Source organism: Astatotilapia calliptera, chromosome 4 (genome assembly GCF_964374335.1).
Source record: "Astatotilapia calliptera chromosome 4, fAstCal68.1, whole genome shotgun sequence".
In the NCBI taxonomy this organism is placed as follows: domain Eukaryota; kingdom Metazoa; phylum Chordata; class Actinopteri; order Cichliformes; family Cichlidae; genus Astatotilapia; species Astatotilapia calliptera.
In genome coordinates, this window is record NC_137425.1 from 31,777,871 (window position 1) to 31,885,947 (window position 108,077).

Sequence of the window (108,077 nt, forward strand, 5' to 3'; positions counted from 1 at the left end):
CTCCAGCAGAACCAGGCTCAGGGAGGGGCGGCCATCTGCTGCGACCGGTTGGGGTGAGAGAAGGAAAACAGGATAAAGACATGCTGTGGAAGAGAGACAGAGGTTAATAACAGATATGATTCAATGCAGAGAGGTCTGTTAACACATAGTGAGTGAGAAAGGTGACTGGAAAGGAAAAACTCAATGCATCATGGGAATCACCCGGCAGCCTACGTCTATTGCAGCATAACTAAGGGAGGATCCAGGGTCACCTGGTCCAGCCCTAACTATATGCTTTAGCAAAAAGGAAAGTTTGAAGCCTAATCTTGAAAGTAGAGATAGTGTCTGTCTCCTGAATCCAAACTGGAAGCTGGTTCCACAGAAGAGGGGCCTGAAAACTGAAGGCTCTGCCTCCCATTCTACTTTTAAATACTCTAGGAACAACAAGTAGGCCTGCAGAGCGAGAGCGAAGTGCTCTAATAGGGTGATATGGTACTACAAGGTCATCAAGATAAGATGGGGCCTGTAGATTGTATTGTCATTTTAATTAAAAATAATAATTGCAACAATAAAAGAAACATTGAAGGTTAGGTTAATTGAACAATCTAAATTGCCCATAGGTGTGAATGCGGGAGTGAATGTGAGTGCGACTGGTTGTCTGTCTCTGTGTGTTGGCCCTGCGACAGACTGGCGACCTGTCCAGGGAGTACCCGCCCTATGACAGCTGGGATAGGCTTCAGCGCCCCCCGCGACCCTGAAAAGGATAAGCGGAAGCGAATGGATGGATGGATAATTGCAACAATAAAAGAAACAATACTGTCCCTGATGTCCAAGCTTAGTTGAATAAACATTGGGTGCCTTGAGGGTTAAAGGAACTTTAACCATTTTTCAATGGCCAAACCACCCATCTGATCTTAACATAATAAAGCAAGCGTTTCAGTTATGAATTTAAAAAAAAACTTAACTCAGGAAGCATCACACACAAGCAGCTACTCATGGTGGAGAAAACAGCATCTGGTAATGTCCATGTTTTCTAGACTAGACATCATTTTGGACTTCAGTTAAGTTCTATTTTATTTCTATTTTATTTATGTATATCACCATTTGTGTAATCACAGTGGTTGTTCTTTAATAACAATAAGTACTCTGTTGGGATAATATGGTACTATAAAGTCACATTTCACAGAGCGAGAAAATATAAGTTAAAGTGTGACACTCTGTGATGGAGAAAGATGTAAGAAGAAAAGGAGAAGCCAATGAGAGATTATTTTCAAAGGTAAATACTGCTCATCAATGGACATAATACTCATAATATCCCCAAAAGTTATTTGTTTCTGGATTATGATTTTATGAAGTGTCTGAAAAACAAATTTGAAGTAACATAATTAAGTGTTAATTACAGGTTGCATGAAAACTGGGGAGTTTAGTATGCTTACAGGCTGAAGAGGTATAGTGGCTAAGTTTACAGTAATGCACAGCAATGCTGAACTGATGGACAGTAGGCTCTTGTGTTCATGGTCAGTGTGAAGTTACAAGTGTGGAGACATCAAATTCAATTCAAAGGGCTGATGCTCTTAATGTTCAGTCAACCAAATTAGCTATAAGCTTGATGGCGTCTAGGACTTGGAACTCGGTCGTGTAGTTTGTGAAAAATCTGCTTATATTTTGTTGAATTCTGTTAACTAAATCCAGAAAGATCATTAAATCTTAGAGAAGCACAGGTCAGAGTCAGGTAGTGGTCAAGTGACCACAGACATTGGGTTTAAAAGGGAGATGAATCACCTGTTCTGCGCTCAAACATTGGTTCCTTCATGTCAGGAGCACCAAAACCTTTGCTTCCGTCAGCCACCGCTCGCCTCAGGTGCCATGAGTGTTTTACTCATTCAGCTTTGTTCATTCTTGCATCCTGGTTCACAGAGGTGGGACCAAGTCATTGTTTTGCAAGTCTCAAGTAAGTCTCAAGTCTTTATCCTCAAGTCTCAAGTCAAGTCTCAAGTAATGTCAGGCAAGTCAGAGTCGAGTCTCAAGTCACTGGTGTAAAAGTCCGAGTCAAGTCACAAGTCTGAAATTTTGAATTTCAAGTCCTTTCGAGTCTTTAAAAAAAAAAACGAAAAAATAATGTTGCAGTTATGCTAAATGTAAATATTAGACCATGTAATTTTTAAATCTGTGTTTTTCTCAACACATGACAAAATAGTGAACTTAGAAAATATACACAAATTGTGAAATTGCACCTCTTTAGAATGCAGCTCAATTAAACCTAGCTCCAAGAATAATTTTCACCGACAGTTCTGAGATAAGCTGCATGTTATTCTTGGATGCGGTTGTAGGACCGGCTTTAAAATCGCATGACAAAAATATCATATACATTAAAAAAACTGCATCACCAACGTAGCCTGGACAACATTTGCTAGTTAGATGAAGTCAGCTATCTCATCGTAGCATATTTATATGCATATTTATAATCATACGGTTCTTGGAGTGAGTGCATACACTCATGAAGTTTAGTAACTTCCGGTCACTGCAACAAGCCCAGGTACAGTTTACCGACGGATGGGTGCAGGACCTTGAAATGCACCATGTAGAAAGTAAAGACCATCGTACGTATCATAAGTTTACCAGTCTCACAAATTGTCGTCATAAATACACATTCCTTAACCGTTTATTAATATAACCTTTGAGCTCAACGGTAATTAATTAGTAGTGGAAATAATTTCTGGTACGCGTTACAGAAATGTAGCAGTGACAACAATATTGTATGTTGTAATCGTACTGGGCAATTAGTGATACAAAACAACTGTTTTATCCTGTGAATAAAAGTATATGTTTTTGTCAATGTACCATAATAACAGAAGCGAAACACAATATTGTGTCAGGACAATTCACTATTTATGCACAATAAATAAAGGAGCATAGCGCGACAATTTCTGTTCAGCGCCAGACTTGCTTGTAACCTATATCACCAATTATGTTATGAAAATGACGTATTAACTACAACAGCAGACTGACCTTCGTGTAAATGCTTGGAGCAGACTAACCTGTGAGCTGGAGTGTTCTAGGACGTTATATTTGATCTTTGAATGGCTGCAATCCAGGCCATCCGTCGCCTCTTTGTTACTTCGGAAACATGGCTCGAACAATTTCTCTTCAACGACGTAATCCGATAACAACCGATCTCTTTACCCGTCGGCTTCCCGTGGCTGTCATGCGACCGGCTATTGCAGTTAATAATACAACAGCTTCTTGACATTTTTGTGTTTCTTTTTATCGCTGTGTGACTGATTTCAATTGAAAGCCTGCGTGCGCTAGTACCTCTTGCCATGAGTTCCCAGAATCCTTTGCGGTTCTACCCCTGAATGACGTCACATTTTCAATCTCTATATAATATGCATGTTAAATTTTATATTTGGGGTGAAATATCAAGTATTTTCAAGTAAACCGGTTCAAGTCCAATTCAAGTCCCAGGTCATTGGTGTAAAAGTCCAAGTCAAGTCACAAGTCTTAGAACATTTTTTCAAGTCAAGTCTAAAGTCATAAAATTAATGACTCGAGTCTGACTCGAGTCCAAGTCATGTGACTCGAGTGCACACCTCTGCTGGTTCAGCCTGTGGACCAGTCGTAACACCGGTTGCGAAGCCGCGGTCAGCGCACCAGGTGTTACTAAAGTAAGTATGTGCCTCTTCCAACCCATCACTAGCCTTTGCCGCATTTTGGTCTAGCCAGCACGCTACATGGGCACGTCGATTTATTAAGAATAATCAGTGTGTGTTTCCCTGATCGTGGCAGTCAGCTGATCAAAACTTGCTTACAAATTAAAATCTAACTCTCACAATAGAAATTATTATGTGACTTATTTCTAATTGTCAGGGGGCGACCGTAGCTCTGGGGGTTGGGAAGCGTATCTGTAACCGGAAGGTCGCCGGTTCGATCCCCGGGCTCTCTGTCCTGGTCGTTGTGTCCTTGGGCAAGACACTTTACCCTACCGCCTACTGGTGTTGGCCAGAAGGGCCGATGGCGCGATACGGCAGCCTCGCTTCTGTCAGTCTGCCCCAGGGCAGCTGTGGCTACAACTGTAGCTGCCTCCACCAGTGTGTGAATGCGAGAGTGAATGAATAGTGGCATTGTAAAGTGCTTTGGGTGCCTTGAAAAGCGCTATATAAATCCAATCCATTAATTGATTCTTTTCTCCATGCTGTACTACTACTGCTGATCTTAGTGTTCTGCCACCATTACTCTGGGTAATAATTAAATAGATGTGTTCATGAGGTCATACATATAAATGTATTCATGCAGTTACACAGGCAAAAAGTCTCTAGTAATGCAAATTATTACTTTTTTTTAGAGAGTAAAAGCTTATGTTTAGGTTAGCGTAAGGGTCTCCACTAACCTAAACCTCAATTTATAGGCAATAAGGGACCTACAAGTTAATAAAAGAATCCAAGTTAAAATGAGTTAAAGTTCAACATTATTTGTGTGAAAGTTAATGAACTGTTAAAGTCAAATTTACGTAAAAAAGTGGGTGGGGAAATGCCACTAACAAAACCAGCCGATCAAGCCGTTGTTTTGAACTTCTAGAAGTTCTCTGCAAGATCTTCACACCGGAGAACATGGACACTACAAAGGAAGGTAAGCCAAAAACTTTATGATCTGATGTGTGAACATGAACATTGGTGTTTGTCTGTGTAGATTCTCTGTCATCCAGATCATGGTAGTCTAAAGAGCTTGGAAAGAAGGTGACTGGAGTTTCTTTAAGATGTTTCACCTAACGCAGCGGTCCCCAACCTTTTTTGCGCCACGGACCGGTTTATGCCCGACAATATTTTCATGGACCAGCCTTTAAGGTGTCGCGGATAAAAACAACTAAATAAAACTAGTACCGGTACCGAAAAAAGAAAATTTATTCATAACACATGTGAAAAGACCCAAGAAAACAGAGTAAACGATAAAAACGATAACAAAATAACACTGAAAACCAATAAAAACCCTGAAAACTATACATTTCACACCTGAGCCTCAACTCTCGCGGCCCGGTACCAAACGACTCACGGACCGGCACCGGTCCGAGGCCCGGGGGTTGGGGACCGCTGACCTAAAGGTAGGAAAGGAGGTCGGAGAACAGAAAATACTGTCATCCATTATGTATGTAGCAGGTTAAGATAGTAAGATGGCGCTGGAGTGACGTCAGCCTTTCCAAGTAACTCTGCAACACCGTACTTGTTTCTTAACTTTTAACTGTTTTAGACTAGTCTTTCAAACTTTTTTTTTTTTTTTACCTTCCTTTAGTCACTTTACTTTCTACCTCTTAGATATACAGTAGTATGGATAACGCACTTTTTAAAACTTCTGGAACCAGCTCCTTCATCTACTCAAGAGCGGAGCTGCTGGCACTTAACACAAAGTAGTTCGATTCGTGAACGAATCGTTCAATACTCGAGAATCACTTTACTGACTTGTGAATCATGATTCACAAGCCCAACTGACTCACTGATTCATCCCTGTTGCTGTTAGCAAACTAATTCCATTAGTAGAAATATATCTAGCTTGTAATTAAAATTGTGGGGGGGGGAAACAACAGCCAGTTTCTTAACAAAAGCATTTCTGCTCTGAACTGGAAGAAAAAACCCTGAGTAGAAGCTCACATCAAGAAAATAGCTCCTCGGTTCACAGTAGCATCACTCTGCTAACATGCTAACAGCACATTTGAGCTACTCACCCCCTCCCTTCCTGTGCTGAATCGTAAGCGTAAGCGAATCACTGGCTGTATCCCAATTCAGGGTCTGCAGCCTTAAAGTACGCATTTCAAGGCCGATTACGTCACAGCGGCGCGCCGAAGGCTGTCCCAATTCAAAGGCTGCTCGAAATGCGGCCCTGAAATGTGTCCTTCATTTCCCTGAATTTTAAGGCTGTGGCAGTGTAGACTTCGTGGCCCAACATATCCCAGAATGCATAGCGCGGCGGTGGGTGTGGATAATTCTGCCGAAAAAAAACGGCGGACGAGGGGCGACCGAAGAGTAACTTAGTAAACTAAGTGCTGAATATTATGTCACTTATTTATGTGCAAATGTTTAATACACATTAAAACATTACTGTTGGCCACATGTCGGCAAAGTTATGTGACATTAGTTACGTTTGTACTAGCTTGGTTTTAAAGCCTTTACTTTAAAATATACGCCGTTCAATAGCTGAGCTTAATCCTACAGAGAATGATCAAAGCTCATGTAGAAAGAAACAAACAAATGAACAAAAGATTTTCTCCTTCATTTATGTTAAACAAAGCTGTATGACACGTTTCCAGCTGTTAGTATCATGGTTGCTAGGCAACCTGGGCAGCGCAACGGAGGCTAGACCATCCCATTTCACAAGCCTCGCACTTCCGGCCTTAGCGGTCTTTAAGTACGCGGCCCTTGAGGATCGTTGAGGCTGCGTACTTTAAGGCTGCAGACCCTGAATTGGGATACAGCCACTCACTCACTCACTCACCCCCTCCCTCCTGGCGAACAGCTTCCTCTTCTTCTTGGTTGGCAACCAATGTTAAGGCGCATTACCGCTGCCTGCCTCACAGCTCAGTGGACATTTAGATGAGAAAATATATATTTGACACATTTAAGGAAAATACTAATAAAATACAAATAAACACAATAAATGTTTATTAAGCAATTTTGATAGGAACTTGCTTAATTTGCTCGTTTTTGCTCTATAAAATAGTTTTTTTTAAGAATCATTCATCTTAGCAGTAGTATTTACATGAAAAGAGAAACAAATTTGAGTGAAAATGTACATTTTTTGCACTCTCTGGTCAACTGACTCAGTGAATCAAATGACTCAAAAAACCCGATTCACTTTGGTGAGTGACTCATTAAAACTCGATTCAGTAAAAAGAATCAAATTTACCATCACTAATTGACACTAGCAGTAAATTAAGTGAATAACTCTGTAATTGGCTTATATTCTTCTGGTTTTCTCTTTCAGAAGTGTCAGGCTTGACACATTGAACAAGTAGTCCAGCAGCCAATCTCAAGTGTCAGACTCAGTACCTTTTCTCTCTTTTTTTGTATTTTATTTATTAGCTTACTTTGTTAAGTAGTTGTTAAATAGTGTCGGCTCTATTTCTGCAACACATTGTGCGTTCAGCATATCCACGTTTATGTACAAGCTTGGGAACCTCCAAGCCATACTACATATCAGTTGACTTTTCAAGAGAAAAAGAGCAAATACACACCTACAACAAACAAGCATTAAAATGAGACTTTCTTTACACAAAAAACACTACCAGTTACAGCAAGTTAGGGCCCCATGCTTAGTGTGTCACCTGGTGAGGTACACATGACTAATGCTGCATCACCATCAGTGGTAGCCATCTGAGAGAAATATTTATAAACAGACATGGTGAATTGTACCACTACATGCAGATCATGACCATTTATGATGATCAGAAGTGAAAACATAAGTACAAGTAGACGTATACAAACACTTGGGTAGGACTGCTTGGTATAAATGCACTGGGTACCTCAAACAGCAACGCCTTCCTAAACCTAACGCAAGCATCTAATGAAAGTAAAACTATGCACTGAATGAATCTAGATTCAAAATGTGGCATCAAAGTTCAGTCTCATGATTTATGCTCCCCCACCAGCTTGTTGATAGCCACATTTAAAGCTACTATAAGAAATATAATTTGTACTTTTGAACAGCAATCTAGATCTATTGTGGACTTCCGAGTACAAACTTTTCTGTGTTGATTTTTGCTGGACTGGTCTTTGATAATAATCATCTGAATTTACAGCAAACACGAAGTGTCTTCATAGACTGAATGAAGAACCTGTTGTGTGTAATGAGAGCTTTATTGTTGTGTGACATAAGCTCCACAGTGATTGTCTATCTCTGTAGAGATACTAACAGAACAAACTTAACATATGAATTGTTTGGTGTATTAACAGAAATGGGAAGAAAGAGCATTTTGTGTGTGTGCATGTCATTTACTGAAGTCGCATATGCCAGGGGCCTCTAACCAAATATTGATAGAAAGACTAATATTACTTGTGGTTCCTGGGAAATTTAAAAGTAAAACGGCAGGCAGAGCCTTCATCTTCCAGGCCCATCTTCCATGGAACCAACTCCCAGTTTGGATTCAAGAGACAGACTCTATCTCTATTTTTGAGATTAGGCTTAAAATATTTCTAAAGGTTATAGTTAGCTGGACCCTCCCTTAATTACACTGCAATAGGCTAGGAAGCTATGCTGCTTGAGGTGACTGTTGTTGTGATTTGGCACAAATAAAACTAAACTGAATTCAAAATTCAAAACATCATCCAGTGCCTAATGAGCTGACTTCAACAGCTATTCTTTGTATTGCAGGCTGCGGGGCAGGCACTGTATCCAATAACCAAACAGTTAGAGTTTGGTTTAGATGACTGGGAAAACATCTACGCCAAACAAAGTCAAATGCAGCAAGCTTGTAAAACAGAGACGTTATTAGAGGGTGCAAAGAGAAGTAACCAGCATTTAGACAGAAAATGTCTCTCATGATGTCAGCAGGTACTTTTGACTGATTCAGTCTTTTATTGTGTATTATTTACATGGATAGCATATGATTTATGATTAGCAGAATACCGTGTTTTAGCATCATCGATCAGCTGATAAAGCACTAGGTTACTTTTCACATACAGTATACAAGCACTCCTTTCCCATCAGCACTGCTTTGGTGGAGAAGACGTGTGACCAATGTGTAAAATTTTGATTTTATTCACAGCAGAACACAGGAAACATCTTGAATGTTTAAACTGAGAAAATCTGTTTATCCAGCACATCCCACAGATAACTGGGTTGAGTCAACACCTCAATCTCATTGCTGTGCTCCTCAAACCATTCCTGAAGCATTGTGTATTCTGACACCTTTCTATCAGAACCAGCATTATCTTTTTCACCAGCAGCTCGTCTGTTGGATCAGACCACACGGTGCCACTCAAGCCTCGGCCACTCATCACCCTGTCCCTGGTTTACCACTGTTCTTTCCTTGGACCACTTTTCATAGATACTGACCACCGCAGACCGGGAACACCGCACCAGAGGTACAGATTTAGAGATGATCTGACCATTCCAATTTGACCATAATTGAACAAACTCACTCAAATCCTCATGCTTGCCCATTTTTCCCCGCTTCTAACACATTGAGGATAAAATCTTCAGTTGCTCCGCAGTGTGAGATAGTATGACTCAGTTTGAACACTGTTTCTGTGTTCTGTTGTGAATAAACATGGTTTTATGAGAATCATAAATATCTTTACATTGTTTTATTTACATAATACACAGAGTGATGAAGCTATTCTGGCAGATCTTGCAGTGTTAGTGATTCATGAGTCAATCAATTGTCAATAAAGTCAATAAACTCAAAATGTACGGTTACGTTGTAACCTTGGTTCTCTTAGTGAGAGACTATCTCTCCACACCGTTACATATTCCATATGTACGGGGTACGACCCCCCTCTGGTCGTGGCGTGTGGATATTTCTTTAAGACACTCCGGCACGCCCGGCTACGCCCCACAGCTACGTATAAAACAGCTGTGCAGACGTGACACCGGTGATCGTTTGATCGGAACGCGTCTCCGAGTGGCCTCACGGTGGAGAGATAGTCTCTCACTAAGAGAACCAAGGTTACAACGTAACCGTACGTTCTCTAGCATATCGAGACTATCTCTCCACACCGTTACATATTCCATATGTACGGGGTAACTCTGTAAGACACCCCGCGAGGAGACAGTGCAACCGAACCGCCGAGAGTGAAGACCAAAGAACTATATACAAATACACATATGTACACACCACCCCGGTCAGGGCCAAGCCAGACGCGAAGGCCAAGCCGGGGGGTGGAGGTGCAGTCCGCAAGGTGCAAGACTGGCCTGAGCTGGTCCCGCGCAGGAACCGCAACAATCGGCCGCTCCCGGGCAGCCAGCAGGAGCTTGGCAGGCCGGGGCAAGGCTACTGCCGAAAGGCACCCAGCACCCGGTCCCCGAAGGACGGGCTGGAAGCCACTTTCAAGCGGTAGAACCGCGTGAAGGTGGAGGCCGAGGACCACGTCGCTGCCTCACAGACAGAGGAGAGGGAGGCGCCTCTCCACAAAGCCCAGGAAGTGGCCACACTACGCGTAGAGTGGGCCCGAACGCCCAAGGGGAAAGGGACACCGGCTGAGGCATAAGCCTGGCGGATGGCCTCCACGACCCAGCGGGACAACCGGGGCTTGGACAGGGGCCTGCCAAGCAACCCAGGATGGAACGAGACGAACACCTGGTCCGTGGAACAAAACGGCCGAGTACGAGCAATGTACAGCGCCAGTGCACGAATGGGGCACAGGGCCCGGAGACGCTGCGCCGCCTCCTGATCCAGACCGCCAGTGGGGGCTGACCGCAACTCAACCGACTGGGAGAGGTGAAAATCGGAGAGGGACTTCGGCAGGAAGGCGGGGTTAGGCCGAAGGACCACCCCTTGACCGTCCGGTAGCCATCTGCAACAGTCACGATGGACCGACAGGGCCTGCAGCTCGCCGATTCGTCTAGCAGACGTAATAGCGAGGAGAAAAGCGGTCTTGAGCGACAGCCACTTCAACCCCGCTTCGTGCAGAGGTTCGAAGGGAGGGTGCGCAAGGGCACCAAGGACCAGGTCCAGATCCCAAGGGGGGACCGCGGACCCTGGCGCACGAGCCGTGAGGCGACGGGCGCCTCTCAGGAATCGGGAAATCAAGACGGCATCGGCGTCACTAATGGCTGAGCGACCGAGGCGAACAGCCTTAATGGCAGCCACCAGGCCACGCAATGTGGCGGCAGCCCTGCCAGCCTCCAGCTGGGACTGCAGGAAGCTCAGGATGACGTCCACCGTCGCGCCATGGGGGTCCTGCCCGCGGGCCGCGCACCAGGCGGCGAACAGTCCCCAGCAGTAGCAGTAAGCAGCCCTGGTGGAAGGCGCCCGAGACTCCTGCATGGTGTCAATGACCGAGGCAGGGAGGCCTAAGGCGCCGAGCCCCTCCCTCTCAGGGGCCAGGCAGTCAGCCGCAGCCCTGCCGGGAAAGGATGGAACAGAGCCCCCTCGGCCTGCGACAAGAGGTCCCTCCGAATCGGGAGCGGCCAGGGCACGCCGTCCAGGAGGGGTAGAATGGCCGAAAACTAGGGCATGTGAGGCCATAGCGGGGCCACCAGAATGAGCCGCATCTCCTCGGTCTGAACTCGACAGAGGACCGAGTGAAGGAGGGAGAAGGGGGGGAAGGCGTACAGGAGGACCCGGGGCCAGGGGTGTGCCAGGGCATCCCAGCCCAGGGGGGGATCGTCGGCCTTCAGGGAAAAGAACAGGGGGCAGTGGGTCAAAGTTCTTGAGGCAAAGAGGTCGACCGCTGCCCTGCCACACCGGCGCCAAATCCCGACCACCACCTGCGGGTGGAGTCGCCACTTCCCAGGGCACGGGCCCCCCCTGGACAGCATGTCCGCTGCCGTGTTCAGGGGTCCAGGCACGTGGACCACCCAGAGGGAGAGAAACCTGGGGTGGGCCCACAACCACAGTCTGGTGGCCATGTTGCAGAGGGGAGGAGAGCCCAACCCACCCTGGCGGTTGATATAGGCAGCCGCCACGGTGCTGTCCGTCCGGACAATAACATGAAACCCCCGCAGCCGAGGCGAAAAAAGCTGAAGTGCCAGGAACGCGGCTCGCAACTCCAGGACATTGATGTGTTGGGACAACCATGGGCCCGACCAGTGGCCGCTGACCCCGCAACCCTCGTGGACCGCCCCCCAGCCGACTGGGGAGGCGTCTGAGAAGACCACGAGCCGGCGAGTCACAGGACCCATCGCCTGACCCTGTCGAAGATTGACAGGGTCCCTCCACCACCGCAGGGCCCGGGCCAGGCCCCGGGAAACCAGCACGGTGGACAGGTGTGACCGCTGCGGGCAGAGGCCGAGAGACAGCAGGCAACGCTGAACCGGTCTCATGTGCAGGAGAGCCAATGGGACCACCTGCACTGTAGCAGCCATCAGGCCCATGAGGCGGAGACACAGTCCCCAGCGCACCTGAGAGTGGAGGCTGAAGGAGGCCAGGCACGCCCTGAGGACCCTCCGGCGATCTGCCGTCAGGGAGACCAAGGCCTTGACGGAGTCCAGGGACATGCCCAGAAAGGTGGTGGTTTGGGACGGCTCCAACCTGGACTTCTTGAGATTCAGGCGGAGTCCCAGAGCCTGAATGTGCGAGACCAACAGGGCAACATGGCTGCGACACTGCTCTTCCGAGGAAGCACAGATAAGCCAGTCGTCCAAATAATTGAGAACCCTGACACCCCGCAGCCTCATAGGAGCAAGGGCGGCATCCATGCACCTGGTAAAGGTACGGGGCGCCAGGGAAATCCCAAAGGGGAGGACGCGGAACTCGAAGATCCGCCCCTCAAACCCAAACCTGAGGAACCGCCAGTGACCCTGCCAGATAGGGATCTGGAAGTAGGCGTCCTTCAGGTCGATGGTGGCAAACCAGTCCCCCGCAGCGATGGCCTGACGCACCCTGGGGACCGTGGGCATCTTGCACTTCAGGGGCCGGAGATAGCGATTGAGGCCCCTGAGGTCCAGAATGGGACGGAGACCCCCATCCCGCTTCGGGACCAAAAAGTAACGGGAGAAGAACCCCACCCGGCGGTCCCTGGCGTCCACCTCCCGTATGGTGCCATTCGATAGAAGGGACCCCAGTTCCTTCCTCCCAAGGGTCTGCCCCCAGGGCCGACCAGGCAACCCTACGCTGTTCTGTAGCCAGGGAGGCGGGCAGGACGGCCTGGCCCGGGGAAACGTCAGGAAGGAGGGGGGCGGCCAGAGGACGACTGGCCCTTGGCACCCCGGCCCCCTCTCCGAGCCTGAGCGCGGCTGCCGCACCTACGAAAGGCCTCCAGCTGGGTCCGGAGATCTTCAGGACCCCAAGTAGGAGCAGCAGGGGCAGGCGACACAGAAGCACGAGCCCGCCCCACCCTGACCGGACGCTTGCGTAAGCCCTGCGACATCTCCTGCGTAGCACGGCGAGTCTCCGTAGCCTGCTGGAGGAGCAGAGCCGCACCGGGGCCAAACATGGCCGCAGGGTCGTGAGCCTCATGAGGCAATCCTGGTCATCCGAACGGAGCCGGGACTGAGACAGCCAGAGATGGCGACGCGCCACCCAAAAAGCAGCCAAGGAAGAGCCCGTGGCAATAGCCTGATGTTTCATGAGTGAGGCTAGGAGAGAGGACGTGGACAGCAACTCACTCACGCCCTCCAGATTGCTCGAGGTAGCCTGCAATCGACGGGCCAAATGCCGCAGATGAAGCGATAATATGGCCGACGAATTAGACAGGCAGGCTTGGGTCGCCATAGACCTATGCAGCCAAGCCAAGAGGCCGTCCATGGTTTTCACATCCCTATTAGGGCACGCCGCCTGCCCCAGGAGGGAGCCCGAAGGGGCAACCAGGGGGGCCAGGGACGGATCAACCGGGTGAAGGGACCCACAGGCAATGCGCTCCCGGCCATGCATGGCCGAAAAGCGCTTACAGGCAAGGGACCAACGGTGCAGGGCCGCGGGGGCCTCAAACTGTGTGCACACCAGGTCCTGAAAATCAGGCAGCAGCGGCACCTGAGATAAGGAGCGCTGAGGCCGTGAAGCGTCATCAAACCGAGAAGGCGCCGAGACCGGCACCTCAGGGAGGGACAGCTCAAGCGCCCGGCACGCCCTCTCCAAAAGCTGAAAGAAACTCAACTGGCCAGACTCCGTGCCAGGGGAACCAGCAGGGGGCACCTCGGGAGACAGGGGGGAGGCATCGGAGGAGAGGACGGAGGCCTGGTCAACGTCCGCCTCCCCATAGTCCACATTCAATGGCACAGGCCCAGGGGCGGAGTCACAGGAGGGAAAGGCATGGGAGGGGCCCGCAGGTCGACAAACGAGGAAGGGGACCCGGCCCATGGAGCTGCGGGACCAGAGTCTACGTCAGCAGCAGCTATCTTCCGCACCTGCGCCTGAGAGGCCTGAGATGAGGGAGGTGCGGGTCGCTTGACAGAAAAATACCAAGCACGAGCGTCCCTAGTCCGTTCGGGCAGAATAAAACAATTCATGCACGAGGCAGGGGCTTCCCTAGCCAGCAAAGCATGCTCAGGACCCAGACACAGCACACAGTGCTCGTGCCCATCCTCCAAAGGCATAGGAATGCCACACTCAAGGCAAGTCGGGGAGGCGTGGCCCGCCACACAGCGTGGCTAGCAAGGGGCGGGGCCACACACCAACGGGGAAGTGCCGCCCTAGCCTGAAACCCAAACCCACTGTTAATTCCCGCAGGGCAGGCAAGCGATCTTCCTTACACACCTCACTGTCAGGGAAGAGTGGGACACAGCCTCTGCTGGCGGCGTTTATGCACACAGCCGCAGCAGAGCCGAGCGAGCAGGCGATGGTGTAACAACAACGCCGAGCCGCGTGACCCCTATGTAGCGTGCCACAGCAGCTAGCCGATAGCAACACTGAAGCTGTTTACTTCCTGTTAGGTATTTTAGCACCATGGGAGCATTTACTGGATATTGTTTTATAGTGACATTATGCAGGAAAACTCTGTCATTCAATAAGGCCCCTTTGTTTTAGTTATTTTTCTCTTTGACCCAAGAATTGATGTGTGAGAATCACAGGCTGGTACAAGGTTGAAATACCACAGAGATCACTCCCTCAGCTACATTAGTTTCTAAATCTCTTAGGAGACGCCTGTTGAGGCCAAATGGTTTGTTTCAGATTTCACTAATGTAAGAACTCTTTGTTTTGTGCCTTGAAAATATGTCGCTGAGATAATCACAATTGTAGCTGAACTGATACACTACACAAAGGATGCTTCTTCACCCAAGGGCAGGAAGACGCTGCCTTATCTTGGTCTGTACTGGTTTAAACTGATAAATCTGCTGTCTCATGAATTTTACCCTCTATATAAACTGTTGTACTTGTGAATAAAGTTGAGTCACTTTGGGAAGACAATCTAAAGCAGTCTCTGTTTTCTTGTTCTCCCAAGCTGCTCCCGAGCTCGTACTAACACGCTGAATGGCATGCTTGAATATTACTTGAGAATATATTTGACTGTGTTACAGACTAAGGGACATTCTCTGCTGATAGACGTCCACGCCTCGGAGGAAGTCGATCCACGGATTAGGCCTTGGAAACCGTTTCCTTTACTTCCCGTGACTGTTTACCCCTATGTGTTATGCTGTCACAGCAGCCTAGCCGACGGCACACGCTAGCGATGCAAAGCAGTGTCCCCACCGGGATCAAGCAACACAGCAGCCCAGCTGACAGTAGTCACACAGCAAGCCGACGCCGCGAGCCGCCGCGTAGCCCACAGGCTAAGCTACCCAGCGCCCAGGCGACAGCACCCGCTCCGAGTGCCGAGTCTCCCCGCAAGAGAGGCCAAGGAGAGCGGGCCGCAGCAAGCCGACAGCCGGACCAACAGGCCGGGGACACCAGGGGAATACCGGGGACACCAGGGGAATACCGGGGACACCAGGGGAATACCGGGGCTACCAGGGGAATACCGGGGCTACCAGGGGACCTAGAAGGGAGAAATGCCGAAGCACGCTCCAAGAGACGCGCACACACACAGCACTCTCAAGGTAAGCACTCCTTCGCACACACACACAACAAGTGGAGATCAACGATCACCGGTGTCACGTCTGCACAGCTGTTTTATACGTAGCTGTGGGGCGTAGCCGGGCGTGCCGGAGTGTCTTAAAGAAATATCCACACGCCACGACCTGGGGGGTCGTACCCCGTACATATGGAATATGTAACGGTGTGGAGAGATAGTCTCGATATGCTAGAGAACAACACTGGTCAGCACAGTCACATCACAGCATGGTTGTGCATGTCATCTACCAGAGCTCTGTGCGTTCTGCATCATCTGATTCTAGGACTACAGTCTTCTCTGATGCTGTGCCTGAAATCTGCCAGAGCCACTCTTTCAGTTTGGGGTTTACAGCTCCTAATTTTCCTATTAACACTGGGATCATATTAGACTAAGGAAACACATTGAATTAAAAAAAAAAAAAAAGAACTTGATAAAGAGATGAACAATGAAAAAAACAGAAGGTCTGTTTAGACAGAAAAGTTTTTAACTGCAGCTAAACAGAGGAGGTTCTGTTCCTGAACACTAGGGCCACACACTGCAGGCCTCGGTCCTCTCAGTTTTCTGAGTAAAGACAGCGAGCAGCAGTGTATTTAACAGGAAGCTGAAATATTTAGTCTGGAGCTAAGATAAGATAAGATAAGATAAGATAACCTTTATTAGTCCCACACGTGGGAAATTTGTTTTGTCACAGCAGGAGTGGACAGTGCAAAAGTTATGAGGCAAAAATTAGAATACAATAAGAATAAATACAGTACACAACTGTACAGAATAGAATAAAATAAAATACTATATACAGTAGAATAAAATAAAATAAATATACAATAAGAGAAAAATAGAATACAAATACAAATACTATATACAACTGAGTAAAAATACAACGATGACAGAAAGGATTATTGCACTTAGTATTATTGCATATGTATGGATGTGTGTGCTTGATCAGTTAAAGTCTTTATTATGGAGTCTGACAGCAGTGGGGAGGAAAGACCTGCGAAATCTCTCCGTCCCACACCGTGGGTGCCGCAGTCTCCCACTGAAGGAGCTGCTCAGTGCTGTCACAGTCTGCTGCATGGGGTGGGAGATGTTGTATGCAAGTATGAGAATTTCAAAACAAATTCTAAAATAAACTGGGAGCCATCATAAAAACAATAAAATCAGTGCAATGTGAACTTGCTTGCTATAGTACGTTTGGTGTCTGGTTGCAACATTTTTTCTAGCTTGTAAGGATGAAAGCGACAGTTTATCTGAGTTGGTAAGCGAAGGATTACAATAATCTTGACACAACGACACAAAGGACCAGTTTTCCCCAGTTCAGAGGGGCAGACTGTAGCTTGCAATCTAGAAATGTTCCTTAAATGAAAGAAACAGGAACATGAGGTAGATTTCATATGTGATTAATGCCCAGAGAGGAAGCATACATTACACTAAGACGATAGTTACACCATTGTGTAACTATCCATCTGCAAATGCTTTGGTTTTTTTATATAAATAGCATTGCGTGTGTAAATTGCATAATATCCTTTTCACCTTTTATCACTTTGATTTGCACCAAAGCAGTTAAAATGTATGATTTTTTTTTCCTAACTGCACAGACTGATATCCTGGCTTCCTGTTATACTGTGATGATGGATTAACATCAACAATAAACAATAAACAATGGATTAACCTTAGGGCAAGTCAAAAATTAGCTTGAAGTTATGTGTGCACGGTGTTCTTAGCGATTGGACAGAAGTAGAAGGTATTCTAGCTTGTTTTCATACCTCAGCAGATTCCTATATAAGCCTGTAGGGGGCATCTCTTCCTGGTAAGTCTGCTACCTGCACCGTCACTCAGCGCTAGTGATGTGCGATACCACTGATTTCCTTTCTGGTCTGATACCAAGTAATATTCAGGGTGGTATCGACGATACTGATCCGATACCGATACTTTGTACAAAAACTCATTTTATTTATTGTATCTCAAATTATAGCGTCATAATGATTATATCAGAATCAGAATCAGAATACTTTATTGATCCCTGGGGGAAATTATTTGGACATCATTATTTGGACATAGGTCATCAGATTACTTGTTCTTATCACTTAATAATGCAGAGTTCATCATATAGAAATAAAAAAACTTAAGTTGTGCGCTATTTGAACACCTTGCCTGCCTGCAGCACTAAAGGACTTCGTGAGAGACGTCTGTGTCGCCCTAGCAGCACCTGTCCCTGTCCTCCTCTTCAGTTCGTCTCAACATACACTTGTCATATCCTGTGATATGATTTAGGGGAGACCGGGGATAGTTGTAACATTTTTGACATTTCTGTCTGTAAATTGGAGCTCTTTTAAGGTAGTGGATTCAAAATGTAATGCAAAGTATTTACATGTCTCTGCTATTAAATAGTGCAGCTATTTTCTCTGCGGCACAATTACCCATTGCACGGTATGGTCTCAAACACAAAGAGTGAAATGTTACAATTAACCCCATAGTCTGGGTTAGTTGTAACATATCCCGGGGTGAAATGTAACACAATGAAATAAGGGTACTAACAAAATATTAACAAGTAATCTTTGTTTATTCAACACACAAATGCACTTAGAGCCGTGTGTGTGTGTGTGTGTGTGTGTGTGTGTGTGTGTGTGTGTGTGTGTGTGTGTGTGTGTGTGTGTGTGTGTGTGTGACAGAATGCAGAAATCTAGCTTTTGAACATATTCCAACCCCCCAAAAAAGACAAGTTATGGAATTTTCTGCAACTGAATATTTCATAAATTTTGGTTGGTCTTCCTTGAGTTTGGCCTCATTGGCTCAGTGGGCATTATAACCTACAACTCTTGCACCAATTTTGAACATAACAATGAAGCTGAAAAAATGTAGTTGTTCACCAGCATCGCAATTCCATTAGTTTTTATCCTGGCTTACCTTGGCGTGGTTTGCAAAGTGCTTCAGAAAGATGAGGAAATCTGTTTCTTGCACCCATCCTGATTTATTTCCACTACCAGTACTTCCTACTGGTCCATCTCTGACACAGTGGTCTGCATAATGTATGTGTGGGAACACAAACAGTGGAGGAATTGTGTTGCCAATGGCATTAACCGCATATACAAAAGCGACCAGTGAACCTCTCTCTGCTGATGTCGTTGCCCCAACTTGTTTAATATAAGTTAAAGTAATAGTGTGGTAAGTTGTAACATCTGCATTATTGTTACAACTAACCCAGACTGTTGCTGTTACAACTGACCCAGACTCCTATAGCCATGAACTAGCTAACATTACAGCCAACGGCTAAAACATTAGCACTAAGGACCTACACAGAATATATCCCCATAGACATACAAATAACATAATTTAAGTTTGATGAGTTTAACTGCAAAGCAGATAATGCTATTAAACATTGAAATAAAGTAGAAAAACTTACTTTTTGGCATACAAATTACTTTTTTTGTGTTAAATTGTCTGTGTTTGACAAAATGTGCTGATTTTTCACATGTGATAGCAGAACTGAGTTGGGCATGCACAGGATGAGTCACATCATTTGAAACTTAGCCCTGATTGGAGAAATTGGAAGTGTAACTGACCCACGTTACAACTATCCCCGGTCTCCCCTACTCTGAGGTGTTTGACAAGGTTAGTGATGTTGCCACAACCATACATCCCAACCCTCCTGATTTTTCTGGGAGAATGCCGAATTTCAGTGCCCCTCCCGAAAATCTCCCGGAGCCACCATTCTCCCGAATTTCTCCCGATTTTCCACCCGGGCAACAAAATTGAAAAACCATATCGAGAATTCATAGCAGGCGCAGCCAATTCCAGTTTCCAACAACGGCGGCAGCTACTTAGTTTTAATATTACTCTTATTTCTCTTTCTGGGTCGCAAAGAAACTTTTTTCTTTTCTTTTCTTTTTTTTGTGTCCCGTTTGGATCTTTAGCCATCAGAATTGTTGTCTTAAGGCCAAGAAAGATGCCAAGCAGATTTATTTTACCAAGTGGATCATCATGGCCTTGCCATATTGGTCCATTTGATTGAAAACCAAAGGGGAGAAGAGACGGTGAGAAGGAGGGGGGAGAAAGAAAAACCCCGCAAAACACCTGGATCACCTGTATGGAGGAAAAAAAACAGAAGAGAAAGCAAACCACAAAGAGCAACATAATAAAAATTAAAAAAAAACTTTTAACATATTTTCAGGTGAGAATGTAGCTGTGTAAACTTCAAATATCTGAGCCGACCGACGCATCGTCTTCAAACCCCCGCGGTCTTTCACTACTCGGGTTAAACATGATATATAAGTCACTTTGATAATTTAAAAATGTTATTGTTTGGCTTTTTCAGTGTTTTATTTGTTCGTGAGTAAATCGGTTTGGCTGATTATTAGATTAGATTAAATTAAATTTAACTTTATTAATCCCTCGGGAGGGTTCCTCCGGGGTTTTCACACAGCTGAATAAACATCAAGCAGAAAACTGATTAAACAGAAGAGTTTAAGTCAGCGCCCGGTTATATTTTAGACAGCAAGGAGCAGACGGCAGAGTTTCACTCCACCGAGGGAGCTTGTGACGGCTTTCTTTAGACCATGAAGGCCGGTCCTCAGGCGGAAGCAGCCTCTGAATTTGGACACCCCCGCTGTTTCTGGGCCGGCCAATAATAACGGTGACATTTAACGTATTTTCTCCGATAAACACTGTAAAATTTATTTATCACTCCCCCCCAACAGCCCTTTTGAATGTCTTCCTAATTCTGAGGTCTCAAGGTTGGCAAGTATGGCCACAACACCTCACTTTTTTGCCAAATGTATCGCAAACCACATCTCAGCTGTTTGTGGAGGTAAAATACGTCCGCACAATTACGCTCAGCCATTGTTGTGAGCGCGCACGCCAAGGGGCTGCGAGACATTTATACAGCCGTATTTCGCACATGACTATGAAAGGCGGAAGAGGAAGTAGTTCCTTTGAATGTAGAAATCCGAATGTTATAGTTTCTTTCCACTGTGTTCCTGTTAATGATAAACTACAATTTACCCTAAATTACTAAAATATCGATATTTTAATGTGAGAATCGATTCTAGAACATAAATGATTGGTATCGGAGGAATCGATATTTCAGGATCGATCCGCATATCACTACTCAGCGCTGGACTTCAGCCTTGTACGACCCAGAGATGAGGCCGCTTCCACATGTCTTTTTCCATCTTCAGGTTAGGTAAATGGTCCAGACAAACACGGGCAATGCACACCTCCACTATACCAGCGGTCAATGTTGCTTTTGTCCGGAAGTAAACAGTGCTTGTAAAAGTCTTAAGCCTTCCCTGTATTTGCTTCCAAGCTCTCCTAAACAGGACTCCTGCAGGCTTTGTGAAGTGCTTTTTCACTCATTTTTGGCCCAGTCCTTTCATTGAACATTTTCCGAGGGATTTGTAAGCCATTTAATGACCTGTGGCTCTTTAAACAAAAAACAAAAAAAGACAAACCAATGGCGTGTCTACACATAACAGACATCTTGGCACAGAACTCATTTTAAATTGTATGTTTAGGCCCTTTAGTGGCAGCCTGTTGCAGAAACTCACCTATTCAGTTAAAGCTACAAAAATTCCAAAGATAACAGTTTAACAGGCATAAAGTTGTATTTTACACCAGCAAAGTGATTCTCAACAAGCTATTAGCCCAGATCTCGGTGTTCAGTATGTCCTTTACAGAGCATGTTGCTCTGTAAGGCTGGAAAAGAGTTACTGTATCAATCAAGTTAAGCCTCTCTGTAGTCAGGCAAAAATATAAAAATGTTAATACCACAGTCCTGTCATTAAGACGTGAGAGACTGTTGATGTTTAGAAGTACCAAAGATGGTTTTAGTTTTATTTCTTTCAGCCTCGGTGGTGTATTTAAGACACAGAGAATTGTGACACTTAAAAACTGCAGACCCTCCTACTTATCAGCACACAGAGGTCTGATGGATGTGATTCATCATTAGTCAGTGATTTCATAGCTGTTAATTAGGCAGCTTTACAGGATGTGTTACCTGGTCTTGTGGTCTCATTCCTCATCTGATGCATTGACTTCAGGCTGAAAAATTGGACTAGCTGACTGAAAACAGCTCAGATTAGTTGCAGCAGCGTTTCCCACTAAATTTTGTCTATTTTGGTCAGGGGAGAGGCATCTGCACACCTGTATGTGTATGCTAGTAATGGAGTGGAACTTCTAATACTATCAGATCCCCACTCTGGGCTACATGGTTTCAATATCTGCAGCTTTGTTTTTACAGGTTTGCTTTTAGTTGGAGTAAAGCATCATCTTACAAGTTGATGTTTTCTGGGGTTTTTTAAGATACAGCCTTTTTTTGTAGAAGCAGATGTATGCAATAGATTAAGTTGTTGCTCCTCATTCACTTACTGTCTCACAAGCACTCTGGACTGAATAGCAGCCTGTTTCTAGAGTAATTTCCTCATTGTTATTCACAGGAAGTGCAATAGCTCTTCCCAGGCAGTTGAGTATTTATTTACTTTTTTGCAACATAATTGGTAATCATTAGTGAGTGTCTCGTCCTGTGGACTGCAGCTGGTTCTTCTGGTGAACTTCGTTCTCTGAGCAGAAGGCGAGGGCTTTGCCTGCTAGTAAAACGAGTCGGAGTGCACTCCAGTTGCTGTAAGCACACACTGTGTCACTGTTACACCCCGGCCTAGGCAACCGGAGTGCAACACGAAAAAAGTAAAAATAAAGGGGGGAAAAAAAAAACACACACAATGTTACGCCCCGGCCTAGGCAACCGGGGGAGATCGCGACCATGACACACTGAAACACAGGGTTTAAATACCTAGAGGGAGCAATCAGGAAAATGGACAACAAGAGGGAAACACAGCTGGGGCAACTCAGAACTGACGAGACAGGGAAACGTAAACTGAAAAGACTAAGATAACACAGACTTTCAAAGTAAAACAGGAAACACATAACAGTCACGCCAAAAACAACACACTGACAACACCGAAACGTAACAGTCACGTCTCTGTGTGGGAAATGCCGCAGAGATGCGGCTCTTATCACCAGTAACGTCCTTTCACACAGAGAAGAGTTCAATTTGACACAGATTCATATTTGCTCGCTATGCAGGTGCAGGCCTGCGGTGGAGTGGCCAGCGCAGGACTTCTGGGGAGCATAATAAAAATATAGAAACCTGAGAAATGCTGTTTTGCTGTAAGAGCATGCCACTGTTTGTGCCAGGTGCTCAGGGAGTAAGTATGCACCCAGAGGACAGGCCATTGTGGGTCTGGGTGCTCAAGGTCAAAATGTCTTTATTGCACATGTTCACACAGGATTCCCAGCACAAACTTATTTTCACTGCCTGTTTATGCTGGCCTTCTGTGGCATATCTGATGAGTCAGGTAAAGTTGTAAAACATGAGGGGCTCCTGATTTTCATCTCCCAGCGTAGTCATTGCATCATCACTTTTTCATAAAGTTATTGAAGCTCCTGTCTGTGGTACCCAGCAGTCTTCAGATGTCCATTAGCCCATCGCTATTGTACCATTGCAGACGTCAGTGTTATACTACTGTGTATTTATACCTAGCCCAGCAGATGATTTCTCTTGATGATACTTTAAAGATGTAACAGGTTTTCAGGTCACCTTATACAAACATGAAAAGCATAGCTTTAAAAGTAAGACATGAAGATTTTTTTTTATTTGAAGAATAGTTCAAAGGCCAAAATAATGTCATTTTTAACATCCTTGTATCATTCCCTCTATGCCTATGTTGTCATCATACTTATAAGAGTCATAGTTATAAGGCTTTATATTATTTTTTGACTGATAAATCATTCGAGTTGATCTTGATGACCTTGGTGGATTATAATAGATTGCAGGAGTGCTGAGTTGGGTCATGTTAACAAAGTTTTACATTACATTGAAAACTTGCTGCTGTCATGTTTAGAGACAGAATGGCACGCACACATGGAAACACTACTGAAACGTACCCTCACGGGCTGTTCCCTAGTGTAGTTAGTTTAGAGACATATTGACATTGCACAGGAAAAAAAATAGTATTGCAGGTTTTGTAAAGTAAATACTACTGATGTTCTTTGTTTTGGGGTTTTTTTTTTGTTTTTTTTTTGTTTTTTTCCTTAAAGGTAGGTGGAGAAAAGTCTGTTCTCAGCTAATAAAACACAGCACACTGAGTATCTGTTGGACTGAATCCTTGTCAAGTGTGCCTGCATAGCTAGAAAGCCCTGCAAACACACTCGGGCCTGTTTGAAAATAGCTTATATAGCTTTGTTGGTTTCTTTTTTCCACTGTATGGAGAACGTTTCATCCTATGGTAAGAAAACAGGGGGAAAAACTTAATTTGATGTTTTGGTTTTTGTGAATGAAGTTGATTCTTGTTTACGAATCTAGACCTTTTTGCCTTTTCCTGCTCCGTGTCTCCTCCAGCACCTGAAACTACAAATGGATCAGTCATGCATGATTTGTCTCTTGAGAGGAATCCCATTGAAATATTAGAGACTGGAAGGAGCATCAGTGACATCATTGATGGCAAGATTAGACAGCTGTATTCGGTGGTGAGCATCAGAGGCATCGTATCATTCAAATTCCTTAATTTTGTCCAAATGTTCTGAGATGGCTCTCAAAATATTGTATGATTATGAAGAGGTCTCCAAAAAATGCATCTTCTAGGGCAGCGAGGAGCCTTTCTATGTCGTAAATCTTGACAATATATTAGAGAGGCACCTGCAGTGGATCAGTCTGTTGCCTCGGGTGAAACCCTTCTATGCAGTGAAGTGCAACAACACAACAGCAGTTTTGAAGATGCTAAGCGCTCTGGACACCGGATTCGACTGTGCCAGCAAGGTACTGATGGAATATCTTAAAATAATGAGGATTAGTTTGTGTTCTTGAGAGTCAGCTCTTGTATAAATACATCTTGGTCCCACGCAGGCTGAGATCGAGCTGGCCCTATCGCTTGGCGTGAAGCCCGATGACATCATTTACGCCCACACAACCAAACCGCTGTCCCACATCAGATACGCCTGCGCTCACAGAGTGAATCTGATGACTTTTGATAATGAGGAGGAACTCTTAAAAATCTCTCTTGTCCATCCCCAAGCCAAGTAAGTGAGCAACCGCTACTATGTTTCAGCATTTGGTGCAGCTTCCTTTGAGAGGATTGATTTCAGAATCAGAATCAGAATCAGAAAGGGTTTTATTGCCAAATGTTGAGCAGGTTTACAACATTAGGAAATTGCTGCGGTGCTTCAGTGCAAACATAGTGTCATAAAAATATAAAAATAAGAATAAGAATTAAAAGTGCTAAGTAGATAGATATATACATGATATATACATGAGTGCAGGTGGTGATCAGTGCCAAACATGGAATGATGCAGTGAACACAGCGTAGGGTCATGTGTTAGTGGTGGGAACAGTCATACGGTTATTGTTCATGTGTCCGACAGCAGAGGGGAAGAAACTGTTCTTGTGGCGAGAGGTTCTGGTGCGAATGGACCGGAGCCTCCTGCCTGAGGGGAGCAGGTCAAACAGACTGTGTCCAGGGTGAGAAGGGTCAGCTGAGATCCGAGCTGCACGCCCCAGTGTCCTGGAGGTGTACAGGTCCTGCAGAGATGGGAGTCTGCAGCCAATCACCTTCTCAGCAGAGCGCACAACACGCTGCAGTCTCTGTTTGTCCCTGATAGTGGCTCCAGCGTACCACACGGTGATGGAGGAGGTGAGGATGGACTCGATGATTGCGGTGTAGAATTGCATCATCGTCCGTGTTGGCAGGTTGAATTTCTTCAGCTGCCTCAGGAAGTACATCCTCTGCTGGGCTTTCTTAATGACGGAAGTGATGGTGGGCTCCCACTTCAGGTCCTGGGTGATGGTGGTACCCAGGAAGCGGAACGAGTCCACAGAGGTGATGGGGGTGTCAGTCAGGATGATGGGGGGGAGTGGGGCTGTGTGCTTCCTGAAGTCCACAATAATCTCCACTGTCTTCTGGGCATTCAGCACCAGGTTGTTGTGGCTGCACCAGGACACCAGACGTTCAACCTCCCTCCTGTAGGCAGACTCGTCCCCGTCAGAGATGAGCCCAATAACGGTGGTGTCATCTGCAAACTTGATTAGCTTGACAGACTGGTGGGTGGAGGTGCAGCAGTTAGTATACAGGGAGAAGAGCAGAGGAGAAAGAACACAGCCCTGAGGGGAGCCGGTGCTGATGGTCCGGGAGTCCGAGACATTCTTTCAGCCTCACATGCTGCTTCCTGTCCGTCAGGAAGTCAGTGATCCACCGGCAGATGGGATCAGGCACATTCATCTGGGAAAGCTTGTCTCGGAGATGGTCTGGAAGGATGGTGTTGAAGGCAGAGCTGAAGTCCACAAACAGGATCCTGGCGTAGGTTCCTGGGGAGTCCAGATGCTGCAGGATGAAGTGTAGGGCCATGTTGATGGCGTCATCTACAGACCTGTTGGCTCTGTATGCAAACTGCAGGGGGTCCAGGAGGGGGGCCGTGAGGGTCTTGAGATGGGAGAGAACTAGGCGCTCAAATGACTTCATGACCACAGATGTCAGAGCCACGGGTCTGTAGTCATTTAGTCCAGTGATCCTAGGTTTCTTGGGGACAGGGATTATGGTAGAGGACTTGAAGCAGGCAGGCACATGACATGCCTGCAGTGAGGAGTTGAAAATGCCAGAAAACACTGGGGCCAGCTCGTTTGCACAGTGTCTGAGGGTGGCAGGAGACACACCATCTGGGCCGGGAGCTTTCCGAGCATTCAGACTCTTAAACTGCTTCCTCACACCTGCTTCATGAATATGAAGAGTTGTGGTGGGAGGAGGTGGTGTGAAATCCTCTTTTGTGTGGGGTGAGGGGGCGGGTGTTGCAGGTGAACAGTTTGAAGGTGGTGATGGCTCTATGGAGGGGGGAGAGGTGGGGGAATGAGTGTCCAAAGTGTCTCTATTGTTGGGGCCGTTGGAGGTGTGAAGGCTGCCTGATGGCTCGTCAAAACGGCAGTAGAAGTCGTTGAGGGTGTTGGCTAAGAGCAAGTCGTCAGTGGAGTGGGGGGTTTTAGGCTTGTAGTTGGTGATATTCCTAAAACCTTTCCACACAGAGGCCGAGTCATTCTCTGAGATCTGCTGCTGCATCTTCTCAGAGTGCTGGTGTTTAGCAACGTCCACTTCTTTAGTGAACCTGTACTTGGCCTCTCTGTAGCAGTCCCTGTCTCCGCTTCTGAACGCCTTTCTCTTTTCCAGCCACAGCTTTTTGAGTTTAGGAGTAAACCAGGGTTTGTCATTGTTATAACTCACCCTGGTGCGTGATGGCACAATGCTGTCCTCACAGAAGTGGATATAGGAGGTGACAGTGTCCGTAAACTCGTCCAAGCTGTTAGAAGCAGCCTTCATTGTGTCCCAGTCTGTAGACTCCAAACACGTGCGAAGCTCCTCCACAGCCTCGTTGCTCCAGTTTTTTGGTCCTCACGACAGGTTTGGAGAGCTTCAGCCTCTGTCTGTATGCGGGGATTAGGTGGATCATGACGTGGTCAGAAAGTCCGAGTGAAGCGCGGGGCACCGCACGATAGGCCCCCCTGATCGTGCTGTAACAGTGGTCTAATGTCCTCTCCTCTCTGGTCGGGCATTTAATATACTGCTTGTATTTGGGAAGCTCATGGCTCAGATTGGCTTTGTTAAAGTCCCCAAGAGCAATGATGAGAGAGTCCGGGAATGTCCGCTCCATGTGCAGTATCTGCTCCGCGAGTGTGCACTGAGCTGCCTGCGCATCCGCATCTGGCGGGATGTAAACAGCGGCCAGGATGAATGAAGCAAACTCCCGCGGAGAATAAAACGGTTTGCAGTGAATGAAAAGGTATTCCAGAGAGGAAGAGCAGTGCTGAGCAATCACTGTTACATCTGTGCACCAGCCACTATTAATGTAGAAGCAGACACCTCCACCTTTGGTCTTACCAGAGAGAGAGGCCTGCCGGTCAGCGCGCAGCAGATGAAAGCCCTCCAGCTTGAGCGCGCTGTCCGGGATGTCCTCACAGAGCCACGTCTCCGTAAAACATAACACACAGGAGGAGGCAAAGTCTCTGTTCATGCTTCTCATCAGGGCCAGTTCGTCTGTCTTATTCCTGAGTGAGCGTACATTGGAAAGGAAGATCCCAGGAAGAGCAGTTCGCAGTCCACGTCTCCTCAGACGCACCAGTACGCCGGCTCGCTTACCTCTCTTTCGGCGTCTCACTTTCCTGATCAGAGTCTGCAGTAAATCTGCCGCGGATGCGACAAATATTGGAAGTAAATCCACAGGTGTTGTAGTCCTGTGGTTAAGAAGCTCTTCTCTGGTGTAAGAATATCCAGAGGAGTGCCCAGACACAGAAGTTATGCACAAAAACAAGACAGAAGTAACGCACTGAAGCACCAGGGCATCCATACGCGGCGTCATCTTGGATCGAATCGGTGTTATTTGCAATAACACCTTTGAATCACTTTGCAGGCTGGTAATACGAATTGCAGTGGACGACTCCAAATCAATGGTAAGACTCAGTCCAAAGTTTGGAGCCAGACTGCCCACAGTTAGACAGTTGCTGGGCCGTGCCAGAGAGCTGAACTTAGAGGTGGTCGGCGTCAGCTTCCACGTGGGCAGCGGCTGCACCAGAAGCTCGGCCTTCAGGCAGGCCATCGAAGACGCTCGGCGCGTCTTTGACGTAGCGGTGAGCCATTGTGACATAAACGCAACAATAATTCCTGTATTGTTTATTTGCAGCTCCAGTATGCAACACTGATCTCTTTCAGAGTGTTTTGGGGTTCCAGATGAGACTCTTGGATATTGGTGGAGGATTTTCTAAGATTGGGGACTTCCAAGAGAAGTTTGAAGAGGTAAAGTCTCTGCTTTAGCATTGTCTCCACCACATTATATAAGTCCTGTTTCTAATCACCAGCTCTGGCACATTAACTCCCCACAGGTTGAAAGGATTTGTTTCTTAGAGTTGTGTATGAAAAGTCAAAAAATATGCAGTATACAATCAGTTCTCACTCACTTGCAAACAACCACAGCCTCAAACACAGTTTATGATGGATGGATGGTAAACAAGGATCTCTAGCCTGAGATGGCAGTTTGGGAAATGCCTCCTGAGGGTCAGTGAGCTCCCAGCCTGGTGCCAACCAGGGTGACAAAATGTGGGGAAGGAGTGTGGGGCAGTTGCACTTATAAACGCACAGAAACCTTAAAGACGTTCACCTGATGGTCATCCTTTATTTATCCAACTAAAAGTCTCACTGAAATAAAAATGTCTAGAAGAAGTTACAACAAATACAACATGTAACAATATAACAAGCAAAGAAGCGATGCGTGAACACAAACGTGACTCTGATGCTTTCACTATCAGTTGGTTTGCTTGTTTTTCTTGATGGTTCCCGTTGAGAGCATTCACGGTGTTCTTCTCGCTGCAGATGATATTTGGAATCTGTTTTTCTGCCTTTGTAGTTCAAAGCAGAGTGAAAGGAGAGCAGTGGCCACATGATGGTGCTGTTGGTACATTTGAGATTCCCAGGGCGTTCAGAGGAGCTGAAAATTATTCTGTCATATCATTTTTATTGATTATGAAGAAGAAATTTCATTTAAAAGGCTATAGGGAGGAAAAACCACTCTTACACCAGCCAACACACATGTTTGTGTGTTTAGTTTCTCCCCCACGGCGACAGCAGACTGGTATTCAGGGGAGCGTGCTGTCATTCAGCTCTGTCTTTGCTCTACTTGTCTGGATGTCCTGAACCCAGTATCTGCTGGAATGCAGTAACCTGTAGAAGCTCGTCTTCTCTTCTTCTGAATAAAAGTGAATTTTGTCTGTAGCACAAACAGTAACGGCATCACAGTCATTTGAAGACTGCATGTAAAATGGGCTCGCCAATGGTAAATAAAGAGTTGGAGTGTGTATGTGTGTTCTGAGATGAGCTTTTTGTCTGCACTCTCACGCAGACACCGGATCGTTCAAGCATAACTCAAGTTGTGGAGGAGCTTTTAAATATAAGATCTGCCTTATAGTGCAAGTTAACCACTGCAACACTATCCATCCATTTTCTCCCACTTATTCAGTGCAGGGTCGCAGTTGGGCTGGATTCTGTCCCAGCTGTCATGGGTAAAGACACACAGGTACAGGTTGCCTGGATATCGCAGGTTAACACACAGACAGAGACGGGCAACCATTTATTAACCTAACTCGCACATCTTTGGACTGTGGGAGGAACCCACGCTACCACAAAACACCCCCGCCTTTTTTTTAAAGAGTAAGTATTGTGAGCAGAGGCATAAGGCCATGGAGTCAAGTTATTAACCGTGTGTGTTCCTAGTTCTCGGAAGTCATTAACGGATCGCTGGATGAATTCTTCCCACCTGTCAGTGGGTTGGAGGTGATTGCAGAGCCGGGCAGATACTACGTGGAATCGGCCTTCACGCTGGCAGTGAACGTCATCGCCAAAAGAGTCGTCGTGGAGGACAGAGCCAATAAATGCGCAGGTGTTGCAGTGATATGTAACTGTTCGACACACCTTAGCGTACAGGGTTGTAGTTTCTGAGCATCTCAGCTGCTGTTATGCTAACCATCATTCCTCGTTTGTGTTCTCCAGACGGAGCAGGAAGCTGCCCCGAGAGGGTGATGATGTACTACATTAACGACGGTGTGTACGGCTCCATGAGTTGCATCACCTTTGACCCCGCTCACAGCAAACTTGAACCGTACCCTCACAGGGTAAATATCAACAGCATCCCTATAAAAGAATTTCACCGTTTTATTTATTTATTTATTTTCCTCTTCACATCTGGTGAAAAGTGCTAAACATCCATGCTTTCAACAGCAGCAGTTTCTGCATGTTTAGGCCAGTGACATCATGTGCTAAGGTTAGAATCAAGGACTGTGGTAACGCCTGCTGGAACCTTGAGCATAGTGTTAGTTCAGACAGGTTGTGGGTTTGTTTTTTTTAATATATCTCAGTTGATAACCTCTCTGCAGGCTGTTAAGAAGAGCGAACCGAGATATTGCTCCGTCATCTGGGGTCCAACCTGCGACAGCATCGACAAAATAACCGAAAGCTACTGGATTCCTGAGCTGTACGTGGGCGACTGGCTTCTCGTCGACAACATGGGCGCTTACACTGTCAGCGTAACCACCGACTTCAACAGCTTTGAAAAGGCACACATTTATACTGTTGTGACAGCTGAGACTTGGCACAGCCTAAACCTGTCTCCTGCCTACGATATTGTCCATTAATGAGGCGAGCACTTATACTTAACTTCACTGGCCTGTTGTGAATATCGTGTCTTTTGTCTGTTGCACTGTAGAATGTTTTCCTGCTTTTAAAATAGCCTCTGTGTTAAGTCTGTTAACTTAGCAGAAGCAAGCCATCCACTGCAGAGCTTCTATGAATGTATTGTGAGGTTAATGATGTCCTTGTCTCATCAAATTTAAGTGGGGTGAAGACCAATCGGTTACCTAACCTTAATTACAGTGTTATGTGACGCCCTTTTTAAATACGAGACATATGCCAGTTTATTTTGGCCACTTAATGACTGTAACTAGTTAATATGATCTGCTGTCTGCCAAAGGAAGTGAAACTCGGAGCTAAAGTGTTATGAAAAAACTGCATATAAAACTGTATGCTGCTATAAGAAATTATTTATTGTCAGTCTCTTACAGTCTACAAATGTTGCAAGACTAATTGTCATTCTTTATTTTAGCGTGTGTGTGCATCTCTTCCAAAAAAAAAATGGTGGGAGGAGAAGAGGTGTTTTTATAGAAACAACAAAAAAATACTTTTATTTGCTGGTGTAAATTCTTCTTCTTCTTCTTTTGTTTTTAACATGCAAGTAATATTGATATATTCCTGCTGTGTTTTGCCATATAGGCAGACCTTTACTGATTAGTAGAGTTGTAGAGAGCAGCTGAAATTATCACACCAGTCAAGCATTCTTTGGTAGAGTTTGTTTTTTCTCCAATGCCTCTACTTGATTCTGATGATAATTTGCAGTAAATTTTGCAGAAATTTTAAACCTTGAAACTCAGTGTGGTTTTTTTTTTCCTTCCAGAGGTGTGCCCCTTATTGTTTTTCTTCCAAGGTGCCAGACATGTTTCATATGTAATCAGTTCTTAGCTCTCTGGGCCGTTTGAAGGTTCTTTGAACACTGGCCTGTTTTTCACTCCTTTTTAGTCCAGTACTTGTACCTGACCATTTTCAGAGGAATCGTTTTGTTTGAGCCACTTAAAACTGACCAATGTGTCATTCAAGACAAACAAAACAGGAATCTAACTCAAGGAATGATCAAGTGTTATGTGCAGACACACAACACTTGCACAGGGCTTGCTGGTTGTTCATCATACAAGGCTGAAAACGACAGGTGACAACTTTTGTAACGGTGCCCCCCAGACTCTGGAACTCTCTCCCTTTGAGCTTGAGGTCTGTGGACTCTGTGGTCTCTGATTCCCAAAGAGGTATTAGATGAAAATGTGGCACATCTCTGCATGTTGTGCAGCATGTACATCATTTGGATGTCTTAAAAATTCCCTCAAAAGCCTTCAGTTGATTGAAGATGCTGCAGCAAGCGTACTGATAGGGTCTAGCTAGAGACAACATATTTTTCCCACACTGGTTTCTCTTTATTGGCTGTCCGTTAAATCCAAAATCACATTTAAGAACCTTTTCCGCACATATACAGTCTTGAATGACCAGGCCCCATCTTACTGTATCACCCCATTACAGCACTTCACTCTCAGACTGCAGGCTTACTTGTGGTTCCTGAGGCATTTAAATGTAGAACAAAAGGAAGAGCCTTTAGCTTTCAGGCCCCTCTTCTATGGAACCAGCTATGGGTTTGGATTCAGGAGAAAGACACCCTCTCTACTTTCAAGCTCAGGTAGAGGCAACATCCTGGGGGTTATTAGATTCAGGATCACCTGATCCAGCCCTAACTATGCGTTGAAAGAAAAGTTTTAAGCCTAATCTTGAAAGTAGAGAGGGCAGTTTTTCCTTCCCACTGTCACCAAAGCCATTGCTCATAGTGAGACGTGATTGTTGGGGTCTTCTCTGTATTATTGTAGGTTCTTTACCTTTGCAAGTGATTTCCTATAGCTCAAGCGTTAGAGCGGGTCCTCTACTATTAGGAAGGCTGGTGTTTTGATCCCTGGTTGCTCCATTCTAGCCAGATATCCTTGGGGATAACCTCAAGTTGTTCTCTGATGGATGCGGTGCAGTGTGAATGTTAGAAAGATGTCTTTGTCCTTATTATGCCTTATAATTGATCCATCCATGGTCTCCATGGAATTGCTAAATTGAAAATCAGTCACAGCAGGTCTTATGGTGTGATGACTCCAAATTTGAAATATTTGGTTCAAACAAGAACTGCATGTTAAATAATGAAGAAGAGGAGGCAAAGTTTTTTGGATTTATGTTTTAGGACACAGCTGTGGAGCATGCATCTAAATCTGCTTAGGTAATGTGGCACCAAGTACCGGTGTACACTGAAACAACAATTGTTGTTATCTCCGTTTATTTGTGACCTCAGTAAGCACCTTCCTGACGACTTGATGGTCTAAACTGCTAGTTTGAAAGTAGGGTATGTTTTACCATGTCATTGCTAGCCTATCAGAGCCAATGTCCCTTGGTTTCTCAGACAAGTTGACACTCTGAAAGACTACATGACCGGGAGTATTCACTGATGTCTTTGTGGCTCTACATTTTTATATTCAGTCTGTGGAAGCATCACACAGAGTAGCTGCTGTTCAATGACAGTTTTGTAAAATGCTAGCAATATTTCACTTAACAAGTAGCTTGAAAATTGTTTGGTTAGCTCTTCATGCATCTAAGGTCATTAGTTGTTGAGCAATATTTTGGAAAAGACTACTCAAGAGGAGAAAAAAGAGGTTGTTAATACATCACTGTAACGTCCTGTGAAGGTGCAAAAGATATCCGTGGCTTTCATGAGAAACACCCCGGGAAAGAGGGACTAATATTTCCTCTTTGCTGCATGTGCCAAGGAACACCTGATGAGTGGAAGCATGTAATTTGATCTGATGAGATCATTTTGTTCCGCAAGACATTCAGGATTCATCGTTTAGATTCACCTGTCACTCAACGTGCCCAAATCGTGCAAACTTAAAGCCTTGAGATAACAGGTGAACAGGTCAGCTAAAAACAATAAACAAACAAGCAAAGAACAACCACGTTACAGAGACAAAAAACTGATACAAGCACACTAACACAACAGTGGTCTATTTTCACATGCGGATTAACACGCATTTGTTACTCTACGAATCATATAACGTAACCATGTTGCTCATTGACTTTCTCCAGCAAAATAAATGTGCCTTTTGATTAGATTTATTTCTGCAAATTACCTTTTGGCCGCTAGATGTCGTCGTCGCGAGCGCTTCATCGCGACTACGCTGGTTTAACTGAACCCAGCCCAAGCATTCTGTTGTTTGGAGCACGCGCGCGCACCCAAACACACACACTCCGCGTATTGGCCACGCCCCTCTTATGAATAATGCAGCACCTCCCGTCGACCGGAGGAGACTCGTGCCACCGGAGCTCTTCAGACGTCAGCTCGTGCTCACCGGTGGAAGGAGAATAATGAGCGTAATATAACCAGTCCATCTACTGATAAAAATATATTAATATCCGGTAATGAACGGGGAATTTGGGAAGTGTGGGAATCCGCCTCGCGCACAACAACGGGTCCGCTGGTTTGTACCGGGGTTTTACGGAGGAGGATACACCGAGGGCTGGATATTAACCCGACCGTGACCGACCTATTATCCACCGGTCAGACGGTTGTTATTCTCATCGCCGCTGAATTGAGGAAAAACAACACTTAAGGTAGGCCTTGTCTTTCCTGTGTTTCTCTGTGTTTATACGTGTATGTGAGCGAAGGAAGGAGCTAAATATTATAGTAAGGTGGTACGTACGTGTGTGTGTGTGTGTGTGTGTGTGTGTGTGTGTGTGTGTGTGTGTGTGTGTGTGGACGTACAGCCATAATATCGTGTGTCATATATATATATATATATATATATATGTATATATATATATATATATATATATATATATATATAACGTATTACAGGCCCATTAATCTTAAAAGGTCCATGTTTAGTATTATTGTTACCCCGTGTTTTTGTTTTTATTTAATAATCATTGTATTGTTGGTGCTTGTAAAAAATGTGGTCCTATATTAATGCTGAACTCAGCACGGCAGCTCTTAGTCACTGCAGAAATATTGTGTTGACAGCAAAAAACATCACTATAAAATTATGCTTGAAGACCACATGAGCACATTCTCATATTCTCTGAATCATATTAGAATCATTGCTGTTAATGTAAGGTATAGCTGACACACATTTGAACATCACGTGTAAAATACAAAGCAACAATAACAGCGGGAGACTGTGGCTGTACTGAGATATAAAAAAAAGCAGTTGAAGATAAAAAGGAGAAAATAACAGCAGAGACAGTGAAGGGAGCATCGTGACAGACTGGAAAAGATGACCCTCACCTGGAACTGTGTGCATGTACATGTGTGACACGGGTTTTACTTTTCCCGCCCTGGTGTGGTCTTGTTTTTCTCACACATTTTGGTCACATTTTAGTTTCCCCTGCCTCCACTGCTGGGCCGGATGTGTGATGGAGCCAGCTGGTGGTTTACAGTTGTGTTCGAAGGAAACACAAATCCTTTGTTTGGAAATGAGTGGATTATCTCCCACACTATGTACATGCTACATTATTGTGATGTCTCTGTTGGCTGGAATGGCTAAATCAGATCTGTTTGTCTGTGTGTGTTGTTATTTAGCTAACATGTTACAGGTTGAAATTAATTAGTATAGGTACAAATTACACCTAATTACTAGGGGTGAAGAGAATGCACCATCCAGATATTTGTCTTACTTTCAATTTATACCTTACTGACACCTATATGAGTTAACATTTATTGATGGCAGTGTACCAATATCGACATTCTTCTAGAAGCATATCTCAGCACTTGGAAGCCATCTTGGTAACACATCTTATGAGCAGTTAATCTGAGGCATTTTGTACACTAACTTGCATTTCAGTGGTCACTAGAATAAAGCAGTAACAGTATTATCCAACACCAGTCAAATCACCATTCTTAAGAAATCCTTTTTCTTCTCTGGAAGGTCCCACCGTCTTTGTTCTTACGAAATTCTCCCATATATGTAAATTCAGGAGTCTTTCGAAGACATGTCTTATAATGTGTCTTGTATTAGTGGCAGTTATAGCTAACTATTAGCGGTGTAATACATGGCCAAATGCTGGCGATGTATGCCAGTGGCCAAAGGCCTTCTGGAAGGATCTGGGGCATCACTGAATACACCAGCCTGCATCATATTGGATCATATCTGCACAACCTCATCCAAATAACAACAAAACATAAGCGCTTTGTGAAAAAAAAATTTTTTGCTTCTTTTGGTATGGAAATGGGTATCCTTTTCAGTTTGATAGGATAGTTTGTTGAAAAGATGCAAAAATGGACTAAGGAAAAGAGAACGATAAAATGAGCTGGTGCTTATATAGCACTTTTTACAACATGCCTCCTTCATATAAGTACCTTTCTCTATGCCTAAGTGCTTTTCTACTTAACACTCACACGAATACATCCAGAGGCATCCAGAGCAGCCAGGGATCAAACCACCAACCTTAGTAGATGACCTGCTCTACTTCTTGAGCTACAGAAAACCAGACCAAATGTGGAAAAAAATTATTTGTATTTTGTGACAAAACTGTTGAACTATTTTAACTGATTATTGTTGAATTTGGTCGTATCAGTGGCTTTTTGGAAAACAGCAGAAATTGTATTTTTTGATTGCAAAGTGTTGTAATCAACAGCAAAAATTTAAGGTCCTGGCAGCTGACTCCCTGACAGTTAAAGAATATTAAGGTATAGTCCTAGTTCTGTCACTGTGGCTAAATGATCAAAGATGATATGATGAGGAGCTGTAAGAAAAGAAACTGGTTCTTTATTGAGAATAATGGTGTCGTTTTTTTCCTGGAGTCAAAGAAAATATCAACAAAATTTCAACAGCTTACTGAGACTTACTGGTAAGTTAACGTAACGTTTCAGTGGTAACAAAAAAGGAAAACTGCACCGGTCAAATTTGATTTCACCACCATCAGAATTCTCTCATAGATTCTCTCATGATATCTCTGATGATTCATGCAGTACTCCCTAAAAAGTGTTCAAAAGTCACACATAGAAACTATTGTCAGAGTGTGGGAATACAGAAGTCTGCAGAGTATAAAAAGTCACATTTCATATTATAACCTTTTATCCAAAGTACCGTCCAGACCTCAGCATTCAGCAAATATGAGGTTGCAAGTCAGAATTGCTGAATGAGGGTAGTAATTTGTGAATCTATTCCACTTCCATACTTGAGCAGAGCATAAGTTGATTTGCTTAAAATATTTAAAGAATTTAAGCCATCAAGAATCTTCCCTTTTAGGCCCTGATATGTAAAACAAATCAAATAAAAACCTCTTTTCACACAAGAAATATCTGTAATGGACTGAAATTAAGCATTAGCTTGAATGACCTAAAACTTAAATCGTCCCTAATATAATTTCAGCTCTAGAGTTGTGCAAAGTAATGTAACCTTCCTCTTTTTTTGTCAGTATTCAGGACTCTAATCTTTATCCAATAAACTCTGTTGGATTCCTCCCTATGTTAAAGCTGGTAGGCAACAGCTGCTGAGGCGTGATGGATAGAACTGAAGCTGAGATGGTCTATTTTTCACCAAACTTTATTTTTTCAGGATGCAGTTAAACGTCTCTGTGATGGAGTTGTTTGTCATGTATTGCGCACTCCCAGCCTATTGCTGGCTTCTGTTCCTAGACAGTGGGAGTGCAGATGGGCATAATCCTGCATTAATCTGCCTAACCCTGTACTTCGTAGTCTGGGTTTAACGGCGCTCTGATTAAAAGCCTCCCCCTCCCCACCATGTCAGTCATTAGTTTAATTAGATCACTTGCGTGGCCTCACTAGTGCCAATTAAAGGAATACAAACTGAAGTGCCCCAGCAATGTAATTTTATTAGGATTTTTTTTAAACACTCTTCGCAAGTTCAACATGAATTCCAAATTCACCCAGCAAATAAAACCCGTTCTCCCAAACCTGATTAATTCTATTTTTGAGCTCAGCGCAGTGTAATCAGTGATATATTTCTCACAAAATGCTATGATGACTGATAGAAGGGAATCCAGAGTGTAAGTGCTTGTATGTGAGCATACCCCACCACTCTGACTCCCTGTGGGAAGAAACTCTCTTGGAAATGGGCATCTTGTGATTTAATGCCCCACCATCATTTTCCACAGAGTGAGTGTGGACCACCTGACCTGTGTCCTTGATGATCTTTTGAGCTTTTCATATTGGCGTGACTAATGCACCTCTCATGGAGCGAGGGATGCCAATATTTTTCTCTTCCGTCCTTCAGCAGCTCGCCATCCAAAGCGGCCCAGTTGTCATAAAGTAGAGTGATGCACCCTATCAGGATGCTTCCAATGATGCAGTCCATTTACATGAAATGCAGCCCTCTGTGTGGTGTTTGCAATGATGTTTCCAGTTGTTCAGTTATTTATTAGTCAGATGAAATTCAGCAGTAATGTGATGGCTATACTATGTCAAGGAGTGGACTAAATATCAGAAACACCTGATTAGGAGAGGTTTATTATTATTACCACCAAAACAAGTTGAAAAACTTCCATGTACAGTAACGGAGTCACTACTTGCTCACTACCGACTTTGTGGCTTGGCATATATTATCTCCCCCTGCTGGTAATGCAATTTCTGCATGCGTGTCACATTTTGCCTTGATACTAGGTTGCTTTGTTGGATGTTGGCTGCTTTTTGTTCTGTTCTATGCCAAGTTGATCCCACCCTGCTTCAATAATGTTGAGGTCTGGGCTGTAGGGAGGCCATGACTGATGTGTTTTGACTGCATTAGCTGAGACTTCTGCAGACAGTATTGAGCAGATGCATCTCTTAGGTCCTTCGTCAGGTCGTTGCTGGATAGTTTCTTATTTCTTAAGGACTTGACTTTCAGATATTGTTTATCTCTTGTAGATAGTGTTTGATCTTTTGTCCAGTTTACTTAAAATTTTTAAGGATGCATTGTAAAGCATGCTAAGATATGACAGATTTTCTTCTTAGAGACCTTTGGGAATCACTTTATTGGTGAAAAAATACAATTGTATACCTGTCAAACTGTGTTATTGTTGATATTTTTCTTGTAGGTTCCACAAATGGGAGCAAATTATATACACACACACAAGAACTTTATTATTCTCATGGTTAATTTTTGTGACATTTATATGCTCAGTGCAATAAAAATAGAAACAGGAGCAGAAACAGAAACATCATGTGTGAAGTCGCACACAGACCAGAACAACAAAAATACATTTAAAACAACATAATAAAGCTCTGTTGCTGAAACAAAGATGCAGGATACAGACACAGGATCGAAACCTTTTAAAACTGATTCTTTGCTAAGTTACCTGTTACATGTAAACACAACACTAGTTTGTCCCTTGAGTTAGGTGCCCTTTATGTGCTGCAGTGATTTATTGGTCAGTTAAATCATTCCCCTGAAAATGTTCAGGAAAAAGGACTGTACTGAAAATGAGAAAAGTTGAAAATGAACCACCAGTCAGTGTCTAAAGAAAAACTTTGACAGACTTATAGAAAGCCTGCAGAACTTTTACTTAAGACCACTTAAAAAAAACTAGCTTGGCTAGCAAGCTGTATCTATAAACTGTATAGGTATAATAGACAGATGTACATATCAGCTAAGTAACAGACTAATAAAATATTCCATCCATCCATTCATTCACGTCCGCTTATCCTTTTCAGGGTCGCTGGAGCCTATCCCAGCTGTCATAGGGCGAGAGGCGGGGTACACCCTGGACAGGTCGCCAGTATGTTGCAGGGCTAACACACAGGGACAGACAACCATTCACACCTAGTGGCAATTTGGATTATCCAATTAACCTATCCCCACAAGCTGCATGTCTTTGGACGGTGGGAGGAAGCCAGAATAACCGGAGGGAACCCACGCAAACACGGGGAGAACATGCAAACTCCACACAGAAAGTCCCCGGCCTGATGGTGGAATTGAACTCAGGACCTTCTTGCTGTGCAGCAACAGTGACTCCACAATAGACTCCAATTTGTTCATGTAAATGGAGAGTCCTCTTCACACACTGAGGTTAATTATGGAGTTCCACAGGGTTCAGTGCTAGGACCAATTCTGTTTACATTATACATGCTTCCCTTAGGCAGTATCATTAGAAGACATAGCATACATTTTCACTGCTATGCAGATGACACCCAGCTCTATCTGTCCATGAAGCCAGATAACACACACCAATGAGTTAAACTGCAGGAATGTCTTAAAGACATAAAGACCTGGATGGCCACTAACTTTCTGCTTCTTAATTCAGATAAAACTGAGGTTATTGTACTCGGCCCTGAAAAGCCTAGAAATATGGTATCTAACCAGATTCTTACTCTGGATGGCATTACCTTGGCCTCCAGTAACGCTGTGAGGAACCTTGGAGTCATTTTTGACCAGGACATGTCCTTCAATGCACATATTAAACAAATATGTAAGACTGCGTTCTTCCATTTGCGCAACATCTCTAAAATTAGAAATATCCTGTCTCAGAGTGACGCTGAAAAACTAGTTCATGCATTTATTACTTCCAGGCTGGACTACTGTAATTCATTATTATCAGGATGTCCAAAAAACTCACTGAAAAGCCTTCAGCTAATCCAAAATGCTGCAGCAAGAGTGCTGACAGGGACTAGAAAGAGAGAGCAGATTTCTCGTGTTTTGGCTTCCCTTCATTGGCTTCCTGTTAAATCCAGAATTGAATTCAAAATCCTGCTCCTCACATACAAGGTCTTAAATAATCAGGCCCCATCTTATCTTAATGACCTTGTAGTACCATATCACCCTATTAGAGCACTTCGCTCTCGCTCTGCAGGCCTACTTGTTGTTCCTAGAGTATTTAAAAGTAGAATGGGAGGGCTAGCCTTCAGGCCCCTCTTCTGTGGAACCAGCTTCCAGTTTGGATTCAGGAGACAGACACTATCTCTACTTTCAAGATTAGGCTTAAAACTTTCCTTTTTGCTAAAGCATATAGTTAGGGCTGGACCAGGTGACCCTGAATCCTCCCTTAGTTATGCTGCAATAGACATAGGCTGCCGGGGGATTCCCATGATGCATTGAGTTTTTCCTTTCCAGTCACCTTTCTCGCTCATTATGTATTAACAGACCTCTCTGCATTGAATCAAATCTGTTATTAACCTCTGTCTCTCTTTCACAGCATGTCTTTATCCTGTCTTCCTTCTCTCACCCCAACCGGTCGCAGCAGATGGCCGCCCCTCCCTGAGCCTGGTTCTGCTGGAGGTTTCTTCCTGTTAAAAGGGAGTTTTTCCTTCCCACTGTTGCCAAAGTGCTTGCTCATAGGGGGTCATATGATTGTTGGGTTTTTCTCTGTATCTATGAAGCACCTTGAGGCGACTTATGTTGTGATTTGGCGCTATATAAATAAAATTGAATTGAATTGAATAGCATAATAAAATGTTAACTTTAATTCACTAAAAATGTAGCAACACTTTATTAGATGGCATGTACCAGACCGCAGGGTAGAATATTAATCGGGTAAGGAATTAAAAATGCTCAGTTCAGTTCAGCGACTCTAAATAGTAGAGACAGACACTCAAGAAATGTTTTTGCTAATCTTTGGATTAGCAAAAACATTTCTTGTATCAGCCACAATGCTGTAAAGTGGAACATTATAACATTGGAGTCTATAGGGCCGAACTTTCATACCCATTGGTCATGGAAAATCCCCTCACTCATATTTTTGAAAGTTAAGTGGCTGCTAGCTTCCTCCTGTTTCCGTAGCAGCTGTAGCAGAAGTGGTGCTCTGAAGATTCACTGTAAGCTTGAAGACCACTAACCAGAGCCTGTAGCAGTGGAGTACTGGTTGATGTACTCAGCCAAGCTCCAGGAAGCTTCAAAGCAGTACAAGGACCACCAGTACCAGCTGCAATCCAAGATGGGGGAGTTAGACTTCATCCATGACATCAGATACTCCCTGAAGAAACTGATGGTTACTGCTCTGTTTTTAGTGTCACAAAGTAGGCTCACCTAATTTATTTAAGAAAGCCCCTGCTACCACTACTGTACATACATTTCAAATACTATCTATTCTAGTGAAAGACAGAACTAATGCCCCCAAAAACTGATTCTGTTCAGATGAACAGATCTATTTTGGAGGATTTACTTACTATCATGCTCATATCATTGAGTATGCATCAAGAGAGAAATAATTAATGCTAGCAGAAAATAAATATTTTGTGTACTTTTACAAAAATCACACAAGATGAATCTTTGAATGTTTGGAGAGCAGAGCAACAGCCATTAGCAATAGCGAACATTATCCTGGTAACTTAAGAAGTAAACAAGACTCAATTAGTACAATATGTGACTTCATCACTTTATCACTGAATCAGCATTTTTATGCAAAATGCTGATTAAAGTCTAAACTAAATGTTCTTATGAAATGAATAGTATTTCATAGCATTATTAGCATGCTGCTTTCTCTGTCTGTTTACTTTGCCCCCTTGGACTGACCAGTGTCCCCAGAAAGACTGCTGGAGCTAGACAGTCTGGCTTAGTGGAGCTTAATTACAGTAGATTTGTTTGGTCAAAATGGTTGGCCGATTTTTAGTTATTTCTTACAGAACAGTTATAGGTTGTGTCTGTACATGAGACCGCTTGTTTTTTTCTAAATCACTTTTCACCCCACTGTGGGAGGGCAGTGGTGTGAAGTTGTCTTGTGAAGCTTTAAATTACTTCAAAGAGTGGAAAAGTGATGAAGTGTTTACACCATGAGGAAAGGGTAAAAGGTGAGCATATCACTTAGGCCTTTGTTTGTTTATCTGCAGGAAGCTGTTTTGGGGGCCACACACGCACACACACACTTTCATTCCCTTCCTGTACTGTATGCGGGCAAGCCAAGTGAGTCCTGAGTGATTGCAGGAAGTCAGGATTGGCCTCTCTGGGGAAGAGAGATAAGAGTCTGGCACAGTGCATGTGTGTGTGCATGTACAAGTGGATTCAGTCTAATGCAAGACCATCTGCACTCAGCTATTGCTAATAACAGACACACCTATAGATACACAACTAAAGCTAGTCAAACAAACCTGTGTGCTCTAGGTTCAGTGTGTTTGAAGTTGTGTTTGAGTGTGTGGTGTGAATATCACTGGTGATTTCCTCTGCTTATATAATCAGACACTCTTTGGGTGGTTGATAAAAAGGGAAATCTCTCTGTGGTGTTGGGGGGCTATCGGTGCAACACCCAAGATAACCTAACAGGGAGGCGAGTAGGACTACATCTCCCAGTACACCTTGGGTTATTTTAGACTCCCCACAGAGCTGCTGGAAAAACATGCCCAAAGTTTGTCTTGGAACAAGTAGAGCAGAGGTGGGGCGATTTGAATTAAATTTGCATGCTATGTCAACCCTGCCTGAGAACTGCAGGGTAAATAATGACTCTGTTGTTTAAACCAGGATCCACACTGGATCCATAAAACTTTGAAAATGCCTTTGACCCAGTTTTACTTTGAAAATCTGGCATGACAGAGACTGAGACTTTTGGAAACTATGATGCAGAATCACTGTGTTTTAGTTACCTTCCTTTTAGATTAGCAAAGCTGCGACACCAAGAGTGCAGTGGGTCAGCAACGATCCTCAGTAGTGGCTCTCTGGTTTATGACAACGGGAAAAGTTACACAGAGAAACAATCTCTCTAGCGGTCTCTCTAGTCTCTATAAAAGAAAAAAAAACTGCTCTCCACCATGTCAACAGCATAATGCTGTAAAGTAAATTTAACAAAATAAATTTGGCAATGAAGGAATTCTTTGTACTATATGTGCAAAGAGTCAAGAGTCTTTATGATAAAATATGACAGATTCAACTTATGATGTAGAGACAAACAGAAATAAAGGGTTATCTACAATACAAGTACAGTTTAAATAAAGACCTATTCACTACATTTCAAATAAAGGCATTTTAGCTGAGTAATTAGTTGTTTTTGTTTTGTTTAAAGCAGCCATAAATTGAATTCTTGATTTACTACTTTACTGTATTCATCCATAGTACCACTGTAGCTCTCTCTGAGCACAAATGTGGTTAGACAGAAAATGTGCAGTTATCTAAAGTAAATCCAGACCATCAGCCACATGTAGCTAAAGGCACACACTTTATTTAGTGTTTGTAAATGTCATCAATATGGTCACCCTGGTTATACTTAAAAAGTGTATCGGGCAGTAATTGAGTCTTTTATCTGTGCTGTCTGTTCATGTGCTTTGTGTCAGTGTATTTCTGGCCCTAAATGTGCTTGCTTGACAGTAGCAAAGATTTTTGTACCAAAGTGTGCTAGTATAACGGCACCAAGGTATTTCTGTCCTTACATCTGGTAGCATGATGGTATATAGCTCATATGGAAATATGCTAGCTAACATATTTCCATGCATAAATGTGGTAGCACGATAAAGAACATAACTACTCAATGTTAAACTTAAATATTTGATAGCGCAAAATAAAGTAAAACCAAAAACAAGCGACACTACTTAATAGTAAGTTATTAAAATATGTTCATATTACTTGATTCCAACTATCAGTTATAGTCTTCGTTCTGCAGGCTGTTAGACATGAATGTATGTGAGTTTGTTAACTGACAACAATACAAGTAACGGAGGGCAAAATTTTTCTTTACACTGGTGTGAACGCACCATTACATGGATGATAGATGGGTGGGATAATAATATGTAACACTTTAGGGTTTTAGGGTGTTTGTTTGGCATCAACAGGTAGCTGTGCTCTACAGCAGTATGCATAGCACCAGCTTTTTCAGGCGCACATTTCATCTGTTCGTGAATGCAACTATCTAATCAGCCAATCACATGGCAGAAAGCAACTGCATTTAGGCAGGTAACCATTTTGAATGTGAAAGAAAGATGATTGACGTGATTGTGAACGTGGCATGGTTTTTGGTGTCAGTTGGGCTGAGCAGCTGACCTGCCCATCAGAAAGTGCTGATCGACTGGGATTTCTCTACACTCCCATTTCTAAGGTTTACAGAGAAAACAGTGACTGACAACAATGTGATGTTAATGTTAGAGGTTTAATAAGAATTGGCAGATTGCTTTGAGCTGATGTGGATGATGTTTTAGTGGCACATTTGGGCCCGTTAGTATTTGAGCGGTATTTAATCGCAGCAGCCTACCTGAGTATTTTTCATTCCCATAAGACCAGAGTGTTCCCGTCTTCCAATGGCTGATTTGACCACGATAATGCACCATGTCACAAAAGCTGAAATCATTCCAAACTGGTTTCTTGAACTTTACAGTGAGTTCACTCCACAGTCACCAGGTCTACATCCAATAGAGCACCTTTGGTGTGTTGTGGTGGTAGGAGATTGGCATCATAGGCGTGCATGCTGACAAATCTGCAGCATCTGCGTGACATGTCAACATGAACCAAAATCTCTGAGGAGTGTTTCCAATACCGTGTTGAATCTACACCATGAAGAGTTCAGGGAGTTTTAAAGGCAAAAGCGTACTAGCAGAGTGTACCTACTAAAGTGTTTGGTGAGTGCATATATGAGCTGAGTTTCTGCAGCTCAGCCGGCTTCACTATTATGTATATTTTGTGCTACAGTTAAATCTGGAGAGAACTCTGTTTTTGTGACACACTCACTAAAAGTTCGAGGAAGTCAGATGGAGGAGGAACTCACGACAGATGGTGTGTTTGTGTGAAAGAGAGAGAGACATGCAAACAGCACGCTTATCTGTGGCTTTGGCACTCACATGAATGAGCTTCTCACCACGTCAGCACTGAGTCACGTTTACTGGCCTCCGTCTGATCAGAGTGACTCACATCAGATTCCTCGTTTCCCGCATGTCTCCTCAGTTCTGCATGTTTTCTGGTGTGTTTGTGGTGATGTAGAGTGCAGATTGTACACATTTGGACAGCAGCAACATTGTTTTGTTGTTCAGTCTCTCCTTCAACACAAAATTTCAAAGGTTGCTGGATACTGCAGCGAGTTTCTTGAACAACTTCCTGACATAATGAATGATCTGTCTTCAAAATGCATTAAATTGTGAATTCCTGTGTTGTTACATTAAATTTTTTTATATTAATGGTTAGCTTAAGTTTCCACTCACATAAGTGTTGTTTCTCAAGCACCACCACTGGATGTTTTTCACAGAAAAAAAATCTGTCGAAACTTACTCAGCCACTAACATTTTGTGGTTGCTAACTTTTGGGGGAGAAAAGTGTAGTCCCTATGGCAGTTAAAGAACACAACTGGTGAATGTCGGGCTGAAATGGCGCAGTTTATCACATTCAACCCCATAATTTTTATTCTTGTACTTTACTAGAGTAGCTTTGCATAATTTATAGTTTAAAATAATCCTTCTTTAGTTCATATCAGGCCTTGATGGAGCTTCTCAGTTCATTCACTGTCTGAAACAAGATATTTCAGCTTCTGACTGTTTAAGAGAACTTCCTGCTGATTGGCTGTCCCTTGGAAAAAAGAGCTGAGATACTCTCTCCTTATGACATCATACAGAGTCGAAAGAAGAAGAAGAAGCTGTTTACAGCAGTTTAAATATGAAGCTTTATCTTGCAGCTGGGACACACTTCGATTGTTTGATAAGAGGATCCACCACAGGAACTCTGTGACTGGAAATAAGAAAAAAAACACAACTTGTTCTGAGGCTGCTTGATTAAAGTAGAAATCATAATTAGGATCATTATGGTCAGTATTATTGATCATAATTATTTATGAAACTAACAATTATCTTGCTGTTATCAGTTATAAGTTAAAAATATCTCTTTTCATGTACATTTTTTATTTAAACTTTAAGAATAATTTGAATGAAAAAGTGTAGAAAAGAGAGAGTTTACATAAAGCCCATCTTACAATTACAACTGGCTTTACCTACTGCTCTGCTTCCACCGTGGGATGTCTGCGAGTGGAGACTGTGATTGAAGAGAGGCCGAAACAGCAGCCGACTCGGGGGGAGTCTGAGAGTAAAGCTAACAAATCTGGGTCTACATCTTCTAGCTTTCACAAGCTGCAGTGAAAGATCCCTGCCACCGCTCCTCCTTCATGGCCCATGCTCCAAGAATTCTGATAGTGTAGCTTGCTGCTGTTGATTCTGTCACTTATTCAATTATTGAATCATCTGCTAACAGGGACTTAGATGAGCTAGACCTAATGCATAATAGTTAACATTTGCCTGACAAAGAGCTAGGCTGGCACGTTGGCTATAAAAGCATTTTTACAGCTCATTCTGTTTACCCAGGTGGCCAAAATAATAGTTACTGTTGCTTTATGATTGTCTGAATCAGTGCACTGGTTTACCGTTCTTTCAGTTTGATAGAAGTACAAAACACAGGCTCCACAGCCTCCTTGTGTAACAAACCATGCGTGTAAGTAGACAAAGTTTATGTTAACTCACTTAACAGAAGTTTGTGTATTTTTCTCTCATTTTTGGCAATTTGATAAACAAAAGTGAGACCAAGCTTAAAAAAACGGATCTAAAATGCTTTTACTACAATCCTGGTGACTTTTCTTATGTGGTAAATACAAAAACATTTTTCTCATCAAACCCCTGTCTTCTCCTTTTGTTTCATTTGTGTACGTGAACATTTTTATGTTTGTTATTGCTTGCCTTCTCATTTTTCCATCTCAGGCAGACACAAAGGACTCGTGGTCTATTTTCCATTGTCTAATTTGTCTTCAGTGCATTTACATAAGAAGGCCAACATCTCTCATTTCCCAGACACATGCACTGTCATATTAATATATGTGCTGCAGTTCAGTCATGCGCGTGCTGTCGATTGGGGGGGTGTCTGGGTTTTTATTTTTTAGACTCAGTCCCGTCACTCCAGCTTACTTCCCTTCAAGGATTAGCACACTGACACACATTACACACCCATGCAAGGCTGAGCTAGTCACTGCTGTGTGTGCATCATATCTAAAGAGCCAGTAGTCCTCTAGCTGCTGCAGCTAGAAGCTCTTTGTGGGATTCTTTCTCAGACATGGATTAGGCTTATTCCTAAACTCCCCTCGCAGATAGCCATGGGGTTTATTTGCTCAGGTTTTGAAACATCTGCTGCCAAGAGAGGTTGCACTGGGAATGAATGTTATGCTAAATTAATTTCAGCACTATGCTTTTCTTCAAGAATGAAATTAAACATTCGAAAGTGTTATTTACTGACAGCAGTGGCTTATCTGACTGCACACACATGTTCCTCACACACTCACTGAAGAAAGGTTCGTCCTTGTGGAGTCACTTCGCTCTCTTGCTCATAGTGCACCTGGTAGTAGCACCTGATCCACTCTCCCTTGGGCACACAAAAAACACACACACACACACACACACACACACACACACACACACACACACACACACACACACACTAAACACACACTAAACACACACACACAAAGGAGAATGTTCCCAAGAGAAAACATAGTCAAACACAAAGGGAGAGGAAAAGAGGAAGAGGCTTGGACAGCATAGAGACTCTGCCACATTCTGCTCACAGTAATGATGATATGCTGAGTGGTTTCCTCATCCATCATGTACCTTTATGCACGCGTGTGTGTGTGTGTGTGTGTGTGTGTGTGTGTGTGTGTGTGTGTGTGTGTTTTTGTGTGTGTGTGTGTGTGTGTGTGTGTGTGTGTGTGTGTGTGTGTGTGTGTGTGTGTGTGTGTGTCTTTCCAGAAAAAACAGAAATCGAAACCATGGAATATGAGACTAACAGTAAAAGAAAAGAAGAAAAAAAGTGGAAATAAAAACAGCCGATGGAGAAAGAGCTGCTCAGACTCAAACTGGCAGCACAAGTTTGGATGGAAATGTGTCATACATATATGTGTGCACATATTTCATAAAGTCTTTTCTTCCATCACGACAGTGTTTGTTGTTGAAATGATTTAGGGCATGCACAGACCCCTGTGGTATTTTTGAATGTCTGTAGTCAATAAGTACAAACTCACTAAGACTGTAAATATGTCCAAAAAGATTTTACTTCAGCAGCTTCACAACGTGATGCAGCTTTGTGAGTCCTGCATGGTGAGGAAAGGGCAGGCAGTCTTCAGTGATGAATGTGAGTTACAGTCATCAGGAAAGGCATAAGGGTGCCCGCTTAGCTGACTACTTGTGCCTTTTATAGCTTAAAGTATAACACAGTTAATAAAGACTGAACTGAAAGTCAATATTTTTTGACTACCTTTATTTTTCTAGCATATCTTTATTTGTCAGCACAAAAGTTTAAAATAAGCCCAATTTTATGGCATTCAGAAGCATTTTTACTGCTTTGCTTACACCATGTGGCTGCTTTGGTTGACAGGTTTGTTCACATGGGCAGTTTTAGATCTGAATGTTTTGAAGAAAAAAAACCATTTTTTGGATCCACTATAAATACTTTCTAATGTGTGTCAGTTAGAATGATTCTTTTCTTCTTCTCCTTCCAAAAAACGTTTTTATTATTACATTTCTGGTTGTATAAGTAGCTTATTACCTATGGTGACTTAATCCTAACAGGGTTCATGTAGGACTGTTAAAAGCAGGAAAATATTTGAAATTTCAACTTTAAATTGTTGATGTAGTGAAGTCTCCCAGCATACATTGGATTTAGATTATATCAGGAAACAGGTAGTGCTGTGTCAGTCATTTGAATTAAATTTGCTTGTCATGTGGATCCCACCTCATAATTGCAGGAAGCCTACATTTCCATTATTAAATAATGTGTGTGTTAAAGATTGTGCAGTTTAAACCTAAGGTTTACCTCCAGTGTAACCCCAACACCCCAACAAAAAGAACTGGACAAAAAGAACTGAAAAACAGTGATGCTCTTTTTTGTTAAGCTTTATATTTGAGTAGCACACCTGTGACACTACGAGTGCAGTTGGTTTACTTTACTGTAACTTAGGGTCGGTAAAAGCAGAAAAAAATGTTAATGGAAGAAAATCAGAATTACAGATGACTTCTTGTGATCACTTGGTAGTTTTGATGTTGTACAGCACACTACAGTTAACCATCCTGGTAAGACAATGACATAGCTTTTATTTTCGTAACACTATTCACCTTATCAGACATCTAGATTTCTTTGCTAATGTTATGCTCACATATTGTGACATAGCGTTCAACCAAAAATCAAACTTCAAATGTATCTATTTTACCTCCAGTCTGTAGTCCTGTTCATCTGTCTGTAATGTTTTGGAGTAATCTCAGCTTTGGAGATGTTAGCTATCTAGGTATCTGGCTTATTGTCATGGTCCTGCGGCCATGACTCAGTGACTTTGTGTTTGTGTTCCTTATTGTTACTATTCTCTTTATTATTCTTGGGCTGTTTTGGGATGGTTTGTGTTTTGGGATTTTAGATACTGGGTTTTGGGTTTGTGCTCCCTCTATTGGTCCCTGGTGTTAGTGTTCCCCTGTCTCGTCAGGTTAATCAGGTCCAGCTGTGTCTCCCACCTGTGTGTGATTTCCCAGTGTCTCTTTGTGTACTTTAGTGTGTGTTTTCCTCTGCTCCTCGTCGCGTCGTCTGTGTTCATACCTGGTGTAATCCCCTGCGTGCTCTCCCTGCTGTTCTCCCTTCATGCTCAGGTTTGCTATTTCTTTGTGTAGTTTCTCCCAGTTAGTTCGTCCTTAGTTCTCCACTTTATGTCTGGTATTGTTAATAAATCACCCTTCATGTCTGAATAAGTGCTGCATTTGAGTCCTCCTTCCACTCTTCACACGGCCGCTGCCCCGAACCGTGACAGTACGACGCGACCACAAGATGGACCCAGCAGCGCTTAATCCGTCCAGGGAGCTACGGGAGACGCTCATCGATGCCACACAGGAGCTGATCGACCTGTGGCTGGAAAGCCCGGGTGGCACGTCCCAGCGCGCTATAGAGAGGCGGCTACAGCGTCTGGTGACCAGTCTCCCATGGCTTCTGGACTCGCTCTGTTCGTGGGAGCAGGAGTTTCTCCTTTTGGACCTTGGACTTCACCCCCCGTCTGCATTTACTTCCGAGCAGCCCGAGGCGGTGAGTGAACGGGATGCATGGGCTTCCCCAGATTCCGGGACTTTGTTTTCTGGGGCTATTCAGAGCGGGATGGGAGACTGTACGGGTCGCTTACCCACCTTCGTGGTAACAGATCCTTCGCAAGTGGGCGTGTACAAACCCTCTATAAAACCGAGAGACTGTTTCTCTGCCGCCCCTTCTGAGCCAGGACTTTATCGCCATTCTCCGGCTCAGTTCTGTGTCCAGCCACAAGCCTCCCAGTCTGTAGCTCAACCGCTAGCCTCCCCAAGGACACAATTACCTGTTCTGCCGCCGCTCCAGTTAGCCACTCAGCCACCACCACCGCTTGCATCACCGCAACCCGTAGTTCAGTTAATGGCTGAGTCACAATTTTCACACTGCTTTTCCACCGCTGTTTCTGAGCAGGGAGAAAAACTGTTTCACTACGGACCTGTTCCTCAAAAGCTGGCAACATTAGAGACTGTTGCTCACTCCGGGGCTTCCCCAGAGGCTGGGTTTCTGCCCTCAGCTTACTCTGGACCCCTGGAGGCCAAGATGCCAGCTGTGAACTGCACCGGGCTGTCACTGCATGAGCAGGGTCAGTGCTCTGCGCAGCTGCAGCCCTCCTTATGTGTGCCGGAGGCCCACGTGCCTACTGGTTTTGTTTCATATGTGCCAGAGGCCCACGTGCCTACTGGTTTTGTTTCATGTGTGCCAGAGGCCCACGTGCCTACTGGTTTTGTTTCATGTGTGCCGGGGGCCCCGGTGCCCACTGGTTCTGCGGCTGTTTTCGCTGGGGGGCCCGAGGAGCCCGTCCAGCCTCCTGTTTCGCCTACTGGGGGGCCCGAGGAGCCCGTCCAGCCTCCTGCTTCGCTAGCTGGGGGGCCCGAGGAGCCCGTCCAGCCTCATGCCACACTGACTGCCACGTCGGCTGGGGGGCCCGAGGATCCCGTCCGGCCACCTGTGGCTGCTTCTCCACCTGTGGCTGCTTCTCCACCTGTGGCTGCAGCGCCGCCTCCTGCAGTATCATCACCTGCAGCGCTACCACCTGCTACTGCCACGCCTCAGCCTGAAGCTTCAGCCTCGCCTGGTTCTGGTCCAGCTTCGTCCTCACCTGGCCCAGCTTCAGCTTCAGCCTCGTCTGGTCCAGCTTCATCCTCACCTGGCCCAGCTTCAGCTACAGCTTCGTCCTCGCCCGGCCCAGCTTCAGCTACAGCTTCTTCATCGCCTGGTCCGGCTTCAGCTACAGCTTCTTCATCGCCTGGTCCGGTTTCATCCACGCCTGGCCCGGTTTCATCCACGCCTGGCCCGGTTTCATCCACGCCTGGCCCAGTTTCATCCACGCCTGGCCCAGTTTCATCCACGCCTGGCCCGGTTTCATCCAATGCCTGGCCCGGCTTCATCCACGCCTGGCCCGGCTTCATCCACGCCTGGCCCGGTTTCATCCACGCCTGGCCCGGCTTCATCCACGCCTGGCCCGGTTTCATCTCCAGCTTCATCCACGCCTGGTCCGGCTTCATCCACGCCTGGCCCGGTTTCATCTCCAGCTTCATCCACGCCTGGTCCAGCTTCGGCTTCGGCTTCAGCATCGCCTGGTCCGGCTTCTGCTTCAGCATCGCCTGGTCCAGCCTTCGTGCCCGCATCCTCGGCCACAGCATCCTCATCTTCACCCACTGCGCCTGGTCCAGCCTCTGCTTCAGCATCCTCATCAGCATCGCCTGGTCCAGCCTCCGCTTCAGCATCCTCATCAGCATCGCCTGGTCCAGCTTCAGCATCCTCATCAGCCTCGTCTGGTCCAGCCTCCGTGTCTGCATCCTTGTCTGGTCCAGCCTCCGTGTCTGCATCCTCGTCTGGTCCAGCCTCCGTGTCTGCACCATCGCCTGCAGCAGCGTCTTCAGCATCCGCACCATCGCCTGCAGCAGCGTCTTCAGCATCCGCACCATCGCCTGCAGCAGCGTCTTCAGCATCCGCATCATCGCCTGCAGCAGCGTCTTCAGCATCTTCGCCCACTGCGGCCCCGGCTTCCGTGCCTTCAGCCTCGCCTGGCCCAGCCTCGTTTGGGTCTGGAGCTAAACGGCCGTTTTCTAGACCACTGGCTAGGCTAGTGGCCAGGCGCCGTCGCCTGACTGGCCGCCGTTGCCTTCCGCACGGCCGGCCCCCGGACCGCCATCGCCTGAGCAGCCGCCGTTGCCTTCCGCACGGCCGGCCCCCGGACCCTCTTCGCCTGAGCGGCCGCCGTTGCCTTCCGCACGGCCGGCCCCCTGAACTTTTTGCGCGCTGTCACGGCCTTCTTCGTGGACGGCCTCCCGAACTCTTTACGCGCCGCCACGGCCTTCTTCGTGGCCGGCCACCTGAACTGTGTTTTGGACTCTGCTCCCCTGTGAGTTTTTTTTTTTTGTGAACATTTGTTTGGGACTCTGGGTCCTCCGTCTTTGGTCTTGGCCCGGTCCCTCCGTCCTGGGCCCCCTGCCGCCCGCCCGGATCTGGTGGTGTGTTTCTGTGGCTGTCGGGGGCCAGCCCTTGAGGGGGGGGTACTGTCATGGTCCTGCAGCCATGACTCAGTGACTTTGTGTTTGTGTTCCTTATTGTTATTATTCTCTTTATTATTCTTGGGCTGTTTTGGGATGGTTTGTGTTTTGGGATTTTAGATACTGGGTTTTGGGTTTGTGCTCCCTCTATTGGTCCCTGGTGTTAGTGTTCCCCTGTCTCGTCAGGTTAATCAGGTCCAGCTGTGTCTCCCACCTGTGTGTGATTTCCCAGTGTCTCTTTGTGTACTTTAGTGTGTGTTTTCCTCTGCTCCTCGTCGCGTCGTCTGTGTTCATACCTGGTGTAATCCCCTGCGTGCTCTCCCTGCTGTTCTCCCTTCATGCTCAGGTTTGCTATTTCTTTGTGTAGTTTCTCCCAGTTAGTTCGTCCTTAGTTCTGTTTGCCATCTCCACTTTATGTCTGGTATTGTTAATAAATCACCCTTCACGTCTGAATAAGTGCTGCATTTGAGTCCTCCTTCCACTCTTCACACGGCCGCTGCCCCGAACCGTGACACTTATTATGAATATAATGGAACTAAAGGGGCATGTGGCTCCACACAGTGTCTAAGTAGCAGTGTTGCTTGTGATCTTCTTGTGATTAAAATATTCCTGCCAATACGGCTGGGCCATATCATACCGTTCACATTAATACCGGTATAATGTTGGGCAACGATAAGAAAATAAAATATCACGATAGAATATGGATAAAACGTGCATGCGCAGTGCTTTTGTTTTACACACATGGCGGAAAAAGCACGGCGGCGGCGATGGAGAATGAGAAGGACGAAAGCGGATCGTTGAATGAAACGGATGAACCAGAGTTGGTTTGTTGTTGGTTTCTAAAACTGCTGCAACTTCAGTGGTGTGGAACTGGTTCAGCTTTCGTCCGTCAGATACACAACAAAGCACTATTTTTGGTAGAGCATGCTAGCGGGCCGTCGTTATTACCGTGTTTTTTGGAAAATACGGCACACTTAAAATCAGTCCTTTGATTTTTCTGAAAATCGACAGCGTCCCTTATAATCCCGTGTGCCTTGTGTATGAATTCTGGTTGTGTTTACTGACCTCAAAACGATTTTATGTACACGGCGCTCGAAAATCTGTCAAATGTTTCAGTACGACTTTGCTAACCTACGAAGCCGCACCGCTTGATGGATTGCCGGAGCATTACGGCTATCGTAGGCGGAGCCTCGCGGGGTGATACGTACTGTGCTTCAACATAATATTACCATATTGTGTGTGTGTATAACCTCTTTAAGTTTTGTGGATATTATACATGGTTATGCTGAGGATATGTCGGCCAATTTCCACTGGAAATGCCTTTTGGTTAAACTGTCAGCGAGGAATTTGCATTTGCACTGTTAAATTTTTATATAACTTTAATGCACATAAAAAACAGCTGCTTGTTTAAGTGAAAATACATTGGTTTTTTTTGTTTTTTTGCACTAATAAAGTTGTGGAGTTGTAAAGTTTTTTGTCTCGTGTCAATTATATCGTCAGTTATATCATTATTGCAAATTTTCAAATGTATATCGTGATATATATTTTTGGTCTTATATTTGGACTTATGGTTGTCAGACATATCCAGTAAAAAGAAAACACGATAATGATAAATCATATAGAAACCTTATGCCATATGTCGTATTTCGAACTGGAATAAGCCAGCAGTAACATGACAGAAATTAGTGTGTGTGTAAAAGCCTAATTAATATGCACTGTTGCTGACACGAGTCACACTGGTAGTTTAATAAAGCTGAATGAGAGTACAGTTATTAAATTGCTGTGCTGTGAAAACATCAGTTTCCCAGTGGAAACTATATCTATGCTGCTGTTATCAGCAATGGTCAACAGAGGGGGCCAGAGGTCAGTGCTTCCTTAAACTGTTTAAACTGTAAACCCCTGGTGTGGTTTCAGTGCCAGTCCTAAAACTATTCAGTGCATGTTGTACATGGATTTTTTTCAGAGTGTAAATCCTGAAGCAGAGACATTTTCTTAGTAAAACAGTGAGGAAGCAATGCCACTGCGACTCGGGCTTCCTGTGTTATTTAAACGTCCCTCTTGCCATGTAGGCTCTCTCACACAAGACACAATTTGGTTTTGTTATGTAGCAATACTTTGAACCAACTGAGATTAACCCTGTGAGGTCTAAGTCAGCATTGGGTTCCCTAACTGTAACCCTAACTCTATGCTATCAGGAAATATAACTTTTGTTTTTATTTGCATTATTCTCCCACATTTTGGAAATCAGGGAACAAAGAAAATAATCCCTCTAACTGACATCACAAACTATTTAAATTTTTTACAAGGAAGTACATTTACTTTCCTCCACTCCACTTATTCATAGTACCGCATTTGTTTCTGTTTGCAGAGGTATTTGCCTAAAAACCGAACAGTATGTAGCTCGACGTAGATCACGCTCTGTGTAGATTGAGTGCTGATTGGAAGAAAAGTGAGCTGGAACAGGAAAGGGATCACCAGCAGAGTTCAGAACACAGGGAGAGCGAAAAGGCACGAGGCATGAGCTAAAATTGACAGCAGCACCGTGCACCACGCTTTGGCGTCATTTTGCCTTGGATACTCTCAATTTTTGAAACCAGCATGGCCAGTGTGGTCAGGTTAAAGATGTGCATGTACAATTGCACCTGTATTTACCATTAATGATATATCAGTATAAGAGCTCAGAGATTCCCAGATTATACAGAGAGAAAAACAGCAGCATCTTGAAAAGATGAGTTTTTCAGAGTTTTTTCGGAGTGGCGATAATGTCATTCAGGAGAAGACCGACGGGATTCCAGCTTCCCCCCACATTGATAGTGCAAACAACACTGTGTCGTCTGATGAAGTTACAGCTGGAACACAACAAAACTAATGCAGCGCGTATTCGCTACCACATGGCTAACCCCAAATCTGAAGTCAGCACTAAAACACATCTTTTGTTCCCAGATGTCAGGTACCCATACGTGTAATCAAATCAGTGCCCTTGAAATGTAGAGTACATCTTCTTTATCTTCTTACCCCTCTGAGATCTAAGAAGTAGGTGGTAGCCCTAACCTATCCCTATATTTTGGAAAAATATAGTTAGAATGAATAAATTTTTTTTCCCTGCTGACTTAGGCGAACAGTTTAATAAAACACAAATGAGGTATTCATTAGATTGCCCAAGGTCGGTTAGGGTTTGACAGCTTAGACGTCACAAGGTTAAAGATGTGCATTTGCCATCTTCAGTTTTAGGATATATGTCAGAAATCTGTTTTTTAAATCAAACTATCTTTCAATTGAATAGTTTCACATATTTGTCCTGAGTGTCTTTCACGTTAAGTTAAAGTTGTGTAAAGTCTCATGGAGTTGCTTATTTGCTCAAAATCAATAACCTCACACTGACACAGTGACCCACATCTGAAGTTCTGTAGCCTTCATACGGCACAGATAAACCAGAGAAGCATACACCACCAGGCAAAAAGGGTTACATCAATATGAATTATCATTAGGGGATTGCTTAGCAACTGCAGATGGTTGCCTAGCAACAGCATTGCCAGGCAGCAGTATGGGTGTGTTCAAAAGTCACACTGTAGTAAAGCAAAAGAGCAAAGAAGGGAAATGTTGTGTGATGTGTGATTCTGTGTAGAATCAACTCTTAAATGTAATACAGCTTTTTAGTTTTCCATGGATAGACCCCACCTCCACCATCTTGGACTGCAGCTGCTGACAGTGGTCCTTGTTCAGCTTTGGAAATGTGCTCTGAAAAGACTGAATTCCCAACTAAAACTTGGAGGCTGGAGAGTAGAAAAAGGATTTTAGTCCGCAGCTACAGTCGTAGACAGTGGTCATAAAGGTTCATAGAGGGTGCACCACACACAACCCTCTGCTAACACCAAAAGTGGGTTGGTGAGCTTATTGCTATAACACTAGCTAACTGGTCATGGTATATCTGTAACATACTTCTGGTTATTTCAGCACGTGTTTAGACCCCATTATGAGCAAATGACTGATTAGAATGAAGTTCTGAGCTCATATATGTTTAGCTGTGGGTCAGGAGGTAGAGCATACAGCTCCTTTGGTTTGTATATTTAAGTATCTTTAGGCGAGATGCTGAACCCCAAGTTGCCCCTGATGTATCCATTGGTCTGTGAATTCTCCAGGGGAATGTGTGAATGTTAACTCTATAATGCCATTTGTATCATATTTCCTACATTAGTTTCTGAGACCTCTATCTCATGAACATGATCAATACTTGCCATAATTTCAAAATGTTATGGACAAAACTCTTTTTTGTCTAAAATTAACATTGTTGTTAACAAAAAGTTGCCAAAAATGCCCAATGTATCAAATGCCATATAAAAAATATATAATAAATATTAGTGCTGTCAGCGTTAACGGGTTAACGCAGGCTGATCTGCATTAACGCGTTAAAACGGGCTAATTCGCGTTAATGAGTTAACGCAGATCAATCCATGTAAGGGGTTACTCAGCATCCAGCGTTAATGCAGCTTAAACATGTTAACGCCATCATCACGACTAATGCGATGAACAATTAACCCGTCTGGAGCGCAGACTGACTCAAAATCCCTGAAATGACTCTGCTAACGCATTTCAGGAAGTTTGTCCAACGTGTGTCCATTCTGCGCTCCAGATGGGTTGAGCCCTTTAAAAATTGTAATCGTGTTAATCGTGATGACAGCATTAATGCGTTAACACTGACAGCACTAATAAATATATAATAAAGATATACCATAAACAACATGCTATAGCAAATATATACATGCTATAGCATTTTGTTATAAGGTTTATTAAACATCTCAGTTCCAAAAAAACAGAATTTTCTGGCTGTTTTTTGATGGGTTGGGTCTTACGGGGTTAAGTCAAAATTGATAGTATGAATGTATGTGAATGAGGCATGTAGTAAGAAACTGAGTAATCAAACAGAAAAGAACGGGGCTGTGTAAGTAACAGTCCATTTATGTATGTATTAAAGCATCGCAGCGGTATGACGCCTTTGCTAGCTTCACGGAGCTTTCAACTGGATGTGATGAATCAACACATCTGACAAAAAAATGATGAGCTTAAATCCTCCCTTACTTTGCTGCAAAAGGTCTAGGCTGTTGGAGGATTCCCATGATGCACTGAGGCTATGACCACACTAGCCCGAAAACGCCGTCTCAGTGTGGACGGGAGGCCAAAACGGAGAGAAAACGATGCATTTTCAAACGAAAAGTGTGGACGTAGCCTGAGTGTTTCACTCACTATGTGTTTATACACCTCGTGTTATTATTAATCTCTGGTTCTCTTCCACAGCATTTCTTTGTCCTGTCTTCATCCACTCTTCCCTAGCCGATCACGGCAGACAGCCGCCCCTCCCTGAGGGTGGTTCTCCATGAGCCTTCTTCCTGTTAAAAGCCACCAAAGTTCTTCTAGAAACAAGTCATGCTCCTTTTTATAATGCCAGAATAAATGGAAATCTGATTCATCTTCTACCTGACAGAACCTATATAATGCACATAATCCTATAACAGATGTATTTCCTTATCCTTTTATTAGTCCTCCGTGCTTATCACTGATGCAATGCACAACAACAGAATTCTTACATATATTTCTATTCAGGATTCTCAGGCATTCAGGAGTGCCACGTCTCCTCCCTGTTTTCTGTTTCTGCCACCCAAGCTACATAAGTGTCCTTTCAGATACTCTGGGGACCTGCTGCTATTGATGTTATAGCACTATAGCAGTATACTGAGTTCGGTCAGAGACATTTACACAAGGAAATGACATTCACTGCAGATGATTAAACTGTTAGAGCAATGAGATTCTGTTAAGGAACACATATGGATCATAACATGACTGGACATAAGGAGTCAGCTGGAAAAGGAAGTGATTAGTTCTAATGGTTTACTGACACACTCTCTCTCTGTCTCCATCTCTGTAGGAGTGTTGACAGGAAGTGTGCTCATGTGTGTTTGCTGACATCGTGAGCAATCATGTTCCGGAACAGCCTGAAGATGCTACTGGGCGGCAAAGGTCGCAAGAACAATACCAGTGGTCAGTAAATTCATATTATATGTGTTTTTCACCCGTCGTTTTGTGCTCCGACCAGAAGCTGTGCCTCTAGTCTGTGTGTTTCAATGAAGCCATGTCATGGATGTGTAAATAGATAGATATGTTAATGCTATATTACACAAAATATTTTCGTCTAATATTGTTGTAAAACACGCAGATCATGGGTGGCTGTTTGTTTGGGCACATACAGATGAGTTCTTCTTATGTACACCACTGTTTCATGCAGCAGTGTCTCTCTCTTGCTCTTTGTCACTTTTCCAATAGGTAACACGGACTCAGAGGCATCAGAAGTCAGGATGATCGAAGGATTCACTCGTTCACTCCCCTCCTCTCCTCTCCTTAACCTTCGCCTGGGCAAGAGACCTGGTAGGACTGTCTATTTATCTCAGTGCGTGCTCAATGAAAGGTTTCTCCCACTGAAAACGTTACGTCCAGATGAACAGAATCAACCTTTTGGGGCTGTCTGTGTAGCTCAGTATGTTGGTCGATCACTCATGTTTAGTATTTGATTGTGTGACGTAGGGCTGGGCCATATTATACCGTTCACGGTAATACCGGTATAATGTTAGGCAACGATAGGAAAATGAAATATGGCGATAGAATGGGAGTAAAACGCGCATGCGCAGTGCCTTTGTTTTCATACGCACATGGCCGATTGTTGAGTGAAACTGATGAACCAGAATTGGTTTGTAAAAATGGTGCAACTTCCGTGATGTGGAACTGGTTTGGTGTTTGTCCGTCAGATACACAACAAAGCACATTTTTTTGCAGAACATGCAAGCGGCCGTTGTTATTGTCGTATTTGTCGGACTAAGATGCTCTTAAATCTGGGAGTAATCTGGGTCCTAAACTCCGTATGTTTCAGGTCAAACAACACTGCAGCATCACTTAGAGTTAAAAACTGTCTAAATTCTTTCATCTTTAATAAAACGATCAGCATTGCTGCTTTACCAGGTGTAACTATAAAGTTTAACTTCCAGGCATCCATGAAAACAAAAGTTATTACATTTAACGGAGTTAGAAGTTAGCAGGAAGCTAGCGGAAGTTAGCTCGCTAGTTTCGCTAGTTACCTAAGCATGATATTGCATGTTCTGACTGAGAGATTTCTGAAAAAAATCAAACGTACAGCTCTGCTATCACTTCCAACATAAATGAAGACAGGAAACTAAACAGCAGTGAAGTTTGTAGGGTTACTGAAGTTGGGTTAGCTGCTATATAATGATGTGCTATGTGATCGCTAGCGACACAGCTATGTTAGCATAACATAAACAGTGAAGCTGGAGGACGAACACTAACACTTTTCCACTTATAAAAGTTAACGTGAAGGTTCTTTATGGTTAGAGACAAATGCAATCGCATGGCAGGATGCTGTAAACGGACCAAACTTCAGTCAGGAGAACAACTGAGATAATCCATCCACAATACGAGGTTAGTCATTAATATACTGCAACAACATGGGAATAGAGCAGCTGCCAGAGAATTCAACATTAATGAATCAATGTTACAGAAGTGGAGGAAGCAAGAAGAATGAGTTTAGTAAAGTTTGATTTATCTGACTGCTTTGTTTCGCTTAATGTGCCTTATAATCCCGTGCACCTTATGGTCCGAAAAATACGTACTGCACACTGCAGTTTAATGTTGCAAAGCACCTCTTTTTAACTTCAGTGGATATTATACATGGTTATGCTCAGGATATGTCAGCCCATTTCTACTGGAAATGCCTTTTGGTTAAACTGTCAGCAAGGAATTTGCATTTGCACTGTTACATTTTTATAAAGCTTTAATGTACATAAAAACCAGCTTCTTGTTTAAGTGAAAATAAATGGAAGGTTGTCTTTTTGCGCTAGTAATGTTGTGGAGTTGTATTTTGTCTCGCATCAATTATATCGTCGGTTATATCGTTATCGCAAATTTTCAAATATATATCATGATAAATATTTTTGGCCATATCGCCCTGCTCTAGTGTGACGTTTATGTGGTCTTATAAAAACAACAAGTAGTGCTGGAAATATGTGTGCAAATATTAGTCACAGTATCTGTGTATATATTTCTGCATCTTATTAATAGAACGTGATTGTAATTATTTGTTGACATTTTTATTTGCATTTAAAACGGTTGATAAAAAATATTTTTGTTGATATGGCATAGGACTCAGAAATAACTACCAGTAGTGATGGCTACTGTGATATTTTAAAACCAAAACTTTAAATTGTCTTTAAATATAATATATAAACTGTACTGCACTCCTTCCTTGATTTTCTTTGTTCCTGTGGCTTCTTCTCCCCGTAAATGCACTGATCCAATTCCTTTCCTGTTCTGATCCAATGTACATACCTTGATTTTATTTTACCTTACTAATGTGATACTCATGTTAACCATCTGAGGTCTAAATAATGCTGGGAGTTAACCCTAACCTGTACATTTTGACCTGGGAGCACAGTTTTTGAAAAGAACAGAAACATCATGTTCTGAAAGCACAGGATTAGGGCAAACTCATCAATGATAACGACTTAGACCAAAAAGGGTTAATACCTGCAGTGTTTCATTCATTAGTAACCAAGTGTCCACTGTCAGAGCCACAGCCCTGGTTCTTTTTAATGGACAAGACCTACTTTTTTATGTTGTAACCCAATGAAAATATGAACACACTGGTAGGATATACAAATATTTATAAATCTGCCCTTAAATCTTACATCAGAGCTGTACTTCCTGAACATGTTTATGATGTTATCAGTATCAGCGTCACTGAGTGATAGTCGAAGGACTTGGAAAGAAAAGCAGCTGGACTTCTTTAAAAAGTTGTGCCAATTGATCTCAATGGGTCACATGATTGGTGAGGGAAGGTCTCACAACGGTTTCACTCGAAACCTCTGCTGATAATGACCCATACCCTTTTTCACACCTTGGCTTACATCATAGGCGTCAAACTCCAGGCCTCGAGGGCCGGTGTCCTGCAGGTCTTAGATGTGCCCTTGATCCAACACAGCTGATTTAAATGGCTAAACATGTCTTGAAGTTCTCCAGAGGCCTGGTAATGAACTAATCATTTGATTCAGGTGTGTTGACCCAGCTTGAGATCTAGTCGCTTTTCTTTTTTTCAAGCTCCATCCATGACCTGGATGACTGAACCTGCACAGACACACTGAGTGATAGGTATGTTTACATTCACAGGTGCACTAGAAGCAAGAATAACTACCAGACAATTCTGCATGCCTTTAGTTGTTTAAAATAACAAAAATGCCAACAAATAGTCTCAATTCATACCTCATAATGCCGCTCACTACATGATATTGTAGATTTTAGATACTAACTCACCACGCTAAATGCCATCTTATCCCCCAGCTTGTGTTAGCTTGTTTAACTGCTACAGTGCTGCTGGTGCCACCACTTAGTACAGGACGAAGCTGTAAGTCTTGGGGGGTTGTTGTATTTGTGAACCACACACAGGGAAAATACTTCAAAAAATCTTAACTCACATTATACTAGATTACTTCATCGTTTCGTAGCTAGTAGTTAATGTTTGCTAACTTCAGTTAGCTTACCCTTTGCTTTTCCCGTTGCTGTAAAGTGAGCCTATATAAAAAATAACCAACCAAAACACTATGTCAGCTCTTTCTCACTAGTATTTTAGTAGTTCATTTTTACTTACCATCAACTTCTAGAAATCCATACCTGGAGTAATGTTTATAAGGCAAAACTAAAATAGTTTCTAGAGGGTGAAGCTCAACTCCTTCGAAGAAAAAGTCCTTCAAGAATAAATGAAAGGTACAAGACTAAAATACATTTGTGTGAGAGATGTAATAAACATGTTGGATATACATGTATACATATGAAATGCATCCTTGCAAATTCAAGAAACCTGCCCGTTGTTGTGAAGCGTCGACTCACGTTTATCATGTGAGTACACTTATACAGTGGAAACCCACAAATGTTTGCCAAAGGGGGAGAAGGAGGACAACCAGTTAGTGTAACATATTGTCAGGATTTCAGGAAAGTCCGTATGGCTGTTAATGCAAAGTTAAATCATAACCCTCCAGCTGCACACAGACAATGGCAGTAAGCTGGGGAATCCTTCTGGAACAGTCTGAGCTGATAAGCTCTGTCATTAAGCGAACGTTTCAATGAAGATGAAACATTGTCAACTGACAACATATTCATATCTGTCTGTGTCGTTTCATCAGTTGATCTTTGCAAATGCTTTGCTGCTTAAAACGTCATGTTTGGTGTGAAACATGCTGAAACAACAGGATTCAAGCTGCTGGGAGGGTCTGTGTCCTCTTCTGTGTGCATAATGAATCTATATCATAAGAAATCTATACGCGCAATTTATGCAAATCTTCTTGTAACCATGGTAACACAAGCCTGTTCCTCATTAAGGCACTCGAAGGCAGTTAAAACTGCAGACTGTTTGTGTCATCTGCGCACTATGTGTTTTCTTCCTCCCTCAGACACACAAACACACACACACACACAGAGCTGTGACCTGTTACACAGCGTATGGTAGCAGATGGGGGTGGGTTGGCCTTTGACCCTGTATTTGATCGTCCCACTGTGCCTGAGTGAGAGAGAAAACACTGAAATATTACACCCAGCCCCCTGCCAAGCTCTCCAATCCTCTCCTCACCTAAACTCTTCTCCCGCTGCTCCTCTTCCTCCTCCTCGGGGCTGATTTGACACACTTGTCTTAAACATTACCATGTGGAGTTTATCTCTCTGCCCTTTATAAAGTACGGCACTAAAGAAGGGAGACTTCTTTAGTTATTGCACAACGTCTACACACACAAACACAGACAATCTCAGATTTGGCTTATTTCTCTTAACCCTTTTTTTTTTCTTCCCATTGTGTTTTTCCCCCTGTGCTTATACTCTTTTTCACCACCCCGGCATATCCCTGTCCTTTGTTTTGTCCTGCTCCTTTCCGTGACTTCTACACATCATTAGTTGCTGACATGGATCCACAGTTTGAAAAGACACAAATACCTTTGAGGTTGTGTCAGGAACAAGCAACACAGAGAGTTGTTGCCTGTACTGATCTCAGATAGAGGCAGTGTGCAAAGTATGTTGTGGTATGTAGCTTGGGCTATAGCAGTAATTAAGTGTAAGCTAGCTTTTTAATAGCTAAAAGTAATTTAATTGGAAATTAAGTTGTTGCTTTGTACAAAAACATTTTTTATTGTGCCAAATATTTAGTTTTTTAGTAATTTCATAATAAATAAATTATATGTCCTCAATCCAGAAAAAGGAGCTAATGCCTGCTTAACATTTCAACTCACAGTTATGCTTTTTTTAAGCCACAGATGAACTTTTTGTCAACAGTAGTCTAAGGAGCTTGGAAAGAAAAGCGTCTGGACTCCTTTAAGTTGCTTGAAGATATTTCACCTTTCATCTGAGTAGCTTCTTCTAGGGTCAAATGGTGGAGAGTCCTAGATTTAAGCAGATTTAAGCAGATTTTTGTGAACAGTAAAATCTTTTGGCCACCAACATTTAGCATCTTTCATTTTAAGAGCAGTGAATGGATATCTCTTGCTAAAATACAATTTGGGACTTGTATTTTGCTTAGTAAACACTATAATCTGATGAATTATTATAAAACTATAATAATTCACCATAATTAAAGCCTTTGCAGTTAAATTCAGTCATTAAAAAACAAAAAACACAAGCTAACTCTAGCTCAAGATTGACTAGAGCTTATCATATCTGAGCTTAACTGCAAGGTTAGCTTTTAGCCTTTTTTCAGTTTACAATATTTGATAAACTTTCTTTGAATAACATGTTTAAACCTCCCGTTATTAACTATGTACGTGCTGTGTAAATAAGCTGCAAAGACATTATTAACATATAATCAGATTTTATGCTGGTATTTTACACTAACTAGCAAAAATTTACTAATAGGTCCAACAGTGTAAAAGATGGATGTAGTTCGGGGGTCAGAAAAGTTCATTCAAAACTGAAGTTGCTTAAATCTGAATTCTTTTTAATGAACACGGAGGGATCCTTCAACCTGAAAACACTTTGTGTTGGATACAATTCTATCTGTGTCTGGTAGACTCTTTATTAATGAGTTTATAGACTCAGAAAGGAGGATTGTTTAACATATTGTCATTTGCTAATAAGGTTGGGCGATTGGATGAATATATCGACTATTGACGATAGGCCGAGCCTTTCGCCGATCGTTTACACAAGAGCGGTGTATTTATTTATTTGCCCACGAGTAAGTTTGCTAATATTGTTTATTGAAGCTAAGAGAAGCGGTCAACCAAAAAAATAATAGCGCTGTTTTAATGGCACACTCTTCCAGCTGTGAACAAATGCACATAACTCAGAGTGCGCAAAATGCAGCGACTCCTTTACTCAAACTCAAAAAGAACGAAAGGCAGCGGCCTGTGTTCAGAAAAAACACAAAAACATTTTATTTGAATAAAAAAACAACAACAATGGTGGGGAGGGAAACAACGAGGAACTGCATCTTTTTTCTACTATAACCGTGTTTACAGGCTGTTCCAGTGTTTGTCTTACAGACTCGACCAAACTACAAATACAAATTAAACAAAAAGTAATTAAAAAATCAAAATGTCTCTTCCAGCCAGCACAAAAAAAAAATCTCAGACGTAATGTTAAGTCTTTTGTATGATTTGGCGAATCTCAAACAAAGAAATAAATGAATGAATAATCCAAAAAGTAGCTATATTAATACTGAAACAAACAAGAAAAGAAGGTAAAATATTCCCTCAACAAACAAAACGTATAAATTCTAAACGCGAAAATCAGTCCATGCATGATTACATGGCTCCGCCCATCAAAATGTCTGTGCCTGCGCGAATATATCGCCTGTCATCGGTTGTTGGACTGCCAACATATCGCCCAAGCTTATTTGCTAATGACTATTCAATCAGAGGAGGTTATTGTTTCACAGTCAGCTCCACTTTTCTATTATCACATCTGGCTTTCAAAGAGATGCTCATGGTAAAAATGTTTGACTCGAGCCTTTATAGCAGGACCTCACAGTCCAGTGGGTGACATCACAGAGGCTTTAAACTGTGGCTTTACAAAAGGTTCTTACTCTGTATGTTTTTAGAAAACTAAATAAAAAAATAAATAGTGTAATAACGTTCTAAGATGAGTGGATAATGCTTTAGATACATTATCTCTAGTAGTTTCATTTTTCTGTACATCTATATGTTACCTATAAGGTATTAATGTAACCTGTTAAATGTTTTAGGTTGCACTAAAACTATTTTTAGGTGAACAACAAAAGGTCAAAGGTAAAAGTTGGAGACATTATAGAATCATAAACCAGCTTTTTGTGTTTTTTCTTCGTTCTTCCACAAATTTCAGCCTAAATCTTTCCTTCAAGTCTTAAATTTAAACCCGTTTTTTCTGCACTCTTTCATAAAATCACATTTTAAATAATATTTGTTTCAATTTAACTAGTTTTTTTTTAGTTCATATACATTTTCCACATTTCTTGGTCTAAAGTGGATTACAGTCTTCCATGTTCACTGTGATTTGTGGTCGCACTCTCCTCTGTTCTTGGAAAGAGTTTCACTTTAATTGCAGCATTTCTTTGCTCTGCTGCTTTTCAGAAATTGTTCTGTCTCTGCGCGTTTTTTCTTCTTTTAGAAGAGACAAGGCTGAACTGTCTTTCTAAACTTTCCTCGTGCTTCTCGACATGTAACAGATTACGCTCTCGGTTCAGCTCCTCCTGCAGGCTTTCTGTTTCTCGCCTGTGTGGGGTTTTTTTTCTTTTTGGGGGTTGGAGGAGGGGAGGTTTTAATTTGCGGTGCAGTCGGACGAGGGAGGTCGTCTTTCAGAACAGATATGGAGGCTCTGCTGGTGGAGAAAGAGGCTTTGCACACTTAGAAGTGTTCTTTTTTGTGTGTTCTGACCTAAGAGCGTACCGTATGTGAGAGGATTGTTGTGGGCTTTTTTGCTTGTTTTTGCACTGGATGCTTTAGTTGTTACTCTGTTTTCTGGGACTCTACCTGTGAATGAGAAAGGCTTTCATTTTTCTGGCTACAAAGGACAATAACCAGTGGAAATGCATTTCCCAGGTTTGTGTGAGTTGCAGTCAACTTTAGAGCACTTCTCATGTATGCAGATTGCTGTTTCACCTCTGAAGAGTAACAAAGAAGTTCATCTGTTACCACTGGATTTGCATGTTTTATTGTCCCGCAGTCACTCAGCCTGAAAAGTCGGAGCACCTCTGGTGTGTTTTTTTTCTTTTTCCGGAGAGTCTCTTCCTCTTCTTATCACTTCACTTCTACCTCCTTCATCTTTTTCTCCCCCTCTCCTTTGTGTACTCTGGAGAAGGAGGAGCTCGATACCAAAGTGAAGAAGACGGGATCATGATGTCATCACATTTTCACCAACAAAACTTAATGGAGAGGGAGAAGAGCACAACTTCAGCTGACTTAGTTTACTCTGCCCCCTACATGGAAGTACTGTGAACCAATCAGAGTCCTGCTGACAGCTAGCCATGGACTGCACGGCGGCTATTTTGAAAGCATGCGCCCGCTCCAGAGCCAAGTGGTGTTGCCACGGGCGCTCCAGTGTCCGTCACCCGTGGGGGCCGGCGAATGGCTGCGGTTGTGGTCGAGGTGTGTTTGCGGGGGGCTTCGTCAACCACACCTCGTCCCTCCTGCGGCGCTTGCTGTTGCACGTTTGCTGTTGTCACTCTCACGAGGAGAGTTCGCAGTTGTGTCGCGATTGGGGGGATTGTCCGATCCAAGGAGTGGAGAGAGATCGAAGAGGAAGGAGACAGGAGGAAGGTGAGAGTGATGGATCTCTCTATGGCCAGAAATTCTTGTTTTATCAGTCAAATACCATATTTTTTTAATTTACTCTAATCTGTTATCTCTAATTGTGTTTGATTTTTTTCAGATTTTGTACAAATAGTATGCGAAAATATCTTTTTTCCCTTTAAATTTAGCTAAAAAAAAGTGGATTCTACATTTCCCCCCAAAAATGAGTTGAGCTGCTCAAGCTGGCAAAAACCTGGTGATGCCATTTAATGTCTGATTAGTATGTTGTTCCAAGCGTGTAAGCAAATGAATCTAAAAAAGTTTGTTTTTTATGAACAGAAAGGTTAGAAAAAAACTCGCCTGTAAACATGTTTACCTGTGCTATGATTTTACAGTCAGCCCCAAGTGGCTGTTTGAAGAACTGCAGTTTTGTTATTTTTTCAGCTATGCAGGTGTCCACAAGGCTCACATGTCTTTCTTGCCAGAGCAGGAAAGTTTGTCCTTTTAGTTAAGGAACGTGATTATCTGCATTTTTGACAAAGTATTACATCGCTATATATCGATATGTGGTGACTCCTCCTCTTCAGCAGCTTGTGTCCTAGCCTCAGGTTGTTCACTGTTGGTTTTGTGTACTCCAGCGTATACACTCAGCTGCTGCTTTCATTTCTCTTTTGTATTTTCACTTTGTAAGAGGTTTTTTTTCTGAAATAAGGGAGAGAAACTTGTGTCTTATGTCTTCGCAAAGAACTAAAGCAAGATCATATTGGTTTCCAAACAGATGTTACAATGTAGAAATGAGTTAAGTTATATACTAATGGCCTTTAGAAAACCCAAGGTACTTACTGTGACACTGAATGATGTTGTTAAAATGAAGTCAGGACCTCTCACAAGGCTGTTTGGTTAAGTAATGTTAGCTGATGTAGTCACAGCTAACTCCTTAGACTGAGTTTGCCCTCAGGACTTTGTGTCAGGCTCTCTGTGAGGTGGTTAATAGTCTTATTCACAGCCTCGTTACCTCCCACATTGACTATTGTAATTCTCTCTTACATCGTCTCCCCTAAAAATCCCTCCATAAGCTTCAACTGGTTCAAAACTCATGCATTATTACCAGAACCCCCTCCTACCAGCACATCACCCCCGATCTTCAGGAGCTTCACTGGCTCCTTGTGAAATTCAAGAGAGTGTGCAAAGTTCTTCTGCTCACCTTCAAGGCCCTTCATAACCTTGCTCTTCCTTACCTTTCTGACCTGTTAAGCACTACTTCTTCTGCTCGCTCACTTCAATCTTCTTCTATCCAGCTCGCTGTGGCTTCTGTCCGCCTCACCACCATGGGAAGCAGAGCTTTCAGCTGCTCTGCTCTCAGGCTGTGGAACTTTCTACCCCCAAATATAGGAAACACTGGTTCTCTCCCCCAGTTTAAATCCCAACTCAAAACCCATCTGTTCAAATCTGCATATTCACTGTGAACTAATTTTTTGTTTATCTTGTGCCTTTTTTATTGTTCTTTGTTGTCATTGTTCTATTGTGTGTTTTATTCTATTGGTAAGTGTCCTTAGGTGTCTTCAAAGGCCCTTTTAAATAAAATTTCTTATCATTATTATTATTATTATTCTTCAGAGAGTTCACAGGGTCTATTTTAGCCACCATACTTTCCCAAAAATATAACCAGCTTGTTCTGTTGCTTTCACTTACAGTATCTAAACCATAACTGAAAACAGAAAATAACATCAAAGAAAGGACGTCTTTCTTCATTTAAAAATGCATTATGTGACCAAAATGATCTGACCAATCAGATCTCAAGTATGTGGACTGCATTTGCACCTTTACCTGTATCCAGTCACTTGTGCTTAGATCAGCTAAAACGCACGCTAATCCCAGTTTACAAAGCTCTGAGTTTCTAATTTATCTAAACGTCCTTGCCCCAGGATTATGCTCTTGATGCTGTTCATCATTTTATTCACTGAATGTTACAGGAAGTCAGAGGTGCAGTTAACAAGCAGAATCATAGTGACACTTTCAGACTGCTCCAGAACTTCAGAAATGATTGCATCATTTTACTGACAGAAACATGTTAGAGTTTCTATATCAGGATTCTGTTATAGCAGAAAGTCCTTCTGGTTCAGGAAGAAAGGAAGTAAAGAGAGTACATGAGGGCAAAAGAAAGAAATCTGGGAGGGAAGAGATAAAAGAAATAAGAAAGAAAAGAAAAAACGGAGGAAGGAAAAACAAAAGAAAGATGGGACCAGAGAAAACACAAAGGGTGCAAAGAAAGTCGGAAGAGATAAAGGAACAAAAGAAGGAAGACTAATGAGGGAAAGTAAGGAAAGAAACTGGAGGAGAGATGAAAAACAAATGGTTAGAAGAAGAGAGAAACTATGACAGAAAGAAAAGCTGAACGTAAGAATGGAAAGGAGGAAAGAAAAAAGAAGAAATACACAAAGAAAGAAGAGAAGAAGGGACGGCAAAGGGAGAGGAAGGCTCCTAAGGAAGGGAGGAAAGACAGGAGAAGCAATCAGAAGCTGAACTAGTTAAGAAAGCAGAAATGGAAATGTCTGCGCGCTCTGTATCTGATCTTTCCATTTTATTTTTCTTCTGCTAAAAACGACTCACAACCCTGTCATTGACTGACCACACATACGCATGTATGTGCACACGTACACACACACACGTGCTTTGTGTTGGATGGCTTTTTTTTGGTGTGTGTGTGTGTGTCTGATTCTTCACCAGCAGTCAGCAGTTTAAAGCTGTAATTACAGAGAGAGAGAAACAGAGTCGGAGCTTTCGTGCTGCGGCTTACATTCTTGTGTGTGTGTGTGTGTGTGTGTGTGTGTGTGTGTGTGTGTGTGTGTGTGTGTGTGTGTGTGTGTGTGTGTGTGTGTGTGTGTACGTGTGCAGTGCTCTTGGCATATTTAGGTCATGATAGTGAATACATTAATAGCAACATCAATCACTGTTTTGCATGTGCTTTGAGTGAGTTGCAGCGTGTGTGAGATTCTCTGAATTGTTCTATTTTCATAATTTCTTCTGATTGGATGGACTTATAACAGTGTCTGCTCTTGAAGCCAGCACATCAAATTGGGACTTTTTAGCAGGTTGCCAGTGGATGTCTGTAGAAAACTGTGATTGAGGCAGCTTTATGCTGAGCATATGCTGACCCCAGCCCAGCAGCCAGACACTGAACTTCAACAGATAACAATCTGATGAGCAGTCAGGCTACAGCCTGCATTTCTATCTGTTCATGTTTTAAAGTCTCTTTGTGCTGGTTTTCATCTTTGCTTTGTGTTCTTACCTACGTACTTAGAGAAAGATTTGTGTTGGTGTGTGGGGCTGTAGCCTGTGGGTTTATATTGTTAAATGGTAATCATGAGACAGTGTGTTTCAGGTCATTTTATGGAGAAACATGAAATTAATGTAACGTGTGCTGGATTAGAAAAGTGTTCTGTGTAATACAGAACACTTTTTTTTTGAGTAATGACTCCAACCCAGATGGCAAGAAAGAGGGGACATACCTCCAACATGCAAAAAAATGTAATCACCCAGCATGCAATTCATTTGCACAAATGTAATGTGTTTGATAAGCTGCTTGGCGATGGCGGTGACTCTCAAAGTGACGCCATTGAGAATCAATAAGGAATGGACTCGATAAGTGATGGAAGTGGAATCACTACAGTCCCACACACCAACACAAATCCCCATATGGACACAAATACGGACGGTGGACACACATGGAATATGTATGAGCGTATGAGAGACCTGAAAACAATCATCACAGTGATTCTACTATGAACAGGTAGAAACAGAGGCTGACTGCTCATCACTGCTTTGTCTTGTGTTGAAGCTCATCCTCTCCCTGCTCATCACGCTAGGTTTTTCGCTAGCCCTGCGTTAGCATGTTGTCCGTGCTTGCAAAAAGCTCAAATCTTGCCACCAGTATAATCCAGTTGTTTCTGTCCTGCATGCAGATTCAACGTTATCATCACGCTCTCGTCCCTTTGTGCCATAAAAATAAAATGAATGTCCATATCTCATTCCTGACAAGCTGTAGACTTCATCGTTCTCCTTCTGCTGCACACAAGCTGAAATCTTTGTAACACAAGTACTGGCATAATTGCAACTGGAATTACATTTTTCACTAATGGTTTATGTTACTGCATTACTGAAAAAATGTAATGTGATTATAATACATGAAGGTATACGGTCTCCATTGCTTAACATGTCACAGTCAACAGTCAGATGACATCATCAGCATAGTATTTTTTTTTAATTCCCTTTTCTTCACTCGTTAGGTGAAGATGAGGAGTTAGGACCACCCCCCTCAGTAGATGAGGCAGCTGATGCCCTGATGACGAGGCTTGGTTTTCTACTTGGAGAAAAGGTCATCAGTGGAGAGCCAGGCTCCCCTTACCATGCTCAGGATGGGCAGGTAAGTAACACACACGCTTTTGTTCCACCTAAATCATCGAATGCTCTTAGGTTCAGAGATTTAACTGTGAATCTGCCATACGATGTTTTATCGAGGTCGTGGAAAGTCTCGTTCCACTGACAAATCTATTTCATCCATCCACTGTGTTTCTATTTGAATATTTAAAGATGTTTTGCCAAAAAATGCTAACTTATACAGACACATGATAACTATAAGAATGAGAACTGTACGATATAACATTAATACCTATAATGCACAATAATAGAAGAATATTTCTATTTTTCTTTTGCCTTTCCCACAGAGGATGTCTCCTTCTTCCAGTCTGGCTAGTAGCAACACCTCGCCCAGTTCCACACTGCACCCTCCCACTGGTGCTGAAGGCAGTAGTAACAACAAGCACGCTTCCCCGAACCACGCCTCCGTCACCTCCCCCACCTCAACACTGGAGAGCAGAGACAGTGGGATCATAGGTAAGGGGCAGTTGTCTTCAAATGGGCCATTAAACAACCAGCTCTTGTTGCTAATGCCCCCTGTTTCCCCTTCTCTCTAATTTTCAGCCACGCTGACTAGCTATTCTGCTGACTCAGCTGCAGAGAGGGATGACGGCGCTAAGTATGCAGGAGAATGTTACCATGGCAGCAGTCTCAACCTGTGGCAGCAGGGGGGTCGACCAGTGGTGGCGTCCACTTCGTCTACCAGTGTGGTAGCGTCAGGAAGCAGAAATGAGGGTTTTCTGTATAGGGTGGACGACAGCATGGCTGCCTCCACTTACAGCCTAAACAAACTCCATCCAGATCGAGGCACTGGCCTCACCCAGTCATCAGGTTCCACCTATTCCATCCCCCTCTACTTCATGCCTCGCCCTAATTCGGTTGCTGGTAAGATGGCAGATGAATGCGATGTGGCCTTTTTTGCCTTTCAGCACAGTGTGAGGTTCTATTGCATTTTACCAGATATTTATAGTCAGTGTGGTCTAGAAAAGTCACAACTAACTGGCTGACACCAACCAACCATAAAAGTCCAGCTTAACAAGCTCCACATATAAAAGAATCTATAATTTTGCAGATTGCTTACAGATAATTTCATTTTAGACCAAATCGTAAAAGAAAACCTGGTAAAAAGAGAGCCAGCGGCAGGACAGGGAACTCAGTTTAAACTCAGCACAGCTCACTAAGCCCATAATCTGGCTTCATAGTGCATCCCTCTGCTCTGCAAAAGTGAATTCAGAGTGTGTCCCAGTGCATACGCAACGCACTTGTATTCAAATTTGTATACAAATATACAAACAATTGCAGTGAATTGTGGGGGCGACAGTTAGAAAAAGATTCCTATATTATTAATAAGTGACACGGAGGACTTTATGGGCACGTTCATTCATTTTGCATCAAACTGTTTTTTAATGTTGCTGTTATTGTAAAAACCTGCCAGGACACTTTGCAGTGTGATTGGATCACATGCACGCAGTAGTGAGGAATTAAAACACAGCTTGTTCTCTAGTTTATAATCTGTCTTTAAAAAAAACCTCACCTTTATGTAAAAACATAAATATAATAATAAATATATACAGTATAAATATATAATAATCATACAGGTTAGGGCTACAGTTAGACACAGAGAGTTAAAGACAGTGTTTCAGAAGCACACATAGAAAATCACAGTCCTGGATCCAGGCCATACTTCACCAGAGACATAACTGAGGCACGGGCAGATGTTAATACAGAATCCTTAACACCTTAAAAAGAGCACCTATTAAGACTGTCTGGTTTCTTTCAAGTTTCTGGTTTATTTCATGTGTACACAGGCAGGTGTGTTAACAAGCTCGTCATTGGTAGTTTATAAACTGCTGATAAAAGGCAACAAGCTGAAAAATGGAGATGGTGCCTGGGTAACGTGTTCAGAGCCCATTCTCCTTTTCCTCTTCTCCTTCTCCTGTTTCAATAAAAGCTAAAAGTCATGAGCACTTTGGGGAAGGAAGGAAGTGACACACAGGATACAAGGCACAGCCTGCACTCGTATTCTCTGCAGTGCAACAGGATTGTTACTGGAGTCATTAAGACAAAAGTTCTGGTAGGTTTCTCACAGCTTTGTGTTTGCAGCCAGGGAAAGTTAAAGTTTTTAACTTGTATTAGTCCTTTGTTAGGTTTTATATCAACTTTTTAGGAACTGTCAAGATGCTGAAATCCTAGTAATCCTGCCTGTTTGCTTTGCTAACAACAGATACGGAAATCTGTTCTAAAGCTATAAACACGTTTGTCTTCATACAAGCTAGAAGACACATGAGTACTTTTGCTTGGTTGGTGTTATGTTAAGATTAACTTGTTAAATTGTTCATACAGCGATTTGTAACATATTTGTTACTGAGAGTTTTTAAATATTTCTCACTGTTGTGGAGCGTATTTGTGGAGGTATGTTAATGGTAAATGAACAATAAGAACAGTTTTAAAAGAGATTTAAAGTCTAGGAGCTATATGAGTCCATAGAATGTAAAACAAGAGTCTCGCTGATGAAGGTGACTCTACATATATATAGCTCTAGGCTACATAAAAAGACTTCACAAAGCAGATGGTGACATCATGTTGGCTACATCCATCTTTTATACTGACTAATTTCTCCTAGCTGTGTCCTCCTTTAACAGAAACAAGAATTATAAGAATATTCTCGTCTAACCTTTGGCAAGAACGTGAATGCATCGGTTTACCAAAGGGCCAGACCTGTTTGTACCAAGTAGTAAGGACACATTCACCATAGCTAACTTAAACTTTGGAGTTTCTTCAGTGGAAAAAAATATATCTACAAACGGCTCTAATTTAGTTTTCTATAACCAACTTAGCATCTGTATAAAGCACATTATGTCAGTTATTTTGCAGCAGTCTTATTACAGCATTTTTTTTTTAATTTCTCTTTAGCCACTAGTTCAGCCCACCTTGAAGACCTGGCTTATCTTGATGAGCAGCAGAGACACATCCCTTCAAGGACATCCCTCAGAATGCCTAGACAGAATTCTGGGATTCGTAGTCAACAGGACCACAGAGGTAAATGCACACATGGTGCCAAACATCCTGAGATGCAGTTATAATAAATGGCAGCATTACACGCGCTCCTCTCTTCCCTCTCTTCCAGCAGTTCGTTTCACTCCCTCTCTGAACCTGAAGCCGCTTCACTTTGAGGTTCCTGGTCTCTCATCTGATTGGCTCTTCACCGGCAGGGAGTGGCTCTTCCAAGAAATGGACACCTGCCTCCGCAGTGATGATCCAGCAACCAGCCGGGGCGCGGTTATCATCGGCAACATGGGATTTGGCAAAACGGCCATCATTGCTCGCTTGGTGGCACTTAGTTGTCATGGAAACCGTATGTGGCCAAATGCTTCTAGCAGCCAGACCATAAACAAACGTAAGAGGAAAAGATCCCTCCTGTTTCACAGCTCTGTAAACTGTGTCGTACAAGAGACATTATGTGGATATTAGCAGAACCCTAGAAAAAACGTATGCAAGAGTTAAACTGTCTTCTGGTTGCGTTTGCATATCAGAAAGTTCATTTCTTGTGTAGCCTCTCACCACTGACACTGGAAAAGAGGTTCAGCAAGATAAAGAGCCAAAGCACACAGCCAAGACGAGGCTCTGAGTGTCTTTGACCAGTTTAGACAAAAATGTTTATGTACTTAAATTCACTCAGAGTAACAGAGTCATCATATGTAACCCAATAAAATCCACAGGGCCAGTAGCCAGACCCATAGCTGAGCCAGGCATCAGAAAAACAGTGTAAAATCATGCAGTTAATGAAGGCAACAGCTGCTCAGAAAGAATGACACGTTTGTATGTTTGAATTTCCCAGATGTGGAGACTTTTTCCCACGACTCCCTGGGAAGAGGTGGAGGAGGAGATGAAGGGGGGTCAGGAGAAAGCTGTCCAGGCACACCAGAAATGAGGAGGAGACAGGAGGAGGCGCTGAGGAGGCTCGCGGGACAGGTAGTGTCCCTACTTCATTCCTCTTTCTACTTTTTAATCAAAGATGACCTGTTGTGCTTCTCATAATTTTCTGTAGGCTGCTTGTGTACAGCAGTGGAAATGACCATAAAAGACCCACATGAATTAGACTGCTGTAATACCAACCAGTGTAATGAATGATCACTTAGTCTCTCAAGCTAAAAGGCCAGCGTGTGAATCCACCTCAGCAAAGTTTTACTGAAAATCTACAGATGATTCACCGACTTTCTTCTGCCTCTGTTTTGTAGGTAGTCTCATATCATTTCTGTCAGGCCGATAACTGCCACACCTGTCTCGTTCCGGAGTTTGTCCACAACATGGCGGCTACATTAAGCAGCGCGCCTCAGCTGGCCACCTATCGTGAACTACTGCACCGGGCGCCACAGCTCCAGAGCATGCTCAGTCTGCGCTCCTGTATCCAGGATCCGATCTCTGCCCTTCAGAAAGGAATACTAGAACCGCTCGATGCTCTCTACAGAGGTACAGCTTCTACTACATTCTGCTGTGGCACATTAACTGATGTGCAGTGATGCAATGTGAGTTTGTTTTGTTTGTTTTCCAGAAAATAAACTGCATGTAGAAGGGGCGGGCCTTATTGTACTGATTGATGGGCTAAACGAGGCAGAGTTCCACCGGCCGGACTACGGCGACACGCTGACCTCCTTTCTATCCCGAACCATCCAGAGATTTCCTTCCTGGCTGAAGGTCATTACCACTGTCAGGACCAGTCAGCAGGTAAACACAAGTCACAAACACACAGAAGTGTAAAATCACAAAGGTGGCCGTGAAATGGGAACAAAAGAGCACACAGGTGCGTTAGAGGGGCAACAATGAGGCAACCCCCAAAACAGGAATGGTTTTACAACTGGAGGACACAGACATTTTTCCCTCCTCATCTTTTCCGACTGTTTTTTCACTACTTCTGCATTTGTTTGCATTTGACTGGGGTCACCTGGTAGCATGAGAATCAGAATCAGAAAGGTTTTATTGCCAAATGTTGAGCAGGTTTACAACATTAGGAAATTGCTGCGGTGCTTCAGTGCAAACATACTGTTATAAATTACGCTAAAATAGACATGAAAAATAAATAAATAAATAAAAATAAGAATAAGAATTAAAAGTGCTAAGTAGATAGATATATACATGATATATACATGAGTGCAGGTGGTGATCAGTGCCAAACATGGAATCATGCAGTGAACACAGCGTAGGGTCATGTGTTAGTGGTGGGAACAGTCGTACGTTTATTGTTCATGTGTCCGACAGCAGAGGGGAAGAAACTGTTCTTATGGCGAGAGGTTCTGGTGCGAATGGACCGGAGCCTTCTGCCTGAGGGGAGCAGGTCAAACAGACTGTGTCCAGGGTGAGAAGGGTCAGCTGAGATCCGAGCTGCACGCCGCAGTGTCCTGGAGGTGTACAGGTCCTACAGAGATGGGAGTCTGCAGCCAATCACCTTCTCAGCAGAGCGCACAACACGCTGCAGTCTCTGTTTGTCCCTGATAGTGGCTCCAGCGTACCACACGGTGATGGAGGAGGTGAGGATGGACTCGATGATTGCAGTGTAGAACTGCATCATCGTCCGTGTTGGCAGGTTGAATTTCTTCAGCTGCCTCAGGAAGTACATCCTCTGCTGGGCTTTCTTAATGACGGAGGTGATGGTGGGCTCCCACTTCAGGTCCTGGGTGATGGTGGTACCCAGGAAGCGGAATGAGTCCACAGAGGTGATGGGGGTGTCAGTCAGGATGATGGGGGGGAGTGGGGCTGTGTGCTTCCTGAAGTCCACAATAATCTCCACTGTCTTCTGGGCATTCAGCACCAGATTGTTGTGGCTGCACCAGGACACCAGACGTTCAACCTCCCTCCTGTAGGCAGACTCGTCCCCGTCAGAGATGAGCCCAATGACGGTGGTGTCATCTGCAAACTTGATTAGCTTGACAGACTGGTGGGTGGAGGTGCAGCAGTTGGTGTACAGGGAGAAGAGCAGAGGAGAAAGAACACAGCCCTGAGGGGAGCTGGTGCTGATGGTCCGGGAGTCCGAGACATTCTTTCCCAGCCTCACATGCTGCTTCCTGTCCGTCAGGAAGTCAGTGATCCACCGGCAGATGGGATCAGGCACATTCATCTGGGAAAGCTTGTCTCGGAGATGGTCTGGAAGGATGGTGTTGAAGGCAGAGCTGAAGTCCACAAACAGGATCCTGGCGTAGGTTCCTGGGGAGTCCAGATGCTGCAGGATGAAGTGTAGGGCCATGTTGATGGCGTCATCTACAGACCTGTTGGCTCTGTATGCTAACTGCAGGGGGTCCAGGAGGGGGGCCGTGAGGGTCTTGAGATGGGAGAGAACTAGGCGCTCAAATGACTTCATGACCACAGATGTCAGAGCCATGGGTCTGTAGTCATTTAGTCCAGTGATCCTAGGTTTCTTGGGGACAGGGATTATGGTAGAGGACTTGAAGCAGGCAGGCACATGACATGCCTGCAGTGAGGAGTTGAAAATGCCAGAAAACACTGGGGCCAGCTCGTTTGCACAGTGTCTGAGGGTGGCAGGAGACACACCGTCTGGGCCGGGAGCTTTCCGAGCATTCAGACTCTTAAACTGCTTCCTCACATCTGCTTCATGAATATGAAGAGTTGTGGTCGGAGGAGGTGGTGTGAAATCCTCTTTTGTGTGGGGTGAGGAGGGGGGTAAAGCAGGTGAAGTGATTGAAGGTGGTGATGGCTCTATGGAGGGGGGAGAGGTGGGGGAATGAGTGTCCAAAGTGTCTCTATTGTTGGGGCCGTTGGAGGTGTGAAGGCTGCCTGATGGCTCGTCAAAACGGCAGTAGAAGTTGTTAAGGGTGTTGGCTAAGAGCAAGTCGTCAGTGGAGTGGGGGGTTTTAGGCTTGTAGTTGGTGATATTCCTAAAACCTTTCCACACAGAGGCCGAGTCATTCTCTGAGATCTGCTGCTGCATCTTCTCAGAGTGCTGATGTTTAGCAACGTCCACTTCTTTAGTGAACCTGTACTTGGCCTCTCTGTAGCAGTCCCTGTCTCCGCTTCTGAACGCCTTTCTCTTTTCCAGCCACAGCTTTTTGAGTTTAGGAGTAAACCAGGGTTTGTCATTGTTATAACTCACCCTGGTGCGTGATGGCACAATGCTGTCCTCACAGAAGTGGATATAGGAGGTGACAGTGTCCGTGAACTCGTCCAAGCTGTTAGAAGCAGCCTTCAATGTGTCCCAGTCTGTAGACTCCAAACACGTGCGAAGCTCCTCCACAGCCTCGTTGCTCCACAGTTTTTTGGTCCTCACGACAGGTTTGGAGAGCTTCAGCCTCTGTCTGTACGCGGGGATTAGGTGGATCATGACGTGGTCAGAAAGTCCGAGTGAAGCGCGGGGCACCGCACGATAGGCCCCCCTGATCGTGCTGTAACAGTGGTCTAATGAGGTGATACCTGGACCCTACAGAGGTCATACGGGTAGTCCGGCTCCTGCCAATGCGTGCCATTCCTGCAAGGTTTGCTGTGTCTTTCAGCACAGTCTCAAGAACATCGAAGAGATTCCAGGAGACTGTAGGAGACCTGGACAGGGTTGAAGAGGATGAGAACATGTGTGAATGATTCTGACCAAACAATCAGAAACAGACTTCATGAGGGTGGTCTCAGGGCCCGATGTCCTCTAGTGGGCCTTTTGGTCACAGCCCAGCACTGTGGAGCCTGATAGACATCTGCCATACAAATCCAGAACTAGCAGCTCCATAGATGAGAGCAGGTTCACCCTGAACACATTAAAGGAGAAAGACTCTATGCTAGTGCAGTGGGTCCTAGGTTCCCGGCATTGTGAAGAGAGCATAAACATACAAACAAGCACATGGGGACTATTTTGAGTTGTGTTGGTTTCTGCCATTGTTACCAGTGTTAACTGAATATCTCTTATCAGTTTGGAACCTTCTGAATATGATTAAAATCATATTATTCTGAAGCAAATACTGTCTGTGCTGCCAAATTACTGTGAGCAGCACACACGGCTAATAAACACAACTTTTTCTGAACTAACAAAATCTGTTTCTTTGTGTTTTTATTCAATCAGGACATCACTCATTCTCTGCCCTTTCACCGCATCTCTTTAGACCGAATGGATGAGAATAGCGCCATAGACCAGGACCTGCAGGTAAGGTGTAAATAGATTTCTATTTCTCTGTCTGTCTGCACATCTGTACTGCATCGGTCTGTCTTTTCTCAGGGTTACCTGATGCAGCGTATCCACAGCAGCACTGAGATCCAAAGCAATGTGTCACTGAGCAATGGCCGCCTCGATAACACTGCACTGTCCAAACTGATCAGCCACCTGAAGAGCCTGAGCAGAGGCTCATATCTCTATTTAAAACTGATCCTGGACCTGATAGAGGGGGGATACCTTGTTCTGAAGAGCTCCAGCTTCAAGGTGAGATGGAGAAAGAAGGTAAAGGTCAAATAAAGTCCTGAAGAAAGTCGAGACTGCTACAAACTAGACTAAAGAAGTAACTGACAGTTGAAGTATAATCGACACAGATTAAAGCACTTTCATTTAAACACGGATGAAATAAATCAAGCAGTATTCATAGTTTCCACATGACATCACATTGTTACAGGAACTCCACATGGACGGCAAAAATTATTTTCTCTACTGTCTGCTTGTCATTTTTACCAGATTTGTTTAGCCAAAATACAGGACAGTTACTAATCTTCCCCATACTGGAAATATTTAGTGTGTGCTACTGTTTAAAAAGCTATAGACACATTCAGTCAGTTACCGTGCCATACCGCTGGAAAAATGTTCGTCACAGTTGGCTCTTGGAGATTATATCAGCATTTGAGTAAATGTATTTAAAGGGACTGACTGTTCTGACTACATTTTATTTTAAAATTCGTTTCAGTCATTGAATTTTATGTCAAACAACTTTGTGAAAGGGACAGTCTCTGAAACTCAGCAACATATTTTCCACTGAAAATCACCAACATCAGTTTCAGTCGACCCTGAACTTAATCTGTATTTGAAATGTGCATGCCAAAAAGTTTACTAGCAGCGATTCTGTGACTTGTTTAAGTTTCAGTGTAAACATAATATAAACAAATGTCAGCTGAAATAACTGAAGCGTACAAGAGCGAGAGCATGTTAGTTTAAACAATTGGACACTGCGGAAAATAGTGGGCGTGGCATTTTCAATGTAAACAAAGAGATACTGATGTGTAACCATAAAGCACAAATGTGTGCACTCTTTGTAGCTCATCTGATATACCGAAAAGGCTTTTAATGTGTGTGTGTGCGTGCGTGCGTGTGTGTGTGTGTGTGTGTGTGTGTGTGTGTGTGTGTGTGTGTGTGTGTGTGTGTGTGTGTGTGTGTGCAGGTGGTTCCTGTGAGTCTAGCAGAGGTTTACCTGCTGCAGCTCAACATGCGCTTTCCCACCCAGTCGTCCTTCCAGAGGGTTCTACCTTTACTCAACGTTACTGTGGCATCGCTGCACCCGCTGACTGACCAGCAGGTAAAGGCTCAGTCGCAGTAGAGTAAAAACAGGACAGCAGCTTCCTTGCAACTAGGAAAAATCAGTAATTGACTGCAGGTAGTACATTTATCATAGTTATTCGTTTTAGCATCACAAAAACATTGCATATAATTGCTGACTTGACGCCAATCAGTTGTAGACTGATTCTGTCTTATTGCTGTTATTCTGCCATCTTGACACAGCAAAGTTGTTTTGAGGATGGCAGCTGACTGAGCTGACAGGCCTGGTCACCGTCTCAAAACAACCATTTCAAAGGCAACAAGTTTGTAGTAATTTAGTAATTTGTGGGTTGTGGTCCCCAGTGTGATTGTAGCATAGCACACCAGCATTTTCACGTTGGTAAACTTTATGTAGTATACTGTGGACTCGGAACATGATGAGTTTACTGGAAGTAACGTTTGTAACACTACTGAATTTTGTGAGCACACATACACGAGATACTTTTTTCTTCAGTGAAGATGACTGTTTAACAAATATACACACCGAATAACTCTAGTGAGCATTAGCAATACTGACAACATATTCTTCCCCCGCTGGCTCAAAATTGATTGTTGGTCCCTCCTTCAGGGAACTGTACAATGTTCCTCTGTCATCTTTATCACCGTTTGTGGTGGGGCGTGGTCTGCGGTGTTGTGCAGGGAGGGCGGACGCACCTGCACGGCATCCTTCATCACGCCCGCCTAGTTATAAACACGGGGACTCAGGGGTTGGTGTGTTGTGGTGTGAATATTGAATAAAATGGCTCAAACCTAGGATCCCTGGACCCGCCGTGTCTCATTCACACCACACCGTTATAATTAGACCATGATATTACTCACAGAGCCATATTTGATATTGCAAATAGATTTAAGCCCTCAAAGTAATGACTTGAAATGCATCGATTGTGTGTATAATTGTGTCACCTTGTAAGAACCGTCCTTTGAAATCAGTGACCTTATCAGGATATTTTTTTATGAACAAATATCATCAAACTTCCTGATGTGCCTTTCAGACTCAGCTGTGCTTCAGTTAGTGCTAGCATGCTAATAGTTGCTAACAGTGGATACAATACTGTCAATGCACAGCTGTTTGAGGTGGTAAATGCGGGCACCCTGGCCGGAGGTTCGCTGGAGTGGGCGGAGTTCTCACAGCGCCTGGAGCAGCTCTCCTCGTTCCTTTTGCGGCGCAGCGACGGCAGTCGGATGCTAAACCACACCTCCTTCAGGGAGTGGCTCATGTGGAGGGAGGAGGGCCAGGATGACCGGTTCCTCTGCGATCCCAGGTATAGTCAGAGGGCCAGAGGGCATGAGTGACAAATGGAGAGAGAAGAAAACAGGGACAGATGTTTCTCACTGAGCTGTGTGTCTCTGTTTCCAGGAGTGGCCACACTCTCCTGTCCTTCTGGCTCTGCAGACAGGCAGGAAAGCTGACCCGACAGCAGACACTGGAGCTCGGGCATCACATCCTGAAGGCGCACATCTACAAGGCGAGCTCTCACACACAAAGTTAGACACGCATACGCAGATACATGGGGCTGGAAACCACACCAGTAGATTTTTTTTACAGATCACAAACCAATGAGATGCCACTGTTTTATGTCTAACTGTTGGTTTCTGTTGCATTTGTTCTCCTCATCCAGGGCCTGAGTAGGAAGCTAGGGGTTTCCTCCTCAGTTCTGCAAGGGCTGTGGCTGTCATACAGCACCCAGAGCCTGAGCCCTGTTCTTGCGTCACTGCGCAACCTCTACACCCCCAATATCAAGGTAACAATGCATACTCACACACACACGAGTGTATTTCCCACCACAGTTCTGCTGTAACTTTCCTCTTTTCCTTTTGCAGGTGAGCAGATTGCTGATTATGGCTGGGGCTGATGTGGATTACTGTAGCGATGTCCTGAACAACGCCCCCCTGCTGTGTGTCCACGCTCACCTGGGCCACACTGATGCTGTAGCACTGCTGCTTGATCATGGAGCACAGGTAAGGAAAAAGAAAAGGCCGTGGAGCTTTTTAAACATCATGTGAGTTCATAGAGACGCGTCATTGGGTGTTAACAAGAGCAGATTTACTCCAACCACAATTCCACCTTCAATTTTTAGCTGGATGCTTGGTCACATGACGGTTTGACTGCACTGGGATTCGCTGCTGCAGCTGGTCACCTGGATATCGTCACAATGCTGAGTCAGCACAGAGCCAAGGTAGCTACCAGTTCTACTCCACATGTGCAGTTTGGTGTCAGACAGATGTTTGCAGCTAATGTAAAGAATGACAACAGCAGGATTTTCACAGGCTTCTGTGCAGTACATCCCATAATTCAGTAGCTTGTAGATCCACCATTTGCTGAAAAAAGTAATAGTTTTCTGTCCCTCGCGTTGTTCCAAGGTAATTGTGCACAAAAAAATATCACCGTGGTATGCAAGGGGCCAACCTTATACATACAGTGAAATATGTTAAATAAGGAAAATTGAGATTGTTGCAGTTCAGTTGCTCTTTTTCTTTTGATTCTTGGTCTCATAACCTTTTCTGATAGTCAGTGGCATCACTGCAATTTAACCTAGAAAGAGTCCCAACCCTGTTTTTGAGTGTCTGTCTCCCCTTGGGTGCAGGTGGGTCACGTGGACGGCTCCGGTCGGTGCGTGCTGGTTCACGCAGCCCAGCGAGGCCACCTCGAGGTGCTGCGCTTTCTCCTAAAGAGGGCGGAGTGGAGTTGTACTACCTGCTGTGGACAGAAGGGGGCAAGCAGGAGCCAAGCAGTGCAGCAGGCTTTGATTGCTGCAGCCAGCATGGGACACACAGAGGTGATACAAACACACACACACACACACATACACACCTTTAATGTATAACACTGTGTGGTACAGAATATACAATCACATAGTCGGGTGTGTGTGTGTGTGTGTAGATGGTGTCATACCTATTGGACCTTCCAGAGGAAGATGAAGAAGGGGAGGAGAGACCTGAGATCAACACATATGACAGTCTATGGGGAGAGACAGGTAATGACCATGTAACTACTATTGTGTAACTACTTTGTAACGGCAGGCTTTGTTTTTCTGTCAACCAGACGCCATCAGTGTGATAAATTCACGTGGAACATGGTGGGAAACAATGTTTTCATAAACATGCTTTGGTTTGCTTAAAAGGTCATTTACAATAACGGATGATGTAGCAGGATCATTTTCCCACCACAACCTCATAATTAATGAGAGGCAAACAGGAGACAACATGACTGATCACTATACTTTACATTAGTAGCATCTAGTGGACGAAAATGTTCACTTCAGTAAAAACAGAAAAAATAAGTATTTAGACTCTTCTACATGTTTGGTTCCTCTGGCCAAGATTATTATATTTATATTATATAAGAGCAAAAAACCAACACAATAAAATAAGTCTTTGAAAAATATAATTAAAATGAGACAAAAAATAAATAAATAAAAATAAAAACATACAGTAAATGTGAAAAACAAGCTGATACAATAACAACTATACTGAAGCAATAAAAACGAAATGGAAACGAGCAAATACACAATAGAAAACTACACTGAAAACAAAAGGTTCTCCTAAGAAATACAGAAGTTTTATTTATGTAGTCATCTCGAGGTCCTTTATGTTGTAAGATAAAGACCCTAAAGTAGTACAGTGAAAATCCCAACATCAGACGTCCCCTCGGTGAGAAAGCGCTTGGTGACAGTGGGAAGGAAAAACCTCCAGCAGAGCCAGGATCAGACCTGGGTGATTCTGTCTCATTGCAAACTTTTCTTACCAAAGCTCAGACGTGGATTCATTTAATATCCGTCGCGTCATTTCAAAGTAAACTCTGGCTTCTATATTTAATGTTTGTTCTCTAACACAGCTTTATAATGCCATGTGTTCAGTTACAGAGCTGAAGTTTGTAATCGTCTGGTTTCCCTTGTCTCACTCTGTGTGTTTGCGTCAGCTCTGACAGCAGCAGCAGGATGTGGCTGTCTGTCTGTCTGCAGGCTGTTGTTGGATCAGGGGGCAGCTGTGGAGCAAGGAAACAAGCAGGGTGTCACTCCACTTTTCAGCGCCGTGAGACGGGGTCACTGGCAGGTATGGTGGAACCAGAAAGCAAACAGGCACATGATCACACGATACCTGCAGCAGATAACTGCAGTCTTCCTCCTCCTGCATCCTTCGGTCAGGTGGTGGAGTTGTTTCTGAATCAGGGGGTGGAGGTGAACATGGTGGACCAGCAGGGGCGAACATCTCTGATGACTGCAGCCTCAGAGGGACACATGAGCACTGCCCAGCTGCTGCTGGATCATGGTAATCACACACTGCACTCTGCAGCCAGAAAAACAGCAAGAGTTGCTGCAGCAATGCAATTAAACCAGCAGTAACATTGTTTATGTCCAACTTCAGTGCAGTCAGAAAGTATTTTTTACTTTTTCTTTGATCAGGAGATTCAGATGTTAAAAAACCCTTGAAAACGAGATTGGTCCTAATCAATAATACTTTAACTACAAACGCTAATCTTAGAGGACAGCTGTGATACTGTACAGTATTCTCAGCGTGTACACTGCTGTAAAAACGTGTTTTCCTCTTTCCTAACACTGACAACAAAAGTAGAAGAAATATGAAATGAATCTGTTGTCCTCGTGATCAAACACTCCACTGTAGGAATTGACAGTTTTAACAGAAATGGCATGTGTGCTGAGACTAGTGAGGCCATGTTTGTAGCCATTATTTATAAGGTCGTCCTTAGAGCCCCCATTCTAATCACTCTGACCCTAACAATAGCTCCGACCCTAATGAATCTGTCTGTTTCCAGGAGCCTCCCTCGAACAGACCGACAGAGAAGGGCTAACGGCACTGAGCTGGGCGTGTCTAAAAGGCCAGCTCTCATTGGTCAGAGAGCTTGTGGAGAGAGGAGCAGCCACAACCCATGCAGACCGCAATGGACGCACGCCTCTGGATCTGGCTGCATTCTGCGGAGACCCAGATGTGGTGTGTACAGCCAGAGTAACCATGATTGTGTTAGTTAATTTAGAACAGTTACCTGTCCTACCTGTTCTGCAGCCGCTGCAGAGGGCAATGTAATGTAGCCGGAGGAGAATTTATAAAAGTGGTGAAAAATGTCGCTTTGATCCGTGTCCAGGTGCAGTACCTTGTGGATCACGGTGCGTCAGTGGAGCATGTGGACTGCAGCGGGATGCGCCCTCTGGATCGAGCAGTCGGCTGCAGAAACACTTCTGCAGTCATCGCTCTACTGAAAAAGGGAGCCAAAATAGGTAGAAGCATGAAGCATGTTCAGTTTAACAGCAAGAATTAAACCATGGATGTTGTAGTTATGCAGTAAGCATCTTCACTGCTGCATGGCCGGACTCCCATATAGTTCATTTGCATTAGCAATACATCACCCTGCAGAATGAACCTTCATGAATTCTAAATCATCCTTCATATATCCCTAAACTAAACTTGCGTGTGTGTGTGTGTGTGTGTGTGTGTGTGTGTGTGTGTGTGTGTGTGTGTGTGTGTGTGTAGGACCTGCAACCTGGGCCATGGCGACCTCTAAGCCAGATATCTTAATGGTTCTGCTCAGTAAATTGATCCAAGAAGGAGATAAATTGTACAAGGTAGCGCACATTTCCATCTTGATGAGATTTGATTTGATTGACTCGATATCGATTTGATTCGATATTCCAAAGTTCTTTCTGAAAGAGTTTCTTTTTTTTTCTTTCCAGCAAGGTAAAGTGAGGGAAGCCGCTCACTCCTATCAGTCAGCTCTCCAGAAGTTTCCAGGAGACGAGCTGAAGACGTTCAAACAGCTCAGGGTGTGCGTGCTGCTCAACCTCTCACGCTGCCGCCGCAAGATGAACGTGAGGCTTTTTCTTAAACACGCACATGTTGAGAATATTTTGCTTATTATTTTGAAACAAATCTCATCTCGAAAACTTTATTTCAGTATTGATATATCGTTAATCTTCCTTACAGGACTTCAGCCTTGCTGAGGAGTTTGCTACCAAGGCCCTGGAGCTAAAAGCCAAATCTTATGAAGCCTTTTATGCCAGAGCCCGTGCCAAACGCAGCCGCAGGTAAACAGTGTCGTGAGAAATTGAATAAAACTAACTGATCGTCATCTTCTGAGAGTTTGGGTTCTTTGGATCTTCAGTAGTAGAACTGTGATGATTTTATTGTTTGACATTTTTAAACTATTTGAAACTTAGACACGAGATTGCAGTGAGAAAGAGTTGAGTAGTTTTAGGCTCACTACCATGTAAAGAAAACCTGAGAGATAGAGTGACCTGAACTGTAAGAAGTAGAAGACATATGTGCTGTCAGGTAAGGGTCTCATGTGTTTTAACTTGGCGGGGTGTTGTCAGTTTCCAGTTACCTCCATGCTAAGGCTCTACACAGTTTGCTAAGGCCTCAGTTACACAGGCCCAGAGACCAGCTGGCAATCCCCTGTTAACCTCCAATCACTAGGAAAGCAAAAAGGGTGCTGGACCAAAAACCATCTTGTGATTGCTTTCATTGCTAGAAGATTACTGCGGTCACTCATAGTTTGCATAGAAGATGCCAGCTTGTCTGCACTCAGTCACTAACTAACCACCATGTAGTGGTGAAGCATGAAAAAGTACAGCACAAACCAGAAACGGAGACCATTTCCCTTCAAAGTAAAAGTATTCCACTCTGTGACCACATGCAACTTCCTGCAACCGCTTGCCAACCAGACACACTTTCCACTAGTGACGAGTGGTTACCGTGGGGTCACTGACTGGCACCGTTCACCAGAGAGTAAAGACCTAAAGCTTTGACCTAGCATTGCCTTACAGTCACAGTGACTGAAGGCATAGATTTCAGATGGAGGGACACATTTTTAAGCCTGTTTTTTCTTTGTGAATGTGATTGCAGCAAATTTCAGGTAACCAGACATCGAAAGATTGGAACAGACCTTCTAAACACTGACAATATGAAACCTATAATTCCGGAAACATTCTGATATACACATTCTCTGTCATCTTCTGAAGTTTGTCCTGTTTTCACTCCTTGTCACTATCACAACCCAGACAATTCCACGCTGCTTTGGAGGACCTGATTGAAGCCAGCCGTTTGTGCCCATCCAACCGGGAGATTCAGCGCCTGCTGTCACGGGTCAAAGAAGAGTGTCGGCAGGCTGCACAGCAAAAGGACATTCATCCTCCATCATCTAATCACGTCTATCAGCAGAACATGTCCATCAGCGAGGCCAGGTCTAGAGATTCAGGTTGTTTGCAGGTACAGGATAGAGAGGGGCTTACAGAGGAAGAGGAGGAAGAGGAGAAAGCAGAGAGCAGTTTCAGGGAAAGAGACTCCTCTCCCTGTCACCTTCAACCTGCGGTTCAAAGTCTTGACACCCGCTGCCACTCTGGGGTACCATCGCCCTCCTCCCTTTCCCCCACTCATCTGTATCATCACCTCCCCAGTCCCACCCACGCAGCCTCCCTTTCTTCACCTAGTCACTCTGCACCTCCCCCTCCTTCCACATCTTATCACGATTTCAGCCCTACTTCCTCCCTAATCCAGCATCAGCAGCGAGGTGGCATAGTGTCTGAAAGTATGCCTACATTGTCCGAAAGTGGAGGTGTACAAAACTATCCACAGTCTGACTTAGATCAGAACCAGGGAGTCCAGCGTCACCCCCATCTGGCTGGTCAGAGGTTCCAGAAGCAGAACCCCGTCCAAGGCCACTGGCTCCAACCAGCCAAAGCACAGGTGGTCCGAACCAATCAGCCCAGTTCTTCTACCCACTCCAGCATGGTTTTGGGAAGTTCTGCCTATTCCCAGTTCGCCCATCTGCCCAAAGAACTAGCAGAGCTTGGGGAAGGCTTTTGCTCAAATCCTATGGATGTCAGGCCTAGCCCATTGGCTCAGCCTGGTCTGAGCTCTGGAGCTTCTTATGTACAGGATGAAGAAGAAGAAGTTGACCTGGTTAGCCAGGCCAGAGGCACATCTGGCTATGGGAAAGCAGCAGGAGCCGAGTGGGCGGGGGTAAACCGTTTTGGCCAGTCCCGTCAGTTCAGCCGTAACCAATCCAAAGCAGCCTACTACCCTTTGGAAGTTACAGAGGCAGCAATGGGGTCTTCAGATAGGCTTCAGTCATCGCACGATTATCAGTATCAACACCAGGGTGGTCTTCGACGTCCACTGAGTGCTCACCCAACCTCCTCCTCTGGTCATTCCCCTAGGCCTCTCATCCATTCCCAGAGTGTCAGCGTCCGTTTCTCCCCCAGCAGTGGTAGTCTTGCTACTGGACAGCCAGCTAATCTTGGGCCAGGCTTTAGGACATCGGCCTCTGTTCAGCACATGGATCTACCTTCAGATCTGGCCTCTGCTAGAAGCATTAGTGGTTACCATGATGATAACTTCCTGATCGCCTCTCCCCAGTCAGAAATATGCATGTCAGGAGGCGGGACTTACCCTGGAGAGGTGGGACGTTCATCTAGGAACACTCCTTTTATGGGAGTAATCGACAAGACGGCAAGGGTGCACCAGCAGTATCAGCAACAGGCTCCGTCCAGCTCAGCGTCCTGTCTCAGTCCGTCTCGCTCCTGGGCCGTGTCTTCAGTGGACACAGTTGTCACTTCGCCCAGCAAAAACCCCCCTCCACCCCAGCTCTCATCCTTTGCCTACCACAACCGCAGCAACAACAATGCCCACAATGGTCACGCCTCTTATGATAACCAGCTGGACTTCTATGACGTGACGCCAGGAAATGTTCATCAGGGTGAGGGCTCAGTGCAGGTTGCCTGTCAGAATCTCTCCTACATGGATGTGAAGGTGGCTCGGACGCTGCCCATGATCCACAGCTGCTCGGACAGACCGACTGAGAGACGTACGGGTCCTACGTCTCCGGTTAAACCAAAAAGACCCTTTGTAGAGTCCAATGTGTAAAGACAATACAAGAACATTAATGAAAAGTGGTATAAATGAAGTCACTGTACCGATATACTGGAAGACTGTTCTTGAAACAAAGTAATGTCAAGTTCCTACATTTAGTACTTGGAATGTTTATAAGAGCAAGACACACCAAGTTCAGACTGGGTAAAAGCTTTTGTTTTCATTTGGTTGTATTTGTTAGTATGCTTCAGAGAACTCCACCTCACTTGCTAGGTTAAGTGATTGCTCTATGTTGTTTTTGGAAAGAGTGCCACTTCATCTTAGGCATACTGACTCCTTCATGGTGAAGATGCCTAACCTATAAGAATGGCATGGAACATATTCACCAATATGAACTGGTTCTGCCATTTGGAAGTGAAACATTAACAGGTGTTCACCTCACAAAGCACAAGAACGAAGAAGATAATTCTTGCACAATTCTGGCTTGAATTACATTTTAAAACTGCAGTTCAAGTCTAAATGGTGACGTCCAGACAGGAGAGAAAAAGCACCGCAATTACCTTTGCCTGCTGCCGACGCCTTTAATAAAGATCTCATTTCAAGATTGAAGCGCTTAAATAACACTGACTTGAAAGAAATGGACGAATCCAGGCTCGCGTCATTGTACCAGTCAAACGCTTGTTAGTGACCCAGACCCAAGCCATAGTTTGAGAAACTCGAAAATACTGTCATTGAATAAACACTGAGTTAAAAAAAGGAGAAAAAATTGTATTTATCTTTGTAAGTTATGTCTGTATTAAACTGTAAAGTTTCTTTTTGGTTTTTCTTAAAACGGTATTCCTTTGGGATTTGCCATCGTGTTTATTTTGGGGGATCGTCTGTGAGAACACGTAAACTGAAACTTTAGAGTTTTAGTTTACATGAAGCAGAAACTCTAAAGATGTTGGGTTAACATTGGTCTCTTTCTGGGTTCAATTAGAACGATATAGCGCATTTGTAAAAATTGATTTTTTGGAAGGGTCATCCATTCAGCCTTTTTCTGTGCTCTCTGAAGGCCTTTTATATTCTGTAGTCCTAATGGTCTAATTATGCAAACCATATGATTCCAAGTGATACACCAGGGCTCTTCATACTGTATTATGTTGGAAACATTTTGCTTGTATGTGCCTCGGTTGTCAGTATTGTCAGTCACTCTCACTCTGACCATTAACTAGGCTTGACATGTAATTTCTGGATATTTGTCCTCAACAATGTGCATTTGAACTCTTTGGATGGTGTTGTATGTTTTTCTTGCCTTTCCAAAGATAACTGTGTAAAATTCCAATGAAACAATCTATTTATCTGCGCGAAACCAGCTTAATTTATGACCATGCCAAGCTAACTATCTTACCACCAACAGCAGCCACAGAGCCTTACCAATGAGGCCCAAAAATGTACCACTATTCAACTACATTCATTTACTGTGTTGAGGTTTGTTTGTTTTTCAAAAACTAAAGTTCAGTTCACTCTTTTCATCTTATCATCCACTGTGTATTTCACAGTCAGATCAGAATCGTAGTCTCACAAACATTAGCATACGTAGCCGTGTGTTTACTTACTCTTCAGATGGTTCCTCCAACTTTGGTGTGTTTCTGTGCTTGTTATAAACGCCTGCGCTCAGAAAAAGTTTAAAATCTTCAAACAAAATGTGAAGAAACAACTTCTCCAAAACATGTACATTGTACTGTGTTGGAGTAACACCATCTTAAGTTGTACTAGAGCCAGGCAGGACTTTTCATGTGAAATCGGTTTGTACCATGAGCTGGTGCAGTGAATCAATATAACCTTTATTTAATAATGTTCTTATTTATAGTGCTGTTCTGGGAAAAGGCAAATTCTCTTGAGGCAACAAGGGCAGAAATAAAAAGAGACAAGAAAAGTTTTTTTAAAAGTGGTGAAAGTTTTTGTTAGAATTTGCAAAGTATAATTAAAAAAAGGAAGTTTAGGTCAGAACATAGACCTAAATTTGGATGTTAAATAGGAAAAAAACTGTCGTAATCAAAGATGATAATTAAAATGTTTGTCTGCAACAAATGATTTTAAGTCAATAATCAAAAGTCTTATTATATAACAAACATTTATAGTTGTCGACAGTGTTTCTGCTTATGTGATATCAAAGACTAGGCGTCAGTAACAGTAACTGTGACATAAAAAAAGTTTTCCTCATTGTGCCACGTTACTGGGTTTTAAAAGTCGTTACTTTGAATGGAAAATGCGTTTTTCTTATCGTACCTTAGATGCTAGGGCTAACAAACATCTGCTGCAATACAGAAATTACGCTGTTTCTTTTTTGCGTTTCCCAAAGTGATCACCATCTACTTGGGATTTTGAATGTTACCAATTTTTAGCACACTATCGTTTATGAATCCATCAAGCACATGCTTATTTATGTCTTTACAAGGTTTTCCTTTCAAACCAGTATTTTGCCTAGCTTGCTAAAACAGATAAAACAGACAACATATTTATGGCAAAAGACACGGTTTACTGCTCAAAATGCTTTTGTCTATGTCAGCAAGGAATGATTTAACTTTTCCATCTTAACCTTGTTAACGACAAGGGGAGGTGGCTAGCTGAATATTTAAAAGAGGGACAAGTTTCACTTTAATGATATATTAAGATCAGGCTTCTTTAAAACTGTCTTTTATAAACATGAATGCCAGTTTTTGTACATTTGTAGTGCTTTTTTCCCCCAAACTTCTCACTTTCAGTTGCTGTTGCTGATGAAACAAGTGATGTCTGACACAGCACACACAGTACAGTCTCTGACCACTGCCATCATCTCGTACTGCTCAGGGGACTGCAGCTGTGAGATGATATTAGCAATTTGATGTTCAAAGTGAAAACGTGGAAAATCTGTTAGCAAAACTGTGTGTTGTGCATCACATGTAGGATGTTTACCTTCTGTCTGCATTGGTGCCTGACTGTGAAATATCCCGTCAGAACAGAGCCAAGTCAGTGTGTACTTTGGGCTCTTTCACAGTGTGTAAGATGAGCTTACATTTAAAACCAAGGATGGTGACGAGAAGAGCTTCATTATCAAACATTTCAAGCAACATGAATGTGTTTTTGGCTCATGTGGAATCACTGAGTTAGAAAGAGGAATAAAGCTGAATAAAAGACTGAACTGTAAGTCTGTCTCTCATTGTGTGACCCAACAAGGAAAAGCTTTTTTGGGTATAATCTTACATTAGAACAACAACATTACCTTCTTGTTGTGTTGATCTTATATGCAGTGCTCTTACAATAACTGATTGTTTTTTGGCCACTTGGGGGCAGCAGAAGCAATCTAAATAGAATATTGATTTTAACATAAAGCACCAGTCAGTGGGCTATCGGGCCTTTTATGATTGCTTTGTAAGAATGAGCCAGACTGCTCCTTCGGCCATCCTAAACTTTTTGCTGTGGAAAACTTTAGGAGTGGCAAGCGCAGCTCTCAGGGTGAACTACAGATCTTTTATCTGTTTAACCTTTCAGGAAATAAAGCGGGAACAGACCTGAACTGGCCATCAAACTGCTTTTCAGTTCCATGTCCAGTTACATTTGAGCGTTAGAAAATGTAAACCCTGAACAGTTAACGTGATCCCCACTTAGATTATTAATGAATGTCTGCACTTCAATGACATCTTGCCTGTGTGATTTAAAATCCACTATGTTGGTGTACAAAGACAAAACGACAAAACTGGTGCAGCTTAATGCGCATAAAGGTGACGTGAACAGCTTGTTACGTACAGTAAAAATGTTTGTTTTAGAATGTTCATTTTAAAACAATCTACAATTCAAATATGCTTTCTTGCTGCTTTCACATCCAATGTTAAAAATCTGGGGAAAATAATTTCAAACACTTTATTTCAGGTTGTCCTGATGAGATCGCGACTTCCTGTGAACAACGACACTGTCACAACTTACAGAAAAATGAACAACCTCCACCAAGCTCTCTCTGAGGCACAAAGACTGAAGTCCGAGCCGAAGGCGAGCAAAACAAAAATAAGTAGATTTAAAACATACATGTAGGTATTTGAATACACACAACAGGTTATTGAAGCATTTAAACAGGAACAGTTAATGATAGGATTCGGTCAGAAAACAGGACTTTATGGTACTGCAGGTCACGAAGACGGAGCAACAGCAGAGGAAATTTTATCATACAACCAATTCACACCACCTTTAATGCCACATATTGACCCCAAAATGAACGTGGACCTGTGGCTCTTTAGTTACACAGAGAGGAACATGAGGGGAACTCAACCAATGTTCACAGACAGAAAAGCAGCACGGAGAGTAGACAGCGGCTGCGGAGAACAGTTTTTGAACACGTGGTTCTCCAGCAGAGCACAGAGTCTATTCTACAGACTACCAGCGCACCACCCTGCACCACCATGCTCCACCCTGCTCACAGAAAGGCTACGTTTGCAGGATTTGTACAATTGTTCTGAGGGTAGTGTAGCTTCTTTTTGAGCGTCAAAGTAGAAATTTGTGTTTGTGGTTTCTTTCTTTAGTCAAATTTAATTCCCCTGATAAGGTGCCAGATTTACTAAAAAGGATAGCATCAGCACAATGACCAAATAACGCCCATGGCAGCCATCTGCTGTGACTTTCTGGAAGGTACAACTTGAATCTTCTCACACCGCTGTCTGTCTGAGGGTTAAGACCTGGTTTTAGAGTTATGTTAGGTGTGAGATTTACTGTAGTTAATATGGTTAAAATTGGGGGTGAGACGCTGGGAGTGCATTAATGTCAATAACTGTCCTCACAAAGCCGACACAGAGCAGAGCTGAGGAGGAAAGGACGGGAGAGGAGAACACTGCAGCTACTCCGGTCAGCTGATGCTACATCTTTAATATAGTTAAGACACAATGATAAAACACAAGTGAAGGAATCCAAGACACATTTAAGCAAAACGAGAATCCCAACCTAACCATGAACACTGCACAACAGGAAACAATAAAATATAAACTGCGCCCTTCAACTACACAAACATGACGTACACAAACATCCATATCACAATGTGTAGTGAAACAGTACATTTTTAACTATGTTTGTATAAATGTTTTTCATGACAAAGCTGACAGAGCTGGTTGGTATAATAACATGAGAAGGACAGTTATTACAGATTTCTGTTCTTACTTCACTGAACCTAAAGCTGAACTCATTTTCTGACAGGTATGCAGGTACTAACAGAGACTGGTAGCACAGGTGGTCTGTTGGCTCTGTAGATGTAGATCACAGAGAGGCTTCAGAGTGAGATTAAGGCGTGGTTGGTGATCCCCCGTCAGTCAGTGTCTTGAAATGGACGGACAGAGCTTCTTCCTCTGGGTTTGGTGGGCGTCTGTACTCCTCCCTCGTCATCAGGTGTCCCAGCACCAATCCAAAGCACACCAACAGGATACCCAAGACGTTGGCCAGCACTCCCTCTGGGGTGAACTTAGAGTAGGTCGGCCTGGCCCCAAGGAAGCAAGGAGACATCATAAGTGGGTAAGGGCATAGTAAAATTTAAGGTTAGTTGAGATAAATCAGGAGCAGATGGTGGTTATTGAGGATTTGCAGACATGTGACCACAAACCATGTGATGTTAACTTGTCTGACATTCTGCACTTGTGACATTGTGGGATCAATGAATGTAGGTCACTCAGTGACCATCCCTCAACCAGCAGTTGTGAGGGAAAATTTAGTACTCCCCGACTTTACTGCGAGTGGTTGGTGGAGTTTGCTGGGAAATGATTGCTTAAGGATCACACAGACCTACAGACTGGTCAGTGATCAACCTGGCAACCACGTGTCACCAGGGAAAAACTTATTCCGGTTGGCAATGACCTTCTTCCGATTGCTTTGGTCACTATCATATTGCTGTGTTTGTAGTTTGAATGGAAATGACAAACTTGCATTTTGGAAAGTTTTGCTACCTCTTAGCATGTCATTAGCAAGTATTTACAGACAACGATTTTTAAAAATTGCTCACAACCTCAGCAGCCTGCTAGGAGGTCTTTGGTGTAGCGCCTTCTTTGCAACCAATTTCATGCAGCCAACAACCTCCAGGAACCACTACACATTTTCCTTAGCAACTGGTGATTGTACCATGTCCACCATGGTAGGCAACAAGAGCAGTGTGCGGATGTACTGGATTAGAGTGGTGGATTTCTTTTTATCAGAGCCATCTGACTTCTGAGATCCAAGCTGTAATCAGCGATGACCCTAACTAAAAAGGCCTTTACGCACCAGACTCGTAATATCTGATATGAAGCCATTAAAACCGGCCATGTTATATTCCCTGGACAAATGTCCAGCTTTATATTTTCAGATCAAACCACTGGTGCTGACTATACAATAATGTGGAAATAGTCAAATAAATGTAGTTACTTAAGCAAGAAATGATTTCAAAAAGAAATGACAAAAACACAACGACCTTCACAAGCCACTCGTGTGATGTCATATTGTCTGTGGTTTATGCCTAAAGAACATCACTAATGAAATGAAGAGGAGACGAGGGGGCAGATACTCGAGTACAGACATACATGATGTTGAAGAGGAGCGTCTCCGTGATGCCCAGCAGGCTGGTCCCTACGGACATTACCAGCAGAGCCAGGCCACAGAACACGTGGACAGGCAAGTATGAGGCTCGTAACCATGCCGACGCAACAGGAAACAGGAAGAACATCAAACCCATCACCCACTGGCAAAAATGGAGGGATAAAAAGTTTAGTGTTGTAATGTGTTACATTTGCTGCAGAGATTCAGTCTGTGTGTGTGTACCTGTAAGCAGAACAGGATTAGGGTAGTCATACCGCACCAGCTGTGTAGAGAGTACATGTCAGGAATCTTGGCTGCCCTGTGGTAGTCAAACACAGCCACAAAACCTGCACGCACGCATAGAGCAACATGTCAGACGGACACACACATGGTTATTTAAAAAACACAAACATCTGCAGCAGTCAGACGCCGGCTGATGTAGCTCCCTTACCTACAATACTCATGATGAGAGCGAGCAGGTGAATAATGCCGTGAAGCAGCTTTACGTTCTTCTTCGGCTCATTGTGAAACACTCTGTAGACCAGGATGGCTGGAGAGGCAGACAGACAGAGACATGCAGACAGAGGGAAGACTATAGAATCCATTAAGTGCATTTAACACTGATCAAACATTACACACATGTTAATTGCTGTTTGTTCTTTTTTAGACTTTTGTTTTTTCATCCAATGCAGTCTGAAACAGCAAAACATGATTCATACTCATATTTCATAACCTCAGGGTCGGTGGTTCGATCCCAGGCTGCCTCCTGGCTGCATGCCAAATATCCTTGGGCAAGATACTAACCCCATGTTTGCCTACTGGTGGTGGTCAGAGGGCCCAGTGGCGCCAGTGTCCGGCAGTCTCGCCTCTGTCAGTGCGCCCCAGGGCAGCTGTAGCTACAATGTAGCTGCCATGTGTGGACCCATTGTCCATCATTTTTAAAGGTGCCTGGCAGAATGTGACACGTTACTAATGGATGAAGATGTCTGCAATCAGTCTTTAACACGGTGCACGCCTGTAAGCTGTTTGCATTGACCACTGGGCAACAAAATTAGAAGACCATGTAAAGTATGGAAGGAATCACAAGTAAAAAGAAACAATTGTTATTTTGAGGTCTATCTTTACTTTGCTAGAAACATAATCTGTATTTTATTCAGAATTCAAGGCAACACAACTAAACAGCATGATTGTGTGTCACTTCCTGCAGTGACACCATTATTGGAGCTAACATTTGATTTTCTATAAAATAAAGCAATTACAGATTCCTTCCTTCATTCCTTCTATCCAGTATAAGGTCACAGTGGGGCTGGAGCTTATCTCAATGGTTATGGCTCCAGAGGCAGAGTACACCCAAAACAAACTGCCAGCCTGTTCCAGGGTACCAGATACAGACAGACAATCTGTCAAGCTCACAGCCACACACTAATTTAGAATGAACAATCACACGACCCCCTATAAGCAAGCATTTGGCAACAGTGGGAAGGAAAAACTCCTTTTTAACAGGAAGAAACCTCCAGCAGAACCAGAGTCAGGACGGTCCAGCTGGAAGTGAGGGGACACTGTGGTAAAAGGTCAGCATTAATACTGTGCAGCAACTGAGCCTCCAGCTCTACCACACACACTCTCTAATTGTTCTCAGCATAAATCCTTCATTCACCCACCTGAGCCAACAGCTTTGTTTAATTTCCACTTCACAGCGTCACAGAGATTTGAGCCACCTCATGAGGGTGCAAGATACTCAAAAGAACCCAATATTAAAGGCGAAGGAGGGGGGCATGAGCTGAAGTGTAACAGCATTAGTGTGGACATGTGTTTGTTTCTGTGTGAGGAACACCCCCAGGAGGTTTCCATTTCACATCAAGATCCTTCCTCAATCTCATTCTAATGTCCAGTTAACCTTTGTTTTTATTGCTCTAATGCAATCTAGCACTGAACCAGTTGAGCTAATGTGGTTACTCTCATTAGAACGGTACCCAGGGCTGCGGACACAAAGCAAAGTCTGCTGCAGCATGAGCAGGTGGCAGCAATACGTCAAAAACAGTGACGGTGTGTCCAAAACAAATCAAGTTGAGCTGGATGACTGACGGCACCATCAAAAGGGAAAATCTGCATTAAAAAGAAACTGAACACGGGAATTGGAAAGAATGGCCTAACCAAGCTGCTATATAGTGTCATTTAGAAACAATGAATGAATGAATACATTTAGACGTATTAATGGCTTGTGTGGCACAGTAATTGCTGGTGGGCAGTCTCTCCACATCATGTCCACATACCAAGCGTCTGGATCAAATGAACATGTGACATCTGAAGTTCAAGTCAGATTTGACAAAATTCCTACAATTTTTATGCTGTTTAAGTATTTAGGTCACCTCACAAAACATTTGTGTGTGACAGAGCAACTTCACCTCAGCTGTCATTTGCACTTCCTTTAATCTGGCTGTGTGGATGTGTATGTCGTGTGGGCGTGTCATCCAACTGTCTTAATGTGTGGGGTCAAGTGTGTTCTGCATTTTTCACTGTTGTAACGTTGTATTGTGGTGATCTGAGTTCAGTCTTGAATGATGTTCATCGTGCTGTTGCAGAGTGACTAAGACTAAAGCTACATGAAGACTACATACAAAAGCATGCAGTGCTGTGCAGACATCTTAAGCCACTCTTCATTTTCTTATATTTTCCGTTTTCAGCAGTCAGACTTTCATTATGTTTTTCTTAAGTCTTCTTGAGCAGAAACTCTTCCAGCTTTCTGAAGGTCTTACATTGACTGCATTTTCACCCATTTTCAGTCCAGTCCTTGTACCTGACCGTTTGAAGAGGAATGTTTTTTTGTTTTTTGAGCCACTTAACACTGGCCTAAAAAAAAAATCAACAATACAGTGTGACAGATATAGAATAAGATTCCTGCACCAACAAGGTGATTTCCCGAGTTACTAGCAGTAACCCAAGTTTCTGGCAATCCGTCCAAGGATTTCTTTTTGACACCCAATGGCCGTCAGGATGGTGTCGACTAGCCTGTAGAGGTCAGTGTGTCCCATCATGGGGATGCCTCCCCACACCATCACTGACCCACCACCAGAGATGTCAGTCTGAACAATGCTAAAGGCCGCATCCCATTCTCCAGAGCTTCTCCAGGGTCACGTGTGTCACTCAAGGTGAACATGCTCTCAATGGTGGACCGGCCAGTTCTGGTATTTGATGGCATACAGGGCTCTACGGTACCAGACGGTTCTACCCTCATAAAGTCTGTTTATGATTTTTTTGGGTCAGAAACATTCACACCAGTGGTCTGCTGGAGTTCATTTTGTCGCTCTGGTAGTGCACACCTTGTTCCTCCTTGCACAAAGGAACAGATACTAGTCCCAGTGATGGATTGAGGGCCTTCTACCACCCTGTCCAGCTCTCCTACAGTAAATGCCTGTCCCCCAGAACCTCCTTGTGGCAGTGTTGGGCAGCTGATGATATACTCTGATTAAAAAGTGTTGCTTTATTTTTTTTTGTAGAGCCTCATCCTTTTGTTTTCATCGAGTTATAACTAGCTACATTTGTGCATAAAGGATGACAAAAGGCAGAGTAAATACATGAAAAAGCTGAGTCAAAAATATTATTTCACTTTCATCTAACAAACTAACTTCCTTCTTAATGTCAGGTATCAAATTAACTGGTAATCTGGTAATTAGCATGAAGGTCAATTGCAACTAACCTGAACTCTAACACAAGAATATTTGATTTTGTTTATACAATTTTGACAGTCAGGGTGCAAATAACATAATAATTCCAACTGACACATTTTAAAACTGGTGGAGTGCAGCTAGCAGCGGTTAGCTCAATATATCCAGCACAGGGAGGCTACAGCATGAACAAACAAGAAGACCCAGTTCTGAGAAATACCATAATTGGACAAGAGAATTTAAAGACCAATAGAGTGGAGGCCCTCTGCTGTCAGTGAAAAATATGCTGTTGTTTGCTGACTGGTGCTTTTTTGTGCCACTTTTCCCTTTAGAGTCATCCTGTCAAACCTTTACTGGATGCGTGACAAAAACACACACGCAAGCTGTTTACATTCATTCAGTGATGCAAACCATTCCCCCTTTCCTCTGTTTGTCTCAGTCCTGCTGGGTCAGGTTAGGGAGGATTGATGGGTGTCTGGCCAGCGTTAGCTTAATGTAACAAGTCAGCAAAACAGTGGCTTGAGGCTACGATGCACTGGTGCACACTCATAAGCTCAGACACACACACACACACACACACCAACAGTCCTGCTAATTTAGAGCAGCCATTTTCTGTTGAGCATTTTGCAAGGAAAAAAAGAGAGAGGAACAATCACTGACTGCAAGTTTTTCAAATTATTCTAACATTTTCAGCTGAGCTCTGGCTAACTGGTCAGCTGGATAGCACTTTGATATTTCAGCAAGAACTCTCTGCTCTGCTTCTATAAAGCATTTATGGTGCTCAATGGAAACAAGCCCACGATTGGGAGCAGGGCTGGCTTGTGTTTTAGCCACATGCTCAATAAACAAATATCAGTATCAGCTACGAGATGTTACATTTTAAATTAAGTCGCCTATTTCTACCCCAGGTGGTGCAAGTTAAGAGTTTAACTTGAATAACATTGAAACACTTACCAAAATGCTCAACTTGTTTTAAATTGAACATGATGTCTTTGTTTGATTTCATGTTGATTCTGGGTTTTGTGTGTGTGTGTGTGTGTGTGTGTGTGTGTGTGTGTGTGTGTGTGTGTGTGTGTGTGTGTGTGTGTGTGTGTGTGTGTGTGTGTGTGTGTGTTAGCACTTGTTTGCATTAATAACCTCCTGTCTCTATCTTTATTCTTCGTACAATGTGTTCTGTTCAATAAATCTTTTATAGATGATACAGATGATATTTCATGACTTCCCTGGATTATTGCTTAACACTAACATTAGGGATCTAAAATGTTTGACAGTAGCACGGTCGGTATGTCTGCTGGAAAAAAACCAAATACATAATAAACAAACATTTTATATCAATTTTATTTTATTTATGCAGAGTAAATTTGCAAAAGCAGTCGCCTCAGGTACTTTATCTTGTAAGGTAGAAACCCGACAACAATACAGAGAAATCCTCAACAATCAGCCGACCCCTTTTGAACAAGCACTTGGCCACAGTGGGAAAGAAAAGCTCCCTTTTAACAGGAAGAAACTTCCAGCAGAGCCAGGCTCAGGGAGGGGCGGCGATCTAGCCTGACCTGATGGGGAGTGATGGGTGAGGAAAGTAAAGCCTTTTTTTAACAATGAAAAAAGTATAATACAATCACAGAGATGCATCACTCAGTTTGAGCCACATCCTGATTAGGCTGAGGTTCTACCTGTACACTCATTGATCAGTGTGGACTCACCATCTCCATGCAGAAAGACCAGGCCCAGCACCATACACAGAGGGTGGATGTTAAACTCCTGCTTTGAGCCATTCCAGGCAAAACCTCCACGGAAGTGACCCATCCACACACCGGTTAGCACCACCGATGCCAAACCCAGCACCTGGGACACTCCCACCAGCCCCGCAAACGCAGCGCGACTACGACGGGGGGCAGAGTCCTCCATGATCTGAGAGACAGGAACAGAGCAGTTAGAACCGATGCCTTAGGCTGCACCATTTGCTGAATAAAATCAAAGTAAATTCAATTAGAAGGATGGGTTAGACAAAGATAAACACAGAGCATCAACAAAGTACCTCATAAACATTATTTTTCATCATGTCACATTATAAAGAGTTTGACTTATTTGAGCTTTTGAGAGGAAAGAAAGCTAAAAGAACTCATATTTGCTTCAGGAAATTTTGCAGTACGAGAAAATCTGTACCCATGAAACATAACATCAGCCAACATCACTCCTGCATTTGTATTCCATCTTTAGGGTCTGTCTTTCACCAGCCAGTGTCAAAGACTGGGCAGTGAAAAGACTCACCAAGGGGCCGTCTACCATGCTAAAAGGATTTAGCTGAACAGTCTTCCATCTATAAAAAGAAATATAAATATCTAAAAACAGATATACTGAATGCCCTCTGTGACTGATTCAGGATTCAGGCCTGCTAGAACATAAAATCAGGCTCTAAACCCTTCATACACTGGTAACAAAAAGCACTACACATACATCATGACATGTCTGTTATCGTGTGCTAATATCCGGCAACGACACTCTTCTCATTCCTTACAATAAGGAATGAGAAGAGTTATGGGTTAGTTTCAGTTTCTTGGGTAGGTTTTTCATAAGATGCCGTATTAGTGTATAAAATAAGCATAGAGCATGTCAATTACATTAACATGCAAGTACAACATGCACTCTGATCAGGCATAACATTAGGTCTGATCATGCCTATTGTGTTGGTCCCATTTTGCTGCCAAAGCAGCCCTGACCCACTAAAGCATGGACCAAGTAGTTAGCAACAGATCCTTTAGACTTGGAAGTTGCGAGGTGGGGCTTCCAGAGACTGGAATTGTTTGTCCAGCGCGTCCCACAGATATTCACTTTGTGGAAGGGCATATTTTCCTGCTGAGAGAAGCTACAGCCATCAAGGAATACCGTTACCATGAAAGGGTGTTCATGGTCAACGCAATGCAACAATGAACCTCCATTTAGCAGCAATAACAAGGTTAAAAAAAAGGTTTACTGCTGCTAAAGGAGACCGTTCTTGCTCTCTGAACTTCCAGTTTCTTAATGGATGTCCACCAAGGGAAGGAAATCACCTGCTGTGCTCTACTTTGTCACTGATAGTCGGTTGTTTATGGCCATTCCAGGCTCTGGTTGCCTGAATTAATGAATTTGCTATCCTGACATAGATCTGTTATCCTTTGCTCTCATGTTAGTAGTCGCATTAGTCAAAATAGCTGTTGGTCCCAAGTTTAATTATTCTCAACTCTGAGGCAAGCGATTAAAGGAACAGCCAATGGGAATGCAGAACACTGTTGATTGACATAGGACAGCGAATAGGCAACAGGTGTTCTTCTTCTGTTTCACAGGAAGTAGTTTGCCTGGAAGTTTAGAAAATGTTGTTCTGGTGCCAGCACTTATTTCACCCATAGTCACTTGAACGTCATTGACTTTCTATGGTCTCTGCTCACCTTGTGGTTGTTGCTCTTAACCTCTCACTGAAATTCTGCTAAACATCAGCTGGACAAGCCTAAATCCTGATGCCACTGCCACCGTGCTTCTTCTTTGGGTTGATGTTTTCATGCTGTTAGGCATTCCCTAATGTGCGTCTAAGAAATGCATTAAAAGGTATAAAAATAGCATAAAATGGAATAACCTATTTGTAATGGCTCCTTCATGTACTTACACGTCTTTGGCTCTGAACTGCGCTAAACTACTGACGCATAAAAGGAGCAAAAAGTCTGTTTCGTTTCACAACAGGATCTTAAAGTTCCTGATGTCACTGTTACAGAACAGAATCACCATGGCACGCACACAGCCAGCACCACACTGGCTTGAAGCGGAAGATTTAAAAATAAAAACACACAGGAGCCCGTGTGTGCTGTGTTTTATCATGTTTCATATCAACCCAAAAGGCACAAGGTATCAATGACGCTCCCAATGCATAACAGGAAGTGTGTCACAGCTGTTACATGAGGACTGGAGCACAGAACAGCCGAATCCAACGGATTTCCACGACTGCAGCTCAAACTCCATTATCAGCTCCTCTTTGTTACAATTCACCTTCCACGCACACGGCGCGCGCGCACACACACGGGAAGAATGACAGCAAGTCAAACAGTCGTGTTCACGCTCCCACGGTGCGCTGTTACCTGTGGGATCAACGGGACTCTCCAGCCTGCTTTAGCTGTGTCTGAGTTATGTTCACAGTGACTGTGGAAAGGCACAGAGCATAAGGTTGACAGGAAGCGTGGAGTACTTACTGCGCTCCACGGTCTGCTCGGCTGTAGCGAGGAAGTCCTGCAGAGTGGACTTTACAGATCCGCCTTCCTCCTCCTCCCCTGCCTGCCACCGGGCTCAAGTGCGCCTGTGTGTGGGTGTGTGTGTTTGTTTTGGGTGGCCTTATTAGACCAAAAAAAAAAAAGCCCACGTGACTTTAGGACGGCGATGAGCAGTGGAAAGCATACTTATGTTTATATATGTATGTGATCGTGTTAATAATATTAATATTATTATGAGGATGATGATATGGGGATCAAACTCTGATGTACACACAGCTCACACAGAGGATTCCAAGAAAAATGAATCATGAAAATGAGATTTTACGTGATAAAACGTCACGACAGCGTCAAGGGAGGGGTGGGAGGGGGTTGTCTGCGTGGACTTATGACTAACAGCTTCGATGTAAAGGTTTGTTGCCTTGACAACGCTGGAGTGGGAAAGATGGAGGTGGGTGCGTGAGCGAGAAGAAGAGGAGGAGGAAGATGGGAGCGCTCGTCTTTGAATGAGAGCAGCTCGTTAGTGGAGACGCAGACAGTCATAGCCACCAGTGCTTTTAAAGGCACTACCCACTCGTGTGGATTCTCAGTTTGCGTTACCTTCCAGAAAGCAAGTTTCACTCAGAGTAATGAAGACAATGGACGCAGGGGCGGAAGGGGGCGGGGGTGTTGATGTGGCACAGTAATCGGAAAAATTCACCAGTGTATCGCTGTAAATGTATAACTATGAAACACTATCGATGAAATATGTTGGGTTAATAGATGGAAGCAGCACTACATCTTATTATTAGCTCTAGCCCTATTAAGTCACCATTAAACCTTCTTTTTTATGTTTACAGAATTCTGGTGGGTCTGTGCACATTAAAATCATTATAATTCATTGAATTATCAGATGCTTTTGTTTGTTTAAAAAAAAATTTCTGATAGAATTTCCCAACTTCTTAAAACAATCACGGATACAGATCTACGTTCTGCGCATCATTTCCTGCATTCTCTTAAACCTTTAAGCATCAATATGTGCATGACAGCAGAAATATATTTATTCCAGTAAAGGAAAGCACACACACACACACACACACACACAAGAAAAGCAAATCATGCAGGTAATAACATCAGCTACAATATAACAGTGAGGCTCTGTGGCACTCTGTGTCGCTGTCAAATTTTTCCTGTTAGCTGTTGTTGGACGGCTGTGGCTCAGGAGCAAATGCTGCTGTTTCAATGTGATCATGAGTCATTGCTCTTGTCTTGTAAATTTTATCAGGAGTGAATATACGTTCTTGATAAACATCAGGAAAAGAGATTGAAATGTACTTCAAAGAGCCGAGCGTCACTCTGAAGCCTTATCCGTGTTGTCAGTTGTCAGTTGGGAAAAGTGTCAACCTGTGGAGCTGCTGAAGTACAGTTTTACTCATGAAAAAAAAGGTTTAACATAGCTTTGATTTTTAGTAGTCATCTTCATCTCCTCAGTGTTACTGAGGCTGACTGAAGACAAGAAGGTCAGGCCAATAAATCCTTAGGATTAGTCACCACCAACGCTCCTAAACTTCATAAATAGTAGACTAATAGAATAGGAGACTTTGTACTCAGACTAAAAAAACCCAACATTATATGTTCTAATAATTTCCTGCAAAAATCACAGCATGATTTTGCTGTGTTGTTTTGTTTTTTTTTAACACAGTAATATTCTGTAAATAACAATGCATTCTGGGAGCTTGTGGCTGTTTGGCCTTTAAATCACAATTACAAGCTCCACTGTAAATTTCACATTTACAGATGCACTCATTTCTAGTGGACTTGGACAAGCAGAAAAAAGGGTGAAAAAACAAAAACTATCGATTGAAGTGCACTTAAAAATACTGCGTTTACTCCTAAAATGTAGTAAAAGTACTGCGTTATTGCAATCACAGTAACATCCCTGCACTCTGCCTTCTTCTCCTCTTGAGGGCGCTGCTGTCTCCGATAATTCACCTTGTGATCGTGTGTTTAATGAGCAGCAGCCAAATCCTTGATGGTGTTGATCTTGGGGTTCTGGGGAGTTGTTAAGGGACAACAACAGATGACAGAAAATATACATCCTCCACGACGAGGTCTAATATCTGCATATACTCAATATTATCCAAACGTCCAGCTGCACTGCTGGACTCACGTGTTTCTCAGGTGTGTGTGTGCCTAAAGCCTTACGCTGTCACCTTTTTTTAGAAGAAGGAAAGAGAACAGTTTGTCAAGGATATCTTCATTAATGTCAGAAATGGGTGGCTACAGCCCTGTGTGTGTGTGTGTGTGTGTGTGTGTGTGTGTGTGTGTGTGTGTGTGTGTGTGTGTGTGTGTGTGTGTGTGTGTGTGTGTGTGTGCGCGCTCTCTTTTTCAGTCTGACATTTCTGATTTCTCCTGTGACTCACTGGAGGCTGACTCACCACTGCTCCTTTTGCGTAAGTGTGTGTGTGTGTGTGTGTGTGTGTGTGTGTGTGTGTGTGTGTGTGTGTGTGTGTGCGCGCGCGCGCCACATATTGACATGCTGTTTATTAATCTGTCCTCAACAGCCTCACAGCCTCCATCCCCTTCCTTTCTTTTCATCTTTTAATGTCTTCTAACTTTTAATGACACCCATGTGCCCAGTTCTCCCCCTCTTCTTTCACTCTAATAATAAAGTCTCTTTGACCCTCCTTCAGTATGAATAGATTTTTTCTTTTTTTCCTACGGCTGTGGGTTTGAACCTGTCACATTTCTATTACTCTAAGATTGTACTTCCACCCACTGGTGCTGTATGATGTCACAATTAAAGAAACACTCGCACGTAAAGCTCACTTTTTCATTTTATAAAACTATGTTAAATACTTTTAGTTGCTAATGAGTATATT

At 43.6% G+C, this 108,077-nt stretch overlaps 3 protein-coding genes and 1 pseudogene across 5 annotated transcripts; 2 read left to right on the plus strand and 2 right to left on the minus strand.

Annotated features, from left to right (window-relative positions):
- Nucleotides 1-10,977: 10,977 nt before the first annotated feature.
- Nucleotides 10,978-13,924, minus strand: LOC113019944 (uncharacterized; annotated as a pseudogene).
- Nucleotides 13,925-14,512: 588 nt separating this feature from the next.
- LOC113021355 (ornithine decarboxylase-like) lies at nucleotides 14,513-31,606 on the plus strand. Its single transcript, XM_026165980.2, has 9 exons — nucleotides 14,513-15,600; nucleotides 24,004-24,131; nucleotides 24,247-24,420; nucleotides 24,508-24,680; nucleotides 28,050-28,266; nucleotides 28,349-28,432; nucleotides 29,903-30,068; nucleotides 30,179-30,300; nucleotides 30,562-31,606. Exons 1-9 carry the CDS (start codon nucleotides 15,195-15,197, stop codon nucleotides 30,817-30,819), a joined length of 1,728 nt encoding a protein of 575 aa, XP_026021765.1. The 5' UTR covers nucleotides 14,513-15,194; the 3' UTR covers nucleotides 30,820-31,606.
- Nucleotides 31,607-34,091: 2,485 nt separating this feature from the next.
- tanc2a (tetratricopeptide repeat, ankyrin repeat and coiled-coil containing 2a) lies at nucleotides 34,092-93,945 on the plus strand. 3 transcript variants are annotated; one of them, XM_026165963.2, is made up of 29 exons: nucleotides 34,092-34,420; nucleotides 59,161-59,273; nucleotides 59,556-59,657; nucleotides 72,319-72,455; nucleotides 72,757-72,925; nucleotides 73,013-73,333; nucleotides 75,362-75,487; nucleotides 75,576-75,845; nucleotides 76,287-76,420; nucleotides 76,687-76,918; nucleotides 77,001-77,173; nucleotides 80,502-80,582; nucleotides 80,655-80,855; nucleotides 81,799-81,933; nucleotides 83,019-83,215; nucleotides 83,311-83,419; nucleotides 83,573-83,695; nucleotides 83,775-83,912; nucleotides 84,032-84,130; nucleotides 84,539-84,730; nucleotides 84,835-84,928; nucleotides 85,873-86,006; nucleotides 86,099-86,222; nucleotides 86,728-86,903; nucleotides 87,055-87,187; nucleotides 87,441-87,532; nucleotides 87,641-87,775; nucleotides 87,891-87,991; nucleotides 88,967-93,945. In XM_026165963.2, exons 2-29 carry the CDS (start codon nucleotides 59,213-59,215, stop codon nucleotides 90,828-90,830), a joined length of 5,853 nt encoding a protein of 1,950 aa, XP_026021748.1. In that variant the 5' UTR covers nucleotides 34,092-34,420; nucleotides 59,161-59,212; the 3' UTR covers nucleotides 90,831-93,945. The 3 variants fall into 3 exon arrangements, with proteins under 3 accessions (XP_026021748.1, XP_026021746.1, XP_026021747.1); XM_026165961.2 differs by lacking the exons at nucleotides 34,092-34,420; nucleotides 59,161-59,273; nucleotides 59,556-59,657 and adding an exon at nucleotides 66,187-68,059; XM_026165962.2 differs by lacking the exons at nucleotides 34,092-34,420; nucleotides 59,161-59,273; nucleotides 59,556-59,657 and adding an exon at nucleotides 66,187-68,059 and having other exon boundaries at nucleotides 75,579-75,845.
- Nucleotides 93,946-95,626: 1,681 nt separating this feature from the next.
- cyb561 (cytochrome b561) lies at nucleotides 95,627-105,526 on the minus strand. Its single transcript, XM_026166028.2, has 6 exons — nucleotides 105,202-105,526; nucleotides 102,688-102,895; nucleotides 97,771-97,869; nucleotides 97,563-97,666; nucleotides 97,325-97,482; nucleotides 95,627-96,252 (listed from the first exon to the last, which is right to left on the minus strand). Exons 2-6 carry the CDS (start codon nucleotides 102,890-102,892, stop codon nucleotides 96,060-96,062), a joined length of 759 nt encoding a protein of 252 aa, XP_026021813.1. The 5' UTR covers nucleotides 102,893-102,895; nucleotides 105,202-105,526; the 3' UTR covers nucleotides 95,627-96,059.
- Nucleotides 105,527-108,077: the final 2,551 nt, after the last annotated feature.

What these genes read in the sequence shown, in the direction of transcription:
- tanc2a (XM_026165961.2), top strand. Translation starts at nt 67,768, where the DNA reads ATGGACTGCACGGCGGCTATTTTGAAAGCATGCGCCCGCTCCAGAGCC. An exon ending in TAGTCAACAGGACCACAGAG is followed by an intron (nt 75,488 to 75,575) that starts GTAAATGCACAC and finishes CCTCTCTTCCAG; the next exon opens with CAGTTCGTTTCACTCCCTCT. An exon ending in CCAGCATGGGACACACAGAG is followed by an intron (nt 84,731 to 84,834) that starts GTGATACAAACA and finishes GTGTGTGTGTAG; the next exon opens with ATGGTGTCATACCTATTGGA.
- LOC113021355 (XM_026165980.2), top strand. Translation starts at nt 15,195, where the DNA reads ATGCTGTCACAGCAGCCTAGCCGACGGCACACGCTAGCGATGCAAAGC. An exon ending in CTTGTCCATCCCCAAGCCAA is followed by an intron (nt 24,681 to 28,049) that starts GTAAGTGAGCAA and finishes ATCACTTTGCAG; the next exon opens with GCTGGTAATACGAATTGCAG. An exon ending in CAGAGCCAATAAATGCGCAG is followed by an intron (nt 30,069 to 30,178) that starts GTGTTGCAGTGA and finishes TGTGTTCTCCAG; the next exon opens with ACGGAGCAGGAAGCTGCCCC.
- cyb561 (XM_026166028.2), bottom strand. Translation starts at nt 102,892, where the DNA reads ATGGAGGACTCTGCCCCCCGTCGTAGTCGCGCTGCGTTTGCGGGGCTG. An exon ending in TCTCATCATGAGTATTGTAG is followed by an intron (nt 97,667 to 97,770) that starts GTAAGGGAGCTA and finishes GCGTGCGTGCAG; the next exon opens with GTTTTGTGGCTGTGTTTGAC. An exon ending in TAATCCTGTTCTGCTTACAG is followed by an intron (nt 97,483 to 97,562) that starts GTACACACACAC and finishes CATTTTTGCCAG; the next exon opens with TGGGTGATGGGTTTGATGTT.